A 121,896-nucleotide genomic window follows, 5' to 3' on the forward strand; every position below is an offset into this window, starting at 1 on the left:
AATGCATTTGTTTCAGTCGATATGTAAGAGCTAACATTGTCGTGGTCAAGAGCTATACGGCTTTGGCGATTGGTTTTCCTGATTTCGTGATTTAACTGCAAAGAAATAGTTGTATAACACTCAGAATTTATTGTGCTGACTTGTTCTAATGGTATGGTTGCCACATGTCCAGTTTTTCAAAAAAAAAACAGGTAACCATTTGCTTGGAAGTGTTTCGTGCGCGAACAACTTTTGTTGGATTCGGCTTATTTTGCTGCTGTTTACTTTCGAGCTCATGCGTTTAAATTCACGATTCATCATATGATACGTAGCCGTAGACATGTTTCGAAGCACCGTTATCGTATTTTTTAACACTTTTATCGACCAATCGACAAAACCCTTTTTTAAGCGACTGACAAATTGCATGGTTCCAATGTGAACAATTTTTCTACAGTCAGATGTTCATGCATTATTGAATATATGCTAGGCCTACTAACTCCCATAGTTGTCTCAATCTCACTATAGGTCACATGATGATCTTGCAATATCATTTTAAGCACGACATGAATAGTTTCCAGAACAACAACTGATTTTGAATGACCTTCTCGTAGTTCGTTCTGGAGTGATCTACGACCTGAATTGAATTCACTATACCAACGATAAATAATTGGCTTTGATGGAAGTTGATCGTCAAAACTGAATTAAGCTCATCGATGCACTGTTGCTGAGTTAATCTACATACGTCGAAAGTTGTAAAAAATAATCGCGCAAAAATTTTCAACTTTTAGTCGAGAAGAATGTCTTAAGTTACTGTAAGTAACACAAATAGCTCTCGTATGTCCAAACGTTCTGCGTTCTGTCCAAACGTTCTGAGTTTCCACATTGCAACACTAGTATTGCCAAATCCCAAAATATGTAAGGTCATGAAACTGACAAATTGTGAACCAATGCTCTGTGAGTTCTGCTGTCTTTCACTTGTGTGTTATGTGCAATGCAGTTCACTAGCAATTTTTCCTTTGGGTCGAGTTAAAGGCAATGCCGATATTCGAAGAAATATCAAGAAAATATGTGTACTTTCAGATAAATGGCCAAGCTTGAACTCTTGCCGGATATAGGCATTGCCGACTTAAACATCTGCATGGATTTTCATGTCAACAACATGCACGATAACAGAAATTTGGTATTAAGTGATTAAGGACTGCAACCTGTCGTTGATATTTGAAGAGTTTTTCAAGAGCTATAACAAGGTGGGTTCACATAATGGTTTCTTCTTTTAATTTAAACAAAACTATAAATAATCAGAAGCTTTCGGAATAGTTCATACATCTCATAAATGTCTGATATTCAACTTAGTGGCCTGAGTCCCTAATGCATTTTTGGCATAATACAAGCGAACGTCCTCAAGTCAACATTCTTGCTTTCACTACGAGGCAATTGATTTAATTTGTAAGTGGAATCAACTATTATCTATTATTTACTACATTTCGACGGTTAGCACAAACCGTCACCACTAAAAAAAATAACTCTGACCCTCAGCGTATAATTCGCACGTGAAAAGAGAGTGCGAGAGAGTGAGAAGATGATTTATGATTAAAATTAGAACAAAGTATGAGTACTTCCGTGCATAACTCACAAATCACTGACTTATCAAACTGCCCTTAGACTTGTATTATTGTTGCTAGATCACAAGTTAGCTATCACAAGTCTTTCAGTTTGCAAAATAACTAATTTGTCATTTCGTAGCTTGTTCGATTACAGTGATTGGCCAACAACAAATATGTAAGTAAACAAGAAAATGAAAACACTGCTTGCCACATTTTTTGTTGTTCTACTTATACCTACATAGATTTTACAATAGCCGCTTGCTTGTCTGCTGTACTCGTGCTGAGTGCTGAGCTCTCTACTGTGCTAATGGACATGTTGTGGCGAGCTCAGCTTGTGGCAGGAGCCATACTGTTTGATGGAAAATTTAAAAACAGATGCATGATTTTTCAAACCACATATATATTTGTACATATATATGATTCTACGAAGACTTTCAAACCAGACATGCATTCGTACATACTATATATTTCTATGAAGACATGCACATACACATGTGTAAGGATGTAAATGTCAGCTTGTCATTGTCACATACAATTGAATTTTGCATGTAATATATCGATGCGAATAATGCCGCTACAAGCGTTAAATGCACAAACAAGTATGCAGTTTGCTTTAGACAATCATTATATTAGAAATATGAATAAAATCTGAATTTTAGAAGCGTACGGGTATCTATTTTTGGTTATCTAACATGCTTTTTAATAAAAGCATAACGAAAACTCTGCATTGCTCACGGAAATAGACATATGTATAAGCACAGAAATAACAGAAAATTAAATAATGAAATGAGTTAAACGACTTTTTACTTTTTAGTAATGTCTGCACAAAATATTCTGTGGTCTGACTTGTGCTAAGTGTGAAAGTTGAACCAAATATTCATCAAAATTATATATACAAACATATTTCTAAGCTCGCCATGGCATTGTATCCACAGCTCGTCATACTTGTATATCTTATACATACATACATACATTTATGCTGTTCAAAAACATTTTCCGTCCATTAAACTTATTAATGCTCGAAAACCAAAATTTTAGCATGTTCAGCGTAATATAATTTCAAATAAAGTTTAGAATAGCCTCCGCATGTTTTAAGCCAAAAGCAGAAACTTTATTAGATTCAATTATACAACTTTCATTGCACAACACTAGTTTGGTTAAATCAAGTGAAAATGAGTTGAAATAGTGCTTTCATGGGTTAGGTGTTTTTCTCTCCAACTCGGAAAAATAAACTTCTAAATAAATTAGAATAAAAGAGAAGGGAACAATTGGCATAACAACTCTCCACTTTCATAGAAACCTAACAAGCAAGTGAGAAAGGATCATATCAGTCAGTTGCGTGAGTTTTGGTTAAAATTGGTCGCTTAGTTTTTGCCTAAAAATGAGTCGTGTCATACCAATTGTCCATTATGGCACATATCAAGACCTAAATTTTTGCTGAAATTATTGCTTGCACGGTTAGGCGACAAATAGATAAACACCCGCGTAGTAAAAGTCTGAACATTAAAACACGAAACATACATATGTACATGTGTGTAGATGACTCTGTGAATGTTTCGAATAAAAATTCTATTTCCAAAAGTTTTCACAGTTCAAATTATGCCCCAGGAAACGTTATTAATTTTCACAAACTAATTTTTTTGCAAAACCAATGAAGCGCAAACTCAGTCAAAGAGGCAGACAGCCAATTCAGCGAATCAGTGACGCACTCAGGTTACGCGCATACTGATCACAAGTGGCTGTCCCCAAACGCTGCGAGTTCCACTCGACAGTGAAGTAGATGTGCAATCAAGTAGCCAATATCCGGTCGCAAATAACACCAATATCACATGACAAAAAATTTTGCTGGAAAGGTAAGAAGAAAAAAGCGAAGTAGTTGAGTGTAAATGCACAACGCCAATATGGGCTGCTGAGTAAATGAATCAGTGGCACAAATGACCAACAGCGGACAAGTGGACGCTGACAAATGAACTCGTCTGTAAAAGTGGGCAATATGCTCAATATGCTCAACTGTGTACAGCTACGCACAAACATGAAGGCCATATATTTCTAGGAAGAAGCAGAAGGTCACATCAGCCTACAAATAAGAAATCAAATATTGTTTTCCTATACCAAAAAAGTCCATGTTCTAAGTAGTACACCCAAACTATTGTAAAATTTGTCAAAGAGCATAGGTTATCTGCAGTGCTTTGAAATCTCAAAGGTCTTTTTTTAATGAACTAGAGCGACCTTTAACCATATCTTCTATGTTTAGTTCTGCAGCTCGAATTATTTTATCCAAGAGTGGATTGAAGAAGTTACACGAAAAGGAGTCCAGTCGTCTTGTCTAAAATCTCGTTTGGTATCAAAAGGCTCGGAGAGGTTTTTTCCGATCCTAACAGAGCTTTTAGTATTGCTCAACGTCAGCTTACACTGCCGTATTAGTTTTGCGAGGATACCAAATTCAGACAACGCGGCATAAAGGCAGCTCCTTTTCGTGCTGTCGAAAGCAGCTTTGAAATCGACGAAGAGGTAGTGTGTATCGATATTCCTTTCACAGTCCTTTACCAAGGTTTGGCGCGAGGTGAATATCTGGTCGTTTGTGGATATTCCTCTTTTGTGAGGCCTAAAACCACACTGATAATGTCCAAACAGTTTGTTGACACAATACGCTCGATAGCAAGTTTTTTATATTAGTCAGGACAGGGATTAAATAATTTTTTTTGAATTTTTTTCGAGAGCGGTGAAATACTATATCTGAAGAGTCGCTCTTGAGATAAAAATTTCGCAGAATTATATACCTATGTAGTGTATCACATATGGTATATACAAAATATATTAGAAAAGGGCCTCAAACGAAAAAGTACTACAAAGAATTTTTTTCAAGAAATAAATAATGACTATAAAAATTTTAAGTCTGAAATACATTTAAAAGGTTCATATTAGTATATGAAATCATACACTGTTATTTTGAGAATAATGGTTCTCAATGTCATGCCAGCATTTTGTGCTCAAACTGATTCTTTTCGAGAGCTTTGCATATTGAAATAATTACTCAAAACAGCCTTAAATGAGCACCACGTTTTTACGGTTTCAAGGCGCTAGAAATTTTATTCACTATAATTTGAGGATAATCCGCATTTTTGATGTTTCCGTGAAAAGCGAGTCTCTGATCTATAATATAAGTTATAAAGAAGTATATTATTTTTTGCAACAATAAAAACAACAGTTATACTGTAAATTATTGTTTGGTGTAGTGGAGCCAAGGAAGATTTTTTCGTACTCTTTTCTGAAAAATCTAGTATGAACAAATTATTTTAATATAATGTCATGTTATTTATAGTTATATTAAAAACTAATATGTTCCTTATCGTAAGCATTTTTAGTTTCGTACTATATGAACATATATATTTCGATACTGGAAAATCAGCAGTCTTGTTTTCTTCTCCTAACCAGATTCCGGTATTATATGAAGGTATATTTGATCCTGTTACTCTTGCAAGTAATATAGGGCTATAAAGAATTTATTTTATACAAAAACAATTACAAATACCTAAAAATTATATGGCTTTTGACTTAACTATTAAATTGATATATACTAAGCGGTTATGATCGAAGCCAGTGCTTGATTGGCTAGAAAGAGAAAAAGAAATTTTGGCTTCTTAAGAGACAAAATAATGTCATACGAGGATGACCGTAAGGGGCATACAGTCTACCTAACATTAGTATTAGTCAATGTCATATTGGTTGAAAAAAAAACTCTTTTTTAAATCTCTGTAGATTTTCGAAATCTTTCTTAGTCCTCTCAATTAATTTATTATAATAATTTCTTTTTATTTCATCTTCAATAGACCAGCAAGCTCTTTAAGTAAACATCCTTTTCCGCTTTCACTACTAACCCTTTAATTACTTACTTTAAGTTAGAGCTTTTTCTCGACAAAATTAAATATATTATTCGCGCTTATTCAGTATACACCAATGACGGGCGCTAATTTTTTAGCTTGGACCGATTGTCTTTCACGCCAAGTACGCTTAATTCTCTGGTAAACATGGATTTTCGCACCAAATTGTCATCATATAGTGTCATTAAATAGAATTATAATTCAATCGTCCGAATATTTATACAAATTCAGCCGGCAGCCACTTAATGCTACTCAGCGCACAATCACGGTAATTATGAATTAATTATTCAGCGCGATATATGTAAATATCAATAAAAACCGGCAGTTGTAACTGACAGCCCATAAACAATTTAAAACACATGTATGGGCAACACCACTGCAATGCCGAAATAAATGTTTTTTGTAAAATTACAAATTATTATCATTTTTCACTCTGCACTTTACGGTAATGGATTTATACTTATATATTTAATTTATGTATGTATTTGTTGGCAAATTGTTTTCAATATATCCATATAACAGTTAATATTCTGCTATTAATTCCATAAACGCGCAAATAAATTATTGAATGCCTGCGAACACGCACACACGCCTTCACATAATTGAAAGCGCTGTTCTAATTATTCAGTTTCGCCGTTTAATTCATGTCTTTCATTTGCTAATTAAATGGCATCGAATACATGGCCGACAGCTGGTCATTTAACACTTGCAAACGCGTGCATGCAAATGCATGTGTGTGGGTGTACATGCACAAATATGCAGTTATGGTTTTACTATACTAAATGTGTGTGTAGGTTTTGTAGTTTTAATGATGTGTTTGTTATTATGTTTGCAGATCGAACGCGCGTGCAACAAATTGACATAACCAAGGCGTATAAGTGTTGATATTAATGGACATGGCTGGCTAAGTTTCACTTTCATGCACACGCCTGTATGACATATATCCAAAATCCATTGTCTCGATTCAAAGGTTTATGTATCTTCATCGCAGATCCTTTCAATATATATATATACGAATTTAGATATCATATGGAGAAAGTTATCTGAGCTGAAAACTGAAATTGAATGGCTCAGGCTATAATTAATTGGCTGGAACAGGTCTGTGATGTGAATTTCTCGTTAGTGAAGTTTTTGGATGCATCTCTAGTCTACCAGAAATATCTTACAAAAACAAGTTGGACAGTATTTTTTCGTGCGATAAACACAAATATGTTTTTCTTTGAAGCACAGCTGATGATGTGCGATAAAGGAAAACACAGAAACCAAATAATGATTTGGTTCGTGACTCCAAAAACATCTTGACAACAATCTGGAGACATTTCTATACAAGAATACTGAATCTTGGAGACAGAGGCTAGCATGTGCTCCGCTCCTTAGCCATTGTTTTCGGTCAATCTAAGGCAATGTGGTTTTCTTGCCGATACAGACCTTAAATCATTTTACTTGATTCCTTTTAAGTGCTCTGAATCAAAAATTTTTTTGTTTTTTTACTTGTTATTCTACCAGGCGGCTCTGAGTTCAGTGAAACATCTAGTACTACAATTTTTTAATCCGAATCTGAACTGAAGTTTCTGGTATTGGTGCTGCCCATTTATTGCTGCTATTATCTCGAATGCGCGAGCGATGTGTAGAGGGATGATGTTGATGGCTGGAGCCTGTAAATTTCGACTTCTGTAAGTTTTTAGGAATTCCTTTTGATAATAAGATTTTGAAATTTATCGATACTTTTCTGATCCCTTACCATAGTCTTTAGTATAACTACTAAATAAGCTTTGGATTTTCGAAAACCATTTATTTAGTATACCCATTACTATATTCAAATTTACATCGCCCATAAATCACTGTGTACAGCTCACCGAAGGTCGTATGCATTAAAACATACAAATTAATATTCATTCATACTCAACATAGCGCAACCAAAAAAATTTCGGAAAAAATAAAATACAAAAGAGCGTAAAGAGCAAATCAAACTGATTAAGATTTAACAGCAAAGGATTTATATGCAGTCCAAGTGTTACTGATGTCACAGAATAAACGAACGACCGATCCTTGTCGTCCTTTTATCCTACTACTACCAATGTTTCCCGCTTGCCATATTGCGGCGGTCCTCAATGTAATGAGGTGATAAATTAGGGCTTAAATAAAATGTCTATCAATTTCAACTGATGAATAGGTTACTTTGCGCATCGTCAATAAATATACTATATACAGATATGGACTCACACAGCGCATAAACATTTGCTTATGCGAGTGTTTGTGTGTGTCTACGTGAAAGAGCATTTAAGCCGAGCTGCTTTAAGTGTCACAAGCCGATGTCAACCGTGTAGCGCAGTGAGTCATTTGAAAAGGGCAGCGAAACAAAGCACGACGATGAAAGAGGTAAATCTTTAACCGATGAACTTGTATGGAGTATGATTAATAGCGGTAGCCGCAAACAAATTAATGTGTGTAAACATCATCTCAAATGCTGCCAACTTGCAGAAACACACAAAACCAAAAAAAAATATTTGGCGTCAGGAGATTATTCATACTCAGGATTTATCAGAAAATATGTATATATGTAAGAGTATATATGCTATAAGATAAATGTTATTATTTTTCATTTCATATTTTATTGATAAAAAGCTATAAGCAAATACCAGTAGCAAACTTGAATGGAACAATTTGCTTTATACCATAAATAACGGAAAAATGAAGTGGCATAAAAAATCAAAAACTTAACTAAGCTTGGCGAACATAGATACACTTGACCTTCTTGTCAACAATTACATGGAATTGAAAATATTTGAAGTTTTAAGTATCCTAAAGCTTAAAAAATGAAATGAGAAATACGGGACTTATCGATAGCAAACAGGCAGTTAACATGACAGCGCCATGTTCGTGGCCATGAGTAGGTTTGGTTGTGTGACACTAAAACAGTAAGCCGGTGACCCACATATTACTAATAGTCATTAGCACATGGCTTCTGAAAATATTCATCGGTCTCTTGGTTGGAAAGTTCAAAATACTATATTCGGGGTGGAGGAAATAAGAGTGATGACAGCCAAATCAGCTGGAAGATTCAAATTTGCCGCGCTTTCAAAATCTCTTCACAGTTGACGAAGTTAAAACACTATTCCGACCACATTTTGTATGAAATTTTCTAGCTGCGGCCGCTAAGCTTTCATTATTTTTGATATTGTTCAATAATGAAGACAAGTTGTTCTGTCGTGTAATGCTCCATTTTGACTAAGCCTAAACTATCAGCTGTCGATTTTTTTTATGGTTTTCAACTACAACTTTACTACATAAACATAAGGAAATTCAAATGTTGCGTTAATTTTAAACACCGTGTGAGAAACGATTTTTCGCTCTCACGAGAACATCTCATATATGTATATATGTATATATATATCATATATGTATGTGTTCCCTGGTTCTTACCATTTATAGTATGCTGAGATTTTCCATGAAAATGTGCATCAGTCATATAAGCCTGCGAAAGTTCTTGGGAGTCCATTGAGGAAGACATCCTTTCAAATATCAAAGTAGGAGTTCCTGATTGCTTAAAGGGCACATATATAGACACTTTTAAGGAAGGATCCAGGATGTTGTAGAAATCATGTCCCTGGAGTCAGAAACCTGGTACCAAGCACTTTTTAAAAAGGTTGGTAAGCACCGGGGTTCTTCGAACGTTAATTCTCCTAAAACACGTGGTATTCATTATTAGTTGAAAGGCCAAAACGTTTTTTGTGTCAAATAATTCTGTATAGCAGTGAAAACTCTAAACATTCTCTTCAATTTTAAAGTCATCTACCAAAGTGCTGAGAGGTTTTACTAGTGAAGCAGAAGCTGTCAAGGTCAGGGCTTTTTATGATAAAAGTATACACCAAAAGTTCTTTGGGATAAAATTTATATCAACAAATTTCTTCATCCGATTTTAAAAACTTTCTATATTCAAAAGCCATCCAGAACACCATCGTCATTGTAAAAATATTTAATGAAATTCCAATTACCCAATATATCCAGCAAGTTTTATTTATTGTATCCTTTCTTACAATCGCAGGAGTCTTCTGAGAAAACTAACCATTAATTTGCAAAGAGTAACCAACTTGAGTTCCACCACTTAAGACTCATTCAATTTTTCATTAAGCTCATCATTTTGCGCACAGTAAAAAGCGATAACCACAAATTCTCGAAGTACCCACATCTAGTAAAGGGTTTATAAAGGGTAAGTGGGGTACATAGCAACGTCTGAGGTGTCTATTGTCGCTTATTTTGTAAACATTCATCACGATGCGATGACATAATTTTCCCGGCAAATCGATAAATGCGGTTCATAGTAACTTAATACTTAAGCATATAGCTCCATCAGCTACCGATTGTTGTAAACATTTTGCGCCACAAAAATCATGAATGCGTTAATAATTAATTGCATAATTGACCGCAAATTAACACACACATGAACGATTTAATTGTTGTCAGAGTTTTTGACTAATGCCGACCGTTTAACAACGCATCCGTTCAGACTTCGTATGCGCGTATCGGCAGCAGCCCGCCCGGCTGTCCGTCTGTCTGTTCATCCGCATGAGCATTCTTTTGCTTTTATTAGCTTTTGTTTGAACAGCTGAACGCGCAACTTTGCACTCGACTGTTGTTTGTGAAGAGTAATGAATGTCGAATGCGGTATTCTATTCGGAAAACTATGTGTGTAATTGGAATAGTTGCAGTAGCAGTACTTACTTACACTAACAACTATATATACATATGAATGGTAAAATGAAAACAACAGTTTTTGTTGGGAAAAAGTGGAATTGTAATTAGAACCGCAGAAGTAAGTGAATGCCTATGTGCCTGCATAGATACAGTTGCTCTCAAACTAGTAGCAGCAGCAGGAAGAGGCAATGTGCCTTTCGTTAATCAACATATTGATAGTATATAGGTAAGCCTTAAATCTTCCAGAACGGATGATAAATTCTATGGGAACATTTTCTTTCAAAATTGTGACTAAAAAATTTAATATTGTCGTGGCAAGAAAGAAATTTTATTTATGTGTTGCCCTGTACAATATTTGAACCAGCAACGGAAGTCGTTCAATGTATAACAGTTATACATATACCTAAACTCAGTCATTTCCCATAGCCATTGAGATTCTTTGTGTGTTTTCGGCTTTGCAGAGGCCATAGTTTTGGGTTCTAAAACAAAATAATGTACCAGAAAGGCAAGTACCATTCGGGCGAATATGCAAATCCAAAACCAAATCTTCAATATTTGCCAATCCAAGATTGATATCCTTACTTCAAAGCTTGGATGATTCTTTTTGAAGTCACGTAAATTGAGAATATAAAGCCTTCGACACAGACAACAGGGAGAAAGCTTCGAAAAAGAGAAAAAGTAAAACAAATATAAGTTCTTAACTAAGCTGTGAGTCAAACTTCGACGAAGACTTAACTGCAATATTTCTGACATATTTCTTTGATAAGGACTAAAACAAATATTGTTTTCCCTAATCAATATTCGGAATGATTTTTCCCGTTGCCTAATATTGTTGCTTTAAAAATTATAGCCGCTTATCTAGAATATTAAAGTAAAGTTTATTATAACAGTAAACTACTAACACATTTCTTTATTCCTCCTACCACAATTTAGACTACTTGCACTATTCTTTTACTAACTTTCACTATTCGTGGTCTTAGAAGTGTATTCAACTTTTTTGGGCCAACAAAGACCAATGAGCAATAAGAGTAAAAGTTTTTTTACTTGACTTTTAATTATAGTTGTGTCACTTACAAGTCACTCGAGCCGTTGAAGGCTCGGCTCGAATACGATGTTAGTGAGATTCGCATGCTTGCGTCTTTCAATGACCAACGGCTATGGCAGCAGTGACGAGCAAAGCTTGTTGACAAAGCTGCACAGCTGTTTAAAGTGTCGCATGAAAGTGGGGACATTCATGCGAATATGCAAATCCCGATCCCGCTAGAGAAGTTGCAATATAGATGAAAGTGTTTGATAAATAGAAGGATGTTATGATATATTATAAGGAAGCTGGAACCTTCGATTTTAGAAAAAAATAGAGACTTGACCATTTTTCTGAACTTATTTTGGTAAAATATACTTTATACTCATTGAAAAGCCGGTCTTGAGACTATTTCACATTCGGCTGTAAGGTGTTAGAAACATGACTTCAAACCATGATTATTTAAGTTCATTCTGTAATATTTACATGGAATAATGAAGAATTCATCATCAAAATTAACCTCTTCATAAGTGAAGATTTTTAGCCGCATAGTGTGAGGTCGTACTGTTTTCCAGGCATTGTTGACGTCACTCAGTAATGTTTTTGAGCTGACAGTCACATATAGCTCCAAGCTCTGAGATTCTGATTGTCATCAAGTCTTAAGGCCTGTTTATAATTCTTGACAACGGTGAAAGTATTCATTATGACTGTGGTATCTCTTAAGCTCCAGCTTCGTCGTGTTATTATTTGGAGTCGCGTTCTAAAGAACTCAGTAATATTACATTAGATGACATTTAGAAAGGAGATAACAGATTATTTGTTATTGTAATTATAATACTACAATTTATTTCTGTTCCCACCATATCAAGACTCAATTTGTTCTTGAAAATTGCACTTAAAATGTTCTTATAATATGAAGACCATGTCAGGATAGGAAATAGGGCAATAGTACAATAAGAGTCATATTTATTATACCATCTTCATTTCAGAAATTTCTACAGCAAATTGCAACTATGTTCCTTTCCATTCTCAATATCTCTCTCGCGCTCGTGCAAGGAATTGCACAATCGAGTTTTAGTAAACCCAGAACATATGATGAGAAAAAGTATAAAGCAATGCTGATATTGTTCCCAAACAGTTAAATTAAAATTGCTTGAACCGGAAATTTTCAAACCAATGGTAGAGTGCATTATCTAAATTACGCCTGACATATGTGAATACAGCATTCCATTACATTTCTCCTCGCCCACACAATCCCAATTCAAATTACTACAACACGTCGATTTTCCAAATGCATCACAAGTTGCAATCTCAATACACTAACATAGATGTACATATATACATCTATATGTATGCATTGTGCACGCATGCATTTTTCAACTCCTATCTCAGCCATTTCCATTGCGTTTGTTAGCTTGTGCAAGGGCCATATCAGTAGCGGTTTGATCTAGCGTGTCAAGCTGACTGTATTCTTACACACGTATAGGCAAAATTACAGTACATATTCGTCATAGCAAAGCCACAAATACACTGCTCTTAGATATGTGAAAGAATTAGTCTGCTAGCCAGCACCAAAGGCTTTTGCATTTTCCGCCCTTCAACACAGCCCCCCGCATCTACTAATAATTCACTTCCAGCTATACTAGAGAGATAAATTAGAAAATATACTTGTATATGTGTAAGAGTGAGTTACTGTTAAGTTCAGAGATAGTGAGAAAATAAAGAAAAAGTGTTGCAATGCCACAGGCATCTCATTCACTATTGCAACATGCTGCAACTGCCCCACTTTTGCTATTTTCAGTAATTTCACTTCTTTCAGTGAGTTTTTGTTTTCATTTCTTTTATGTTTGCATGCTTTTTCACCTCTCATTTAACTGTTTGCGTGGGTTTGCTGCTTACCTAACTTGTGTGGCATGGCTGGCGTGTAATTGTGCTGACTGCAAGTTATTAGCAGCAAGTCTTTAGGAAAATTTGCATGACCCTAAAAATGCTGTGACAAACAATGTCTAGGTCTAAATACAAAAACACTAAATGCAAGACTTATGCGGCGGCGAGAAAACGCTCAACTTCATTTATATAAAGGGTCACGCTTTCTCTTTTATTCTCGTTTTCATAACCATCTCACACATCCCCCGTAAATGAGAATGTCATTCACTTAAAGCGAATTCATGACATTCTTTCTTGTTGATGCTTGCCAAATTATGTAATCTCTGCTAAGTAGTGGATACTTTATTTATGACACTTTTTCTAACGCTTAATTGAACGCGAACTCCGAGGGTTGGTTTTCATGCAACTTTTCGGCCACGTGCCTCGGGCTATGTAGGGGACAACAATTTGTACATTTTTCATGAAAAAGTAACGAATGGAAGTATAAATTCGGAATGTCCAGTCTGTTAACGAGAAAAGTGTCCCAGTCTTCGAACAAAATTAGCACTAATAGGATATGTGTTAACACGAAATGAACCTAAACCGCTTCGATTTTGGTCTGGTAGGTCATGATACATGGGTTTTCACTGAAGTCGGGACGGTGCACCGCCCATTCTCTGATTTTGTCTCCAACCCCTTCAAAGCCCTCTCATACCATTTCAAATTTAATGTCTATGGCGTATTTAGTTATCGTGCTTTTCGTAGTTTTGAACGGAACCGTTATATGGGAAGTTTTACATCGTCGGTTAGGGTAATTAAGATCCTGAGCGAATTTGGGCTTTGGTACGCTGGAAAGAAAGTTAAGTTTGACTTTAGAAAATATATATATCTTAGAAAATGATCTTGTCCGGTTTGAAATCATTAAAGCACTATTGTCAAAGTAACGGAGAATACGTATTCTAATCTATATTAATTCAACTTGTCGACATCTGTAAACTAAAACAGGCTCTATACATTCTATACATCATAACGAAATCATCGATCGACACTTTCAAAAACTCTCTTCTTTCGAACATTGTCGTGGAAACCGGTACTTCAGCTATTGTCAACCGAACCGAAAAAACTGAAATGTTTCGAAAGTAACTCTACAAAAATGCTTCTGAATGCTTTAGACTTGTCAAAAATAGAATCAATAATATCCAACAGTAGTCGAAATACAGGATCACATAGGTGCAATCAATGAATTGTTGTTGTGTGAGTAAAATCAATATTTTCGAAAAATGGAAACAGAGAGTCGTTGCAATCCTACTTACCTTCAAAAGCCTTTGATTTACTTTCAAAGGGCTGTACAATGCTTTTACTAGTTTATAAATATTTATTAGAATATTTGGAATTCCTGATATAAATCTTAAAACCTTTATGCAATTTCATGAAAACAAATTCCCTAGAAATGCACCACGCAACACTCGAATAAATTCGCAATAAACTAAAAAAATATATACATATCTCTTGTTAATGGTTTTCACTATGAAAATTATTTGTAGAAGTGCACTAAAAATACGCGTACTCATACCCAATGAATGCGTACTTACACATACATACATGCATGCATATAAATAGGAATTCCATATCCCAAAGTGATAATTGAATTGAATGTATTTCATATTTCACTCAATAAAATATTTTTATCGGCGCGACGGCATATCGATAATTAAATGGCGCATATTCAAGCATTTCAAATGGTGATAAATAAAAATTCGAAATGCCAAAATAAAATAAATTGATATATTAAGTCTATTTGAATATATAATACACATATCGGAAATGATAAATAATAAAGAAACTTAAAAATAAACTTTTTTATTTTAGGAAATATTAGCGATAAATAAACCCGTCACTCGCTGCGTGGCAGTAAGAGAGTTTTCCTTAACCCTTTGCTGGCAGCAGCTAATATTTGCGATAACGGTTCGCGTAGCAGTTTTTTCACTTTACCAAAACGGTACAAGATTTTTGCCAACCAACCATTGTCGAAATTATTTGGCGCATATTTTCAGCAATTAAAGAACTACAATTGGTTAAACAATATGGTATTCGAAACATTTTGTACAAACACAAGTTTCACACATAAGTCGGACCAACAGTTGTTTCCGCTTTTCTAAAAGTCTCGTAATCATCCCGGATTAAAAAAGCCAGCTTTGGAAGTGCAAGTTTTTGTTTCTCTCATTTTAGATATGTCATGATCATGATGATGTTTCCAATTGCATCATTCGATTTTATTTTCAAAATAACTTTTTCTCTTCTTTACTGGCGTAGACACTGCTTACGCGATTATAGCCGAGTAAACAACAGCGGGCTGTACATTCCTTTTCATTGAGGGCGTTTTTTATGTGACGGGTCGCAAACCCAGCGCACAACCCTATGGAGGGGAGGTTTCGCCTTCTCACTTTAGCTCGTCTTCAAACGGATGTTTTCTGGACAAGACATTCAAGACATTCTGAAGAATTGGGAATGTCTCAAACCAAAGAAAGAGAAAGAGTTTAGGTTTACATTCATATACAATTGTTCTCTTTCAGGGACTGAAGCCATTGGACCACCATCACGTCGTGAATTCGCTGATTTTGCTTTGGAACAACAAAAAACGATAACGATTTTTTTAAGAAAATTATCTTCTCCGATGAAACTCAATTTCAACTGAGTGATGCTCAATGACAATGAACAAAACTGTCGATTCTGGTGCGCAGAAAACCCAAAAATGATTCACGAACAACCATTATATTCACCTTATTATTGGTCCGCACTTCTTTAATGTTACTGTCAATGTAGAGCTGTGCTGATCGATATTCGTTCGATAATCAACTTTTTATGATCGCAATTGCAAGAAATTAATTGATCATAACAGCATCTGGTTCCAGCAAGACGGGGCTACGTGTCACAGAGTACTTCCAACAACCGAAATATTGCGAAAAAATTTGAAGATTCGATTATTTCAAGAGATTGTAACATTGAATGGCCTCCAAGAAGTTGTGATTTAACACCATTGGACTACTTCTTGTGGGGTTATGTGGAGTCATTGGTCTTTAGTAATAAAGCAGACTCTCTTCATGCTTTGGAAGTCAATATTGAACGTGACATGATCATCACAAACGACTTGACTTAGTGGAAAAAGTACTCGAAAATTGGGTTCATCATCGGATCACCCAAAAGACTCACAAAGGATCTAAAAAGCAGGGAAAAAGATATTCAACGAAATGAAAATGAATATACATGAAGTTACAGAGGTTGGAAGAGCCATTGAAATAAAGCATATCATACGTACTTATACAAGTATATAGCAATTTTACTGAACAGAATAAAATCAATAATCATTTGGAACACAAGCTCTTCATAAACCACAACCTGGCCTGGTTTATTGCTTAAATTTACGTCATAGTATTATCCTGCAAGGAAGAGAGAAAACTTGAAACTATATGGATATGCAGTGGCTTATCTAAGGCCGGTCGTTTTAAAAGAAGTAATGAATTTTTTTAATTTAAATCTCGGTATTTGAAGAAAAACAATACATCGATCATTGATTCGATCAGTAGTGAATGTTAAGATGAAATACATTGAGGCTAAATCAATGTAGAAGTTATAATGAGGAACTGAATATTTTACTCGATTAAAGTTTAACGAATCCGAAGATTGCCGCTAGATATTCAAAATATTAATCAAATATTTTATTATTTACTTGAAAACTGCTATGATTATCACAAATCTGTTAGAAAACTTAATTTTTACAATATTTTTTTGAAGTCTGTAACTTAAAATTACTTAATTCTCATATTTTATATGCGTAAAAAACTCACTTTTATTCAAATATATTCTACTAGCGCATAGTTTGTTTAAATGTTTGATTTTGAAATTTCGTATTTGTTAACAGTTTTGTAAATCGCCTTCGCGCAACAATGATAATAAATTTTATTTAATTTCATGTCAAGGTTAACTGGTAACGCCCCAGACAATAACCCATCTAACTCAAATTGAAGCAGTTTCAAGTACATACACACAAACATTTTTAATTACAAGTACTCATTGAAATGTTTGGTGCTTCAATTATAAATTCATAAAGTTTATATACGCAAAGCTGTTATCATGGCATACAAAATAACTGAATGTTGAAGTTTCGTATAAAATTGAATAGGTGTGTGCAAGCGATAAATTAAAACACAGAGCCTGCGGTGAAATTTGTGTGAGAAATGGAAATTATTAAGTGCTTTCAGCTCGTCAAATGTTCCAGAGTGCCGTTGAATCGAACAAACGGCTGGTATGATCAATCAGAAAGCATGCGATTTTAAAATTTTAATGGTCCGTAGTATTTTATTCAACGAAGTATTTTATAAAGCGTATTTTTGGCAAGAGAACAGTGCTCAAACATACTGAGTAGACTAGAAAATATAAAATGATGTCGGTTCTTTGAATTTCATTTGACTAACACTCAGCTTGTTGACCCAGAAAGTTCATGAAAACTATTTTTATGTTCCAAATTATAATAAGAAAAATATTTTTAGAAAATACTTGACAGTAAAAAGGCGAAATAAAACTGGTTAAAAATGTAAAGAGAAACCAAAATGTGCTTGACCTGTATGAAGGAAAACCACCACCCAACAACAACTGAGTCGCGATGCAGAGAAGACGAGTGAAACCTAGTCAACAAGTAGACAAGCTGTAATGAAGCTGCAGTTTATGCACATATATTAAGTAAGCGAAAATGTACGTGGAATTCATTCATGTAAATATATTAAGCACATATATACTTTAGGCTACCAAATGTGAATTTGAATATGAGAGGTCAACAAAAGCTATGTTTGGAATAAAATCGGAAACTTGGACATGTTTGCAAATACTTACGTATTTTCGTACACATGCATATGATATTATAATTATAAATAATTCATCAAATTCTGTATAATAAAGAGGTGAAACCTTGTATTAAGCGAATGTGAGAGAGTGTTGTGAGAGTGTAATTAGATAAAGAGGAGCTATTGATCTTTTTAAGGCATCCATCAAGCCCACACATGTACTGAAAACAACACTAGTAACCAAATATACATACTATTATATAATGCAGATAAATTGTTTGCTGACATGCAACAAAGCATTTTAGCCAACATTCCGACAAATTTGCTAAATTACATTAGAATATGTCGGCACTATTGCATTACCAGTACTGGTATTCCCTGGCTTCATCGCTTTGCTGCTGCAGTTGAATACTTTTAGAGAGACAAAACACAGTCATTTTGTGGCAATGCAACCGAAATGTGGCATGACAAGTTGTAGAAGAGCAAACATAGGTGTATCTGCATGTGCAAAAACTCAGGTTTGTGATGTGAAAATGTACTTCTTCTATGTTTCTTCAATAAAAATAAGTCCATTTCTTGTGTATGCTCATTGAGTGCGACAACGCAGTAAAAGATGCAGAAAAATGTATTATCTAAGGCTTAGGAAACGGAGGGGATAGGAACTGCAAAGTTGTGCATTATTTATACAAGGAAAATATCGAGCATCGTTTCTTCTCAAAAATTTTCTGAATATATTATTTAGTCACGGAAAATTTTTTTAGGTAGTTATAACAACTTTTTATTCAATAATCTCCTAAATGTAGGCAACATTTTTTATTTATCATTTTTCAAAATATTTTAGTGAAAAATAAAATTTTTTTCACTAAATATTTGTTGTTGAAGCTTGTAAAAAAGCTATAGGTTTCAACTAGCTTGTATAAGAATTTTATCTCTTGATGAAAGTTCAGCATCAGAAACCAATAAAGGAACCTTTTTTTAGGAAGAAATATTTTTTATAGAAGCAAAAATACAGATACAAATAAGCAAACTATATAAAATGCAGATACAAATTAAATTAAAGGCTTTTCTTCTGTTAATGATTCTTCTGTTATTGAATGATGTCTGGGTAGACAAATATTTAACGAAGTTTTTACAATATTCGAGCGTACTTGTCCAAAAGTCATAAAAAAATTTATTGATGGAATGTCAGGTTCTAACTAGCACTTTTTCATCCTTCCTTCCTCTTATTTTTCTTAAATCTGGAACACTCCAATGATAGTTTTCATATTTGTTGCAATTTCTCAAATATCATTGTTGTGAGCATTTTTGCCCTGAGTACTAACAGCTAGAATTTCTAGGCATTTCGACAGGTATGTGAGTATGAATCCATGTACACAAACGAACCATGTGGCAATTTATAGTTCCACGAATCTGTCAATAAATACAAGGCATAGCATATGCTCAGAACAGTAACACCTATAGTAACCGCAAATTAAATGTTATACTTACATATTTTCCATTTGATAGCATTCTTTCCAGGAATAAGGCAATTAATATAGGTAATAACGAGATGGGGCAGAACAGAAATGAAAGCAGGTGGAAGCACATACCAAATAATGTGCTTTTCGGTAGGAGAAAGTTTTCAAACTTCAGCGTAAGCCTATGGTCAATCAGAAACCCCGAAAAGTACCTCATTCAAATTTCTAAAGAAATTATCACAGACCTTGTAGGATAATGGTGTCGAACTGAGTGGCTAGTAAAGAAAGATGCAATAGATACATTATTTACATATTAAAGTTCTATACAAAAACAGGATACCACCCTAAAATGTACCGTGTACATATACCCATATACACAATTTGTCTATAGAGCGGGCGTTTCCTTGCCACTTACAGTCGTCTTATTTTCACGTAGAACGTAGCATGCAGCCACACAGGCAAAACAAATCATACATACAATTTTGCATTCTTTTACCTTTCTGTATTTCAACAGCTTAGCGCTGTGAGCTCTGAGATATCAGCTCAAGTTCAACCTTAACCAACAAACTGTGACTTTGGCTTGCAAGACGACAAACATTGTTTCGCTGCATCAGCTTGTGCTGGCAATGGCAAAAAAATTGCAAAAACAATAACGCTTACCAACAATTTGTTGTTGTTTATACTTCCTCAAGTGCGCCAAAAAATGTGCTGAAAGTGCTTAACATAAAAAACAAAATCGACAACAACAAAATTGGCGAACGCAGCATGCAATTTAAGCATTGGATTTAAATGCGTGTGTGACAGTTCCTAAAGTGGCGCACACCTCCATTTTACGGTTAATAAAGTTTTCTGTTACTTTTGTGCACTTGAAAAACGATTTGCATTCGCATTTTTGCATTTCGCAAAGAAGGTTGCGTATACGTCATGCTGTTCAAATGCAATATGCTAAATGAGCTGACTGAATCCTTGTGCTCAAGATTATTAAATACTTAAAATTATGTAGTAAAGTATTAGCTTATTGCATTTTATTATTCAAAAAAGAAAATAATTTAAAAAAGAAAATAATTTAAAAAAAATTACCTTAAGTAATCCATGTCAAATTTCGTGAAGATACCACGTCAAATGCAAAAGTTTTCCATACAAGACCTTTTCTTCGGAGATTACATTGTTGCCTTAGAACATAACCTGTGCCAACTTTTGGGAAGATACATTGTCAAATGTGAAAGTTTTCTATACCAGCACTAGATTCCGAGCGTTCAGTTTGTATTTCAGTTATATGTTAGAGTGGTTCGATATCGGCAGTTCCGACAAATGAGCAGATTCTTGAAGAGAAAATAACATTTACAAAATTTCAAAACGATATCTTAAAAACTGAGGGACTAGACTATACAGACGGAGGGACAGACAGACAGACGGACAGGCTAAATCGACTCCGCTCAACACACTGATCATTTATATGTATACTTATAGGGTCTCCGACGCTTCCTTCTGGGTGTTACAAACTTCGTGACAAACTTAATATACCCCGTTCAGGGTATAAAAATCAAATTCGGGGGATTTGAAATAAAAGCTGGTTCGCTCGCTTCCGTTCTGGAAATTTCAAAATCAATAATACAGTAGCTTTGCCGTTATGTCAGTCAAAATGTCACAGTCTCTATTGAATAAACTAATAATCTTCATATAGGGCTTAGAGCAAACCTGATATAGTAACACCTGATATATGTACATATAACAAGCTTTTCGCTGGAAAATAAAGTGAAAGTTCGGTAAGACTCTTTATTCAACGAATATATTGCTCTTTTGATTGGTATCAGTTACAATGCCTAAAAATGTTCGCATATTTGGTTATTGCATGTCGGTACATATATAGAGGAATACAATATCCAGTTAAGTAAAATTTCAGCCTCCACAAGTTTTAGTAATCACATACAACTTCACTGCAACAAACAATTAAGAGCAACCAAAGCTAGCGTTCGCTGCATAAATCTGAATTTCCCAAGCATTTCACCTTCCCGTATATTTTTACCAGCACAACCTTGGTCAACGCACCGCCAGCTCAAAGCAATTACACGCATTTTGTAGTCAATTCTGACCCGAAGCATATGCGCGCACCGGCACTGTGCTTGGCATCACATCGAGTCACAGCGAAGGCAAAAGGCATTAAACAAAAGAAGTGTCCAAAAACAAAAGACAGAGAGGAAGCTATAAATACCCACCCACGCAGTAAAGTAAACTGAAAAAGTGGATTCCACGATTCCGCCTTGGATTTTAATTATTTCGAACATATTGGACACATTCTGGCACTTACGTTGATGGCGGCCGTAAAAGAAGTTCGTAACTTGCGTGGGCTTTAGCTGCAAAGCGTTTTTCAGCTGTCATGCAGCTTACCTTCGCTCATTGCTCTCTAACAGCGCTGACGTGCAGCTTCCTTGATTTTGTAGCTAATAAAAATGACCTGCATGCTTTTTCTGCGCTTTAAAGAGCATTTCCCGTTTTCATTACTTTCCTTTTCTTTTTTGCTCTTTTTGATTTTTTCCTTTTCTTCTTTTTTTAGTGTTTTTGTTGCAATTTTTCTTGTCCTCGTTGTCATTGTCATTGATTTTAGCTGCAGTTTTTTCAAAGCTTGAATTATTTCTTCCTTATTCCATTTTAATTGCTTATTTCTTGTATTGCAAACTTGCAAAATCTATTTTAAATCCAGGGAAAATGCTTAAAAAATGTATGCCTTCTAGACGCTCGTTAAATATTTATCAAATACTTATACTAGCTTCTTTTGTATCCGATATAAATAAAACCAGGCGATTATGGGTTTAAAATCCTATTTAAATTTATTATTTCGACACTCTGCATTACATATATAAGTAAATATAAGTATATAATCTCACACCGTGCTTAATTTCATTCCGTTTTGCTTTGTTTCCTAACAATTCTAATTGTCATTTTATTCACGATTCCTTTGTCTTTACACACGAAAGAAAAGTGACAATTAGAAGCTGTGCCAACCCCTTTGCCGCTGTTCTATTTGTGATTTCTTTCTTTTTTTTCTTCCTGCCTTTTTGTTTTTATTCCATTCGCCACTACACGGTCTTTTTTTTGTTATTTTTGAATACATCTAAACCTTTGCCGCAAATGGGTTCACTAGAAATACGCGTCAGCACACAATTCATCACTTTTTACCGCAATTTGCCGAGGCTTTTGCTATGCGTCGTATGCGCATAAAGCGCAGAAAATTGAAACAAAACATTTTTATATGAGCCACTCAAGTAATCACAGCACGTACTTAGCTGTTGGATATTTTCGCCACACCAGCGAAACGAGACGACTTAGCTGCAAGCCAAGAAACGGATCACTGCACAGGTAACTGGGTGAATGGTGTTTGCTTTATTTTTCCTCTATAAAAGAAGTTTATAAAATAATTTCGTTTATGTGTACGTGGAGTAATACATATTTGTTAGCAGAGTTCATAAAGGTAAAAGTTGGAAAAATATTTACCAGTTATTTGCATTCAAAACGAATTTTTCTTTATTAGTTTTGAAAGTGAGATATTAGCCAAAGAGTTTCTTTCAATCAACTTTGCATGCAAAATATATATACACACGTATAGTTGGAAAGGATAGTTGAAAAAATCCGAGGTCTGCAATATTTTTGATAGTATTTGATAGGATTTCAAATTTAATTTTCTTGATTAAGCCAAGAATAAGAGAAATGTAGGGTAAATAGTTTCACAGATATTCTTCCAACAAATTTTATATTACTTTAAGAGTTTTTTAAGACTGCAGCAAACACAAATTTCAAAGACCGCTTCTACGTCAGTCATGCCTACATAACCGGAATAGATCAGAGTTTATATCTTGCAAGGGAATATTACTTCAGCTGTATACCTCATAACTATTTGTAACTATTGTCAAATCGATCGTGTCAACGGAGCCGAATCTATATGCATCCAGACTGAGTAGTATTCCTAAACATAATTAGAAGATGTTTTTATGCCGATTGCATAACTACGTCAGTAGTAACGCTAAATTAAGAAAATGCATAGTCTCCAAACAAGTTTTTAAACAGAGAGTAGGAAAATGAAACAAAAGATAACTGCATAGTTCATTAGGAAGCATCGAAAAAACACTTTGAACCATTCCAGACCATTTAAACCTCAATGATGAGTTCTAAAACTTCATACTACTACATAGTGAGACTTTTATCATAATTTTAAAATTCTTTAATTCATTCTTCAAAATCTATCGCGTTCGCTCTTTTTTCAAAACAAAATAGAGTGATTTTGAAACCAACCACGTTCTTATCCTTATCTTAGGCCCCAATAATCCTTCAAAATAGTTTTCACTGATCTTGTCGACGCTCCAACGATGTCAGTAAGACCTTTGTGTATTAATCGTCGATGCTCAAGTACCAATTTCTTTATTTTATTGACTTGTTGATTCCTCGTCAACGCCTGCTCGACCCTTTTTGCATAATTTGTTTCAATCAAAAACAATTGCAATTTATGTACTTCAGAAAGACAAGCTTATACTGAAAACTAATGATTATTTTGATGTGACATTTGGCACAGATGTCACTGACAATCATACCAACCTAGAAAAAAGAATATTTCGACGAATGGATTTTCGGGCGAAATTCAAATTAAAAAGTCTTACTATTTCTTGCCCACAGTATTTAACTTCGATCTGTATTCGAGATATCTTGAAGCAAATAAAACTAGCTTTCTCGGCGTTAAAGAACTAACACACCACCACTTAATTACAGCCTGCTTATGTGTTTCTATCTTTTATATTTAATCTTAAAAAATTTATTTTAGTACCTAATAAGAAAACATTTCAGACTGCTTACTCAAAAGCCACTTAACCGCTTTCTTCATTGTCTAGTTTAACTGTCAAACATTGTAACGCTTTTTAACCAGCAAATTGCGCCGTTTGTCGGTTGCACTTTCAGTTCAGTGAATACAAATTTGCCAATATCTAAAGGCGTGTGTATGTAAGTTTGTTTCTTTTCTAAGCTTTGTGAACACCTTACGCTCTTTTACAGTATTTTTTACTCAGTACGCGCTATTGTGCTCAGTCGTTTCAGTGAGAGATAATATGGGGAAATTTGCAAAATATTGTTTGGGACATTTTTCTTGCCAACATGCTGAAGGGAACATTCTGTTTATATCATATTTAAGGCAATATTGCATTGTTCCATATTGAAAGTGTGGCTTACTTAAAATGGATTTCATTAATTTTGCAAGTGCATCGAGTTTTATTTAACAAAAACAAAAAGGAAAATTTTAAATACACAATTTGTTTTCATTTTAGTTCAGAAGAAATAAGAGCATTTACTTTTTGTTACTTCGGTATAACATTCATTGGTCATGATCTTTAAAATGTTGAAAAGATGTTTAAGACTTTATTTTCCTTATTCATTACATTATACACTCAAGATCAAAATTGACTCGGACTGCTCCATTTAAATTGCAAACAAATATCTATAAATATCATTTTCGATTTTTTTTGGTTTAGCATTTTAAAATACTCACAAAGTTCTCAGTATAATATACTTTCAGAAAAATAGTTATTTTCCCATTTTCACTGCTTTTTCGTAGAAAATAGAATTCTATGAAGATATAAACTGATTTATAAGGAAATCTCTTTAGTATTGTGCATACAGAATTTTGGAACGATAGAGTAATTTGTGGCCGCAATGCTTTTATTGTGCAGCCAGCTGATAAACGACGTCGTTAGAACTATGAAATCGTTTCAAAATAACCTCTGATCTCAGTTTGAAAGCATTTCAAGGCAGGCAGAAGAAACAGCAAGTCAGATCAATTCGCTTTGAAATTTTTTCTACCATATATTCCTTCTTTTAGACATACTTCGTTGGCGAGTTAGCTCATTCAAGGTTTATAATCTACTTCACATTTTTTTTATTATGGCTGAGAAAAAAACATAAACTATTCCTGATGGAATGCGAATAATCATACTAGTTATAGCTGAAATCAAATTTGGTTTGAAATATAGAAAAAATATCCACAAAAACCGTATCACCCTCATTGCCATCATAAAAGTATTCAGGTTTTATTTAAATGAGATCGTCATTCCAAATAAGAATTTTCTAATACACCGTTTGCACTAAATAGGTTTAACTGTTCTGAAAAACCCCCAAAAGTTCGCTCATTAACACCTCTCTCATGTCTCAAATACAAAACTAATAAAATCTCTGCTGCCGCAGGAAATAAACAATGTTATCATTACGTTGATGGAGGCGTTGACAAATGATGTGCACTTGTGCGCAAAATTTATGTAAAATTCATGTTAGATATTTTCCAGCGATAGGCGTGGATATTCAACAGTTCAAATTTGCATTTATTGCCTTTTATGTTTGATAATAGGTGAATGTGGCAAGTGAGGGAGTTGGGAGCTTTCAAATAACCACGTGTGTTGTGGGTTTGAAACCGTCAGGGAAACATTATTTTATGAAAAAAAACTTTTTTTTATATTCTCGTAAGCAACCACAAATTGCAGGATAAAAGCAAGTACAGTATTGGAGAAAAAATGGAGCAGAATTATTGTGATGCGGTTAAGAGTAGTGGTTTCATACTAGGCCGCAATCTCAGCTGAGTTCAGAAAACAAGAGAGGACAAGATTTTACAATACGATCGATATGAGCGCAGTTCGAAGTCCAATTCTAGCGATAAATTCACATTTATTTGCGATGCTCTTCAAGTTTATATTAACAAAACTATATATATATATACATACATACATATATTACGTTGGGACAAAACAGGAATATATTTTCACTTGTTAATCTGAAATAAAGGTTCTTAGACACATCTAATAAAGTTTTTCCAAGTATGAACTTTTACTTGCACCAGGAGGTCCTCCGCCTTACAGCTTTCAAATTTTTAGTGTTTTCAGATGAAAACTTCAAGCCTCACATCCAACTACTTGAAAAGAGTCTCGTTTTTATAAAGTAAAAAACCTTATTCAATACAAAAAACAATTACAGTTAAAGATAAAAATTTAAAATAAGATATATGTATATTTACAGTTAAATTACGCCACCAACTGCTTGCTGTTACGTATACGCCCCAGCAGTACTAGCAGTTAAAAACAGAAAACAGTGGAACAAAGAGAAGTAAATTGAAATACATGAACCATTTAGTTAATTTTACACAACACTGCACATTTGTCATTAGTTACAGATCTCGCCACCTTCAAGACGAAGCAGCATACAACTTGGTCTGAAGCTGCTGGCTTTAATTACAGCACAGATAGTTGACTTTATAGCACTAAAGAAAATGTGGCAGAAAGCTGAAAGTTTGCTCACAGTTTTTGGAATGAGTTGAAGCAAAAGAAAATTAGGATATAAATAGAATACTTTTTTTTTTAAACTTGAAAAAATTTTTAAATAAATTATTATTATAACTATTACATTGAGCGGGTTGTTTGGGAAGTAAAGAATTCTAAAACTAAACTAGAAAAAATAATAAAAGGTAAATATTTGAAATTTTATTTTGAACAATTTTTCTTTTTTTGTGCTTTACCAACGCGTTAATCCTCAATTTCACTGCGAACATTTTAATTATGCCACAACTGTGGTAATCATGCAATAAAGAAAAACTGATAATAATTAAACGCATGCCATTTACACCCGCTTACTGTTGTTTTACTGTGAAAATACAGAGGATGTGATAAGCCATCAACAAGTTGACTACAGAGCGAATTCTTGCAACATACTTACATATTTAAGCCATGCAAAAGCTCGTAAATAGCTAAAACCAAGCAGCAAGAACACAGCATAAAGTGTGGCAGCTGGAGGAAGCAAGCAACAGCATAACAACCAAAAGAGTCTGCTAATGAAATCATCATAAGCGCAGCAACAGTTTCAGCGTAGGAAGTGAATGCAAACTACAATGTCAACAGCAGCTTCTCATCCGCCTGCGATAACTTCCGGATGTCTTCGCAAAAAGAGGCACGAACAGTAAAGTGGCGAGTGGGTAGACTCGTTGTTGTTATTGTGCATACTATTTTTCTCTTTCGCTTGTTTGTGTTATCGCTTTGTCTTTTTTGTTTGTTTCTGCTTCCCTGATTGCTCACTTCTACTGCCTACTGTCAAAGCAATTTTTCCGGCTTATCGGCAAATATTGCTACGAATTACTCTTTTGCATGCATGGAAAATGGCTTTTGGCATTCGCATATTTATTATCACTTAATATGCTCCCATTAGTTAAGACAAATACAATATAACTCAATTACCCATCCAAAATTCGTCCAAATTTAACAGCAGCCAACATATGTATATTGTCCACTGACTATTTATATGCATAGCAACAATACAAGGGCGCGTTACACAATCGCAATGTCGAAGTTAGTAATCGCCAAAGTCGGCGTTAAGAACCAGAGAAAGCTCCTGAAGCTGTACTATGTTTTGGTATGATTATTTCTACTATATTTCTTTGCTATTCTGTTTTTTTCCTTTGAAATGTTTTGATTGCCTAATCAAGTTTACTTCTCTGGTTATTGTTCACAATATCCACTGCCGATTTGAGAAACTTTTGCTTTATACCTCTTGAAACAGTCCTTAAGTCAATAAATCTCAGAATGGAAATTGCAGCACTTCTTTCTCTTTCTCGAGTATAGCTAGCCTTCGTCTTTGGCGTAAAATATTCGTTAGTTCCTAGACAAGTTATTTTTTATGTGACTTTACTTTTCTAAGCTAACACTAAGCTAAAGTAATAACAAAAATATGAATCGACAAATTTTAACTCGAATCGAAACAACCCCGCTCTTCTTTTTAGTAAAAGAATAATGGTTAAAACGCATCTTAGGTTTTGAAAAGCTACTACCCACCACCCTTAAGAAGTATAACTCTTCGTAGGCGGCAACACCAAACTCAAAAGGTTGACACACGCGCCCAACTATCGCGCCAGAACTTTTTTGCAGCACTATCTTCCGACCACTTGAGCACGCAGAATATACCAGGTGTACCGTTGTGAAGTGAACGTTAATATACAAATGTGTTGGTAGTGAATATTTGTTGTGATATAGAATTAATAGTGAAAAAAAGCATAGGCAAGCAATTGCAGATTCAACGTAAAAATGGTGGAGGAGGTAAAACTCATTAAAGCCGGTGGCGTGAAATTCGCACGACCTACAAAACTCTTCACCCAAAAGCTTTTCTATGCAACTTACACGCATGTGACTAAAATACAGTATTTGGCGTTCAATATTTACTTTTATTTCGTGAAAAAAATGCAATGCGCCAAATATCAAGCGCCTTTACATAACAAGTAGTCACGTTACATTTGGGGTTGCCGCTGGTTGTTTCATCGCTTTCAGGTACTAGTAGAAAACGTGTGACTGCAGCTTTCTCTGCTGACTGACTCGCTATATTTGTTTTTGCACCTTAAGAGTGCCTACACAAAAATACGATTTATTTACACGTTTAGCATACAGTAGAACTGGAAGTCTACATATATATGTATATTTAAATATATGTGTGTATATAAGGTATGTGAATAGTATTAAAAGGCTCAAGCCAGATTTTCGTGTGAGTTTTTTTCTTTATTTATTGTTTATGAAATATTTCTCTCGTGTATAAAAGTGTGTATGTTTCAAAGAATTAAAAAAAATCGTTTTTGAGCTGTGTTAATGTTAGGAAAAATTATTACGAACCAAAATAAAGCAATGATTTGCGTTTCACTTGTCTCGATAACCGTTCTTGACCATTACACTTCATCTATGACAAGACAGCGAACTTTATAAGAGCATATAGTTCTATGAGTCTTTTGCAGAACATAATATTGGATACATAAAAGGAAAATTCTAACCTCTCCAACTAAGAAAAATGTGTGAAAAAGTTCATTGATTGGCTGAATATATTAATCCGAAAGACATTACATATTTCAGCCATTGCGTCAATATGTTGGAAGAGTGCTTTATTTTTCGTCTTTGGATGGCACCTAAATGGTGAGGTCTCTCGGTTTCTCTTTTCGACCGAAATTCACCTGCAGCTTTTTCATACCTAATATATCACGAAGGTTATATTGTACGAGACCTTTTGTGTATCTTATATCTCTACGAGAATATACTCTACTATAGTAAATTTCTCTCGCAATATTGGTTCAACCGGGCATTGTAGTCAAATTATCAGACCACCATCGTATGTAGTCAACAGACCCAGAGAAAAGTTCTGCTTCCAGAAATCAACTTAAGCTGAATACATTCTGTGAACGTTTTCTAGCGTAATCGTATGTAATGATGTACCGTAAGTATAAATATATTGACTGATAAAAGTTGTCAGTGCAACTTTCATCCAACACCATTATTAGTTGTTCTATACAATTGCCAATCCTGAAGCAACTCTCTAATTACTCACCCCCGAATTATGATCGAAAGAAAGAAAAATATTTCAGCACGCCTGATACTTTTTTCATTTTTTTCATAATTTTCTCCATTAATTTTCTGATTTAAGCGGTATTACCCGTATCTGGATTTATCAAACAAATAAGCAACGATTTGACAAATTTGTCTGCATGATTGCTATAATTAAGCAAATTGAATAATTACACAGACAATTCTGCACTTGAATGAGTCTGGTCATTTCAGCAGACTACAGAAAAGCCAAGAAAGAATTTGTATGAGTGTGCTAACATAAATAACAGCACCTACTATAGAACGAAATGGAAAAAAGCAAAGTTTGTTTAATTGAGCAATGATGTGGCAACTGATTGGACAAAAGTTAGTGATGGAACTTTAATACTGAATAGTTCAAGTTGAGAACTTTGAGTGTGTGCTTATATTATTGAATTTAAATGGGTATCTATCAGCAAAAAAGTTGCTCATAAGCAGTGGTGATGGAAATTGATTTAAAGAAAGTTAAGAATTCGCGAATAAAATTATCGAATATTATTTTTTTTATAAATATATTAGCTTGTACGGTGTTTAAAAAAATCAGTACGTACATTTAAATAAAAGATCATAATTAAATTTATCATTTTATTCCAAGCTGAATAAATAGAGCATAAAAAAGGTAGAATTTTCCATTGAATGATTGTTACATATGTACATTTATTAATGTGCTTAATGAAGTGATTAATAGCTCCCACTTATAAAGGCAGTATCATACAAAAAGTTACTCATACGCACTGTTGGCTATACTTGACGCGAGATGCCTTCTTAACCAATATGCTCATACGCACTGTCGATTATTCAATATTAAATGTAAATGGAGCTTTAGGTAGTAGTATTATGTATGTTGAATACAGCTACCACATTTTTCTGCATCATTGACTTACGCATTCTTTGAGGAGAGTGCTTTTCTTCTGACTCACATAGCATGAAAATACACTATGTTGTCTGTGAACAGAAGAAAAAAATGCCTGAAAGGACCTTAGCGGCGTCTTTGGATGGAGATGGAATATATTCTTCCTTATTCTACATAATATTCGAAAAGTCAGTTACATCTTATAGTATATACATCCTGGTTATGATTCTCTACTTTTTAACCTACTTTCTAAACTCAATAAATGCAATAATATTTGAATGAAAGTCATTTTGCATTCACATGTGTGCTTTAGTTTACTTTTCGCCGCCTGCATAAGTCGCAGGTGCAACTTTAAGCATCTAAACTTTGAATTTTGGTCATAAAACTTACAAATGCATGCACCACTTAGGTGTTTCTCTCAAACTCCTAGCTCAGTCGTACAAGAAAATATATGTTAAGTATGCGCCATAAAGTTCAGCCGACTTCTGTAATTCCTTTTTGTTCGGCAACTCGCTCATACGAGCGTACTTGCTGTGGACACAACTTTATGCACGCAAAAACTTCAAACGAACGGAACGAAAGTTTCTGTCATCCTAATGGAATGCGGGTTGAGCTAGAAGAACCATCGAGAATTTGATAATTGCTAAAGTCAAAAGGGAAAATTGTGCGCATTCTTCATTTGTACTGGCCACAATTTTATTTGAAAGGAAATTACTCTGTGTGATTTGGACAGCGCAAGCGAATATGTAACAAGTATTAAGTTTATACAATTTAAATCATTAGCAAAGAAAACTTTTTCGATAAATAAATTATTAACATAAGCATAAATACTAATTTTAATTTACTAAAAATTAGTTGAGCAAACTATATATCAATATTTATTGTTATATTGGGCAGTCGAAAAAGTGTTTTCGTATTTTTAGTAAAATTCTAACTTATTTTTTTTTATTGGTACTATTAAATAAATAAGCAAATATGTACCATTTTGGAAGACCACTTTTTGCCATTTTTCCGCTAGAGACACTATTCCATCAGTGTCAAACCTTTATTCAGTGTAAATCGAAATTTCGAAACTTCCAGAAAGAAAGCGAGCGAACCATAGTTGTGCTACACGAACTGATACAGCATCGTCTCCGTAAGCTTTACAAACTTCTTTGGTAGCTTCCGTGGCATTCTTCCGTTTCTTATACAAAAATTTCAAAATTTAGCTGCTTTCTTCATTATTTTCACTCATTTTTGAACTTTTTTTCAAACTCCCCGAATTTAATTTGTTTTGGTTAAATGAAGCTTAAAATCTCAGCTTTCCAACACAATATGGTATGACACTGGTAGCACTGGAGATATACGACTGCAACGACATCTATTAGCAAATTACGAAAAGACTTTTTCGACTACCATACCATATACAAAACCTTTCAAACATGCTGCTAATCCTTTCTGTTTCATTTTAGCTTCAATATGATTATCAAATATATTTTAATTTTACTAACGCCTAAAAGCTGTTTTAACACTTTAAAAGCTGCTCATACGCAGGGTAGTACCTAGTAGCGAATTGAAGAAATTTCTATTTACTGGGTTGCAAGGCTTGCAGATATTTCGAATTTCCTATATTTTCAAAAATGTTCACGATATTATTATTACCTATAATATCGGTCTTTCTTTCTTACTAACTGAGGAGCACACGTGAATAGTCACCCAAGAGGCTTATCCAATTGGTTTTAGGATGCCTCTCCTTAACTTAACTTAAAACCTGCGAGTATATTCTAGCATCCTACCAATAACTGTCAATGTCATTGCGGTCCTCAAATGTTACACCAAACTTACCTGCCAGACTATACTCCACCTCACCACACTATACCAATTCAATATGCAGATTTCCATTCAAAAATGTACTCTAGTATGCGAGCGCCCCTATAAAGATATTTGTAAATGCAATGCAAGTGCACGCGGCTAGAGCTGTGAACACATGAACACCCAACTGGCTGCAGCGCAATGCAGCATTTTTATGGTCATGACGTGCTGCTGCATTAAAATAACTTTATTGGCCTTTAGTTTAGCGGTGCAGCATATAATGGCGGCCTCACCCATACATGCATAAATATATACATAAATATCTAAATATGTGGTTAATGCTGCGGACGGCCGACAGACGAGGCCCAAGCATTAGTGTTTACATATACGAATATATATAAATATATATACATATACTTGAAAAAGTATATACTTCCGCGCAGTCGTTTGGTTTGCACTCAGACACTCACGTATTTATTTAGGGCAGGCGCTGGCGCATGGAGCGCTATGAAAACAGAAACCTAGCGGTGTAAAGCCGCTGTTTGCATGTCTTGAAATAAAAAACTCGGGCACTAAAATTCTACATTAGTTTTATTTATCTAATGCCGTTGTTGAATTTGAAAATTGCCGAAATTTCATGAGCATTGAGCAAGCTGCTTTTAGTTGAAAGGAAAAATTGTGCATTTAAATTTTTATAGGTCCACTTTGGTATAAATCAGCCACAGCTGAAGCTCTGATATCAAGGTTGGTGGCAAAAATCACCGATCTACTTGAATGTAAATAACACAGAGAAGTAGAGAGGAAGTAGAGAGAATAGTGGAGAAGCGCTAAATTTGAGTGCAAATCAAACTTGAATACCCAGAACTAGTTGAACGAATATAAAGAAAGAAAACTCATAAGGAATTTGCTCCAATTCAAATCAAATATGCCCGTTATTAAGAATACCGCTCATTCAAATGTGGCACATACAATGATTCTACAATTACTAGTTCCCCTATTTTACACTTTCACAAAATAATTTTTATTATTTTTTTTTCTGAATATTGGTAATCATTCTTTCCTCCTACAAGGTCTGCTTATTAAACAAAATGTGTTTAGAAAAACTCCTACTCTTCCCAGCTTACCACATTCGTATAATTTACCTTTTAGCTGAGGCACCTCTCTCCCCTAACCAAACGGATCTCCAATTAGCCTTTTTACTCACAATGGAATTGCCAACTTTTAAAGTCACGAGAACTTTTGCTCTAATAACGGTAAACACGTACACAAATAGATCAGAAAGTGAGATGTGTAAGAGTTGAGATCACCAGTAGCCATGAACGTGATATGCGCGCATGCAACTTCAGATATTTATTGCGTTTCGATGCAATGTTTACAGTTTCCTTTACAAATTTATCGATGCTGCGCGATTTCAATCGAACCGTGCTCATGAAGTGCAGATGCAACATGGCGTAGAAGGAGGGAGAAGAAAATAAAAGTTAGGATAAGATAGTTCACAGAAATACTTGTATTTGTGTTTGTGCGTATGTACATTGGATTGTAGGAAGTATTTGAGGTCTGCATTTATATTCGCTTGCTGCACAGTCACTTACACATAACCACTTTTATATCGTTCCTGGTAAAGAAAGACATAAAACATGGTTTTCATTTTTATTTACTATAAACAGAGCGCTCCTTCTCCTATTTCAGTTAAATAACAATAAACCATATTTTAATGAGCTCATCGCTTACAAAGGTTATTGGTTAACATGCGTACGTTTGTATGTATGTGCACAGTGACTTTATGACTCTACTTAAAATAGGGTTAAAAGTAGCAGAAAATAAAAAAGAAAAACAGAAAAAGCGTTAACTTCAGTTACACCGAAGCTATAATATACTATTTACTTCATAATTACAAAGTTTCCTTGCAATAACTTTAATCGGTTAGTTTGTATGACTGCTGGATGCTATAATCTTTCAAGATTTTACCGTTGCTTTGGGCAATAATCCATTTCAAATTTCATAAAGATATCTTGTCAAATAAAAAGGTTACCCAGACGCACGAACAGACGGATATGGGCGTGGTTAAATCGACTTAGTTCGCAAAGCCGATCATTTACATATGTACTTTGCAGGGTCTGCTTTTTAGTGTATTAAAAATAGTGGCAATTTTCATACTCGATGTCCAAGGTATAGAAATGAAAGTTAAGTACAAGTAAAGTAGAGCTCAGTTCGGCTGAAATTTAACATTTAAAACTCTAGCAATTTGCCATTAAATTTGTATGAAATGTAATAATTTAACTCATGAATTTACCTATATTTTCGATAAAAAAATAACCCATATATTGGGTAGTCGAAAAAGACTTTTCGTATTTTTAATCAAACTTCAACTTATTTTTTTTGTATTCGTACTAATAAATAAATAAAGAAATAAACAATTTTGAACAACTACTTTTTGCCATTTTTCTGTTAAAGACATTATTCCATCAGTGTAAACCTTTCATCGGTGTAAATCGAAATTTGGAGAACGAAAGCGAGCTACTCATTGTTGTGCTTCACGAACTGATACAGCATCGTCTCCGTAAACTTCACAAATTTCATAGAAGCCTTGCGTGGCATTCCTTTTTTATACAAAATTTTAAAAATATGGCGAGTTTTTTCTTTATTTTCACTCATTTTTGAACAGCTGTCACTTCCCGGATTTATTTTTTTTGGCTAAATGAAGCTTAAAATCTCACCTTTCCAACACTATATGCTATGACACAATGTGATTGGTGGCACTGGAGATATAGGACTGCAACGACATCTATTATCAAAATACGAAAAGACTTTTTCGACTACCCAATATGAGGTATTTGGGAAATATGATCCGATATTCATCATTGAAACCATAATTCCAAAGAATATTTGTACAAAGCATGCGGACGGGGATCTGCTTTGTTGGTTAAATAAAAATGTAAGCTAAGCTGAGCCCCTTTTTCCAAAATATTCTTACTAAACTAAATAGAAATATTTATTGTCTTGGACAACAACCCTCAATTAACTTACATAGGTTTATGTTGCAAGCCACTGAATATTCCACTGCATTTTAACAGCCACTCGCAGCCATTTTCCTAAATGGAATTTTAAAAATTAAAACCAATCTTCCAATTGCGTTTCCAGTGTAATGGTTACATAAGTAGATACGAGGAGTAGCCGCACCGTTTCCGTTATGCAACTGGATAGAAATTAGTCAGCAATAAAGCGTACATATGAGTCTCAAATTGCAAGCAATGCGATGGCGCAAGGTTGCATACCACAATGGGCTTACACTATTTTTGTTGTACTTTTCGGGACCGTCTTCAAATTGTTTATGGCAGTTAAAACAAAAGAAAAGCCATTGCAAAAGATTAAAATATGTCACTCAGTTAAAACTAGAGAATAAATTATTCTGAAGTATACACTCATTTAAAGACACCTATGATACTTAACCCACATAGCAACGATCATCATTTCTCTCATCTCATGGATAACTACGGTTGAATAGAACAAACATATTATTTAATAAAGCAAAACTATTGTGAATAGAATACAATTAAGCAAGATTGAATAGTTATGTTCAGACAATCATGTCAACGGCACATTGAAGGAAGAAGCACTTAAAGCAATGTTTTGGACGTGTCGAGCAAACAACACGCATCTTCCCTTAATGTGTTATTATTATTATTGTTGCTTAGTTTATGAAGACAACGATATGCAAGTAGCGTTGAAAGCAAACAATTATGATGACAGCATTGGGAAGCTACACATTGTAAGAGTCAGAGACTGCAGAAATATAATAAAGAAGGGATGAGCAAAAGGGTCTCAAAAGTTGTCAAGTTAAAAGTGGATTCACATTCAATATACTTGAAGTAAACTTTAACAATCCAATGAGAAATCACCTCTCTACTACAAAGCCTTTTCAGACATGAAAGCATCATGGACCTCGAGTTGGCTAATCTGTAACGACATGCCGCAATTTTAACACACCACATTTCCTGTTGGATATATATGAAGTAATGTTTATGACATTTATAAACGCTTAGGCGCGCGATAACAATTATAATGTAGATAGAAGGACGAGTTGTAATAACAAGGCAAATGACGATAGTAAAATAAAATAAAAGAGTCAGCGCCTTAAGTTAGAGAAACTATGTCTGACTTTAAAATTATAAAGTTTGAAAAGAAAGAAATTGATCGGCTAGTCACTTGAGCATAATCATATACCGACGTAAATATGAATTTTAAACGTTTTCTCTTTTGATAGGAATAAATAAACGAACCTTAAGATATTTCGGATCTCCTCACGGAAAATTTTCTGAATAATTTCGAGTATGTCTAATTTTAAAGTTTTTTGATAGTTAGCCTTTGAGATGCACATTATGGGTCTTAGAAAATACTATCTGTTTTTGGCTAAGTCAGTATTAACACTTCCTTACATCTTATTATAGCATCTGTGCATTTCACCTTTCTTCTTTTTTGTGCTTCCACGGCCAACATGAGCCGCTAGAGCTATAAAAGCCAGATTCATACCACGGAATGTGCTTCGAACAGGTACCTACACCATTATTTAATAAAGTCTAATAGTGTCATTTAGTAACTATAGTTCACAGCCTTCATCAAACATGTCGTGCTTACTGTCAAGATGCAGCAGACCCTCACGAGACGTGCCAATAAACTTTTACAACGACAGAGATATATTGAGCTAGTGTCCACAATGTCTTGAAAATTAATGAATTTTGATTTCATTTTTACAAGCATTACAAGCAAACATACTATTATTATATATGTATGAGTAAAACACCTCATTCAGTAAGTTGTAGCTACATGAGCGGCAGTTATTGACATTGTCACTTGGCAAGAATATTTTAGCACAACATATTTGTAAGCACGTGAGCATAATCCAATATTATTACAACTATTTGTATATTACATTTGTGTACATACTAATACATATGTACACATGTATATATGGCATATTTACTTAATCCCAAGGCAATGTCTTGCACATTGACTTTGAGAGTTTGGCGACTTTCAGGCAGTCAAGGTGCGCTATTGACTAAGTTTCATTGGTGAAGATGTTGACATTGACTGTTACTGCCGACAAACATCGACGAACAAACATGCAACTATATATGTATGCACAGTTATGCGCATTTTCTTTCGCTGTCAGCGCTTTGTCGACGTCGCACTTTTAACAACCTAGTCACATAATTTCTACCAAAGAGCACGTCTGTCAATATTTACGCAGTCTCCGAGCGGCTTTTCAGTTCACAGCCCGCCAACGCCATATTTCATATAGCTATAGTGAGAGCAGGAACGCTTCGCCAATATCTCCTTTACGCGCTTAAAGTTCCATATTAAAATATTAAATCGTGGAAAGTGCACGCCTAAATCACTATAAATATTGCTTTGATGTATTAAAATTCAGTGAACGGCCACAGGCATGTGAGAACAGACACACGTGTATGCCTAAGATATGAGTGGGACACACCGTTGCGTATACGCAACATTATAATAGGTTGTTCACCCTTTGTTCAAATAGGCGTTATTCAGGTTTCTTTGGGTCTTTAAACGTTGCCGACGAAAATGGGGAGCAACATCGATGCTCTTACTGGTGGGAAAGGGGTGGAAAAGTCAACTGATACCTTTTCCGACAGCAGAAATTTAATTTAAACAGCGAATGCCTTATGTTATTATACAGTAAATTAATAAAACTCGTTAAAGGTATACTGATTATTTGAATTTAATTTACAGGGTAGTTAAGTAAGTCTTTAAAGTCACTTTTATACGTACATTGGATGTTTTCTAACACAAATGCTTTGAATTAGCGAACGTTCAGTGCCTATTTATATTGGAAATCCAATCCTTAAAACGCCGCCATGTCGCTATCACAACACGCCATTCAAGCTGCAATCTGCACTACCATTACATATTAATAAACAAGGAACAAACACATTAAATTCATCTAAAAATCACCACATCCACACTTCTCCATTTATTCTTCTGCACAACTGTGATTAACATGTTGACCTGAAAATTCTGATTATACCGGGAGAAACAATTTTCCGCGTAATATAAATGTAAAATATGCACATTTTGCTTTTAACAAAAATACTGCAATATTTATTGCTTGCTTCATGCATTAACACCTCACCAAAACTTTGCCTATAAATTCACGTTTATATGTATGTATGTATATGTTTAAGCTAATTAATGCTTTGGAGTATTTGTGCGCGGCAAGCTTTAACGGCAGTCTAATGGATTACAGTGAAAAAGACGCACCTACAAAAAAAACACTTACATAAATATAAATTTAAGATATTTCGGCAAACTTTTCATACGGTCCCAGCAAGGTGCGCTAATGGTTGTTACTAACGTACAGTAGCTTTCATTATAAAATCTTTGGACTTTTTTGTTTTGATAATATAAATTGAAAAAAATATACTTTAAGTGCGTCATATAACATACTGTGGCTGCATCAAATATCTGCCTCAGTCATTTTTATTAAGTCATAAAACAGTTTAATAAAATTGTCATTAATTTAATAGGCGCCGTGTTTCTTCTTCCTCATCTTTTGTGGCACTAAGGCCACCAGAATATACTATGATTTTTTGGAAGCCCTCTACACCATGCGTATGGCTTCATTGTTGTCAATTTTCAATTTCATGCAGCGTGAAGGTCTTCTTCCTTGGTCCATGCAATACTTCAACAGTATGAGAGATGTAAGGATACGAAACCCGCCATGTCTGAAATCCAGTTTAATATAAACTTGAGACTAAAAAAAAATTTTCTGACTGAGCTGGTGGTATATTTTTTCAATTCTAAGGTTTTCTTTATATTTTCATAAAGATGGACACTCCGCCATCATTCGAAGGTTTGACTTCCTTAGGCACTGTTTAGTGGTATCAACTTTTGCTGAGTTTTTTATAGATCTTTATTTGAAGATTCAACTTCCTTCCTACAACTATATTGTTGGATCAACTTTTATGATGAGTTCTTTATGGTAAATCGAATGGTTCAGGCTTCCAAACCTCTGCAAAGCTTTCAAGCAGAGAGGGCACGCAAGTAGCAGTAGACCTATTGTACTGCAGAGCAATCCCCTTCAGAGATGTAAGTATTCAGTGCAATAGCAGACTAGCAATATTGATTATAAGCTCACTGACTAGTCAAAAATGAAGAAGTGCATTATTAGAGACGTGTTTGAGTGTCTAGTTATAAAAAAACTGCTGAGAACTATAGAAGACACCATCGATTCAATAACATTACACTGGTACTGGGTCGAAGTTCAGTTCATTTTCTGCAAGATCCTTGTGTCCTAGAGTAGATCACAACAAATCCATTGAACTATTACTACTAGATTAATCATATTGATTCGGTACTTACAGTCATCCGGATGTATTCACTAGAACCTAAATCGGTCAGAATTGACTTACTCACCTGTTTACTTAAATTATTAATTAATCTATTCGTTCTTTATCAAAGGAAAGACATTCACAGGAGGTAAATGCGTATACTAGCATTTTATTCAAAATTTTATCTCTCAATGCAAAAAGCGAAGCAAATTTTGTCTCATATTTACATAAAACATGCTGTCTTTTGTTTATCGTCATAAAAGCATGAAAGGAATTCAAAAGTCCCCATAAAAACCCTGTAAAATTACGTTAGCAGACAATGAAAATCCACTCACATACCACACCGACTCGTTGGCGACGAAGCACGTGCAAAGGAATACTTAAGTGACCAGCGGTCTCGCCGATGAAGTAATGCTTACTGTACTTTATGCGAGTATGCTTATAATATAATTATCGCATTTGTGTGCAAGGTCCACGAACAAAAGCATGTCCATATATGTATGTATGTAATATTTTGTGAGCGTGAAGTAATTTAAATGACAGTAAAAATATTTAAATACTGCAAAGTATTTCAGTACAATAGTGAAGAAGCTATAAGATAGCGGGTTTATTTCCATGTTAGAGAAAACGTTTTTGGATATAAGTTATTTTTCTCAAACCCTACTCGTTCATAGGTTTCTTAAAACACATTGTTCCATTATTCAAATACATATTGCAAATTAAATGAACTCAAAGAAGCAAATCGCAAATGATCGCGTAGAATCGCTTTAAAAATTGGCAAACATAATTTTGATAAGAACACACTTTTTTATTCACGACATTTGCATATGAATACACATACATATTAGGGTGGATCAAAATATACGAATATATTTTTTCGCTTGGTACTCTCAAAATAGGTTCATAGACACCTCTAAGAAAGTCTCTCCAAGTATGTGCTCTTATTTGTAACGAGAAGATTATCCGCCTAAGGATTTTCCATTTTTATACCCTGAACAGGGTATACTAATTTTCCACCATGTTTGTAATGCCCAGAAAGAAGCATCGGAGACTCTATAAAATATAAGTGATTAGAGTGACAAGCTGAGTGGATTTAGGCATGTCCGTCTATCTGTATACCTGTATACGCGAAAAAGTATTTCCCTTTTTTAAGATATCGATCTGAAATTTTGCACATGTTCTTTTCATTTGTCGAACCCGCTGCTCAGATCACTGTATCATATAGTTGCTATACAAACTGAACAATCGGAATTAAGTGCTCGTCATTTGACGAGATATCTTCACGAAATTTGGCAAGGGCTATTGGCTAAGGCAATAATACAATCGCGAAGAAAGTATTCAGATCGAACAACTATAGTTTATAGCTGTCATGCAAAGTGAACAACTGGAATCAAGTTCTTGAAAGGAGTTATTTGTACCTATGTACGTTTTTCTGGTTTCTTTCATATTATCAGTTGGAAAAATTAAAATCCACTTACTACAAAAAAGTATCTCATTTCATAGATTTTCTGGGATTTTTTTACGATTTATAGTAAACCTAACTCATAGTTTTGTAGGAAATTTATTGCTCTACGAAATGGTTTTTAATATTAATTTTGATGAAGTCGGGAGTGAGATCTGAAATTTTCTATTTAGTAATAAGAAAACAAAATGGAAAACTGTAAGTCGGAGGGCCTTTCCGTTACAATAATGGGTCCACGCATTAAATAAGAAATTTTCTTAGAGGTATCTAAAACCTATTTTTCATGTAAAAAAAATTATTAGCGAAAACAAAAAAAATTTTTTTTTTTTTACCCACCCTAATGCATATATAGTGCTATGCAATGGAAAAATGCAATGCTAACCATTTTTCGAACTAAATAGTTAAGTGGCGTTTTTTTACATTTTTGTCGTCTACAGTGGTCAGGAGTTTGTTGACCTTTACGGTGAAGAAATGTACCAATTCTACGATTTAAGTGGAAATAAAAACACATTTAATTTAAAGCATAGAATTTACAGAAACTGAAACACTGATTGAATGGACTGAGGGTGCATATTTTTCACTAAAGCTATGCGTAACAGTATTTATATAACATTACACAAAAATTAGTTACATTTACTCATTTAGTTTCATCGATTTTCTAGGTATGTCGCTTATTCACTCATTTTTTGTGACATTATGCTACACCGCAATATGCTGGCTGTCCATGACAGTGCTTCTTTGTTCGCTGTCTTAATTTTTCGATGAATCGCCTCTTCGGCTTCAGCAGCAATTATTTTCGTCTCTGCAGGACAATGCCACTACTACCACTACTGACAAAGAAAGAAAGATTTGGACAAGAGATTGCGCTGAAACTGCAAAGCTGTGCAATTCTTTTGTGCCGCTTTTGTTCGTTTTTTTGTTTCGACTTCAAAAAATGAAAAATACCGAAAAATGTTTGATTACAACGTGAGTTCTGAGACAAACTTACTAAGTTGGCCGGTGCTGGCAGCCTGAAGGTATATTGAAGAAAAGGACATAGATATATTTCCGAATATAGACAAGGTTACTAAGTAATCACTTATTGATGCAGCATATTCGTCTAAATAGGTCACTATGAATAGTAATGCTCTTACTAAATAAAATCTGAAGATCATTAATTGCTTTCTATAGCTTTGAAAAAAATTATTAACCCGCCGAAAATGACATTGGGTGAAATTTATCCGAAAATCATATATTCGGACAATAATAAAAACAAACTTCAAATCGAATTATTTTTGCTAATAAAACAAAAATATGCTTCAGTAAGAAATGTATCTGGATATTGATCCGTCTATTTACATATATGGCAGTTAACCCCTATAGTGGTCCGATTTCGATAGTTACGACGAATGAGCAGCTTCTTAGGGGGCAGAAAATATATAAGGAAGTAAAACATATTGCGAACTTTTATTTTGAAATTTCATTGTCAACGCATAATTTTTATATGTATAAAGAATTTAATACAAAATATCAAACGGAAATTTAGTTAGCGGTCATATCTCCCAAACCAATTCAAAAATTGTACGCACTCGTCTGTAAGTCTATAAATAAATATGTATTTGAAATTGTATTATATTTTCTTTATATTATTTATACTGCAACACTCTTATCTCGCCAAAAGTTTTCTTTTATTGTTGTAAAATTAAATATGTATGAGTTCGATTTATAGTAAATACAAAAAAGTGCGTGCCTAGCGAGCGACACTTGTCAAGGTGGCGCCGTGGCTTAGTTGGTTAAAGCGCCTGTCTAGTAAACAGGAGATCGTGAGTTCGAATCTCGCCGGGGCCTAATGCTTGAAATTACTTAACAGAAGTGAAAGCATTTGCATTTTTTTATTTTCTAATTAATATTAACCTCAGCATTCATTGAGGTAGTATACCTTCCATTTCCATTTCTCTTTGATTATGCCAGTCCACCGTACTTATACCAACTAATAGTTTCATTCGCCACTCTCCAAATATTGTCAAGATAAATACAGCGCTAAAAGATAAGCAAATGCTATAGCAATTGCTTTCAATATTGCTAAAAAATATTCTTAGTATTATGAAGAAAATAAATTGAATGAGCTCATCCAACTCAAAAATTATATATCATACTATGCGTTTGCTGATTAAGACGTTGTTTCTTAGAGCATTTTCCATGAATTCCGCTCCAAAATCCGCACGAAGCTACAACATTTTTACAGTTATTACGACCACATTGTATAACTGTTTAACTATTTTTATGCTTTCACTTTATCGCCATAGTCTTTGCACACACATTAAACTTTTATCTCCCTTGACATAAATGAGTGAGCTCGCCTAAGAACCGAAGAACAAAAATGTCAACTATTTAACGATAATGACAACAACAAATACTAAGAAAATTTTGCGCCACATTCATCGTCGCATTTCCTTCAATTTTCTCAGCCGAGCTGGCGAGCTGGAAATATTAAGTTTTGTTTGGCAGTTTAATGAATAATGATTACAAAAGAGCGCTTTCATTTAGTTCATAATGAGTTCATCCTGAATTTATGCTTGAAAATGTAAAACTGCCGACCAAGCTGCTGTTCAAGGTCCAAGGATGAATTATAGAGCACAGGATTTAAAGTAAGCCTTCGAGTGACATGTCCAAGCATGCAGCTGTAATTAAACTGTCATTGTCCCAAATGAGTCTTTATAATTTTCAATTAATTTTATATGTATGTATGTACATATATTGAAGGTGAATATTTATTTTGGATAGAAAATGATGGAATACTTAGTGAACTGTTTGCAGTAGGTGAATGCAAGTTGTTTTGAAAATATGCTCTTACAGATACTTGTAAGTACTTTACGAGGCGCACTTGTGATAGTCAGTACTCACAAAGTTCATTAAACAGCGCCAAATAGTCATTACTATTTCTGACATCGTATAAATTAACTGTAACCGACAAATTTATAGAGTTTGATTCTTCGATTCATTTCCCTTCACGATCCAATTAGCTTACGATTTCCTTAACAATTTAAAATTAGCCAGCGGCCTAACTTTTCATGCTTTCAAAAGAAATACTATTTAGCTTAAGTAAAATTAAAAAGCCTTCCATAACTCACAGTGTGAATAGTCCCCCTCGTAGTGTAGTTTAGAAGTGTCTTCCATTTTTGGCAATTTGTTGGTTTTGGGATAACACATTAACGTTGTTTCTCGGCCTTTATGCGCTCCTTTCATGCCAGAGTGATTGACATCTTATCGATACAATATGGCTTAACAAGTTGGCTTAATTTCCAAACTTTTGAAGTTTTAAAAGGTTGACATAAACTTTTGGCTGTTAGAGTTTTGTACTAAAATTAGTAAACGTATCTTTAAGAGAATTACATTTTAAAGTAGTAAAAATGGAGAAATATTTCATGATATTCGTGGTACCTGTTTTAAAATCTTTATAAGTAACGATTAGCAGCGGGATTCGATTCGCCACACATCTGTACACAATGACTGAAAACTGCTCTCTGGTTTTCAAAGTAAGGGACTGAATTAAAATTCCCATTTATGGCAGATTTAAGCGCTTTTCCCAGTAGACGTTTTCTTATTTAATAGCAATTAGAAGCAAACCCCGGAGGATAGCCCTGAAATCGAAAAACAAGCAAATAAACTTGCTAAAGTCGGTTCATGGAAAGTTTCAAACTAGACAGTTTTGATTCGACATTTTTAACAATACTCATAAATGTACTAAGTGTTTCACAAGTTCAGAGTTAATGAGCAATGAAAGAACCCTTTGCTACAAACCGGACCCACCACTTGGCGGCCCATAGCTTGTATAAATCTCAAAACTCTCCTCAATTGGCCGATTACTTCAGTATGTGATACTTTTATAAACTACTTTTTTTTGTGAGTGGAAGATAATATATAAAGCATTGTTAAACGGGCTCTCAATATTAAATACAACTGATATATGTCGTGTCCTTTTCATTGGAGTGGTTTTTTACGCGGCGGGTCCCAAACACAGCAGACAACCCTTGAAAAGGCTGATTCGCCTTCTCACTTTAGCTCGCCTTCAAACGAATGTTTTTTTGGCTACCCAGAGAATACTTGATCTAAGACCGGTAATGAGCTGCTTGAAGGCGCTTGACGAGTTGGCCGACATGGGTAATGCTCGAAAATTCTACGAAACCCGATTACCCAATCAATGACGATGGAGCAGACGTTCCATTGCCGGACCATGAAGAAGTTCGATTAGCAATTACTCATTTAAAGAACAACAAAGAAGAGCTTATCAAATACGGCGGCGAAAACTGATAAGGAGCATGCATCAGGTTCTTTGTAAAATATGGTCGGATGAAAGCATGTCTAACATTTGGAATTTAAGTGTGCTCTGCCCAATCCACAAAATGGGGGACCCCACAATCTTCGCCAACCACCGTGGGATAAGCCTCCTAAACATCGCATATAAGGTTCTATCGAACGTATTGTGTGAAAGATTAAAGCCCACCGTCAACAAATTGATTGGAACTTATCAGTGTGGCTTCAGACCTGGAAAATCAACAACCGACCAGATATTCACCATGCGCCAAATCTTGGAAAAGATCCGTGAAAGGAGAATTGACACACACCACCTCCTCGTCGATTTCAAAGCTAATTTTGACAGCACGAAAAGGAGGTGTCCTTATGCCGCGATGTCTGAATTTGGTATCCTCGCAAAACTAATACGGCTGTCTAAAGTGATGTTGAGCAATACCAAAAGCTCCGTCAGGATCGGGAAGGACCTCTACAAGCCGTTCGATACCAAACGAGGTTTTAGACAAGGCGACTCCTTATCGTGCGAATTCTTCAACCTACTGCTGGAGAAAATAATATGAGCTGAGAAGGTACAATCTTCGAAAAGAGTACAACTGCTGACGTACGCCAATGACATTAATATCATAACTTCGAAATCGTAGATAATTTCGTCTATCTTGGAACCAGCATTAACATCAACAACAACGGCAGTCTCGAAATCGAACGCAGAATAACTCTTACACACAGATGCTACTTCGGACTGAGTAAACAATTTAGAAGTAAAGTCCTCTCTCGACGATCAAAGACCAAACTCTTTAAGTCTCTCATCATCGCCGACCTGCTATATGGTGCAGAGGCATGACTATCACAGCATCGGATGAGTCGGCGTAACGAGTTTTCGAGAGAAAGGTTCTGCAACAGCGAGTACCGCAGTCGGGATATACGACGACATTTACTTAGTTCAGCGCATTAAGAGACAGCGGCTACGCTGGCTAGGTCATGTCGTCTGAATTGATGAAAACACACTAGCTTTGAGAGTGCCCGCCGTGGGAAACAGAGGAATACCTCCACTACTTTGGAAAAACCAAGTTGAGAAGGGCCTGGCTACACTTGGAATCTCAAATTGACGCCAAAAAACGAACAGGAAAAACAACTGGCGCGCTGTTGTAAACTCGGCTATAACCGCGTAAGCGTTGTCTACGCCAAATAACGAAGGAGAAGAATTTATCTCTTATATCTCACAGTACATTAGCAAAATAGTTTCATCTAATTAACTCCGTAGAAATCAAGTCAAATTGATGTCTAACTTATTCGCTTTGACTTTAAGTCTTAATGAAACTTTGTCGTAACTTTTATCCTTTAATATTAAATCAATATTCTTTACTCAAGTTAACTCACATTTCTTCGCTCTGTACACTGCACAACCATACTTAAAGACCATTACTCATTCTGACAACCACAAAAAACAAAACGACTCAGAACGGCAAAGCAACAAAAGCAATATTTTCCAAGTCGCTGTAAAGATGTGCGTTGATATAATGTGTTTATGTGCAGGGGACTTGGCCAATCTTAACGGTGATTTCAATCAATTTTAGCTCGCACAGCACCTGACACAGCTGTCATAGTCAACTGACTAAGAAAAAAGCGAGCGAAGTAACGGCAAAATGGCCAGCTCAGCAAATAATTGCATGCGTTGGAGCATCGTCGCTGAAACAATGTCCGGACACAGAGGCAGAGGCGATGAGCGAACTATGTACCAAGGAACAACAGTCAAACGCTTGATTACCTATGCTCAGTCATCCAACTGGCTGCGTAATAATTTCATTTTCATATTTTTTAATGCTTTGTTCTTTATATTTCCACGGAGTGAGGAAGGCGGAGAGCAGTTGTTTGAAAGAGGAAATCTTTATATTCGCTTAAAATTTTATTTTCTTTCTGAAAGAAGAGTGCTTTTACAATCGCGGCACGCAAGTGGCAATCAGATTATTTACATACTATAAGTGCGGATCTCTATGTCATACAGCACGAAAAGGCATAACCCGAACTTTACCTGACCGCTTAACCTCTTTGTACGAAAGTGATATGCATCTTGGTAAATCCACTCCTCCTCAGAAAAAGTACTCAACGGACAGCTTTTTACTACCACACAGAGATTAATCGCCAACAGGCGAAAGGCAAACAAAAACGTTGCCCATTTGTATGTACTCCTGTAGTCGCAACCTTACCTCGGTTGCAGTTAATTATAAACCCGGTAGAATATAAACTTTCATGCATAAGAGCAGGTATCCATAAAAGCATTTTACAGAGCGAGCAAGGCGAGGAATTGCACCGAAAACAATAACAACTATTGAGACAAGAGATTTACAGCACAAGACACCGCTCAAAAATGCATGCTGAATGCATGTACGAGCAATTGTTCAACTATTTAAGCGCCAGCAGTTTCACGCAACCGAATGTCATATAAGCAATGCTCAAAAGTGGAATTGCTTACATAAAATATATGCGCAACAGCGAAAATTAAAGTTTAAGCTTCGCTACACGAATTGAAATGTTGAATGGGCAGCACCGCTGTGAAGCGCTTACGTCCATGGTTATGGTATTCTTCGGCGAACGAAAATGCCGCTTGGCACCGTGTCCATTCCATAGTACAGTTCTGCACGACCCATAAACAAGAACACACAAGAAAATATCAGAACAGGCCATATCAATTTTACAATACTTAAACACTGTGCTATTTGTTTGTATGTAGGGATGTAAGGACTGTGTGCGCCAAAAGAGTGAACTCTCTGAATAAGTAAATTTCAACAAAAGCCTAAAAGTATGGTTTGAAGATTTCTGAGTAATAAATTTGCACAAGATTTACTAATTTTTTACAGTTTTGCTAACTAATAGCGCTGATTCCAATTCAAACTCTGGATTATACGGTCACTTATATAATCGTGCTGCGTGGTTATGGCTTTTTGCATTCATCCTATGTTTATCTTTATACCATTTGTCTTCATTCAATAGCCTTAGTTTTCATTCTACCTCTAGGTCCGTCCGACCACTTTTTTGTTGCGAATTCAATATTACAATTGCCAGTTCTCTCAAAATCATGTCTTCTCTATACTGAAGAGAAATATACAGGATGAGTTCACTTTAAGTAGCCCTTCCTAACTTTTAACGAATACTGTATGAGTAGAGCTAAAAGTGGATAGTAGTATATATTGAATAAAAGTATTTACTGTTCATTTTAATATTGAATTTCTCTCCAAACAAGTGCGCAAAGTATAAAAAATAAAAAATAACTCGCCCGCAGCCACTTGAAAGAGTCCAGTATGGCAGTTTTTACTGCTCAGAATTTTTCCGATAAGCTTCGCAGCAGACAGCTCGGAGACGACGAGTAAAGCAAATTCTGTGGAGGACCGCACTTTATTGTATAATTTTCCAATGATGTTGACTCAATATTGTTTCACTGAATTAAAAGCAATGTTTAGAGTTTTTATTATTAATTTTTTTTTCATCCAATTTTGACCTTTTGACCACCGCAATCGTTTGACTTATTACGGCTTTGTGGGCTTAAGTGAGCTGATGAAACGTATGAAACCGAAGTACATATGTATATAAGTATTATTAAAGAAGAAGAAATTCACAAATTGTATGTTTAACTAGGAAATTGGGTTGTCTGCTTCTCAAACTATTGTAAATATTTTATTTTCGCAATGTCATAGCACAATTCACTCAACTTGAGGCTCATACCCGTACAACTTTCTTTGCTTTGCGTGACAGTTCATACTACAAACAACGAAGCGAAGAAAGTAAAGGGTACGCCACACTGAACGCTTTACTTTCAGTGTTTCTCTCTAATAAAAATGGCGACTATTGCTTAACAAAGTGTCAAGGGATGAGAGTTTGCTATGCTCTTCTGAACTTAATCTTTAAAATAAATATAGAAAGTCTTGCAGAGGTATTAAATTTCCTAGAACAATAGCTGTCTAATCAACTGCAATGTTTGACATTTGTCATTTGACAGCTAATTTGACAGCTACCACTCCACTACTCTAAAAACAATGCTTGTAATAAAGTACTTGTCATAATAAAATCTTTACAAATGTATGATAAATTTCAAATATTTACCCTTTAAAGACTCCACTCTACTTAACTTTCTAAAACATTTGTTATTTTCCAACCTACTAAAATTTCGATTTACTGGTTGTGTTGTGTGTGCTCGATTTAATTTCATTTCAAAAACAAATCAATTAACACCGTTTTCAAGGTGTCAAATTCAGATTAGTGAGAAGGCAAAAACTTTTAGCAAACATACATATTTATTTGCATAAATATGTAAATATTCCACACTTTAAGCTGCTTCCCCGCAAAATTTATTTCAATGTGACCGCCGACAAACCAACCAATACACTGGCTTTGTGGCACCAAGCATGGAAACCGCATACGAAATGAAGAGTAGCTATGAAGGATGCTGAATAAATTACAAATTCAGACAAAGAAACCCTTGTGTGGATAATAAATCAAATGAAATTAAAATGAAATAGTGAAACAGCTGCTAACCTGTTTTGCTAATACCTCAGCGCGCACATTTGCAGGAATATAAGTATATACATACTTACATATTTATATAAGAATGTCTATAAATTAAATGTGAAAAATGGTTACTGCGCCTAAAACTATATTTGAATGAAAATCTGATTGTGTACTTAAGAATATGTTGCAGCCAAATGCCTTAGGAATTTGGAGTAAACTCGGCATTTAATTTTTCAAAAAAATTCGTTTTGATGATCAACTGAAAGTCCCTATAAACGAATTTAGCCATATTATAGAATCATCGCCAAAGTCTGTCTTAACAATTTGCCAATCGCAACACCTTTGACAACATTAAATTATGATGTAACAGATTCAACTCCAAACTGAATCATACTCAGTGTAATCAAAGAACTAGGACTAGACTAGAGGATAGTAAGCTTATTTAATTACTCAGCCGATGTTATCCATCCCAAACAGAGACCAAAGCATTGGTCATTTTAACGAGAAAACTGGACCAAAACATTGGGAGATTAGTCTAAATGTAGATTTCACTTTCCATTTTCTCTTCATCCCTAAAATCACAAGTAAGCTTTCTGACAGTAAACTTAAGCTGAAATCTGAGAGCCAATGTGCACATTTTGTGGATCCAAGCTGTTACTGCTATAAAAAGAAGGCATCTGAAACGGCGCCGAAGGTGTTTTTGATCGATAATGTCACTTCCAATGCAATTTAAAGCTTGCCTGTCCAGATGAAGAAATCAGATCTTCATACAAATTGAGTAATGAACGAACCATGACCATTTATTTGAAGGGCTCTTGTTTCTGACGAGCAATCTTCGAAAATTAAGTGTGTCAGAATGTCTTCACAAAGCACATAATCTTCAATGTCTTGCATATTTTTTTCTCTTTATCAAACCTAGTGAATTGATAACTAGTGCCGCTAATAGCCTGGTGTTTCAGCAGAACATCTCCCCTTCAACCAACCATACAACAGACGGCAGTTTATTGCTGAACTTTTCAGGCATGGCCCAATATCGACCTCAAATATATGAATATGTATGTATACATCTATTAGTTTAGCATGCTCACTGTGGCCCACACCAACCGACCACAAAGCGCAAGAGTCGTCTGTAAAGCTTCTTACCCAATTCAAATCCATAACACAAGTGTAAATCGAAAATGCCAATATTTCACCAGAAAATACAGTTATGCGGTTGTATAAGGAAACATTTAAATACATGTATGTGTATATGTGAGTATATTTGTTCAACCAAATACAAGTTTTGGCTTTTGTATACCAAGAATCAAGTGCGGCATTGAGTGACGCCAGGATTAACCACTTGCATTTACAAATGTTTCACCCGCCTTAACACATATTCACACATACATACAAGTACCTTTGTGAATTGTGTATCCACATGCGTAGATATTTATGTAGATACATATGCATTTATTTGTTTATATTTGCTTGTATTCGGAGGTCTTAAGCCTTGTTTGCTGCCAACTTGCCACAATTGAAGATTGATGGCAGAGATTAAGCATTGTGCTTTGCGTATTTGTTTAAAATATTCAAAATTGTTTATTTAGAATTTATGTGAATTTAGATTTTTTTTACTGTAGCAAAATATTGGTTTGTGTTTGTACTTGTTTTATTTTGCGTAATAACGGATAAATGGCAAAGAGATTGCACTGCAGATGTCCTTTTGTTTGATTGCAAAGAAAATTAATTAATTTATTGTTCTATTCCAGCTTTTATAGTAATATTTTATAAATGTGTATTTTTGTTTTAACAAATTGTTGAAATATATTTTTTACATCTTCTCCAAGCCTCAGAAGCCAAATTTTCGCCTCTACATTCCACCTTTTACGCCACACTTGTGTCCATATATACATATATGTACATATGTATATCTAATAAACGCTTCACTTATGTAAGCAGTTGGTATATGCACAAATGAAAGCAGTTCATTCCTTTCCCCTGAACCCTATACCACACATGAGGATTGACGTTATTTCACTTAATTGGCTTATTTAAATTCGCCACTCTCCAAAGTCGGTTGCTTTTACACAATTACATATATTTCAATAAAAATGTACTGGCTTTCTAAATATTTAATGAAAATGCACTTATACACTTTTACTTAGAAAAATCATATTTAATTTAATGTTTTATATTATTCATCGAATTTTATTAAATTTTTGCATTTTTACGTTATATTACAAACATATATTTGATGAAAATGCCAAACGCGATCATTAAATGCTCTGCCCCGCTCTCTCTTCCCTCTCTCTTCTTACTTTCGATACACATTTTGCTATTCTGCTTACACGTTGTTCATTTGTTGCCTTTGAGTGTTATAATTCGCAGATGCTTTTTCGTAACGCGAACGGTTTAAGTACCGCACGCTCTCAACTACATTTGTTCTTGCTTCGGCAGAACATATACTAAAATTGGAACGATACAGAGAAGATTAGCATGGCCCCTGCGCAAGGATGACACGCAAAATCGTGAAGCGTTCCACATTTTTTTGTGAAAATTTACTGAAATGCTATTTTGATAAAAACGTAACATATTGACATACTTACATATATACTCAATTGTATGTATATGAATAGGTATTTTATACTTAATTCCTATTCTACTCCTTCGTATGCCATTTTTCAAATAAAATGGACAATTTATGTATAGGTATACAAGTGCAATATTGTATATATGTACATATGTGCATAAATAGTAATGTATGTAGTAACATATATGCGAGTCCATACAGGAATTGCTTAAATTTTCGCAGAAAAAAAGTTGGCCTAAATAATTGAGGCCGTATGTTCCACCTAGTAACTACGGGAAATATATAGTATATACATATATACATAAATAATAAAAAGATACTTTATTGTTACAAACACTTTTTACATCACTGCTTTTTCGTTCAGCAGAACTTTGTTGTTATTAAATGGGGTGCAATATTTTGATATCGTGAACAGGGCATATTAAGTTTGCCACGATGTTTGTAACATCCAAAAGGAAACGTCAGAGACAGTCTATAAAGCATATATATATGTAAGTATGTACATAGTGTGTGAATGATCAGCGAGCTGAGTTGATTTCGCCATGTCCGTCTGTCTATCGGTACATCTGTATATATTTGAACTATCTCTCAGTTTTTGAGATATCGATTTAAAATTTTGCAACCGACCTTTTCTAACCAAGGGTCTGCTCACTTCTCGGAACAGTTGATATCAGACCACTATAGCATATAGCTGTAACAGACTGAACGATCGGAAAAATGTGCTTGTAGTACAAATTTTTTCATTTGACAGGATATCTTCAAGATATTTGGTATAGGTTGCAAGGAAACAATGCAATCTCCGAAAAAATTGTTCACATCGAGTGACTCTAAAATATAGTTGTCATAAAAACTGGCTCTGTAAGGAATCCGTTTTATTTCTGAAGGGTATTATAGCTTCGGTCGAGATCTCATTTGCTTCGATAGGCAAGCTAAAATTTTGACAGATTGGAGACAGTCTATCAAAAGTAAAATACTACTTATCAACATCACCCTAATGTTCATTAGATGAGGTGTGAAAAATTGTGTTGTTCTATTGCGGCAATAACTATTAAGTAGCATTATATTATTCATATAATATAAATTCTTTTGTAAATTCCAATTCTATTCAAATATTTTTTCTTCATAACTTCTAAAACTGTAACTCCATGAAGGGCACTCTTGAAAAAGTAATGAATTTCCTAACTTTCGTGTATATGTATGATTGTATGTACGTCAGTAAAAACCCAATAAAAAAGAAAAAAATGTATATTGCACTATTTGACATTTTATAGCACCATTTGAAACCGTTTACGCTTGTTTTACAATATGTTTAACCCTTCCATAGCAAAAACTAATAAAACGAAAGAAAAAGGCAAAATTTAATATACTCAACCCTTGCTCAACCAAAACGTCTGGCTTTTCATTTACATACACCCACATGAACATGGATATATTTGTACCTTCAATGGTTTTTATGCGTCAAGCAGGATAGTTAATTTGGAGGTGTATGCACCATATTTTCCTTCAATAACTACATTGTTACACATTTATGACGGCTTATACCGCTCGAAGTAGCTTTTTGCAAAAGGTCAAGCGTAATCAAATCTCTACATACATACGCATTCATGTTTGTGCGAGGTGTGCACACTTTTATGGCCATTCACAGTGTCTTATTTACCGTTTACGAGATTTGAACTGCGACAGCAATAAGAAATGGTTAGATTTGAGCAGAATTGCTTAAAAATGGTACGCTTTCTGATCAATGCTAAGTAAATTGTTTGTTTCTCTAATACTCAATTTCAAATTCCTTGTGTAAATGTTTTTTTTTACGAGATATCTTCACGGAATTCGGCATGGATTGTTAATGGAAGCAACGCTACAATATCCGAAGAAATTTTTCAGATCGGTTATCGGCATATAGTTGCCATAAAAACTGATAGTTCAAAAGTCAAATATTTGTAAACCCTCTTATGCTATAAGAAATGCTTATAGATGCGGTGCAGCCGAACGTTCAATCATTTTTCTTGTTTCTTTTTACATTGTTAAGAAAACACCTAATAATATTTTTAGCTGCTTATTATTTATTAGATATTGGTAACAATAAAGTACATCAAATTCAAGTATCCTTTGAGATAATAAAGGATTTTACAAAATTGCTACGCCATACTATTAATTAAGATCTTAATGTAAATTTCTTTCATTTATATACATAGGTTTGATTAGGCAGTTTTCACTGCTTTAACTTAACTAAGAGTTGAAAAACAATGAGTTTTATGTATTAAAAAAAATTTTCAAATTGCTTTATGTAAAATAATAAATATTAATATGTTTAAACTAAACTATATATGTATGTATTTCACGGTGGTTATGCTGCTATACTAAGTGACCTAATTCCTTAGCAGAAAGTCACTGTTTTCAGTTCTTGTTGTCGCCATATATTGGTCCAGCTCCTTGTCGAGCTTATCCTTATCAACCTCTGGTTTAGCAGTCTTACCTAAAGAAATATAAAAGTTAGTAACGAAAAAACTTGTATGATCACGTGCAATTTTAAGCAACATATGCTGTCGCATTTCCACACTTGATTACCGCAGTTCCAGACGTAGCGTGTGCATTTACAACACGCCTTGGTTAGTTTTTACCTTGATTGCGGCCACCGCGTCCACCACGGCTGCGACTACGACCACGTCGCTGCTGCTGTTGTTGTTGCTGTCCATTCTTATTACCATTAGTTTTACCATTTCTTTGTGCTATTGCACCACGTCCTCCACGCCGTTGTTGACTACGGCCACGTATGCGACCACCTTGAGCCGATCCTACATTGCGCTGACCCACAACAGATCCCCCACGAGTACGTGAGCGTGCACGCGATTGGGCGCGTGCCTGTACGCCATTACGTGTGCGTGAACGTGAGCGGCCAGCCGTGCTTACTATGGCGTTTGCGTTTCTAGTCATTGTTCTGGAAGTAAAAAAGATAAAATTAAATTAATTATATACCAAACATTATTTATTGATATTCTTTTGGTTAATATTTGCTTGTAACTTACCTTCCCCGTTGGCGCCCAGCGTTAGCTGTACGTCCAGCAACTCCAGCAGCAACATTTGAATTGCGTCGACGCTGTATGCGCCCTTGTGCTACGCCGCGTACAGCACTTTGGCTACGACGACGGCCAGCAATAGCTCCAGGACGGACACCCAAGCGGGCTTTTACTGGTATATTGGTTCTGGAGACAGCATTGACACGACTGCGTGAACGTACACGTGAGCGGGAACGACCACGAACTTGAGCGCCTGTTGGTAGCGAACGTCCTAGGCTGCGTGAACGACTACGGGTTAAATTTATAATCTCCACGGGCGCCCTAGAACGACTGCGTGAACGGCCACGCCTTTGCATTTCATGCGGTATGATTGCACCGGGCAATGCACGTTGTAAACGTCGCTGGGCAATACGCTGAGCAGCACCACCTACTAGTGGGCGGCCCAAACGGTTCGAAACGGAATTCGCTCGACGGAGGGATCTGTTTAAGTTGCGTTGATTGTTCGAAATCAAATCGGCTTCCATTCTGTATATTGGATGGGGGTTTGAAGAAAGTAGAATTGAATCAATGTCATGCATATGGTAGCGTATGTTCAAAATTCTTGTATAGTTCGCAGTTGCCATATTTTATGTAAAATATTTAAATTAATGCATTTTGTTGTTTGGCAGGTACACATGCAATAGCCTTGCTGTTGCATGTCTTATTGCAGATCATATATAATATGTAGATGATATATAAATTTTGTTCTTACGTTGCAACGGTGGTCAGGCTGTTGGTACGGATCGGTTTTCCATTAGCTGCTACACGCAAGGCCTTGATAGTGCCGCGTCTCATAGCTACACTTCCTCCAATGGGTCGCATGCTTCTCTGTAAGATCCACACAGGGTGTGAATTAGAAGAAATTTTCAAAATTAAACGAGGATTCGCTTAGGGGGTTTCCGTTTACGTCTACATGACTTTAATTAAGCAATATTGGTTGGCTGTTTTTTGGCTAACGCTTTGTTACAGCGAGCACTAAATATTGTAAATAATGTAGAGTAGCTTGCAGGTTCAAACATTTCGCTTCTATCACCCAATTCTATAACTGATTAGAATAAGTTGATGTGTGACGATTATGTGTAAGAGTAGCTTAACTAATATGTTTGTGTTCAAAAAGTAAAATTCCAAACGATTGATTTATGTTAGTAAAAATACTGGGGGATGTGTGGTCAAATAGCAAACTCCGGAAGGTTCGAAAATATTTTGTTGTAGATTTATTTTCACTTATTCGTTGTCCAACGGCATGGAATTTGAGATGCCCTCAGCTGGTTGATGTGTTGCAGCAGAAGTAATCTGCAATCCTTTGTAGTTGTTGTAGTAACAGAATGACACATTTCCAAAGGTTCAAAGAATGCTGCAAATATGATATTGTTTGGAAAGGAATAAATCCAAGTTCCGAGACGTAGAGATTTCTTTGTCTTATATGTCCTTATTTATACACAATAACTAGGGGTTGAACAGACAAATTTTTTCACAAGACCAGTGATCCGAAAAAATGGAGAATTTGATATGGTCACTTCCAAATATAATTCATTTGTCATGATTCAGTTAAACTGATTGAATAATTAGTAACATCTCCAATGACTCATTAATCATTCCCGTCAAAAGCTGATCGTATGACATCTCTTACTGTAACACATAAGTAGAAATATCTCCCTTTCCTTCATCAAATGCCGATTTTCCTTTAACAATACATTTGCAGGAATCACTTTTTTTTCAAATATGAAGATTGATTATGTTTCTATTACTGCGCAATGTTTTTTTATCCATTTCCCTCAAAACGCCAAATGATGCTCTCCTATGTTGACACATGTTATCTTATGTTTTTCACCTTTTCCTATATCAAATATTGCACGCTCGAACGGACGACATGCTACTCGCAAACATAATATAGAATTGGGTGTTCAAAAGTACATTTTTAGGAATGCACCGTATTTGCAACGTTTCTTTTTCGATAAACATTTATAGAAGTTTCGAAGCTGTAACAGCACATCTGTGTATAAACCATTCATTTTCTATGCTCAAATGTTTAATACAAAATTGTATTTTTAGCCAACCACTTTGCTGAATGTTCCCATCAAATGACTATAAGTTTTGACCATTTACGTACGCGTTTCAATTTAAGTGCTGCTTGCATTTTATGTCTTCTAGCTAGCTGCTGCAATAGACGACGATTTGCGACAGATGTGTCGCGAGTTGGTCGCAAAACGCGTTCTGGTACTTCACGGCGGCGATCCTGCACTGCCGTAAAGCGTTCATTCAATGACAAACCGGTCGAGCTGGTGACATGAATTTTACTTATTGATGCCGACATTATTGTAGATACAACTTTTAAATTGTTTTTTTTTTTTTTAACTTTGATGAAATTTTATTATGATTATTTACTGGAACTTATATGGAGTTGACTTAACTGTAGCAATATTTGTTCGGAACTGAAATAAATCAAGAGAAATGTTTAGTATTTATAGACAGAGAACTCAATGATTGTAATACTACTCTTTCATAAATATAATCTACCTGTTCACTAATTACTTAACAATGCACAATTTTTAAGGATTCCAGCTAACAATAGTACCCTAAATTTAATCATGAAATCCCTTTAAATGGCTACACCACCACTTTTTACCCTTTTTGCTATGAATTTTAAAATGTTTTTACCTACATAAATAAGTTTGATACAGTACCAATTTTTGCGAAAATATAATTAAATTGTATGTATGCATATAGTTAAAAATAGATATTTCCGTAATTGCAGATGACTACTGCCTGTTGTACTAGATATATACATTAGGTCGCGATAATTTAATAATAAACACCGCGATTTTGGTCTAAATATGTATAAAACAAAAGACCCCGCTTTTGTATAAATTTTTAAAATCTCCAAATAATTAAAATTTTTATAAACATAGGTATACAAAATAGAATGAATTGACAGTAATTAGATGACGTAAACTACCCAGGCCTAATGTATGTACATATATTTTCTATGTATTGTTCCAAAATTCCTCAAGGCCATCTTTTACAAAATGGCGTCTACACAATATCTATAAATTAATTGATATTTCGAAAATATTAAAATACATATATATTTTAAATCTTACGTTTGCAATTTGCGTTGATTTGAAATATTAATGTTAATTGATTAATCTCACAGCTTTTCTTCCACTTTATTGATTGATGTACAGCGGTGAACGCCGCAAGCAAATTTTTGCTGGCTTAGAAAGCCTAATTCTTTCAAAGAATTTTTTATACGTAGTTGTAAATTCGCAAATATTCTTTAAGAATTAATATTTAGTTTTGAATGATTTTTGGATAATTAAATGATTTTATTTCTACAAAAATTCTAAAATTTACTATTTCTTCGCAGATTTCACAAGAATTTATGATAGATAATGTGCGCAAGAGAAAATGGCGACTTTATACAGACATTCAGCGAATATCGAAAAATGATTCAGCACATAGAGTTGCCAAGCCCTTACATAAAAGACTTATATGAAAAAAAATCGAAAGAAAAAACTTTTTATTGAATGAAAAAATAATAAAATTGTGAATTTCTGTGAAAAGTTTCATTTGATAATAGCTCAAACAATGTTAAGTCATTTTAACAAATACCCTCCGTATTATGCATATTAAGGCAATAGTTGACAAATTGTAATATGTAAAGTAAAAGAAATATTCTAAACAGTAGCAAAAGTTGTTGTTGTAATATTTATATCCCCCAACTGTTATTTAAGACGGTAATATTACGATTTTTCCGGCGCCGCGATTTGATGGTACGGATGGATAGAGGAGGTCCTCAGCATTAAAAAATGTATACACATATACCGTCTAAGACTACCACAAAACTGATAATTGTAACGATTTCTGCATTTCATTCTTTCATTTATATTTATGTGAATATATGAAATGCAACCTTGTAGGTTGTTGCACAATGCATGTTGTTATGTTTACAAACAGCTGTTTTCGCTAAATAGTCAGATATGAAAAGTAAAACATTCTTTTAGCTCCCCTTTCGCTTGGAGCTCTGAGCCATTCATTTCCCCCATTAAAAAGATTCTACACAGCAATATTGCGTATACTTCAAAGTTGGCCTTTGTAACAACAACAGTAATATCATAAGGTAGACACATATGGATTAATTTTGCAAAAACAAATCCACTACGTAGAGTTCGTGTGAGCTGCTGAAGATTTTTAGTCATAAATATTTATAATTTTAATGTGGTGATACACTGTTGTGGCAAGATAAATACTAGTATAGTATAGTATTGGCATATTTTAATTATTATTAGTCGTTGCGTATTTATCATTTTCGCGAAACCAGTTGTGGTGTATTAAGGGCAATGAACTCTTGACCATTGAGATATCAAAGAAAGCTGTTGATCTTTTCGACCGGCCGATCTTAGAGCTATTGGTATAAGCGCCGCCGGCATTTTTTTATAGTATACCAATACTACGAATAGATGGCTGCCTAATCGTAAGAGGCATACAAGAATCACTGATCGTTTTGAACCGCAAATCTCAAAGTCAGCGATTATGTTACGAAATGGCAAACGTATAGTTAGGACATACAAAACAGTTGCAAGTGTGAATGCCAACGGAAGCTATAGATACCGCATTAACTTTTGAAGCAAAGACTGTGCGCACGCCATTGACGTGTCAAAATTTTACGAGAAATTTTATAGAATTGCAGTTAGGCGTAGTATAAAATATTACCATGGCGAAAATGGTTCCAGACGTCGTAATTTGGTGAGTACCGCTTAATAACTTGTATTGTTTAATATTTTAAATAACTATATCTTTATTTCCTCTTATTGTAATCATTTAGCGGTTTTGTTATTACCGCGCTCCTGGTGATACACTTCTTTTCGGACATTTTGCGCCTCTCTTTAGGCGGCTACTATACACATGCGACACTCTCGCAGCTCGTGGAGTCCCATTCCAATAAGGAGTATTCTTGGTTGTTGAAACTGATGGCCAATTGTTTTGGCTATAGTTGTGTTTTTGTACCTGGTTATCTTATTTACAAATATGTTGGAAGCACAAAATACTTGGAACGGAGTGGTAAATTTATTCGACACTTAAAAAAATATTAGCAGACATAGATTATATTTGTTATTTATGTACGCACAGAGAAAACATGCATATACACTGCGGTTAGCATGTGCATCACTGGCACTCCCGGCACTGAGCTCGACTACTCCGAATCCATGGAGCGCAAACCAATGGAACCATTGCCATCAACAACTGGTGCAAAAACCCGTACGAAATCTCAAGAGACTTTGCTGCTAGGCTGGTGTTTTGGTGGGCTTATGATCTCATATCTAACGTGGGGTGTGCTGCAGGAAAAAATCATGACACAACAATATTTCAATTCCGATGGTCAACCATCACATTTCAAAGACTCACAATTTCTTGTCTTTTGCAATCGTTTATCTGCGTTTACATGTGCTATGGTCACATTACGCCTTAAGCGTCCAGCCGGTCGTCATTGTACACCACTCTATAAGTACTCATTTGCATCTTTCTCGAATATAATGAGTGCTTGGTTCCAATATGAAGCCCTCAAATTTGTCAGCTTTCCCACGCAAGTGCTGGCGAAGGCATGCAAAATCATACCTGTGATGTTAATGGGTAAAATCATATCAAAAAACAAATACGATTGGTATGAATACGTATCAGCTATATTGATATCATTAGGAATGATATTTTTCATGACCGGTTCGGCAAGTGGCACCAAGGCGAGCAACGTGACCACATTCACGGGCATTTTTCTGCTCACCATGTACTTAACTTGTGACAGCTTCACAGCGAATTGGCAGGATGACCTATTCAAACACTATGAAATGTCATCACTGCAAATGATGGCTGGTGTGAATCTCTTCTCCACCATATTTACAGCGACATCGCTATGGGTACAAGGCGGTTTCATGGATTCACTGGCGTTTGCCAGTGAGGTAAGCGCGATAAATTACTGAGTAATAATAATATATACTATATATATTTTTAATGTTAAAACAATTGCAGCATCCCAAATTCATAATTGACGCACTCACAATATCAATGTGCTCGGCTGTGGGTCAATTATTTATTTTTTATACAATATCAGTGTTTGGCGCAGTTGTATTTACGATCATCATGACATTACGGCAGGTGAGTTGGTCTACATGTGTACCGTTAAAAAGTGATAAGAAACACGTTAAGACAAACGTGTGCATGCAACGTCTGCTTGAGCTTAAGTAAACTTATATTGAGCTAATTTGTACAGTTGGTTGTGAACGCAATGCTGAAAATTACAATTTGGTGGCTTTGTACGAAAGTTATAAAATACACAAATATCTTTTCCGGTACTTTTAGTTTGTCAGCAAATATTTAATATATGCATACATATAAACATACAAACATATGCATGTACGTTGCATGTAAAATGTAATTTTAACAGAAAAATGTGGGTAAATGCTAAGCTCATATTTTACAACAACACCAAATAATAATTATATATATATTTATTTATGTGAACTGCGCTCAACACATCCACGCGTAATGCCCAAGCAAACTTCTTTAAAATATGCATGAAATATCTAATGCGAATATTCATTTATCTAATATATGTTAATATATGACCTATTTACGTTGCACTCCTCCTGTTTATTATTTGATCTGCCTAAAACTTGTATCCACATGCCTATAACTTAATTGTTCATACAAATAAACAACTGTATCAACACATAAATTATTTAATTTATTCTCTTTGTTTATTTCAGGCCTTTGCTATATTGCTTTCGTGTTTAATCTACAAACACAAAATATCGGTACTGGGTATTTTCGGCATATTGGTTGTGTTCTTTGCGGTCTTCATGCGTTCCTATGGCAAACAACGCATGAAAGCCATACGTAAGCGTGCGGAGGCGCATAAGCCGAAAATGGCAGCGTAGTTGGCACAGCTGGTTGTTGTACCCAGCGAAACGAGCGTTTGTAATGGTTGTAGTGACGCTAGTGCGTATGCCGGTAGCATTACTTAACAAAATGACGAGGCGCAAATCTGCATGAAACTAAGCTTTAAGTAAGCTAATTTAATTAGTTAACTCTTATGGCACCGAAAGGGAGCGCAAAATATTACTCCTGACTGTTATAACTTTACATAAAATTGTCACTTTCTTAAATGTATAAATGTCTAATAGCTTGCAACTTTTAATTATATTCACTTTATAAATTGTTTATAACGTACAAATACATATACTGTATAAAGTGGTAAATGTAAAATATTTTTAGAAATTATTTTTGTACATAGATACATAATATTTAATATTTCCTGCTACTTATGTGCAATTAGCTAAAAAAAAATATTTTTTTGTTGGTTTTGTAAGCGAATTACACGTTCATATATATTTTTATTTAGCTGTGCATGCTTTTATTCGATATTTTCTGCAACAATTTTTTATAAGCTCTTATATTCAACTGAGATCCTTCGAAATGATGTACGCAAATAAGAAAAAGTTTAAAATCTGCATAATTATAATAGAATAAGAAGGTTAGCGCAAAAAATGTCTGTTTGATGCTGTAGCTTTTTAAAATATTTTATTTGTAAAATGAAAATTCTTAACAGATTTGTTGATTTCAACATTCAAATGTATGTCTTATGTTTCTGATATCTAAATGTAAACAACAACGATTTCAATGTTCCTTGTTGCGTTTTCGAAACTTTAAACTAATGACTTTTAATGAAATTTCACTTTTCGTGTCTAGGTGGAATAAAAAGAAAATAAAAATGCACGTTATAAATGCTACAAAGAAGTTAATAATTTGAAAATAAAATGAGCATGCGTTTCCATTCACATGTTGGCCGATATATGCGGTAAAAAGTCACCTGGGAGTACGAAAATGGTTCCGAACTTTAGATAAAACAATTTCGTTTGATTTTTCTGGGTCCGAGAGGGTCTAACACCGATTCATGACTAATACTGCATACACATAACTTCATTTGTCGTTTCCACAATAGTTTTTCATAACTTTAGTAGTGTTTTTCGGAAATTACGACATTTTTTGGGACGATCTAGATATTCGGCGGTATTTAAAAGCATTGAAAAACTACAGATGAATGGTTAACGCTGATTCACATCATAAAATATATGAAATATGAGTGATTGTGGGGCACACAGTGCTAGTAGCCGTCATCATCACAGTTATGCTTTATTATTTTTAAATTTTATACGAGCGATCTTGACCTGATTTCAGCAAAGCGAAAATATCGCCAAATTTACACAGCTGGTTTTTACGATTGCTGGAGTGAATGGTTGTCCAAAAACAGAGCGACAGAGTTGAAGAAGCAAACAAAAACAAATGCAAACTGCGATAAAATAAACGAAATGGAAAATTAGTAACAAAAAATAAAAAAAGCAATCGGTTGCAGGTCAATGCACAGGCGGGAAATAGATAAAAAGAAAAATGTTTTGCCAAAAAGTTCTTACAGCAAACAATAGCACGTTAAAGCGGCTGCCACAAATGTTTCCTGCGGCAACGCATTGCGCGCTTTGCAAAGTGAGGCAGGTTGTGGCTGTTGCGCATGCGCAGAGGAGCAGCCGCCAAACCGCTGTGTGTCTGGCGTCGGTGCGTGGGTGCGCGCTGCTACTCACTTCAGCAAGCAAATGGGCTGAAATTAGCATATTACACAAACACAAACAAAGTAAAAATTTGGCGATTAAAAACTGCAAACTTAGCTGTTGTTGTTGTGTCGTTGGTGTTCGCGTCTGCAAAAAAGGGCATTTTGCAATAACTCTGCGCCACCGATTATGGCCAGAACGGCTAGTTGTTTTTAACTCAGGGTTCGCGGCTTTGTTAGAAAAATTACATGGTGACTGTGTGGGTTTGTTTGGGAAATCCCACGCGTCTGCGCAGTAAAAAATTTTAGATAAGTTAGAGTGTTGCAGCGGGTGGGCGCTTAGTGCAAATTGCAAACGAGACGCGAACACTTCGTGTGTTGATACAAACGCATAAAAAAACAAAAAACGATCGAAGTGATAAAAAACTATTTTAAACTGGGCAGCAAGGATAATAAGTGTGCAAAGGGACTAACGAATTTAAGTGAAATTTCCAAACGAAGAACCGAAAGAACTCGAAAGTCAGAAGGGACTCTTAAAAATGTCAGTGCAAAGTGCGTGTTCCTAAAAATGTTCTTGCTACAACGGTTAATAATCGCGCTTGCGCACGTGTTACTCACGTTGGTGGTGCTATGCGCCTGCGCGCCCCAAAGCTATTATGCCTCAAACTCTTATTCAACCCGCTCAGCATCACCATATCGCGCGAATCCTTATCGGCGCGCCGGCTATTCACCTTATCGGGACTATAACCGCGAGTATTATGACGCGTTGCGACAACGACGCCTGCGCGCGCTGGCCGACAGCTACAAAGGCGTTTACAATAGCATCAGCTCCAGCACCAGCAGCCGTGGCGACAGCGGCACGAGCAGCAAAACACAGCGCTACTACTCCTCCTCACGTTTGCCCATCTCCGCAGCCACCATAAGCGCCAGCAAAAACGATAGCAACGGCAGCACAAGCACCAGCCTTTACGTTAGCAACAGCAATGAACCGTATAGCAGTAAATACAACAGATACGACGCCTACGCATCCGATAGTAAGCGCGCTACGAACAGCGCTTCGAGCGCAACATTAAATAAGCAGCAGGATGCAAGCGTCAACGGTAACAGTAAACCGCGCGTTAGCAAAGCTGATGAGGAGAATGCAAAATTTGCTGGTATTCGAAATCAAGAAGCCGAAGAGGAGAACACAAAAACCTTGTCGCATTTGAAGCGTAAGAAGCTACGTCGCTGCTTTCCGTTTGGTCGCGACGCACAGGGCGATGAAGTGACACCGCCACCAGCGGAGCAAGGACGTTTACTTTGGGATTTGAATGTCTATAATATTTATAATGGCGGTGGTTATCCTCCGCCTATATATGGTGACAGTGGTGGTTGCGGTGGACTTGGTGGCGGTTTGGGCGGCGTTGGTGGTTTGGCTAGCGCTTTTGCCGGCGGTGGGGGTTTTGGCGGCGGTGGTTTGCTCTCCGATCCGATTGCTGCCGCTTATGCGCCACCCAATAGATTGAATAATTTCCTACAGCTATTTGCTCCTGGAATTTTGCAGAATGCTTTAGCGGCGACAGCGCGTCCATCCCTTCTCAGACCACAAGCAGATACGAACGCGAGTGAGGCTAACGATTTGGCTAATGATCCGGACATTGACCCTGCCTATACTCCTGTCGCAGCCAGACCACCGCCGGTGAGAAGACCTAACAGGGTTTACTATGATTCGGCGGGTGCGGTAAGTTCTTTAATATGCAATTTCTCTGCACAGTAATGTGACCTATTTCCTTCCATTTCAGGCTCCCGTAACACCTGCCCAATTGGTAGGCGGTGTAGCCACCACTGTAAACGGTATCATACAACAACTCACTGGCAATGTTCAGCCAGTATACCCGGGTTATAGGTCGCTAAGTTATGGAAAGTAAGAAATCTCTAAATGCTCCCAAATGCGCGAATGAAGTTATATACAAATATACTACATAATTTTTAGTTTTATATTTACTTTTAATCTTAGATGTATGGTGTTTACTATGTTCCTCAAAGAATTTTTTTATGTGTGAATAAAAAAACTAGTTTATCATTTGTGGTTGCTATAGACTCGTGTGTGTTTTTACTGAGAGAGTTGGATGGAAATTATAGGAAGACTTTCAAAATCCATCCGACAATTTTCAAAAACAGTTGAGTTATAGTTTGTATGTACTACATACTTTCTCAACGTTTACAAATCGTTCAACTTTATTCCGAAAGGTAACGTTCTGTAAAGATTGTGTTTCGCCCGCTTCGCTCAACTTATGGTCAACATAATCTACCTACTAAGCATACTAATCGCAACACCATCACCCATCTTAAGAGAGAGCATTCATTATTGGATTATAGTGAAGAAAATATAGCAGCCGTAGCTGAGAGTGAACGCGAAGACCGCGGAGAGTGCGGTTCGCAGCAACTCGGACTGCCGTATGAAACGACTTGGCGCATTTAAAAGCGTACAAAATACACCTTGTGCAAGAACTGAAGCCATTCGAGATTCCTGAGCAACATCGATTCGCCCTATGAGCTTTTGAAAAGTTCCAATTATTCAGCGGTGAGGCCCATTTCTGGCTCAAATTGAAGCTCGCCATCTCCCCGACATTTGGTTTAAACAAAACGGCGCCACTTTCTACACATCGGGCCAATCAATGGATTAATTGAGAGAACACTTCAGTAAGCAAATAATTAGACATTTTTAGTCGGTCGATTGGCCACCAAGACCGTGTGATATCATACTGTCAGACTTTTTCCCGTGGGGATATGTAAAGTCTAAAGTCTATGCGGACACTCCCGCTTCGATCCAGGGCTTGAAGCAAAACAGAACGCGTGTCATACCAAGATTTAAAAGAAATAATCTTAAAAAAATTAATGCCAAAGAATGGTCTTTCGAATGATAATAAACATTCCCCATTAAATTTGAGGTGTCTGTGTATTTTCTTTAAAAAAGTTGGGAACCTCGAAATGGATAACCCTGTATATGAAAATAGCTTTGAACCTAGTAAAATAAAAAAATCGAAAATTTCTTAAGAGGATTTTCGTTCTGATAATAATATTCAGAGTGGTTTGGAAGATAACAGATTTCAATAAAATTTCAGATGCATTTAAATATTTTACAGTTTTGCAAGTTTCTTTTTTGATAATTAAGTTTGTATGCATCACCATCTGCTTGATTTGAGAAGCTTTGCAAGCTTTTTTATCTACTGAAATACAGCTTTTAGATAGCTATATTTACCACTATGTTGAAATTTGTTCAATTTAAATGCCACATTAAAGCTTAAGCAGAGAACGTAAATGAATGAAGACATCTGAGACAAGTAAGTAAGAGCTAAGTTTGGGTGTAACCGAACATACTCTCAGAACTAATCACAACTTGCAAAGCTCAAATTCAAGGAAAATTTTTTTCACATTTCAATAATATATCTGAAAAATTGACCGATATTTTCTGTGAAAACTTCACAATAGAAACTGGGGTCCACATGTTCGTTATCTGAGGGCTTGAATAGTTTTGTTTCGACTTGAACACCTCAAAAGCAATATTTGCGCAAAGTTTTTTTCGGATACATTGATTTTTTCCTGATTTGTGTACCGAAAATGAAGGTGAATTGGTATAATTAATATAATTGTCAAGATAATACATACATATATTATGTATCAAATTAGGTCCCAAGATCTGGGCTTTCACTTTTAGGGTGCTTAGATATGCCAAAAATACTTATTCTGAGTGAATTTGGTTATTATACCATGAATGATTTAGGATATACATATGTACAATTAACTTATTAGAGGGCGGGACCACGCCCACTTAAAAGAAAAGTTTCAACTATAGATGCCCCTCGCTTGTGGTACCAAACAACAGTATCTTATTGTAGAGCTTAGTTAAAGCACTTTATATGTTTGCGTTTAATAGCGTTTTGTGGGCGTGGCAGTTGTGCAATTACGCTCATTTATGAACTCGTCCTTATTTTTTTGCCAGGAAACACGTGTTTCATCAAGATATCTAAATTTTTACTGAAGTTATAGCTTGCACGGAAGGACAGACGGAGCCGTTCGTCCCTCTCGTCCCTCCACAGTCACTCGGATTTTAACTCGTCTCATCTTCCAGATGAAAACATCATAATTATGCAACATACACATAATGTATATATTTACTTTTTTGTACAAAAAATCGCATTTAAAATTACCTATGACTAAACTTATTAATTAGCACTAAGAACTTTGGTGTGTTAACCAAAGAAACCATTTCCGAAACCACCATAGCCACCATTGTAGTAACCACTTTGACTATGCGACTGACTCTGTGACTGCGATTGGCTGTAGGAGCCACCATAATTGCCAATGCCGCCATAACCGCCACCATAGCCGGGATAATAGCCGCCACCGAAGCCTGGTCGACCATAATAGCCGCCATAACCGCCTGGATAACCGCCGTAGTAGCCAGGGTAGCCACCGTATCCACCATAACCACCAAAACCACCTAAACCAAATGCGGCACCCAGACCCAAGCCGCCGAAAGTGCGCGCTTGAGCGCTAGCTGGTTTCGGCGCAGGCGCAGCATGCAGCACGGCGATAAGTGTGCAGGCGATTGCAAGTTTCAGCAGCTGAATATTGATAAAACAAGAGAATTGATGGTTTTATAGTTAGTTTTCAAAGAGTCCTTTAATAAAAAACAAAACACTTTAACACTTACATAACTAGCCATTTTTTATTTGAATTCCTTAAAGTTACTTGCTAACTTCTAGTAATGAGTTGCTCAGTTCAGTTAGTTGCGTACTAAGTTGCACTTGAAGTGCGCACATTGCTTTTTATACTTTAGCAACATGGATGCGCGCACGCATGCGTACTACTATCGACTTTAGTCGGCGAAATTACAGAACCGCGAAACATGTTGATGACGAAAAATACAAAAGTTAACCTGACACACATACATACCTGTATGTGGCCAGGTATTTTGTCATTGACGGAAGCGTCCAGCGTCAAGATCAAGAGCACAATAACATCAGCGGCCAGCACAGCATTAACAGAAACAAATAACTAAAAACATACATATGCATACATATTTGAATGTGTTCGTGGTGGTGGCGATAATCAGAAAAACCCCAAATTTTGGATTCTCACCGCGACTTTGCGAGAATGAAGCGCAGCGCACGCAACACTTTGTTGCGCAGTCAAGCGCAGGAAAAATATTAAAAATTGTGTGCTTTGTAGCATGTCATAGAAACCCAAACAAAATTAGCATCAATCACTCAAACACTAACATTGCTGCAAACTAAGTCATATTAATGTTTAATCTCAACTGAATTCAAATTTATTTATTGGCACAAATTGTTTGTTGTGCAAAGTGTATTAACCTTTTGCCTGGCTTTTCGCCTTCTAAGCTGTGAGGCGGCCACCTTCAATCGATGACGACTGCTACTCTTCGACGCTTCCTCTTCGCGCGATTTTCACTTTCAGCATTGCTCGCCTATCGACAAATTGTTAATTGGCGTGCTGATTTATGCCAACGTTTTTAAACCTAAGCGCAACGTAAAGCGAAAGGGTAGTATGATATAGTTTTGATTATTTTTCCTCTCCCCAGATGAAAACATCATATTTATGCACACACACATTATTTATTTATTAAATTTTACAGGACTAAGCACTTTCGAACCGTAATCAAGTAAATAATTTCCAAAATTATAACGATCATTGTGAAAGATTAAAGCCCACCGTCAACAAACTGATTGGCTTTAGACCTTCAAAATCAACAACCGACCAGATATTCACCTTGCGCCAAACCTTGGTAAAAGACTGTGAAAGGAATATCGATACACACTGCCTCTTCGTCGATTTCAAAGCTGCTTTTGACAGCAAAAGGAACTGCCCTTATGCCGCGATGTCTGAATTTGGTATCCCCGCAAAACTAATACGGCTGTGTAAACTGACGTTGAGCGACACCAAAGCTACGTCAGGATCGGAAAGAACCACTCCGGGTCGTTCGATACCAAATGAGGTTTCTGACAAGGCGACACCCTATCGTGCAAATTCTTCAACCTGCTGCTGGGGAAAATAATTCGAGCTGCGGAACTTAATCGAGCAGGTACAATATTTTATAAGAGTGTACAGCTGCTGGCGTATGCCGATGATATTGATATCGGACTTGGCTTCGCTTGGAATTTCCAATTAGCGCCACGTAGCGAAAAGAAGAATTTATCAGAAGGTTGTTATGTATTTAAATTGAGGGAAATTCCAAAAATAGTATTTCGAATAATTTGAAATTCCCGTTAACAATTTTCGATTATAATTCACTTCATGCATATTCATCTACGTTTAGATGAGAAAATTAATGCATGGATTTTCCAAAAATTCAAATTCAAATAACTGTATACGTTGTGTAGCATTAAAATAGATAAAATGGAGAGCATAACTTTAACCCTGCTTCTAATTATCAATACTAGTTTAATACACAATACGACTTGAATTTTATGAGTGTTACCAGGCGTTAGTAAGGCAAAAGTCATCAGAGAAAACACCTAAAAGTGGTCGCAAATGCGCAAAAGAATGTTATATTAGTAGTACCATCTAAGTATCAGCTTACGAGCTTTTCAGTCCAACTGTCATATGTACGAGTATTAGTTAAACGAGATATCCACAAGACGTCACACATAATTCTGGAGCAAATAATGTTCTTCCTCTTTAGGTAAACAGTCGATTATATACGTTGAATATTTTTAGTAGATTTATTTGTGTAGCAGTAAATTCGGCAACTATTTTATATTACTTCATTTTTTTATTATTAATAAATGAACGACCTCACCTTAATTAGATGTAAATAAAAGTTCAACGCCTTTTCAGCGTAAATTTGCCGACAACTAAAAATAAAGAGGAAACATGAAAATTATATTGCAGACATTAAAAACAATAAACACACAAAAAGTGGTGGAAATATTAGAATGTGAAAATAGACATACATACATAAATGGAATCATTTAGAACAATAGGACAGATATTAATAAATTTTTATCAGTTCAAATGGAATATGAGCAAAAAATAGTAAGACTTTGTCAATAATTTTAAAATTCTTAATTTATTTCTCAAAATCTATGTCGCCCCCCTAAAAGTATCCGCCATGGCCACAATACACTTGTGACAACGTTTTTTCCAATCCTTGAAATAGTAGTTAAAGTAAATTTCCGGAATAGCCTTCAATATGCTTAGTGATTCATGTTTAATGTCTTCGATTGACACTAAGCGGTTTCCCCGGAGCGGTCTTTGAAGTTGCTGAATAGGCAGAAGTCACACGGAGCTAAATCGGCCGAATAAGGTTGTTGTGGGACGATATTGGTTCCATCTGTTTCCGTAAACATAGATCCAAGACTCATCACCAGTAATAATACGTTTCAAGTCATCGACGCTGTTTCTCGAAAAAGTTAAGTGATTTTGAAACCAATCGTGTTCTCACTTTTCTTAGGCACAAATGATCTTTCAAACTGGTTTTCACTGATCCTTTCGATATACCAACTATGCCAGTAAGATCTCTGACTGTTAGACGTCAATTCTCCAGCACCAATTTTTTTTACTTTAGCGACGTGTTGTCCATCAGTTGATGTTGATGACCGTCCTGGACGTGGTTCGTCGTCAACGCGTTCTGGACCCTCTTTGAATTATTTCTACCAATCAAAACTGTTGCTCGCAACAAACAATAATCACCGAAAGCCATTTCCAACATTCTGAACGTTTCAGCACCAGAAATTCGATTCTGCACACAAAATTTAATGGATCTTCTTTATTGAATGATCTCGCTCATTGTAAAAATCGCCGAATGCACGATATGCACTTCATAATGAGAAGCGTAAAGCAAACATTAATGATTATTCTGATGTGACATTTGGCACAGATGTCACTGACAGTCACACAATCCTAAAAAAAAATATTTCGAAGAAAAGAAAAGTCTTACTATTTTTGCTCATAGTTTATCGATCATTTGCTTTGTTCATATATTGCTTATTGCATGTGTCATCTAAATTTAGTAGCTTTTGTATAAATAAGTCAGTTGTATGACTTAAAATAATATGTTAAACTAATAACTAACGATGTGTAACAAAATAAAAACAGCCTCATGATAAAGAAACTATTGCAAGAGAAAGACAGTGAATGTCTTCAATGTTATTGTTTATGAAATTAAATAATTATGTAAAAATGTCAGGCCAGTAAAATAGTGAATTTTTGGGGGAAATAGGCAACAGTGGCTATAAATAATTAATATACACACACAGTACATATATTTTGCTGTTGTTAAGACAATTTACTAACAAGGGAGATTTTATGCAAATTAAAAGAAATGCAGTTATTTATGCTCCATACAAGCCCCAAACTCACTCAAATGGAAATGTGGTTAAACATTTTTCATTATCGCTATAAAAGTATGAATTTGTCTGCAGGAAAAAGTATTATACATTTAATTGTTGACATGAGAAGTTTAAATTATATTTGGTCATACAAGTGTTTTTATTAAAATTTAACGGTAGTGTTTGCCGACAAAACGAAATAAATACCCAAAAAATATAAATTAAACAAGAAAAAGTTTTTATACATAATATATGAAATTTTATTGAAAGCTTTTGTAAATAAAATAAGACAATTAATATTAAACAATATTGAATGATCGAATTGCTGAAGTTTTATAAAATTTCATGCTTTCACAGAGATATGGTATCGTTTATCTCCAATTATTTTAGTTAAAAATGGAGGGTTAACAAAAAATTTTTAAAGTTTGTAAATGAAGTTGAAATTTATAAGACATTACTTATAAAATCACCATAAATGTATTAAAAATATTGTATATGTATATAAATAATATATAAAGTGTATACAAGATATAAAACTTATAAAAACTCAATTTAATTCAAAAACTAAACAAAAAAAATCTAGAAAGCCGCACAACATTTTTTTAAACATATTTCTTCCCAAAATAGTTAAAATATAAATATAATTAAAAATTTCGAAATAAAAAATTTAAGCTTAACTGCAAAAATGCTGCAAATAATTGCGGTGAGTTTTTCAAAAAGCAAAACAAATAATTAACTCACGTATACAATAACAAATATTTTTCAAAATCTTAGCTTTTGCTCACAACACTACCCTACATCTACGGACAAAGTGCAGAACGCATGGAAGCAGATAATCGTGTTTATATAGGTGATTTCACGCAGCCGCCCTATAGTATGGGCAAGGCAGACAATAGAATTGCATATCCTTACCACAACAACTATCTCAGTTTTCCGCCCAACAACGACAACGGTTATCAGCCGTTCAATCCCCATAGTGGACCTACAACAATGCCCAACCAACAAACACCAACTCTTGGTGGATATGGGGGCTGGAATGGCCACTTTAACTATGCACCCTTTAATGCCTTGCAAGGTTACAACAATTTTGGCATAACAAGATCAATTGCAGTCGGCATGTCTAGCAATGCCAACTTCGTCCCCGTAACCCACAGCACTCATCAGCCGATCATGGATGGGCTGCATACGAGTATAGGCGCGGCTCTAGGCGGCAGCATGAATGGCATGTCTACCTATCCGGCTAACGGTCACTATAAAGGCTACTATCCGTACAACTCGCTGGGTATTTTACAGTCATATATGTAAGTGATGTACAAGCCCGTGTCTACATTTTGGGAATATGAAGTTGTATTTATTTTTTATTGTAAAATATTATTTATATACATATGTTTAATACTTAACAGCAACACGAAGATTTTTTAAGTAAACAACTTGTAGGAAAAGTAATAAAAAATATGTAATTTTAATAAAAAAAAACATGTATAAACACAAAGTCATGTGCAAGGCCAGTAATCTGTAGAGTTGGATGTGAATCATCGTGCGAAAGAAGATGTATAAAACTGGTTTTGGTGGGTGATGACGAAACGAACGTGCCGCTCAAATATCGCCGATATTGGCGTACACGCTAGCTGACACAAAAATAGTTACAGCCAATTTTGAAAACGTTTGATTTTCAAACGCCTTTCTATGATAAAAATGCTAAATTCTTTTCTTAAATTGGTGTACGAACAATCACACTTTCTCACTAATGCTTTAAAATCAAATTTTGTTGAATAAAAAATGTTACAATTAGTTTTATTGCAAATATATTTTCAGAAAAGATATATATATCAATTTTCTCTATTTCAACCATAATTTGCTTATTCGATTCAAAATTGTTGCTTAAAATTTACATATACATACATATATTTACGGCTATGGTTGATGTGTAGATGTAAATATGTACTTTTCAATGGTGCTCAACATATTTGCTTCAACACTACCTAAGTTTTCAAACTGTATGTGATGTTCGGTACTGTCTTATTAAAATACGACATTGGACAAATGATAGATACACGGGGATGTAGCTCAGATGGTAGAGCGCTCGCTTAGCATGTGAGAGGTACGGGGATCGATGCCCCGCATCTCCAGAATAGTTTTGTTTTTTTCATTATGGGTCTTGCGGTATTTTTATTGAATTTTTGTTTTTATTTTATTGAAATTGAAATGAATTTTTGATGACCCATGCCCACTATGCCGGTCTCTTTCGACCAATTCAGCAATTTTATCGCAATTTTCGACGATAGGCCTTCTGGAGCGTGGCGCATCTTCGACCACCTCTACACCAGAACGAAAACGTTGAAACCATCGTTGTGCGGTGGAAATGGAAACTGTATCGGGTCCATAAACTGCACAAATTTTATTGGCGGCCTGAGATGCATTTTTGCCTTTATCGTAGTAGTACTGTAAAATATGCCGTATTTTCTCTTTATTTTGCTCCATGTTTGCGGCGCTATAACTCACGAACGACTTAAAATAAACGACAATCAATCAAACACGTGTTAGCGCGTGAAATGAGCTTTCCAAAAGGTATAGCATGACCCGATGCGACGAATAAAACTAGAACTACGCGCTTTCAGCGCCAACTAGCGAATATACCGCAAGACTTTTTTGACAACCTATATTTGAAAAAAAATGTTTAAGTACACCCAACTCTTTTTTTACACGCTAGATACGTTCCTCAGAAATCCGTGTAAAAAAACCATGTAAAAAAAGAGTTGGGTGTACGTTCAAAACAAGATTTATAACAGGAAAGATTTTTTCGAAAAATAGCGCGTTTAAATCAGATTGACTGGCCTAAGCAAATAGAGAAAGAATAGCAAACTCGTATTTCACTTCAATGTGCAACTAGATGGATATCTTTTTAACAAAGAGCGACACAGTAAAAGGACAAATATTTCAGTTAAGTTGCAAAAACAATTTATTTTCATTAGATAACAGCAATAAAATATTAAAATCTAATAAATAACAAGTATTAATACTTTTAGTTTACATAACGAATACACAAATAAAACGAAGTTGTTGCTTCCTCTTAACGTTTAACCATAATAACCACCACCAAAGCCAGGATAGCCGAAACCACCACCATAAGGTGATGGTGGACCGTAAGGTGAATATCCAGGATATGGAACCGGTAGTGGATATGGATAGGCGCCACCGCCAAAACCTCCAGCACCACCAGCACCTCCTGGACGATTACGGCCGGTTAAAGCGCCAATAAGATTGCTAAAGAGACCGCCGCCGCCGCCTCCGCCACCGCCGAGTAGACCCAATATACGGCTGTTAGGATTGCCATTAGCTGCGCTTGGTGGCGATGCACCAATACCCGCTTGACCAGGTAAACTGCTACTTACAGCGCCATATCCAGCATTACCTAGGCCAGATTGAGTGGGATAACGGCTGCCAGCACTGTCAATGCTATTAGGATTAGTTATGCCGTATGCTGATTGTTGTGCAGGATTTCTGGGGTAACGGTTGTTGCCACCAAATGCCTGTTGCGTTCCAGGAAAACTCAATTGTGCACGCGTAAACGCGCAGGTGAGCGCCAAAAGTAGCGTTATGAGGATCTTGAAATTTGCAAAATGAGAAAATTGATGTGTTAGAGTTTCAATTCTTTTGGCTAAGTCTGGATTATAGAAATTTTGTTTTGCACTGTTTATGCGTATAATGATTTAGTTACTTACAAAGGATCTCATCTTCACGTTGTTTTGGTTTTGGTTGTTTGGTAATTTATACTTCGTAATAAAACTTTGTATGAACACTTCACCGTTAGATAACTGTTTATGCATATTGTATTGCAACAGCTAAGTTTATATACTAAAATCTTAGTTGCTTTTACTATCATGTAACGCCCACGCAACTAAAACTACTTCCAACTAATCTTGACAAGACGGGAAGTATAATTTGTTGTACAAGTCGTTTGTTTTGCGAATTTTCGCAAACTATTCAATTTGCATAAATAGAAATATATAATTCTAATTCTAACTGCAGTGCTGACCTTAAACTCGCGATTTGAACTTTTAATTTGGCTTTTTCGGGTATTTCGCTTTTGGTCAAAATTTAATGCCACCAGTCGACTCTCAGAGCAATCAACTCGTGCGTTCTTTCAAATAATAATATAAATATAAATATAAACAATACCTAAAAGCAAATCAATAAAGAGCAAATTTTATGCAAATGAGCGCTGCGGCAGATCGTAGCGGGTCCATCGTTTGCATCTATTTCAATGATCTACACGTGAGTCCGCTTGCGAACGAATTAAGCTTGTAAAATTATGTATGATATGCAGACTCATGTACATACATACATATGTACATACATACAAGTCTCGTACATAATTTAATATGTTTATAAAATATGTATGTAAGTTTTCATATTTCTTTTAAAGCAACTTTATCGATCTTCTTTTTAATTGAATACTTGTAAGTGCCTTGAACATATGTATATATTTATTCGTTGATCTCAACTTCTGTACGAGACCTATTCAAGTTCAGTATTCACCAACATCATGATAGTTGGTTTTTGTTCAAAAAACAGGAATTTTTTTAGCTTTAACTTATTTCGGAATTTCCCTCCGTTGTGCGCTCGCAGCATCAGCCTCAACGTTTATAAAAGTCCATACACATTTTGTATGCTGTTTAGTTATCATTTTGGTGGTTCGTGAAGTAGTTTTGTGAGTGACTCAATTAATCATGGGAAATTTCGTAAGTTGACCTTTAATGTGTAAATGTTATGTATTCGTTGTGTGTTGAACGTTCGTTAAAAACTGACTGATAATCTCAAAAAAATTGTGGTGGATTTTAATTATCAAGTCTTCGCATGTTGGAATCATTTTTAATGACACTTACAAGAAATTTTTATACATATACGCGATACTTATTTAATATAAAGAGTGTTTATGCTAACTGTATTATAAAGAAGTGCAAATCTCGATTTCGACAATTTTGATTTGAAACAAGAAAAAACGTTAGCTTCGGCTGCACCGATGCTAATATACCCTTCACAGGCGCATTTATTTTAGTAACTATGTGTCCAGTTTGTATGGAAGCTATGAACTATAGTAATCCGATCTGAATAATTTTTTCGGAGATTATATTATTACCTTAAGCAGTAATCCATATAAAATTTCGTGAAAATTCCACGTCCAATGCCAAAGTTTTCCATACAAGCATTTGATTCCGATCATTCAGTTTGTATGGCAGCTATATGCTATAGATAACCGATCTGAACAATTTCTTCAGAGATTACATTATTATATTAGAAAATAATCTGTGCCAACTTTTGTGAACATAAAATGTCAAATGTGAAAGTTTTCCATACAAGAACTTGATTCCGATCGTTCAGTTTGTATGGCATTTATATGTTATAGTGGCAGTTCCGAAAAAAGAGCTGCTACTTGAAGAGAATGACGTTTGCAAAATTTCAAAACGATATCTTAAAAACTGAGGGACTAGTACGTATATATACAGACAGACGGACAGACGGACATGGCTAAATCGACTCAGCTCAACAAGGAGGCGCTTCCTTCTGGGTGTTACAAACTTCGTGTCAAACTTCATGACAAACTTAATATATCGTGTTCAGGGTATAATGATCATTCAATTTGGTTTCCTAGAAAAAGCAATAGCAAAGATGTTCTACAGTAGAAAAAACAAGAAAATATATTATATTTAATTTCGTATTATCTTCGAGTTATACTGCTAAAGTTTGTTTGGTTTTTTTGGTTCATTGTATATCTACATCAATTCCGAACCTGAAATCTTCGCAGATGAAGGACTTTAATTTCTAGTTCTCGAACTAAAAGCTTTGGGAGTTTTGAAGAATTAAAAAAAATGTTCACTGCTCAAAAAAACTGTGTTCCTTTTGAGTTCACTGAATTTCATGGAAATTCCTGAGCCAGTTCCTGGATCTATGGTATCTATTTAATTCAGTTAGTTAAAATAGGCCTAGTGATATTATAACTCATAATATAGTATAACCAGCAATTCATCTGGGATGAGAAACTTCAACAGATTTTAAAATTTCAATGAGATTTACCTATGATTTCAACAACAAATTTAGCTGCGGGTGATCAAAGTAGAGCTTTTCATCAAAAGCCAGAACACGCGTGAGGCATGTCAATATGAATAGCAACCTCATAAAAACCTCATTTTGGTGTGATGCCGGTGAGGACGTAACCGTCAATGGCGACCGTTATATCGCCATGATAACCGACTATTTCATGCCTGAAATTGAAGCTCGTGATCTCGGCGATATTGGTTTCAACAAATCACTCGTGTGATTTGCCAGTTACCAGCCGAAATTTTCGAACGAGTCATCGTAAATTGGGCTCAAAGGATAGACCATCTCTCACCATCTCTTTGAAAGAAATAAATGCCCAAGAATATTCTTTCGGATGATAATAAAAATTCCCCATTAAATTAGCAGTTTATATGTTTATCTTTAAATAGTAGGGAACCTCGAAAAATATCACCCTTTATGATGAGTTACCGCTATGAATTTATCAAATCAGTGATGATGGTTGGGGTCTATCAAGTGAGGAAATATCATGTATGTATATTGCGCCATAGGATGTTCGAATTCCAAACTGATCACAAACAATATAGTCAAGGGATAAAATTGTTTGTTTAGTAGAGTGGCGAATGTGCCCCTGTTATAAAGGTATGTATCGGATAGGATAAAAATTATTTTTGAATATTCTAATTCTTGTCGAAAGTAAATTAAAAGCACAACTTCGAGTTCGACTGCTATTGAAGAGAAAATTAATTGTCTATATATGTACATATGTATGTCTTTATCCTTTCTCCCTTTTACAGAAAATTTCCAGCTTTGCCGCATTGTTGTTCCTTAGCTTATTCGCTACACCCACAAGGGCACATTTCAAGAAGTTTAAAGGCTTTGGCGGCGGTTTCGGTGGTGGTTTCGGCGGTGCTTATAGTGGTGCTTATGCCACCAGTAGCGTTGTAAATAACTATCAAGTGGCGCCTGTTCCAGTGGCTGTCCCAGTTTCAATACCCCAACCTGTTCCTGTACCAGTATCGATACCCCAACCTGTTCCCGTACCTTTTACGAAAGTAGTGCCTGTCCCAGTGCCAGTAGCGCAACCCGTTTGGCCCAGCGGTGGTTGGGAGGGTGGCTACGGTGGTTATGGTGGTGGTGGCAGCTTTGCCAGCGCATCCGCATCTGCATCGGCATCCAGCTTCGGTGGCGGCTATGGCGGCGGCTTGGGAGGCCTTGGTGGTTTCGGTGGACCCGGTTTTGGTGGCTTCGGCAAACATGGTTTCGGTGGCTTTGGCGCATGGAAACGTCGTTAATTTTGACTAACTAATATTTCGTTATAGTGTTTTATTTAAAATAATTACTTTATATACATATTTAATTGTTAAATACATTTATTTAAAGATTTAAAGATAATTGTGCTTATTTCTTTTCCACTTGCTATTTGCCTGACTGATGTGTAGCAACAGAGATGGCATTAAATGATCCATAGTCGGTCTGTTGTGTTGTAATGTGTAACTTCAGGGCTCATTTAAGTCTATTACGTGGCTGTAAGTGACATTTAGCTATGTAAACAAGATTCAGCTGTTAAAACAGCTGCGCGAAAAATCAGTGTAGAGTATCACCTGGAGACTTAAAGATGTCTGCTATTCATAACAAAGACTTTCATTTATTGGTAAAAACATATGGATATTTTTTTCTATAACCTTAAATTTAATTAAAGCTCTTGTCCTCAGTTGATTGTGCTATTTATTTGGCTTTGCTGCATGCCATCTATTGTCAAAGCAGCGGAGGAAACAACAGCAGAATCTGACGGACCAACTGAGCCGCCATCAAAGGGTAAATCGTTTTTCCTATTCGGTGGCTTTTTCCAAAAAATTCGGCAACGCTGGTCAGGCCAACCAGATCCAAGTGCGCCAATATATGCGGGTCCTGTTTATCCATTGCTTGCTTATCAAAACTGTCCTGCTTATGGTGGCTGCAATCCCGCGTGGAGCTATCGTCCAGTTCCTTATGAAGTGCATAATATATACTATACAAACGCCCAAGTGCCACCATTAGTATCACCATACCCTTCGACTCCGGCTCAGCCGCAGCAGCAACAGCAACAAAATCAGCAAAGTAATTTAGTCATCCTTCATACTGGGGCCAGTTCTCAAGTTAACGCCTATCCACAACCGAAGCCATATTCTGCGTATCCGCAGTTTGTGCCTCAACAGTCGGATGTTCTGTCAACAATACCAACGGGTGGTCAGCCACATCATTCTGCATATGTTCCAAATAATTATGGCGATTATCCACCTGTGATTTATGGTACCCAACCTCCTCCATCTTATGGTCCAATAAAACCAAATTATTTGCCTGATCATGGTGGCGTTTCCTATCATAGGCCTGATACAGCAATCTCTGTGGCTACCTCGAGCGGTTCAACACCATGTAACCCGCGCCTATATGCCTGCAATATTGGATAGTTGGATGTAAGGGTTACTGTTGTTCAGTTTTATCCATGTGTTTCGGTATAAATCTATAACTCGAATATATAATGGAATCCAGTTTCGCATTGAAATAAGATATTGGTTTTATTAAGTTTTTCTACTGGGAAGTAATACTTGAAAGACATTATTTTGAGATTTTTGTGGTGTTAATACTTTGAACGATCATATAAAGGGGGTACTGAAACCTGTCAACGTCGAAAGGAACTTAACTCATGGATCCGGAAAATCAGCTCATATGCGGAGGACAGGAAGACAGGACAATAGTATAATAAATGGTTTATATCCAATAGATTAGATTATATTAGATGTCGTAGGTATTATTGTGCATATTCTTTGACTAGAGAAGAGGGGTTTATGAAATGAGTTTGTTCCATGGTATGTGATCCTTGGTATGTGATCGTGCTTGAAAACGGAGAGAAAAAAGGAAGTAAAGAGAGAGAATCCTCAAACAATAACAAAATTAATCGTAGAACAGAAAAAGCTAAATAAGAATCTTTTCAAGAGAAACAAGAATAATTTCTTCTTAAGTGCTTCTAGAAAATTACTCTTTCAAATAATTGCTTTCAATACTAAATTATTTTTATAATTCACCAGCAGCCAACACATTTGTTCAGTATATCTCACCTGTAAACAAATTTGGCCACGAAGTCAAATATTTTCATAACATATGTACATATGTATGTATGTATGCATACATCATACATATCATCCATTAACTTCTGTCAACAATAGCAGTAAGAATACTTCAAACTTCTTCACGAGTTTTATCTTAAAGTAGAAATACTTGCCACTCAATTTCGAATTGAAACAAAGTACTACACCTTTGGACTCATCAATGGTCAACGGCCACCGCTCAACTACGGTCAGCGCAGAGCCAAATGTGGGCTATCAGCAGCAGCAGGAGTTGGATGACCACACTTACAGATGAGTAAATTCACAGCTGGCCGAAATAACCTTTTCCTGCCATCAAACTCACAACGCCCGAGTTCCCAGAGCGTCAGCTAGCATAGTCCTAAATAAACATTTCCGCACAGACAAGACGTAAGAAAACAATTCATTTTTAATTGGAAAAAAGCACCAGCAAAGTGCAAAACTTTTCAGCTAACATGGTCGGCAGAGCGTCGGCGAGCTTTCCTGCTGTGATGATACATCAACGTTATCAGTGCGAGGCTCGGCTCAATACCAAACCACTGCTGCATGAAAAGCTCAATCATTTGGTCAGCTTTTTTTTAACGAATCACTCTAAACTATCATAACGGTAATGGCATATCAGGGCTCGTCTTCGCCTTTATCTGCGCCTGCAATCTGCAGCAGCAAACTTGCAACACGAAGTGGAAGTAAGAGCTCAAACAGCATACTTACGAGTATGGGTGTACTGAACACACATATGTATGTGCGTATGTGCATATGTAGAAATGAGGCAAGTGTGGGCAATTGTTGCATGAGGTTGCATGTTTTGATTTCATCATAACCGAAAATGAAATACATACATATGTACATAAGTGTTGGCTAGTAAGGAGGGGTGTTGCAAAAGGAGATACAAAATGATGAAGACTACAACAACTATGCATACAATAAATAACAAAAACACCAACACATGCTTACATACTTACATACATAAATAACAGCTGTAGCAATAGAAATAACAAAAAGACACGAAATCTAACAGCAACATTAACAAATAAAGCAAAGATGGCCAAAATGCCCTGAAGGATAATGGCAGGACATACAACTGACCATGACTGCACATAAAAACACATGCAACCATATAGATATGTATGGATGTATATATAAAAACATTGAATAATATCCTTCGCTTGTGGGTGGGTGGTGGTGTGGTTCATTGACTAATATTGCGCCTGGAGAGTTATAATTTTTGCGGCGTTCTTGCAAATATGATGATAACAATAATAGACTTGTGGGCAAGAAAAATAAGCATAGTGAGTTTGCGAGAAAATGATAAATAAGAATGGACAGTTAAATAAACAATATGAAAATATGGAAAATTTTATTGGTTCTATTTTGATTAATAGAAAGAGTGGAGAGACCACAACACATTACAATGTAAAAAATTAATGCAGTGAAATTCCTCATAACCGGACACCCACAGTCCAGTGTGGGTTCAAAATGTATTGTTGAAGTCAGAAGCTGTAATTCAGAACTATATTTCTACTAAACATATAAATGCGAGTCAATGTCAGCCAGGAGTGAATGAATGACAATAACCTCATTAGTTTGCGCTAAACCACCGCGAATCAGACGGCAAGACAATTTGTTTGTCATGATCATTTTATATATTGTTCTTAAAGAAACTGTCTCAGAACACTAAAAGTTAATAAAAATTTAAAGAAGTAAGGACGGGCTAAGTTCGTGTACAACATTTCATTATCTTGCAACTTACAAGAATCAAAGCCAGGGAAGTACTTTAAGGTGTAAAACCAATCATATAGATTAAAGCCAATCGGATAGTCGAAATCCTGACATTAGTTATATAGGGGCTAGGCCAAATTTTCGCTCAAATTTATCTATTTTAGGCACAAAGACACACTGTTATGAGCAAAACACGCGTTCTCATTTTCATTGGGATAACTCACATATCGGCCGGTATACTTATGCGATACAAAGTCACCCAGAAGTTCGAAAATCTTTATATTAAGTATATGGGGGCTAAGGGAAGTATTGGTCCGATTCAACCCATTTTTGACATACAGACATAACATTTTAAGAGAAGGATTATCCCTTAATTTCAGTTATATAGTAGTATATCACATAATGACCGACATTTTCGATAAAAAGTCAACTATAGGAAATGATCTAAGCAATCACCTTTTGGTTATTGTTACAATGATATATTCTCGAATTGATTTTATGTGCCATAAATATGGCAATTTAAGAAGTATGTGGTTAATACAGCATGTAAAATAAATGGTTGTAACTTGTTAATAGAAAATGGAAATAATTTAGATTAGAAACAATCGAACATGCTTGTATAAAAGGCAGGCGAGGAAAAACAAAACAAGTTTTGGCAGTAATTTTTCCTCTTTCGGAGATTTTTTAAGTTTTTGAAAAGCACGTTTTCTTAAACGAAACCCCAGAAATATGGTAGATGGTAGTTGAAGACCACAGGCCAGGAGAATCGTGTGCTGAAGTGCCAAAAAGGTAAGAAACACGTGCTCAAACGGAAAAAATAAATGTTAGTACTCGGAATGTACGAAGAACCTTTCAGGATGCTGGACTTAATCCGCTTTCGGCAGTTCTGGCCCTTAAATTTGTCATAAAAAGCTATAATATAGTAAAATACTTAAATATTCGAATTTAAAAGTTAAAATTGGATTATTTGTCAATATATCCAAAATAAACATTTTTAGTTGGCTGCCCGAAGTGCGTCGTCGTCGAGTGAATCAATATGCATGCCTAGTACTTATTTCACAATTAAATATACATATGTATATATGTATGTCTTAAAGTGTGACCATACATTTTGCAATGCTCAATGAGTCGAGGACGCACAATAAGAGTTTACTTACAACTGCAAGTACTTTACCTTTAACTGACTTCTTTCATGTGCTACCTTGAACATATCATTCATCATCAAGCCCTGCTTGAATGGCACAACTCACCGTCAATTCCAATTCACATATTTACATTCCAATTCATTTATTAACATTTCTACCTGCATGTAAGTATGTATTCGCAAGCAATTGCACACCTCAAGCGTTTTATTTACTTTTAAGTGGCAGATAAAGATAACGAAATGGTGATATTGCAAATATCGAAGATTACGCCTAGTTTTCAATAAAAAATTACCGCTATACGCTTAAATTTATTTATTTATGCGGCCATTTATTTATTGCTTTTGTCGATTTAACATACGTTGTGTTGTTATTGTTTTTGTTGATGGTGTACGTGTGCCGAATGGTTGACTACAAACTTGCTCAGCAGTTGATTTGTGTGCGATACGCATATTTTGGCGAAGTTGCTAGGTAAGAAGGGGATTAACGTGGGTGTCTAGTTTTATTTATATCATTATGTTTATTTCTTTTTTGATTTATTTATATATTTTTGAATGTTTAATTAGTAATCCGCAGCGTAAGAGGAACAAAAATGCATTTAAAAGAAGTACCGTTATATGGGGATGTAGCTCAGATGGTAGAGCGCTCGCTTAGCATGTGAGAGGTACGGGGATCGATGCCCCGCATCTCCAAATTTAGTTTTCTTTCGAATTTATTTTTTTTTTACTCTTTTTATTATTTTAAATATAATGTTCTTTTGTTTTGGATTTTTTGAACAAATTTAGATAATTCAGATGCCATTCAATTATTAATTCCATTGCATTAATAAACACATTAAAAAACTTGAGGGGGAGATACATACATACATATGTATGTGATATATGTATGTACATGTATGTGATGTCAATTTTAAAGTTGGAAGAGTTGAGAGTTGGCTAACAAAAACTCTCAGTAATTTGTACAGATTGTGGTTACATTACATTTATTCGATGTTAAAGCTGAACCACTTATGAGCACTCCTTCCACGCTAACGCTGGTAATTTATTTAAACTTAACACTTTGAGCACCAACAACAATGCGCACGTAGCGGCAATATTTCATTATTAAAATTCCAGCTTTTCAACTTTTTTCCACGAAATTTTCGCTTTCTTTTTGTACATAACACTTACCGCACACACACACAAGCATACTTAGAAAATTCACATGATTTTTGCACCCACTCCCGCTCTCCTCCTAACTTTGAACACCAGAACACGTTGAGTTTTTCGCCGCCTGCGTAGCCTCTTAATTTTATTTGGCACATTACACTCCGCAACTGACACGAATTATCGCGCTTAAAACCCGAGCGTGGTGTCAAGAAGTCAAGGAGAATGAATAAGCAACATTTTACGCCAACGACTTGGCAGGGCAAGCGACGAACGGCAGCCAAAAAACTCCTCTCTGAGTTGTGTTATTGGTGAGGATTTTCACACCTCTTAGTGGCGCGCACTTTTTGCATGAATTATGGGTACCCTGCCATGGTGAAAACAAAGGTGACAAAAATCACGTGAGTCGTCGTCGGGAAAAAATAAAATAAAAACAAAAACAAGCAAGACAACGTGTCTGCTGCGTTTCACTACTCTCCACCTAAGCGCAAGTGGGTGAGGAAGTGGCGTTTTTAAACCCTCGTTTACCAAGTGGCATGTTGTGTCGCATAAGTGGGGGATGCTCTCTTGCGTGCGGAGGCTAAGTGGCCCGGCGTCTACGTGCCAATAAATTTTCGCACGTTTTTATGTATTGTAATTTCAGAAACGTACGAAAAATGTCATGATGATAATAATGAGGTAGGTGCGTTCTAGTTTGTAGTAGGGCCACATCCTTCATCAGGAGTTTCAGCAACAACAAAAAAACCAACGCAATAACTGTGGGTTTCGGCAACGCGCCGCAGTCAATACAACAATCAAGCATTGGTGAGGAATGTGAAAGCTTGAGGAATTGTTTCAAGATTAGGTATATTCAACATAAATTTCGAGATTGTTTTCTTTGTGCACGTGTTTTGCATATATTTGCCGGCTGCAAGCATATCTAACCTCTCATGTATTGGAATATATGTATATGATATTTATTTGATTACAAAAATACTAAAAAGACAGTTGGCACAAACTTTTTCCATACTTTACACCCCAAATCGAAGCCAGATGGCGTTGCTAGAATCCGACTTTAATTTATTGTATCCGCAGCGCGTTTACTTTTCGTACTTAATTAAAAAAATATGCAAAATCAACAGAAAATAAAACTGAAATCAAATCAAATATCAAACAAAAGCCGTAGCCAAAGCACATTTACCACAAGCCGTAGTTCCACACCAGTTCCTCCAAGTTCGAGCAGTGCAGCCTCGGCAGTCGCCGCTGCTAATCCTCTGCGCCGTTACCATAAAAACAATAAAAACCACAAAGCATTAAAAAGCACCAACTTGACCGAAAACTTTTATCGAAATAAGCAAAAATTCAAATATACTTATTTACTTACACATAAACAAATAGAAAATTGGACAAACTGCGCGTCCAATGAGTGGATATACACACACTTGCACATTGGTGTTGCGGAAATAAATGGAGAAAGTGGGTGGTAACGGTTTGTTGTTTTACCGAGGTCTTACAACTATCTCGGTCTACATTGGTCGCCTGTGAGATAACTAAACTGACTATTTGTAGAAGTGACCCGGTAGGACACGACATTGGCTTTTAAATGTCAAATGAAGTTAATTTCAGAAGTTGTTCTATACACCGCCAATAAGCTTACGTTATTGGTATTACAGTAGTGGTAATTTTGACCCAGTCTAGTGGTAGGAATTAGAAGTTGTTATCGCTATTAGCAAATGGTAAATTTAGAAAACGAGTCTTTTCTACGGGATCGAGCCACAGGAAATTGGTGAGGTAAGATCTGGATAGGTAGGCGTTTATTGTGTTGAAATATTCGGAACCGATTTGTGAAGTGCTACTCTGGAAAGATGTCAAGGTGAAATGATCTTAGCGCTTTCTCCTCCTTGAATGTGTCACATAACGAGATTACGGTTTAAGCACCTCGGCTTTCAGTCTACTTTAGTTTAACGAGTCGAATGCGGAGTACGTCCGTCCGATTCGACTATTGGAACAGCGTTCAAAGGAAGAGAGCTGATGAACATTATTATTGCATACTTGCGAACGACATCTAGGGCCTATTTATACGACAAGCTGATCGAAAAGTTTTATATAAAGAGACGGATTCCTCATTGAGTTTGTGGTAGTGCTTCAATATGTTCATGATAGGCTCCAAAGAAGTACCTATGACGTGCATCAGGTGCTGTCTTTTTCAAGGATACCCATCGTCGCAGCATTCAATGCTTCGTGAGTATCAGTAGAGTAATCCGTAGTCATGTTTATGTTTTCCTACTAGGTTTTGTATCCCCGCATACGTACGTAGCTATGCTTTTGTCCGGTTTTTGGTCTTGCAACCACATAAATTATGTTAATACTCTTGGTATTCAACACGCCCACTAACTGTACGTGGCGATTTGATGACTGGACAAAATGGACATATGTGATAGTGTACAAGTGTCTAGCACTTCCCACTTCATATAACATACATATATATGTTAAATAAGTAAATAAATACATACGTATATAGTATTATTTTGCGAGAAAAGGATTCCAAAGTAAACGGAAAATGAAGTAGAGGGAAAATTATTTCAAGGTTATCCAGCGGAAAATAGTTTAGAAATTTAGACTCAAGAGTTAGAATAAATAAAGCATCAGGATCGTTTATATGTATGGAAACTGGAGAATCGTTGTGATCCATTTTTATAAAAAACCAAATATTTGATACGAGTATAAGTTACCAAAGAATTTGAAAAGAATCGAGTGTGATTCGGTTTAATGCTGAGCACTTCAGCCTGATGCTTCTAAAGTATTTTTTCTTTCCTAGGTCATCTCAATTCGTAAAGAAATAGATCGTAACAAAATAAAATTCAAGTTCGTGTATTGTAACTGTAAGGTCGGTTATCCCATGTTCAATCAACCCTTTCGGCTTTTATATATATTATTGCGGAAATAGTACTTATAAAGGATACATTTTTTTGTCCATCAGAACCTCTATTATTCACGATCATAAGTCTTTCTCTATCCCAATGGTCACAACTACCAAACTCATATCATAGATTAATTTCAAGCTATTTATATAACAATGTCATAGTATGCGGAAACTCAAGATTATGAAAAGTAAAATTGCCATTTTCAAATATAATAGAATCATTGCCACACCACACATATGCCACTCAAGTAGCCTCGACTAAAGTTTTTGCTCCAAGTTCCCAACTCCAAATCAGATAAGCTAACTATCAGCAGTCTATAGTAGCTATTAAATAGTAGAGCTTCCAAATGAACACAATGGAAGAACCACCCACTCTTTTGCTTTGAGCTGGCAACGCGACAGGACATTGGATATTAAATCCATAAAATTGTTTTGCCTATAAAGTTGTTAACTGCCAGATACATTTTGTGGTGGGGTGCGACGATTCATTGCAACCATATACCGTTATTTATGTGGGTGTCTATTGGTCAGCATAAACTGCTGTTGTCGTCGTCAGCGACTCTTTTATTGTCCGGCTGATTGTTGTCTGTCCGCAAATGTCGTTTTGCCATTCTGTTGACAGTCAGTGTTGTTGTTATTATTATTATTGGAGTAATTTGTAATATTGCTCTTTGTATGCTGTATAATTTAATGAAGCTATTGTGCTGATTATGCTTATCCTGTTACAGTTGAACACTCCCTGCGATAGGTTTTCTGGATTTTTTTTTTTACCAAGGATACACATGTGAACACAAACTTTCACGTTTTCGGCTTCTTTCTGCATATGTTTGTATTATGACGCTGAGGGTTCTTAGGACTATATGAATGTGTGAAATACTGAAGCCTGCTGTTAACAAACTGATTGGACCTTATCAAACTGGCTTTAGACCTGGAAAAGCTACCACCGACCAGATTTTCATCATGCGCTAAATCTTGGTAAAAACCCGTGAAAGGAAAGGAAGATCGACACACACCACCTTCTCGTCAATTTGAAAGACGCCTTCGACAGAACGAAAAGCAACTGCCTCTATGCCGCTCTGTCCGAACTTGGCATCCCCGCAAATCTAATAGGATGTTGAGAAACTCCAAAAGCACCGTCATGATCGAGAAGTACCTCTCCGAGCCGCCCGATACCAGACGAGATTTCAGACAAGGCGACTGCTCACCGTGTAACTTCTTCAATCTATTGCTGGAGAAAATAATACGAACGGCAAAGCTAAATATCATGCGCCTCAACAACCGCGCCGTTAGTTCTGCTTTCTCCAGATTGAATAAGGAAGCGAAGCATATGGGTCTAGTTGTGAACAAGGACAAGACGAAATATTTCCTTTCATTAGGACTTGACTCATACGTCATTGTTGAGAGTCATAACTTTGGAGTATCAGATAATTTCGTGTATCTTGGAACCAGCATCAACACCAACAACAATATAAGCCTTAAAATCCATCGCAGGATCACTCTTGTCAACAAGTGCTACTTGGGACTAAGTATTAAACTGAAAAGTAAAGTCCTCTCTCGACCAAAGACCAAACTCTATCCTCATTATTCCCGGTGATGCGGAGGTATGGATGGTGATGGTGATTCGAAAGAAAGGTTTAGCGGGAGATTTATGGTCCTTTGCACAATAGCAACAGCGGATACCGCAGTTGATGCAACGATAATCTGGCTAGGCTGGCTAGGTCATGCTCTCCGAATGGAAGAGAATACGCCAGCTTTGGAAGCTTTCGATTCAGTACCCGCCGGTGGAAGCAGAGGAAAAAAGGACCTTCCCTCCGTTGGAAAAATCAGGGTTATCTCGAATTGACGCCAACTAGCGAAGAAAACAAATGACTTGCGTGCTTTTATAAACTCGGCTATAGCGCTATTTACGCCAATAAAGAAGGAGAATAATAGTAACCAAATTATGTATTGTTACTTAATACACAAGTTTTGTCTCCTACTAATAAGAAAATTCAATATTTGGCATTTCATCTGCCCACGCCAACGTTACATGCGATTCATTTGTAAATTAGCATCACAAATCCGTTAGTCAAACATGTATCTTTTTAATTCACCCTAAATTGTCTCCAACTGCTTGCATGGGGTAAATGCAAAATGCATGCAACATATTGTCGAACAATGCCACAGACACAAGACAAATTTTTTTTTTTGGCTAAGTGCCCATAGAATCAGCGGCATCACAAAAAATACAACCCTTCTATTCATATTTCATAACGTCATGCCACTCGGATTGCAGTCAGGACAACAGGTGGCTAACAGGGCTACTGTCAACAATTGTACTCATACTCAATACTGTTACGATTCCGTTGACAGCCTATCAATGCCGTTAAACCTACACAATGAAGTGAAATGCATACAGTATACAGTGTCAGGGGAAAGCGTCGAAAAAATCTGGCAAGTACAAAACATGAAAAAGAAAAACTATTTGCTTTATTGTTTGTTGTCAATGCTTTTATTGTTGCAAGTGAACTTTTTTATGGAATTGTCATTTCATTTTTTTTTTGTTAATATTGCGTCTAGCTAAGTTAGTGCATGACAGCAGGTGTATTCATCAACGAGTTTGTTGCAATTTTGACATTGTGTTTCGATATTCCCACTACAAGCTTGATTTCATATCTGATATGCACATGTGTAGACGTCAATAGAGCTGCTTATCCGTCAAAAAACTCCTAAATTTTCTATTTTTCAGTTCGATTTGGTTTTTCTGGTAAAATCAACTGATGTTATCGATAAATTCAGCTATAACAACCGTATGTGGCGTCATCACTGGGTTAGGTAAAGAGTTGCCGCAAAATGGTTTGGTTGTTAATAAATCGCAGAGTTGAATTAGTTATAACTTTAAAATTGCGGTAAATTGCTTTATATGGAAACTAGGATTACAGCAGAAAAAAAACGATATGAAAGCAAAATTTGGAGTCGAACTTGACTTCAAATGCCAAAGGTCTTTTACAACAACTCTTTTTGTATTCCTGACTTGATTCTGATTAAATTTTTTCCATACCATTTTCTAATAAAGCGAGGCTATGGAATTGGTAGAGTTAAGTTAAATCCATTTCTAACTCCGCCATCGGCTCTAAATGGAGTGGTGGCATTCTCCGATACTACCAAGATGGATAGGAAGCAGTTTAGTGTGACTCACGCAGGCTCATCACACAGGCAATATCAAATAAGGTTAGATTAGGTTGGGTTAATCTGGTAGGCCACTAAACTACACGTAGACCAGTCCTTTGCGATAACAGAAGGAGTTCACTTGCTAATGCATGGGTATCCCAATGTTGATCACGTTTTCGGATGTAAGCCTTACACCAACCTTGGCAATCTCGTCCACTATGTCATTTCCCTCGATGCTTTTGTGGCCTGGCACCCAGTGGTCCGGCAATTTAAAGGGTTGCCTTATGCCTAACTTTGGACAGTATATTCCCGCACCAACTCCATCATCCATTTTCAAGCCATCAGAATAGATGCTTAGAGTGTTGCGCGTACATACTTTTATGCGTACATACTTTTATGCCAGCTTTTTTTCTATGTTTAATTTGAATCTTCTTTCAAATAAACAATGAGAACTTTCAATAGTAGTTCTAACCCAAACAGTAAAAACCCTTGTTATGGACTATTTTTACAAAACTTCGGCTATGAAGAGCATGAGGATGATGAATACTCAAAAGCACGAAAGTTATCACAAGTTCTCCTTGTCAACTGAGAGAGATTCTTAGTCAGACGGGGCTTTCTATGAAATGTTTGTATGCCCGAGTCTCAAATATCCCCTACGAAGAACGAAGCCTAAGACAAAGGAGGACACAAAAAAAGTTGCTTTAAATGACTAAAGGACATCTAGCAATAATTTTTGGCTTGGGTTAATGTCTTGCGAATACCGTTAAATGTTAAGAATAACCCATGAGAAGTTTTTTTTATAAAAATCAATTAATAAAAATTAATGATTTATTTAATTTGGTTACGGAACTTCTCTATCAATAAATCAAGGCAAGTGCAGGCAAATGCACCATTATTACTTAATTCTATTCCAGTGATAATAATAAAGCTTTATGCCAAATAAAAAAACTTTCTCAAAACGACCGTTTTTACATGTGAAATCCCAAAAAATATACCCTTATTATACTCAAGATCTAGGAAGGCCCCGGCGAGATTCGAACTCACGATCTCCTGTTTACTAGACAGGCGCTTTAACCAACTAAGCCACGGCGCCATGATGAACTACTTTGCAAAAGAGTGAAGCAGCAGTGCAAGGATTGTTCAGAGTACTTTGTAGAAACAGATCAACAAAGAGATCCACAAAGAAAAAAGAAATAAAGCCAGCCTACCACATGTTCCAATAAACAAATATGATACTTACTACATTTCCATTATTTACCTTTTCCGTTTTGCTCATTTTTTACTTAAATTTTTTATTGCCATATTTACTGCTTAGAAAGAGTCAAAAGAGAAATGAAAAAAGACAAAGAAAGCAATAGAAAGAAAGCATCAAAGCAATCAAGTCCAACAATAACTTGCAATAAAAGTTGAGCCAATTACCGTGTATTTCTAGAAAATTATATAAATATTTGCAAAAGCTATGGGCAATAATATAGACGTTAGAGGTATGAGATCCGTAAGCCTCCTACTTCATCAAGAGCTCCACTTACAAACGGCGAAAACTTTTGGTGATCAAAATTGCAAAACTAGGACTGGTGTTTTCATGGCTGGCAGTACATGCGGTGCGCCTGGGAAGGTTGGCATATTTGCCGAATTGAAAAAGTAGGTACTCAATATGATATATGATATCAAGTAAAATAATCAAACATGGCACTTTAGGGAGCGCGCCAATTGGTCAGTGACGTTATTGAGAGTTGTCAGATTTGCCACTATTCTAACTTTTGAGTTTGGTTGGGAGTTGTTCAATGATGGCACACACTTGGTGAGCTTGGAATCAAAAACTTCGTTCGTAAAACCCGACGATCGCACAAAATTAATTCGTGAAAGTTGTGGTGTTAGTTATAAGCATGCGCGTGGTATTAACGCCGATTTGGCCTTCTCTAAAGTAGGGGCATTCAATGCTTACACCCTTGATGCGCAAGCCAAAGCCAGCATCTGGAGCTCATCTGATAATACCAACACTTTGGATTTAACTGGCAGTGCGACGTATCACGTAGATGGTCCGCTTGCAGGTAAAAAAAGGTTCTCTGGCGGCTTAAAATTTACGCATCACTTTTAGATTAAAAAGTTTCGATTATGAGATTTTGTGTTTAGAAATTTGTTGTATATTTTAAAGTTGTTATAAAATGTACCAACATGTTTTTTATTAATTTTTGTTAAGACGTTTTTAACTATATATTTTTATATTAATTTAAATTCCTTTAAGTAAATATTAAAAATATATTTTAACAATTTTATAAAATTTTCTATTCATTTGGACTTTTTCGAAAATGTAGAGTTATTCAAATAGTCCCTTATCTGCATAGCATACAATGTGTGTTTTAATCATAATCGGCAGTTTGAGGTTAGGTGCAAGTTCAAATTCAAAACTAATGTTGAGGTTGCAGAAATATCTTTACAGTGTAATTACTGAACATCTGAGTCTATTAGTCCTAATATATACAGTTCGGTTCGTGAAAACCTAAAAACTTTCCACTTGCGGGTCGCCCTACCATTCGTGGGTTTTACTCGTATACATTAGCGTTCTCTCACCTCTCACAGGTACAACGTCCACGGAGAATGTGCCAACAATCGATGAAGACCAGAAACATAAATTTACTGAAAAACCTAAGTAGGATCGCAGGTAAAGCATACTTATACTAATTGTGAGACGATCCTAACTGAATTTTGAAATTTTAAAACAAACTTTAAATAATTTTTTTAGCAGACTGAGTTCTCACCAGAGGCATAGAAGAAAAACTATAATTTCAAGCTACTTTCTGGCACCAAGCTAATATGCGTGTGTATGTAAATTATTTATACTATATAGCGTAATCTCCTTGAGGACTATCAATTGAGAAAAAATTACCATAACAAAGCAATTTACACACCAATAAACGTTTAGACTTGTCATGGATAAGAGCGAAGCGCATAAAAATAAGCGACCAAAGTTCAGTGTTTCCGCCAAAGATAACCGTCAAAGAAAATTGTCCGACACGACAAGTTGATTATGACCATAATTACATGACATAAAGCTGCGATTATCCGCCACCAAAGAAAAGTATAAAGGCAAGAAATTTGCATAAGTACAACGAGCGGCAATAAGCAGTTCACAACAAGCAAAGAAAGCAATGCTTAAAGCCGCCAAGAGGGGAGTGATTTTACGCTACTTTTGTCAAGCGAATAAGGCGTTTTTGTGGCAACGCTTTTAAGCCTAAATTTCAATAAGGAAAACTTGTTCAGCTTTCGGGTTGTATTCAGAGGCCACATATTCTTCTTTTAAGTGTATAGATTAGCAATGAGTGACTGCCACTTACTTTTTAGGTCCATAACGAATTAGACTTTTGTAGACTGTAAATACCTGAAACTTTTATATACCTTATTGAGCTTTAAATACCACCGCTGGCTTTCATCGATATTCTGAGAGAAATTACAAATAAAAGCACAGCGAAATCCGAAAAGGTGTGTTGGCTTATTGCTGAGATTACGCCAGCTGACATGACAAACACGAAATTTGGTGCGATTATGTTGTTATTGAACGAGAAAGCGAACGAGCGTAAAAGTCAATAACAACCACTACTTTTATGGCTTAGCGTGTTTATTTTGCACACCTTAAAGTGATGAGCAATTCTTCATGGCTTAACAGCGACAATATAATCAAACTCATCTGCCAGCCGCCGAGTAATAAATTATGCGCCTTTTTATGTTATATTCAGCAGCAGAATAATATTACAATTACGTTGTCGAGTTGGGCAGCCAACTCAAGCAGCAGCAATGACGTTGAAATCCTTCGCATAAAATTAATAACGCCGATGAATTTTCATGATGTGCATTATTATTGCCACATTATACACCTTATGAGGCACATAGTGCTCGAAAAGGACATAACCAAAAATAGCTGAGGTGTTCTATAAGACACATATTTCATAACGGTAAATGCCAGCGCAGGACTAACTTGCTTTCACTGCAAGAACCACGGCAAATTCCATATTTTCTTCTATGACTTTTTATTATAACTTACATTATCAATGTTTTTGTTGTTGTTTTAGTCTTTTTTTGCATGTGCTTACAATTTTTATGCAAAGCAATTTATTTTGAATTATTTTTATGGCACTTAACGTATCCGTTGCGTAAGCATATTATAACGCAGAGGCCAATTTGAGCACACTGCTGTGGCAAGAACAACCTACACACATAAATTTGGCTAACTACTTGTATGTATGCATACTTGAATGTAAGGAATTCGAACTCCCCACAAAGCGCACGATTAGCCGGTAAGAATTTTAAATAACGCTTGCTCAGAAAAAAATTTAAAAATTTGGTTTTTTTAGAAAAAGTTATTCTCGCAGAGCAATCAAGATCTTGCATGAAAAACCTTTTATTTGACGCATTATCTTCACAAAATTGGCAACCTCCCAAAAAAAGTTTCTCATAGAGCCAATATACGTACAATAACTTACAGCTTACTTAATGCAAACTGAATCAATCATCATGTCGGACGTATAGCTGCGAATCAAGCTGAAGGATCAGAATCAAGTTAACAGTCTTCACTTATATAGCATTTCCTTTAACTCCGGCTGGATCATAGGTACTAAGCCACGGTTAGCATCGCTAACTTCTTGAGCCCCGTCATGGAAACATGGCATGATAACAATCCTCGATAAAAGCTTTTATTGCTTGTTAAGTAACCTCAATGCGACTTGGAGCTTATTTATTCAAAAAAGTGGCTAGAAAGTACTAGCAAAACACTTTCCCTTGAATGCCGAAGTTAAGGTTTTTTTCTTTTTAATTCTATGCCCACAGTCGTCGAGGCAACTCTGGAGGTTTTCGTGTTGCCTTAGCAATACATGCGCTCATTGTTGTCAATTCAAACTGTTTATTTGCCACGCATAAACAAATACTTTCAAGGTATTTTAATCCAACACGTTGAGTAAAAACAATTTTTCAATTAACATAAAACCGAATAATGAATTTTTCATACGTCGAATTTCCCTGCACAATCTCTTTGAACGCATTTAAAGCTAACTTCAGTGCGGGCGACGTGATACTACCGCGACTGCATGACAAATCCCTGGATGTCAGCGCTGGCCAGCACACAAGAGATAACGACGGTGGCAGGCAACAGCAGCAACCAAATCAACCGGAATCGCTGCGTCATTTGGCACTCGATGTCATCATTGCCAATTGGAATGGTAATAATTTCATTATGAATACAAGTAGCATATTTAAATCCAAATAATATATCGCTTATATGCGTGCGTACATACATAACTACACTTCCTGCCAGACAATCCCATCTTCGAGGCGTTGACGCGACAGGAGGATCGCAACTACATACTTGCCCACCTGGATACACAGTTGCCGCTTAAGTTGCTCAGCGAACGCATACGTGACGATTTCTTTTGGCGCCGTTGTTGTCAGCAACGCTGGAAGCCACACCACCACTCGAATGGCCTGTCACAGCCGCAGCCCTGGATTAGCATCTACATGCAGCGACATCTGCAGGAGTTCATCGAGCGCGTGGAGACGTGCGACTACGACCGGGAGCAAGTGCAGGCGATATTGAACATTTGTGCGCCATATGTAAATCAAATGGAGATAAAATATTTGAAACCGGCCGCCGATGGACGTAACGGTGAGTGGGGCGGCTGGCAAGTACCAAGCCGGATAGGGTAAAGTTGCCGCTGTTGAAAGCTGACAAAAGCCAAGTGTATTAATACTATTTAGTGTGTAACGTCTTGCTTTTGTCTTAACAATACAGATCACATTCCACTCGATTTCGTATTGAGCAACTTGCCCGAATTGCAAACGCTACGCTTGACTTACGCCACCAAGACGGTGGGCAGTAGCTTTTGTCTGGGCAGCAATACGCTTTCACAGAAAGACATAGTAACGCTGTCACGTGGTTTGAGTCAGTGTCATGAGTTAGTGACATTCTGGTAAGTATTACTTTAACTTTGTAAATTGGGCATTATACAGGGTGTGCCATCTATTAAGTTGGTACGTGCACATTGAGTAACTACTCTGTAACGGGTGCTACGTATAATAGTCCGTAAAGAAAATCGGGAAAATAGTAAGTAAGATCGCCATTTTTGGAAATCTTATGGCTAGAAATTTTTTGGTGCAAGAAATATAAGGTCCACATGTTCATCGACATGTTTCCAGGACCTTGAGTAAACTTTTTGACTCCATCTCATGAATGCATAGCTTTAAGAGTTTAAACCGTCATTGGTTTGATCATATCAAATCGGTAAACTTTCACTCTTCACGATAACATTCTACCGAAGTCAAATCATAACTCTATGGAACATTGTAACCTGCCGAAACTAATAATACCCAAGACCAAATCTTCCACTTGCACATTCAAAAATTATATTAGTGTTATACCGTGGTTTTTAGACAGGGAATCCAAAAGATATATACCTATATACAAGTATAAATGATCAGCATGACAAGCTGAGTCTACTTAGCCATATCGGTCCCTCAGTTTTTACGATATCGATCCGAAATTTTGTGCACGTGGCTTAAAACTGTCATACAAACTGAACGATCGGATCCAAGTGCTTGTAAGGGAAACTTTTTCATTTTATGAGATTTTCACGGAGTTTGGCACGTACAATCTCGGAAAAAATTGTTCAGATTGGATCATTTTAACATGTAGCTGTCATATAGACTAAATGACAGGAATCATATTCTTTTAAGGAATATTTTGTATTTGTGAAGGGTATTATGTCTTCGGAGCAACCGAAGTTATCGTGTTTTCTTTATTTATGAAAAATTTCAGTACAAAGTTTTGAAATCACAATCTTAAACCAGTGCTAAATTTGTCAAAACTTATCTCCTCACATCAAATTTACCGTCACAAGTGTTAGCGCACCCTGTAAGCATATATTTCGCAGAATTTTTAATCACTATCCTTATGTCTGTTGTCAGCCTTCACAGCACTAAGCTCGAATCTTATCAACTACCATTTCTGGCGCGTGCTTTGGACAAGGGTTGTCACAAGCTTACCTCCTTGTCCATAATTCATTGCTCAATGCGCGATGCGGGGATTAAAGGATTTCTGAGCGCATGCAATAAGGAATCATTTAACCTGCTGGAAGTCCTCGATTTAACTGATAATCGAATAAGTGGGTGTCTCCATAAAATCAAATCTAACTTTCTTTTTTTTAACTAACACAAAATGTTTAAAAATTGATTTTTTTTCTAAACAGCCTCCGAAGGCGCTTACGTACTTAGTCGCACCATGAAAGGAGTCTCATTGCGTAAGCTAATTCTACGCATGAATCCTATACAGAGTGATGGTGTCGCCGCAATATTTTCACTTTTGAGTGACTTACCCGTGGAGACACTAGACATCAGTGGCTGTTCAATTTGTCAATCCATCACAAAGCTATTTATGCAGCTAATCATAAAAAATAAGGCTTTGGTGAGCATTGATATATCAAATAATGATCTAGGCGAGGTATTCAGACATAACAAAAAACGCAATAGTAAAATATAGAAATTGATTTATGTTCTCGCAGGAATTCGGCAAGCAACTCTACAAGATCATAGGCTTCAATAAAGTTCTACAGCGTTTGGATTTGCGCAACACTGGACTAAGCTTGGAATTGAGAAATCAAATAAAAGAGGTTCTAGAAGGCAACAAAGTGAAAACTAAATCGTATCTGAAAACTATTTTAATAAATAAGCAATAAAGATTAACATTTCTAGCATATCTAGTTTTATTGCGACGAGAAGTCTCAAACCGCGCTCTCGTAGCAAAAAATTTGAGGTGCAAACAACGCTTGTTTAAAAAAAAAAAGATAGTATGAAGTTGGATGTATTTAGGTTATAATTCACTCCTAACGACATCTTGGACATTATTTACATACATATAGATTTGGTTGGAAAAAATCATTTTTCAATCCACATAGTTTAATGAGATATTTTCATACTTAGCTTTTGAAACATCTTATACGAATTATCTATATCCTCACAACTTAGATGCTTCATTTAATAGATGCAGCATTTCTAAAACCTGACCTTAATGAAGAAGTTCCCCTTCCATCCGGAAACAAACTTGAGTAACAAAAAATACGTCGATAAAAATTCGATCTATAAAGCGATCTTTTCTATGAATTTCTCGCATTAAAAATTTAGTTTCACGCGCGGATTGTCAGACGTAGATAGGCATTACTAGATTAAAAGCCATTTTCTCAATGCCTGGTTTGCAGCCATCTGTCAGTTAAGGTCTGGTTAACTTGACTAATACGCATTTTTTGGGTAAAGGACATTTTTAAAGCAAAACTTAACTGACAGATGGCTGCTAATTCGATATTGAGAAAACGGCCCTAAGGGAGAAGTTTCTAAGTAGGGGATATGTAAAACGGGTTTTAATGCAGTGTTAAGCTGCAAACTAAATTTACACATCGTTTTAGACTGTTTAAAACTTCAACGCAAAACACAACCGACGGAAAATAAATGTAATTTGTAGCATATTAAATACGTTGACCTCAAGAAGCGTAATTTTTAATCCTAAAATTATAATACTTTTTTCTAACCGCCATCAAACTTATGTGCAGGCGCTTCGTAATGCTGTTGACGCCGGCGTTTTCTAATTAGATTCCGTCACACTTTTAACCCTCTTAAAGCCATTAACAAAGAAAAACACCATTTTTACTCTCAAAGGTCGTTCCTGCGAATAAGGAAAGCAGTCCTGTTTACTAAAACAACGAATGAAATAAAATAAAAGTGTAAAAAATAACACACACACACATATATAAAAACAACTTTCCCGAAACAATATAAACAAAAAGTGCTAAGAATAACAAAATAACAGAAACTTTTGACTGAAGTGGACAACCGCTTTTACTTAACGGAGCTACTTAATATGTGAGTGTGCCCTTGCCTTTAGGGTGGTGTTGGCACTTAAGAGCTACCATTAAAAAGGATGCCATGCACATGTACATATGTATGTGTGTGTTTGAGGGAACAGTTGAAGGTGTTTGGGGAGGGAGCGATAGGGTATAGCAAAGAACAGGCAACGTTGAAAAAAAGTTAAGTGCGCCCAAGTAAAGTCAGCGGTGAAAACAAATTATCAATATATCTACATGTATGGATGTGTGTGTGTCGGTACTTAGGTAAGTTTGTATCAGTTTTTGCTCTCTCCCCTTTTCGTTTAATGGTTGTTATACAAATTGCTGTAGGGATTTGAACTTTTGCCATCAGTTTTAATTGTCCTTGTAGCGTTCAACTCGGAGGGCGAAGGTAAGCAAAATTTACGGATTAGATTTGGATTTTTAAATTATGGGCTTTTGATGATTTGAGTACTGAGTAAGTATTTTTCAGTGGTTATAAAGTTTTTGAATAATCAGTAATTATTATTAGAAAAATTTACTAATTTTTCTCTCATTTGGAAAGGGTGTAAAACATAACAATAAAGCAATAGAAGAATAGCTCTAGAACTGATCGGAAAAGCTCGCCTTAAGCAAATTGCTTGAATCTACTATACAAAATAATCCGTTTATAATTGAGAGAAGTAACTGACTATCAGTGTGATATACAAGGTGAGACAAATTGATCTTGCTATTTCAGAGTCCAACGGCCATATATGTACATATGTATGTATAGTATGTATGTATGTAGTAAGAAGGCTTCTGCGACTAAGCCAAGTTCTAATGTTTATCCCAAAATGTCTAAGTTAGTATGCATGAGTTTGAAAGCAAATCATTTTACCTATCATAATCCATTTCATTTTTCACATGCCCGACATAATTTCCAAACATAGTCGATGATGGAGGAAAAAATTTTCCGCGTATGCTATTTTTCAATTAAAATCAAATTGTTTTCTTGTCTGGCTTGGATGAGGGTTGTTTTTCTTTCACTGCGACTTCTGTTTATTTAGGATGCTCGTAGCAATTCTTCTGCAATGTATGTATGTGTGTGTCGAAAAAGCGCTAAATACATACATACATACATATGACATGTTTATACACATTGTAATATATTTTTACATGGGTACGTATGTATTAATGTGTGCACATTACAGCAATAACACATTAGTTGCAAGTCTAAATATTTCAAATTTCCATTTTATTTTTTGTTTTTGCAAATATGTAAGTAAAAGTGTTAAATTGAATTTAAAATAAAGCGCACAAAATGAAATAGACAAAATCAACAACCAACGCAGAAGAGCTGCGCAAAATAAATAATATGTAAGAATACACATGCGCGGGGGGCAATGTGGAGCTTTTGTGGAATGCGGTGAATACCATCCCACGCGTCGTGCCAGTCCTCACAACAAAATAATGTTTTTGTGCTGTGAGGGGTATGTGTTTGTATCAACTTCCTTCCTGCCTGTCACCTCTCTTGCTTAGTTGTTGTAGTGTTGGGCTGTGGCTGGTTGGATATTTAGCACCACATAAATCTTTCACGGATTCGCAATGTGATTTATGTCGATGAAAAGTTTTTGCGCAAAAATATGCAAAAATACCAAGACTATGAATCTACGCATTACATTCATATATACATATACATATATGTATATATTAAAATACATATACATATGTATAAACCCATGCACCCGTGTTAAGATGATGAAGAATTAATGGCAAGTTAAAATTCACTTTGAGTTAACTCTAAAGACTAGCGAAACAACTAATTTTTCTACATGCTCTACTTCTTCTTCTTCCCTAATAGCACCACTTATTTGAATTTGAGTTTGCGATTTTTTAAAAATCACTGAAAGATGCCGTTACGCAATGCAACAATTATTGTAATTTATGCCATTTACGAATATGCTTAACAAAAACAACAGCAATATAAAATATAAATAATCGGCTAAACAAACGCGAGTGGGTTAAAGTGAAATGCAATTAAAAGCAATCGCCCAAAACCGTCTTAGTCGCTGGTGTGACCTCGAACCAGCTCGCAGCGCCGTCAGCCAATATGCCTTTATGGTGAGACATCGCCTATTTGCTTGAAAAGTTATGATTTTTATTTATGATTCCCATTTAGAAAGTCACTTTTTTGGCTGCGGCGCATCTTCATCGCCAAAGGGTTAAATTCGTTTAATGGTGGGGAAAAGTTTGCAACAAAAATATAACGAGCGCGCCATGAAAGTTTTCAAATTAAATTAAAAATTGTTGATGACTCAAGCATTTTAGCTGATTTGACGCAGAAAAGGGATACGCAAGATGTCGCTGCTATTAAATGTCAATAAATCAGCGATTTTTTTTATTATATGATGAGGGTTTATTTAAAATATGACGGGAAATATTTGAAATTATGAAAATTAATTTTTTGTCATTTTTTTCGAAATTGTCTAATATATTTGTGCTTAAAAGGCATTTAATTTACAGTGGCTTTATTTTAGAAATTTTTGTTAAAGAATAGCAGAACCTTCATATTCTTACTATCATATTTCTTCTGCTTGAGTGAAAGATATTACAATACGAGCTAAGCCTTTTTTAAGTATTGAACTAAGTTTGTGCGATTAACGTTTTACGAGGATTCTTTTTATATTTCGCGATCGAAAATAGCTTTCTTGTTTTTCAAAATAGTCTCCATTAATAACTACAAATTTTTGCACCACTCTGCTTGAGGTATCTCCAAAATATGCAAGCTGAACGCATAGACCAGCACCTCAGATGTCGAAAAACGTTGTCCTGGAAAAAAAATAAAATATTGGATGACTAATCCCAACGATTTTCGATGTGTGAGAGCTCGCATTGTCGTGGTGAAGATATCTTGAAAGACAACTGTCAAAACAATGGTTATGTACGACTCAGAATTTACTGCTCTGTGTTGTTCTCGTTGGAAGTGCTTCATGCACGAACCCATACAATCGACTGCTGTTAATTTTCGGGCTCATACGCGTAATTCTAAGAATCATCACCTGCCGCGATGTCATTAACATGTTTCGAAGCATCGATGTGATACGAACATTTTTTTGCTCGACTTAAAAATTGTGTGGGATCCAAATTGCACTTTTTTTACAGTCAAATGCTTATGCAATATCTGAACGACCTTCACGAAATTCGTTTGAAGTGATCTACGACTTCGATTGAATTTACCATTCCATCGTTAAAGACGGATTCTTTATGGGGCTTCATCTCCAAATATTTAGTTAAGTTTATCAATGCACTGTTTCTGACTGAATCCAAGTTGTTAAAAAGTAATTTAATTCAATTTTTTCCGAGTTGAATATTTTAAGTTACTGTAAACAACAAAAATTGCACCCGTAGGTCAAACATTACGATAAAGTTGAGAGTTGCCAGATTACAACAGGAGGGCTGCCTTATTCCGAAATATACATAAATGGAAATCTACATGTATTTGAAAAATCGACGGCAAGCCATTCTCGTTGAATGGACGGAAACAGTGGTAAGTGTTCAAATGAGTAAAGCATAGAAGCTAGGAGAATCCACTACCCGCAATGCCCAATACGTTACCATTAATCATTAAAACAAACAAATCTTTCCTCTTGAATTTCAATCTGTTTCCTTGTGAAGTCCAAGTGTTTCTTTCAATTACCCTGATTTTAAAACTAAAAGCAAAATTTTTTAGCAAGTGGGGTATCGAATTAGCTGAAATTATGTCCTTGCAACAAGAGTATTTTATAACTAAATTAAAAATCAATAAAATAAACCACAAATTGGAGATGCGGGGCATCGATCCCCGTACCTCTCACATGCTAAGCGAGCGCTCTACCATCTGAGCTACATCCCCTGTTAACACTAAAATGACAACTACGTCACATCGGCAATAAGGTAACAACAAAGAGTAAAACTATTTCAGATATACAGTAGGCCCAGGTAGCCAACAAGCCAACAAGCCAATGAACCATTCTTCTAACACAAATCTTCAGTAAACCAGGACAAACCAGAAAAACTTGTAATGTTTGATATTTTGGGCCAAAACAAATTTATTTTTGCTTCGAATTTGAGCGCGCATTTCAATAGGCGTATGCTTGTGAGATTTCCAAATGCTACGTAATACTTAGGAACGTACATATCCTAGGTAAGTACATTTATGGACAGAGTTTTTCTAGGCATGAAGCCTTCAGAGATCCATAATATACATATGTATGTATATGACCATAAATATGAATATCACTCATTATCGCTAATATTTGTTTAACATCTGTATTAATGAAATATATCGAAATTATTAAGAGTAAAAATTTAAAATAACAATATAGCCAGCCTTAAGCTAATAATCATTCAATACAAAATTTATTTTATGCGGCTCAATGGTCTAGGGGTATGATTCTCGCTTTGGGTGCGAGAGGTCCCGGGTTCAAATCCCGGTTGAGCCCTTTCTACTTTTTTCAAAAAGTCACACACATTGAAAAAAGTATATTGATTAAAAAAAATTTCATTTGTAGAAAGCCATCAATCACCAAGTAATAAATTCTCTGCTGCTCTCTTTAAGGGAAACCTCTTTAAGCGAAAGTAAACTTAAAATTCGCATATTTATTGTGCGTGCGTACGGGTAGCCGCATGAGTGCACACAAAGTAAACAGAAAAACGACAATAAAAATGATTTGGCTTTGCGGCGCCACAGTGTGGGCTGGCGCTATGCTAAATATAAATATAAGTTGATACATACAAACATACACAATATGCAATAATATCTAATACTGATTTTCGCAAGACGCCACTGTAGTCACATTAAATAAATAAAGCGCTCCAAATTCGTCTATACACTTGAGTTAACAACAATAACAAAAATATTGCAAATATACATATAACGGCATTAATATGACGCTTTGACACAACAAATATTCATGTTTGCCTGCATATTATCATATAAATACACGAAAAAACAATAAACAGCTGACAATGTTATTTTATTGCCCTCCAAACTACTCGCATCGGTAAAGAAAATGTGAAATTTTGCATATAAAAATTCAATTCAGGATTCTGTCGTTGTCATTGACATTTTTTATGAGTATTTTACTCCTTTTCCTATTGCCAGTTAAGAAGTCACGAGTGTTCTCAAGCGGCGTGTGAGTGCCGCTGTGACGCTCCTTCTCCCAATTTACGCTTTTCTTCGCTCAGCCGCAAGTCATTTGCATATTGCTTCCCTCCCGGGTGCTTTGTGCATATGTTTGATATGTTCGATATGAGAGCCTTGGGAATATCACATAAAACTAGCATTGAATTGACTTGTAAGTCATCTGAAAACCAACCAATAATAATAGCAACAAAGATACGGAAGTGTGCTAAGAAAAGTCTCTATCGTATGGTGTGAGAATTACAGCTTTAGAGTTGCTAAGAGAATACCATTGCCATACCCCAACAGACAACTTAGATAAACTGGTCTAACCCACTCAAAAAGACTAAAGCCAGTTTCATGGATGTAAGTTAATAAGTTACATATGTTTAATAATACTTTATGAGAAAATTTACTTCAAATAAATTATATAAATTGAAAAAAGAGACGTCAAAGTTCGTGCGGAATCAAACATTTCAGAAGTAGCTTCAGTATTATTTTGGATTAATTGTAATAATCAGCCAGTGTTGTTAAAATAATCATGAAGAGTGAAAGGGAGTATCGAAAAATAATACTTCAGTATTACCAAGCAAATCTGAGCCATCTAATATAGAAAACTAGAACAAACCAAAGGGTTAATCCTGAATACGAAACATATTAATTATCTTAAGGGGCCAGTAGGGTAATCTTAAATTTTTTTTTTGCATTTTCTGTTCCCTTATACCCTTAGAACAAATATTGAAACCCACTTTACCATTGGAAGGTTTCGAAAAAGGCCCAAAAATAATAATACCCCTCGACGTTCGGAGCGCTCGTAGTGCACACCTCAAACTATAAACGCGTTTTTCTCAAAACACACTTTTTTAAACTGGCGTACATGATTCCGGTCGAACTACTCAACCGATTTGCTTAATTTTTTTTTACATGTTCACAAAACGCCTAGCTATCGTCCATACCAGATTCATAATTTTTTTTAAATTTATTTACAATGTTATGACAAAATTTATGTAAAAACATGGAAATAATTAAAAAAAAAAGTTAATTACTTTTTTATTTATCAAAATTTTTTTATGATTCTGGTAGGGACGATAACCATTCACGTATATTTTAAGAATAAATTGGGATTTTGTGTTTCAGATGATCCAAACATGAGAAATTGTGTCCGCCAGTGAAAAAACGCATCTCATTCATCCAGCCATTTCTCCGACAGATGTCATCAAAAAAATCTGAAAAAAATGTGTTTATACACTCCACGATATACCTCATGATATGTGAAAAAAGTTCTATTGTAGAATAAAAATTTCTATGAAAAAAAAAGTCAAAAAAACAGGCCAGATTATCCTACTGACCCCTTAATAAGCATGAAAAATGTGTTTTTGGGAAGCAAAAACTATTTTATTTGAAAAAAACTGATTTCTCTTAGATACATAAGTATGTACATATGTATATTCTCACACATATGTATGTATATCGAAATGTTTAATTGATAACCGAAAAAAATTATGGATGTAATACATGAATTCTGATCATTCTTTAAATGATAATAGAGGATATTAGACATACCCTAAAGTTCCAATAATCCCAACTCTCTTTTATGTTATTGATAAGTGACGATTATTTTTATGATCGCATATTTGCAAATATTAAATGAAAAGCTTGGGAAAAATAAGAATCGCACGACGTAGTAAAACTTGGATGGAAATACATACTTATGTATGTTTGCAGCACTTATTTTGCATACCGACGAAATCGCTGATTACGGTTGTACTGTTTTATGATCAGACATAATAACGTGAAGGGTTTGCTGACGTATCCACTTAAATCATAATCGAAACAGTCCTTTTACACAAGAGAAGCATAAAATATTTTGCTTAGAGCCTCGTGTTGTGTACTTATGGCATACAGATATAAGCACAAGGACCGACAGAATACCATATATTGATGTTGGTTTGTCAGTTGGTATGAGTGCTGTGCGCGGTTTGCTTCTTTGAGAACCTACAAGCTTCTTTCTAAGAATACGGAACCACCGGCCAATCACACTTCTGCTAAATTAATAACATTGCCAAAAATTCAACTACATCATTTATCAGAAATACTTTCCTCGAACTAAATGATGCATCATTTCAAGTTTTCGAAGATCATGTTATTACAAGAATATTCATTTTTTTTGTAAACCTTGCGCCCAAATTTCATAAGTTTTCTTCAAACAGATCGAATTTTTTGCATCCAATTGAGTTTCAATGGTTCGCCGTGTACTTTCTGATATATTGATTAGTCGAAAAAGTCTTTTCGTATTTTGTCAATAGATGTCGTTGCCGTCGTATGTATATCTCCAGTGCTACCAATCACATTGTCTCATAACATATAGTGTTGGAAAGGTGAGATTTTAAGCTTCATTTAAACAACAAAAAATTAAATTCGGGGAAGTTGAAAAAAAGTTACAGCTACTAAATTGGTGAAAATAATGAAGAAATTCGCTTATTTTGAATTTTTTTTTTATAAAAAAGGGAAGAATACCTTTGAAATTTGTAAAGTTTACGGAGATGATGCTTATCAGTTCGTGTAGCACAACAATGGTTCCCTCTCTTCCGTTCTGGAAACTTCGATGTGAAAGATGCGCCTCGCCCTGGTCGACCTATTGTTGAAAAAGTCGATGAAATTATGGAAAATAATAACCAGGACCGTCACATGAGCAGCCATGACATCGCTAAGGAACTTAAAATGCATCATTAAACGGTTTTGAACCATTTAAAAAAGGTTGGCTACAAAAAGAAGCTCGATGTTTGTTTACCACATGAATTGTCTGTGAAAAATTTAATGAACCGAATTAACACCTGCGATTCTTTGCTGAAACGAAAAGAAATCGAACCATTTCTGAAGCGAATGGTAACAGGGGACGAAAAGTGGATCAAATAGGACAATAATGTGCGAAAGAAATCATGGTCCAAGCGTGGTCGCAACGCCAGGATTGACGCATCGAAAGGTTATGCTGAGTGTTTGGTGGAATTGGAAGGAGTCATCTACTATGAGCTACTCCAGTCTGGTCGAACGATTGATTCTACATTTTACTATCAACAACTGATGAGATTAAAGCAAGAAATCGAAAAAATGGCCAGAACTGATCAACAGAAAGGGCTTCTTCCATCAGGACAACGCTAGATCACACACATCTTTGATGACTCGGCAAAAATTGGGTGAGCTTGGCTTGGAAATACCTCTACAGTAATTGAATCACTTTTGGAATTGCTTGGAACTAATTGCTTCCAGACCTATGTACATATGCATATGAGTTCGGAAGTTAAAAATATGCAATTTCTATGGGACTAAGCTTCCGCTACTAATAATAAGAAGAGTTAATGTACATACATACATATCTATAAAGAAATATATTTTATATGCATTCACGCGCAAATCATCTGCCATCTCGCTCACTGAATATTAATCAAGCTTTTCCAAGCAATTCGCCAACAACCAGCCAATATTTGCCAATCAATTGCCACAAACACAAATTGTCCATTTTCCTGTCCGGAAAGAAATTTTAAAATACAAATATAAAATAAAATTCCAATTGAAATCCGCAACACAATGTGTACAATAACAACACAAGCCACTCCGACTGTCAATCGCAGTGAACCCAAAGAACTCAACGAGCTCGACCAACCGTACCCAAAACGTGAAGGCGAGAGTATAATGTATGTAACGCGACATGCGCCACCTAAAAAGCCAGCAGCACAGCAGTGACAATCCCAATGCGCCAACTAAGTGTGAATATGCAGATAAAGAATAGGTGGCAAAAAGGTAAGACCACGCGGAAGGGACATAAGGAAGCAGCAGATGTGCGAATGTAGCCGATTTTTCAACCGCAATACTCGTATTTTCATTTTGATTTTATAAGACAGCTGAAGAGTGCACAATAAAAAACAGATATACAGTTATATGTATAGATAGCTGTAAATATTTAAATACAGTGACCGCACTTGAGCGCCTGGCGTATAATGAAAATCCCAAGTAGAATGGAAATGAGAATGAAAATTAAAATGAAATGGCAAGGTTTATGAAGAAGAAGCATAATACAGTCAATGAGAGCAATAAGACGTAAAGGAGAGCGGCAAGCGAGTAACAAGGCACAGCTTAACAGCGAGTCTTCCTAAAACGCTGGGTAGCGGCTGTTGTCGGTGGTAATGGCGATAAGTCTAAATTGTTCAAATAAACTGTCACAGATTTTAATTTTAACCATTTGAATATAAAATTGCGTACAACAACAATGAAGCGACGAATGGACAGTTGTTGGCTGCCGTATGGCTATGGTATGCCGACGGTCAGCTTTCCACAGCAGGCACAGCGCAAGCGGCTATTGAAGGCGGTAGTGAGGATGACAATGGAAAGCCATTTTATTAGAATCTTCGACAAATGGACTTTGAGAAATTCAGGAATTCGATAACAAAAAGGCCAAATGCTAAAGGAATTTGACAGCGAATAACAAGCGCAACTCATTAGTGGCTTTATGCGCAAGTTTATAAATATGCAATGATTTGCCAACGGTAGGAAGACACAGACAAAAGAAAGGAAGAAACACGTTAAACTCAGTGTTGCTAAAATGAAAAATAGCGTCAGCTCATTAGCACAAAATCAAGCTGGCGATTGTCACTTGCATTGTCACACACATGGCTGTCAGTCATCCGGCATAAAGCACATATCCATAACATAGCACACATTTTCCACATCCATGGCATACATACCATATGCAGATGTAAGTACTATACAGATATAGAAGGGAGAGAATGTTAAAACAAACGGTCAAGCATCACATTTCGTAAATTTGCAATTTGCACATTAGCGCAGACGAGAAAAAGAAATAAGTAAAGCGATCAAAAAACGACTTAAACAAATCATAAAAAAGTGCAACTTATGCGCAGACAATAACTTAGCTACAGTTCCAACGAAATGGACAATGACAAACATGCAGAATTATTAGCATTATCATATTCAGCGCAGCATGCGTTATATAACCGGTAATGCGGATGTACATCTAAGAGGACGGTGTGATAAGCCGGTGTGGTTTCCTGTCTTGCTAGAGATTCATGCATTTGGTTTAACCTTCTTCATTCCGTAAATACTTATACATAGGTCTACCATGGACATTCTCTTTTTTGCTAATCCTTGAAGGAAGATAAAAGCGTATAAACTATTTTAGTTGAGTTTTCCATAATTGTCTCCTATTCACTTGTACATTCCAGTGTTTCAGACCCGCATATCTTTTCTTTAAGGAATGTTTTCTAAACCCTTTTATCCAACTTAGCTAAACAAATATTTTTTTTCAAATGAGAATATCGAAAAAAAGTGAAACTTATTATCTTTTCATAACATATTTCTTTAGTACTCAGAACCATCCCTTCAACAAAGTCAAGATCTACATTCTTGGTGTTCATTTAGAGGACGCAGGCGATAGATTTCGATGGAACTATATATGTAGATATCTACGATGCTTATCTTAAAGCGTTTGGAAAGGCTCCGGACTGACACATAGATGGCGCTACTAGAATTAAATTCATATAATTTTTAGTTATCCCGAACCTTCAAAAGTCGTATGTATAAATTTGACAGCTGTGGGATCATTAGTTTGCAGATTATATCATTTTGACGCATCGACAGTCATCCCAGTGAACTACACACGAAAGGTCCATAAACAACGACTACTACATACTGTTTTTTGAACCGTTTAAAGAACGAGTCACAAGTCAGCGACAACTATGGCAAAAATTTATGAAGTGAGCTTCGAATCGCTTCCGCATCTACCGTATTCTCCAGATCTGGCCCCCAGCGACTATTTGATGTTCTCATATCTGAAAAGAGTGATCGCTGGAAAAAAATTTTCGTCGAATGAAGAGGTGATCCCCGAAACTGAGACCTATTTTGAAGCAAAGGACAAATCGTACTACAAAAATGTTATGTAAAAGTTAAATGGTCGCTATGATCAGAGTATCACCCTTGAATGGAAATATGTTGAATAAAAAACGAATTTAGCCAAAAAAATGTGTTTTACTATGGTAAGCCAATGACCTTTAAATTGCCCTGTTATATACAGTGTACTCGTAAAGTGCTTTATAACTAATTCTTCCATTGTTTCTGATATTAATTGGTAATAATAACCCAATCCATATGAATTTCATGAGAATATCCTCCATGGCGCCAAGAGCCATTTTATGTAATAATACCAACTTTACTGAAATTTTTATAAATTTTATCATAAATCCATTACAAAGCGTTTACCGTGGACTATTTTTATTTGAAAGGTCGTACCTCTAACACTACACTTCCTTCGAACTTAATGTTTTTAACGCATTTTTGCCAGGATGATCAACTTTGGAACTCCCTTCATTCGAACAAATTTCTTCTAACTCAGCTTAAATCATATTTGGAAATAGTTTTAAGTAGCAAACTGAGAGTGTTCTAAACTAAAACTTCGGAATATTTGTAGTTTATATAACTGTGTCTAATATGTCGAAACTGAAAAAAGAGAATTTATTTGGAGTAAATACAAAATTTACGAGGTTTCATTATTCAATGAATGTAAATATATAGAACCCGCTAAAAGTTCGGCAGAAATTCAAAAATTCGCTGTTTCATCTAACTTCTCTCGTACGACTCACACTAAATCTAAGGTTCGTTCACACACTACTTATATGAATTACGTAGACAGCTAAATTGACAAAAGAAAAGACCGAAAATCCACTGTGAAAATGTACAAATGATATTGGTACATTGCCATTACCATAAGCCTCATCAAGGGATATCAGCTGAGGAGCAGAGGGAGGTGAAAACAGTTTACCAAATCCACTGCGTGTTCGTATTAAGTACATATGTATGTACTATATAATATATAAATATACAAGCAGAAGTACAAGTTCACACTCTCCTTGCCGGTCCATTTTATATCGTCTGTTAGCAGCGATAAAATTGTGTTACAAGTCCACAGCGGTATGCCACATACTAAGTGGACAAATCTACCACAAATACAACTGAAATCACCCTCATTACAGATTAACATTTACCATGCGACAGTGAAAACTCAGGCCAACAATGAAAAGCTGCTGACCGCCAGACGACAAAAAGCGAGAAATTGTCGGGTGGCTACATAAAATTAAGGACCATACAAAAAATGCTATGCTAGGCCTGTCTTCACTAAAACCGACCGCTGTCAGCAGTTTTAACACCAAAATGGTTGTAGGCGGTGCTATGACGGCGTTGAAGCAAAACAGAAAAGAGATAATAAGGTGAATGATAGTTAGTGAGGGAAGGATTTCAGGAATGTCCAAAGTGTGAGAAATGTTCGTATCACAAATATGTGAAACGAGAGGCAACACTTAGTAAAACTTACGAGAGAATATTAATTTAGTCTCTACAATAATTTTATAAAATAAGAGCATGGAACTGAGATAATGAGTGGAGTAGTAAAAGTCTAGGGTAAGTGTCATTCAACAATACCCATTTGACATTAATTAAAGATCAATTGAACTCAAATGATAAACTGCAACAATCCTTGCATTAAATTAGTATTACCAGAACTGAGGAGTGTAGCAATAACAAATGTGTGGGGTTTTAAAACATTTTCTAACTTATGGTTTGTCAATTTAAGACTAAAGGTCTTAAGGAACATAAATAGAAATACATTTTCGACGTTTATCATTGAAACCAAATGGCCGCTATCATTAATTTGCTTCTGTTTCACCAATATTTTGATAAACTTTGACTAATGCGACGTTGCATTTACGCGCACACCCACACCTGCTTGGTAGTAGTGTCACCAATTCCATTGGCTCAAACTCGAACACCACAACTGACACTTCTCACTGCGTTCATCGGGCGCTTAAGTGAGCCATTTATCTCGGCGCTACCTCAAGCGACAGCATATCAGGCGCCAATGCCTCTGGCCTGACACGTCTTTAGTCATAGCTTAAATCCACCAGTCAGCAACCAAACCCAGAAGCTAAGTATGTAAACCGCCATCGATGCAAACGGCGAACCAACGAGGCAACTAACTAACCTCTCATACCCCTGCCCCCACCCGAGAAATAAGTGCACCACCATTGCCACATTGCTGTCTTAATACAAAACCATTTATATTCCGATTTCCACATTACAACAAAGTTCAAGTACAAACACCAAGGCATTTTACAGGATTTCGATTATGCCGGCGATATCCTTGAACATCAATACTACAAGTAAATTACAACAAAAATAGCAACACGACACACAAAAATGCTGAGGAAATTGCGGCGCACCAACTGAGGTGGAGAAGTAGAAGAAATCGAAGATTGCTATCTTTGACGGTTGCGTTGACTGTCGATTGCCTGATGCCCCTTACCTACAGTTAGACCTCTCTCAACCTTGGTTCTCAAGCACTGTGCGTTCGCCATTATGTATTGGCGTTGAAACAATTTAACAAGGAAAAAACTAATCGAAGTAAGAATAAATAAAAAGATATAAAAAGAGACGGAGAAAAAACATACCTATTAAAGAAATAACAATAGTAATGGCAGTAAAAAGCAGCGAAAACAACAAATGAAAGGAAGTCGTTTAAAAGTACAAACGGACATTATTTATGGCCCAAACCATTAGCCAAACTTCCAAATACCTAACCGCCGTCTATGCGTGCGAAAAGCGAGGAGATGTGGGGATAACCACTTGTAGGAAGTGGCTGAGGAAGCGCGCAATGGAAGAAATACAAGTGATGCAGTGAAAGAACTCTACTTTCTTCCTTCCTGTCTTCCTTTCTAATATCTATATCTATGTATGTACATATATTGGATGTATGTTTGCGCGTGGTGTGTTGGTGACCAAATCCATGCAATACTTCAATTGGCAAACGTATTTATTTTTGTATTTATGTGGCAGCATTTGCGACTAATATCGATTGATTTTTACTTATTTACTTCCGATTTTTGCGTATTTAAACTTAAGTAGTAAGTTTGCATAGATTCCTAGAAGCATAGTCAGTGGCAGCAACAAATACTGTTATTTGCGTATTGTGTACCGTTACTTGTGTGTTGCTTTAGACTGTAGACAAACAGTTTTTTGTGACTGCGGGAATTTTCGATTTGAACAATTTTATGCGCACAAAGAGCAATGATCCATGGTATATTAGTAGAATACATAGAAGTATTTGGTGTTAACTTTACGCTATTGGATGTGTAGCTTCTTATAACGGGTTTTTCAATAGAGATGCTACAAAAGTAGACCGATAGTGGCAGCAAACTTATTAAACAATATTTTTTCCCGCTCTTTCAGTTCATCATAGAAAGACATACGATCCAGTAACGAGTCGAAATTATTAAAATTTAATTCGAAATTCGGAGTTAGTGGCCTCAACTTTAAGAGCGCTACGTCCAATTTATAGTCGTCTTAATCGTTCTGCCTGACCAATTTTGCGAAAGGCTACATCCTTACAAGATCAAATTGACGCAAGAACTGCAGCCGCTTGACCACCAGAATCGTCGTATGTTCGTGAATTGGGCTGAGCAACAACTTGAAAATGATCCGGATTTTCATCGAAAAATCATCTTCAGCGATGAGGCTCATTTCTGGTTGAATGGATTCGTCAATAAACAAAATAGACGTTATTGGTCAGGCAGCCATTCACTCGTACTACATAAGTCACCATTACATCCCGAAAAAATCACAGCTTGGTGCGGTTTATGGGCCGGCGGCGTCAGTAGGCCGTATTTCTTCAGTGATGATCAAGACCGACATGTTACTGTGAATGCGAATCGATACCGCTCAATGATAACCGAATATTTTTGAGCCGAATTGGATGTCCATATCAATATGCGGTTCTAAAGTACGGCGCCACAAACCACATAATGAATGTCACAATCGATTTATTGAAAACCAAGTTTGATGAACGTGTTATCTCACGAAATGGCCCAGTCATTAGGCCGCCTCGGTCGTGTGATTTGACGCCTTTAGACTATTTCCTCTGGAGCTACGTCAAGTCTATGGTCTATGTGGTGGTCTTACAAAACAAATCGAGTCCCATACATAATGGCATTGAATGTACTTTCACAGGAATAAAGAATTTCATTAATATCCCATTTTTTTTTTATTTAAAAAAAAAAAAACTTGTGAAGCGCTCTTATTGAATACCCAGTTATAAATTGGTAGCGATCTATTAGGCTCGGACTTCGAGTGATATTATTTTTGAAAGACCCTGGTTTATTAACACAAAATAAAATCAGAAAAAACTTTTTAATTAGTAGTCAGGATAATTAGGTCCTCTGGCCATTGGCGCCCAAACGCAAATAGAGAAAATAATAATAAGAGATAAAAAAGAATTTTAAAGACATTAATAACCTGATCTCTTGAAATAACAAGCCCCTCATGGTGTTGCAAACATAACAAACTCAAAAATCCAATGAAGAATAGGTTGATATACACAAATATAGAAGTGTTGGTAATTAAAATGTATTACAAGCATCTTAAGTATGTTAAGTCGTATATGGCTCCATGAAACCGAATGTGTTGTTGATTGAGCTTACTGGCATACTTCTACCTTTATCAGTGAAATAAGGCTACTCGAGGAGGACCGATAAACTTAAGACATCATTAGCACGGTTTTAATGTTAGTTTTAACAGCAATAGACCAAGCCAAGCACTAAACTGGATCTTATTTCAGTATTATATCAATGAAAGAAGGGACCGTAAGTCTCAGTTTTCACAGAAGGATAATGCGCAATTGTGGAATACATTCTCTTCATGATTTTGTATATTAATGCATATTTCTTCCGATTTCATTTCTTCGATGTCGAGTTTTCCTCATATTGTACTACATGATGCGCATCACACTGTTTCAAGTTAACTTCTTTACGACAAGAAATCTGACACAAAGTGGAGTGGACCTGAGTCCGAGAACCACAGTACGTCAATGTTAAACAGTGGAGCCAGAGCTTTTCCTATTTAAGAGTCTGAAAATTCTAAGTAAGTAAAACGTCATTCCGCTATTAGTAAAAATCAGTTACATAGTTTGCTATCAGAAATGGGAAGTCGAAGCTTGAAATGTCTATATTATTTTATAGGTATGATTTAAATACTTTTATTGAGTATAAAAAAATTCATTCGAACAAATTGCTTTCAAGAAAATTTAAAATATTTAAAATGTTCCTGAACCAGGTGAACCATTAACACCTTGTTAAGACTGCTATTTTGCAATCGGATGTGTTTAATATCGTATCAGAAAAAGCCGTTATACAGGAAATAGCAATTTCCTAATTTCCTCACAAACTCTCATACGACAAGCAGAGCATACAAATTATCGAATCATGTGTGAAACATCAAAGCCTACCGATACATCCGTTACAAAAGGTATAGAACGTGTCTTAGACGCGACCCCTGCACTTATGTACATATGTATATATGTATGTATGTACCTTAATAGCATATGTACTTAAGACGGATATTGAGTTAAAACTAATGAAAACCAGCCGCCTCAAGTGCAAATAATATTTCACGCGCATATTTGATAAGCTGCAAGTAAATAGCAACAACAACAATCAAATAAAGAAGTGAAATTACTAGAAAATATACTCAGCTTGCTGTTGGTGTGAATTTCCGAAACAAACGATGGGAAGAATATACCCAAATGCTTACAAGCCAACATACCAACATAGTTGGAACACCATTTGCATTGCTAAGCAGCGATTTAGCAGGGAAAATATTCTCCTAATTGGCTGTGATAGCACCCGAGGGAGTTGTAATGCGAGTGACAGTCCAACCCAGTGCACTGGCGAAAGCCCTTTAGACGCGCGGATGGTGTGGAAGAAAGGGGTTAGTGGTCAGGACGCGTGCACTGGCATTAAATTTGGTATCTTGTGTGTTTGTATGTGTTGGTGCGAGGGTATGGGTGTGGCAAGTTATGTGTATTAAATGTTGGTAAAGCGATATGCTAGCTCTTCTCCAATGCTGACCAGTCGACCAGGAGTTTCGCTTCACTGGCAATGCTTGGCTACGCTTGCCACTTGCATTGTTGTTGTTGCTGTTTTACAACAGTAAGCCGCCCGCATGTACATTTGTGCACCCATATCTGTTGGCATTTAAGTTCAATTTTTTTCTGTTTTTCTTATTTTTGCGGGCCTTTCCGCACGGTCCACTGCCGGTGGGGCGCGTCTATCAACGGCTTTCGGTATCATTATCAGCATTTTATTATCGCTTGATTGTATGCGTATTTGTTAGCCTGGTTAAACAGCTTGGCCATTTCGCCACATCATGTGAAAAGGGTCTCTCAAAAGATGATCCTTTAACGACCAAAGCGGAGAGCAAGCAAGTGTATCTTGGTGCTGCGTGTCCAGTTCCTTGAAAAGTACTTTATTTGCAAAAAGTTTTTATTTTTTTCTGTTTGTGCACTTTATTATTATTTGCGTTTATTTTATTACTTCTGTTTGGGTTACATTCCGGAATTAGCTGCGCGGTCAGCAATGAATCGTCGGTTTGGTCTTATCTTTGTTGCCGCACATGTAGGAGCATACAGTTTTCTAATCGCTTTTACACGCTTGAATAAAACACAAATTAGCATTTTGTTTGTTGTAGAGAAAATTCAGTGATTTGTTGGATTTTTTTTTGTTGTTGGAATGTTCGCATTAATATTTCTGGTTCATGTGGTTAATGGGTTGTTTGTTGACCGCTTTGTGTGAATGAATTAAATAAGTGCAAGTTTAACCTTTGACCGCGGTGGGGTAATGCGGAGGAAATGGACGGTGAACGCAAATTAGTTATGGAAAAAAGAAACGAATAGCAACGCAAATATTATATTTTGTCTATACAGGGTTTATCCGGAAAGTAATCGGACTGAGGCGATGTAAACTAATCGTTACAAATCTTTAAATCTTTCAGAAAATCGTTTTCACTTTGGATTTGCTCATTCTTCCGATCTTCATCAGCGACCTCCCCAAGTGCCTGGTGCTACCAAAAATGCCTGGTGCCACCGAAACACACCACTTCGTGCTAAAGCAACATCTGGGTAAGCCTGCTTGAGCATATCAAACGTCTCTGTCGTAGATTTACCGGGTCATACAGAATTTAATTACGTACCTCTGCTCTAATGGATGCTGCATGTTTGGCTTGCACCACTAACAAAAACACGTCGCGCTCGGAGACAACTGACCAGCCGTTTGTTCGTTAGCTAGGAACGCCCTCTACCGAATCCAGTAGGTCCGCTCATTTCTGAAGTACAGTTGCGGCAGAAGTAAATCAGTCCTATTACTTTCAGAACAAACCCTATACTACGTTTAAGATCAAATTTGACCAGGACTGGTTCAATAACTGCGCCAGCAAATCGAATCGAGAAATATTTTTTTCCTAGATTGGTACAACCTTTTTCATGCTCGTGTGGCTATTGATCTTCTTATATCAATTAGTGGGTGTTTGACAGCTGTTTGTTTACGACGAAACGTTTGTCTGGTCTGGTCTACGATTTTGGTAGCAACACATTTGCGCATTTGAAAAAATAGAATAGCAATACGATCTCAAACTCTGTCTCAAACTTCATAATACAGACTGACTGGTCTGATGATTGGAACCTGTAAAACTAACAGCTTCGAAAAAGGTTAACTTAGATTAGATCAATCTAACCTGGTCTAAGCTGGGAGTGTTCATAAGCACTGAGGTGTTATTGTGTGAAAAAACTGGTGTACTCATCACAGGAAAATTTCATAAAGAATTATTATTTACTGTTCAAGAAAATGATCAATGATCCCATCTTATTTCTAAAAACACAATACTTGTATTATAAAGTCTCTGTGTTAATCATTTGAGTTAAAGTAAAATATGAATAACTTTCATATACAAAAAATAAAATCATAAAGGCAACATCTTGGAACTCAATAAACAAAAGTAACAATATTCTTATTTGCTCTACACCAGACACTTCTCAGCGCACTGCACTTTTCATGAGACACCACTACAACAACCGAAAAGCCAAAAAGTAAATACCGCACACATGAGTACGCAGTACTTGAGCAGAAGTTTGCTTAGTAAACTAAGACGACACTCCATTCCACACTTGACGAATGTGACGGTTAAGTAAAAAAGGGGAGTGGCCAAACATGTTGGTGAAGAAAGTTGCATATGTGTTTATTTAAGAAATATTTTCAAAAAACTTCGCAACTAGGTGTAAGTTTAGTATGTACGAGAATAAAACTCCATTCCTTGCCTGCCTGTTTCACAAGTTCAGTTGTCGAAAATGCGAAGGTACTCGCATGTGCTTACAAACATATGCATTTGTCTTGGCATACAGCATGTCTTCTTAAGATTTATGATGTATTCAACGCTACATTGTAACTTACTATATGTGTATGTATGTAAGTTTACATATACATATATGCGTTGAAATGAAAAATTTCGCTAATTAATTAATTTGAAAATAAAAGTGTGAAAACAAGAAGGAATGCTGTTTTTAGCGATTAACTAATAGTAAAACCTTACTACAATATTATAATGCATTTATATGAGTTAATGTATCTCAACGAGGAAGGATAGCAAAAATTTATGTATGAAAGCCGTTATGACACACGACGTAAAATCTCGAATGAAAGTTTTTGTCCATAGATTATTTAAGAAATCAGTAGATAAGATGGTTATTTTTCCTATACTGATAACCGATACCGCTCTAACAAAGAGGTAAATTAATGAGGTCATAATCATTTCTTGCTTGTTGTCCTTATTATTTTCAAAACTTCTATGACTATATAGCTTTTTTTAAGGATATGGTGTTGTAATTCTTTCAAATTCGATGGCATATACATAATTTCTAAACTCATCATTTTATGAGAACAATTTTTTATCTGCGGATATTCCGTTATTTTGTGACATTTTTCTCCGGTTGGTTTTGTTATAAAAGTTTTCTTTATAATCAATGTGGTAATTTGCAAAACTGTTTAAAATATTATTTGTAATCTATTGTGTTAACTCAGAACAAAGTCTATTTCTAGGCATTTAAATGAGTTCAAATACAGTTATCGTCGTATTTATAAGGCATAATCGTGTGAACAAATACGCCAACATCTTCAATTTTTAACCCTGTCTGCTATAATTTTAAGAATTTAATCAAGCCTTTCAGGCATAATGATCTCAGAGTACTTTTCATTCTTTGGAAACTTTTATCTTAGTAAATTAAATATTTTCAAAACTTCTGGGTTTCAAGCTTGTAGACTTTCAAAAAGCTCTATGAATTCGGGAGAGTTTGTAACGCTCAGAAGAAAACGTCTCTATAACATATGTATACACTATAAATGATCAACATTAAGCTGTGTCGATTTGGGTATTTCTGTCCGTCTGTCCATATATAGGTGAACTACATAGGACCTTGGTTTTCAAGATATCCATCTGAAAGTGTTCACGCGTCTTTTTCTTCTCAAAAAGCTGCTCATTTGTCGGAACTGCCGATATCGGATCACAATAGCATACAAACTAAACGATTGAGTGATTATATGGTTAAACTTTTAATTTTTCGAGATATCTTCAATAAAATTTGGCACAGGTTATTACCTAAGACAGTAATGCAATCTCGAAATAGTTTTTTCAGATCAAATACATATAGCTTACCACTGTCTTACAAACTGAACAAACGGAATCAAGTGCTTGTGTAGACGAGATATCGTCATGAAACTTGGCATGAGGTATCGTCCAAGACAATAATAGTTCGAAGAAATTGTTCAGATTGGATCACAAAGCAAATAGCTGCCAAACAAACAGACCGGTCAAAATCAAGTTCTTTAAGGATTTTTGTACTTGTGTAGGGTATTATAGCTTCGGCGCAATCAAAGTTAACACGTTTTCTGGTTTCGATTAAATTTTTGGAACATTTTCAAAATGAAGCATACAATGATCTCCTCTCATAATTTGACGCCAAGTCACGCAGTGACATCCGTCTATGATTATTATTATTATTATTGCTTTCACCGCATAAATTTTGGTATGTAAAAAAATACCGAACGTTTCTTACTCAAAATACATAACACACAGACGCATAAATCAAACAATAAGTACTCTTTATTATTATTATTTGCACTTTGCAATAACAAGAACAATGCAAGCGCCAATATTTACTTCCAACTAAGCGC

At 35.8% G+C, this 121,896-nt stretch overlaps 9 protein-coding genes and 7 non-coding genes across 17 annotated transcripts; 11 read left to right on the forward strand and 5 right to left on the reverse strand.

Moving 5' to 3' along the window:
• The first annotated feature begins 42,958 nt into the window (after positions 1-42,958).
• On the forward strand, positions 42,959-43,032 carry Trnat-agu. The gene has a single exon. It is a non-coding gene; the product is annotated as a tRNA-Thr (tRNA).
• A 9,383-nt stretch (positions 43,033-52,415) lies between these two features.
• Positions 52,416-52,522, forward strand: LOC120767114. The gene has a single exon (XR_005704660.1). It is a non-coding gene; the product is annotated as a U6 spliceosomal RNA (small nuclear RNA).
• Positions 52,523-54,601: 2,079 nt separating this feature from the next.
• LOC120774788 (serine/arginine-rich splicing factor 4) lies at positions 54,602-59,018 on the reverse strand. 2 transcript variants are annotated; one of them, XM_040104583.1, is made up of 6 exons: positions 58,770-59,018; positions 57,728-58,049; positions 56,330-56,445; positions 55,588-56,103; positions 55,183-55,499; positions 54,602-55,037 (listed from the first exon to the last, which is right to left on the reverse strand). In XM_040104583.1, the coding sequence occupies exons 2-6, from the start codon at positions 57,929-57,931 to the stop codon at positions 54,931-54,933; spliced, it is 1,260 nt and encodes a 419-aa protein (XP_039960517.1). In that variant the 5' UTR covers positions 57,932-58,049; positions 58,770-59,018; the 3' UTR covers positions 54,602-54,930. The 2 variants fall into 2 exon arrangements, with proteins under 2 accessions (XP_039960517.1, XP_039960508.1); XM_040104574.1 differs by having other exon boundaries at positions 58,719-59,018.
• Positions 59,019-59,596: 578 nt separating this feature from the next.
• LOC120782577 (adenosine 3'-phospho 5'-phosphosulfate transporter 1) lies at positions 59,597-62,862 on the forward strand. Its single transcript, XM_040114920.1, has 5 exons — positions 59,597-60,363; positions 60,443-60,678; positions 60,748-61,571; positions 61,642-61,767; positions 62,379-62,862. The coding sequence occupies exons 1-5, from the start codon at positions 60,332-60,334 to the stop codon at positions 62,547-62,549; spliced, it is 1,389 nt and encodes a 462-aa protein (XP_039970854.1). The 5' UTR covers positions 59,597-60,331; the 3' UTR covers positions 62,550-62,862.
• A 1,719-nt stretch (positions 62,863-64,581) lies between these two features.
• On the forward strand, positions 64,582-66,203 carry LOC120782806. Its single transcript, XM_040115285.1, has 2 exons — positions 64,582-65,933; positions 65,995-66,203. Exons 1-2 carry the CDS (start codon positions 64,782-64,784, stop codon positions 66,118-66,120), a joined length of 1,278 nt encoding a protein of 425 aa, XP_039971219.1. The 5' UTR covers positions 64,582-64,781; the 3' UTR covers positions 66,121-66,203.
• Positions 66,204-68,357: 2,154 nt separating this feature from the next.
• On the reverse strand, positions 68,358-68,921 carry LOC120782432 (glycine-rich protein 3-like). Its single transcript, XM_040114715.1, has 2 exons — positions 68,910-68,921; positions 68,358-68,820 (listed from the first exon to the last, which is right to left on the reverse strand). Exons 1-2 carry the CDS (start codon positions 68,919-68,921, stop codon positions 68,446-68,448), a joined length of 387 nt encoding a protein of 128 aa, XP_039970649.1. The 3' UTR covers positions 68,358-68,445.
• Positions 68,922-73,210: 4,289 nt separating this feature from the next.
• Positions 73,211-73,851, forward strand: LOC120782441. The gene is made up of 2 exons (XM_040114727.1): positions 73,211-73,249; positions 73,321-73,851. Exons 1-2 carry the CDS (start codon positions 73,232-73,234, stop codon positions 73,849-73,851), a joined length of 549 nt encoding a protein of 182 aa, XP_039970661.1. The 5' UTR covers positions 73,211-73,231.
• Positions 73,852-74,602: 751 nt separating this feature from the next.
• Trnaa-agc lies at positions 74,603-74,675 on the forward strand. Its single transcript has one exon. It is a non-coding gene; the product is annotated as a tRNA-Ala (tRNA).
• Positions 74,676-75,623: 948 nt separating this feature from the next.
• LOC120766193 (uncharacterized PE-PGRS family protein PE_PGRS3) lies at positions 75,624-76,280 on the reverse strand. Its single transcript, XM_040091554.1, has 2 exons — positions 76,269-76,280; positions 75,624-76,151 (listed from the first exon to the last, which is right to left on the reverse strand). The coding sequence occupies exons 1-2, from the start codon at positions 76,278-76,280 to the stop codon at positions 75,624-75,626; spliced, it is 540 nt and encodes a 179-aa protein (XP_039947488.1).
• Positions 76,281-77,273: 993 nt separating this feature from the next.
• LOC120766195 (claw keratin) lies at positions 77,274-79,898 on the forward strand (the record flags this gene model as incomplete). The annotated part of the gene is made up of 2 exons (XM_040091555.1): positions 77,274-77,288; positions 79,401-79,898. Coding segments are annotated over 2 exons (513 nt in total), but the record flags the coding sequence as incomplete, so codon positions are not given.
• A 5,310-nt stretch (positions 79,899-85,208) lies between these two features.
• Trnaa-agc lies at positions 85,209-85,281 on the forward strand. The gene has a single exon. It is a non-coding gene; the product is annotated as a tRNA-Ala (tRNA).
• A 7,524-nt stretch (positions 85,282-92,805) lies between these two features.
• Trnat-agu lies at positions 92,806-92,879 on the reverse strand. The gene has a single exon. It is a non-coding gene; the product is annotated as a tRNA-Thr (tRNA).
• Positions 92,880-93,145: 266 nt separating this feature from the next.
• LOC120782521 (attacin-A-like) lies at positions 93,146-93,975 on the forward strand. The gene is made up of 2 exons (XM_040114830.1): positions 93,146-93,427; positions 93,485-93,975. The coding sequence occupies exons 1-2, from the start codon at positions 93,246-93,248 to the stop codon at positions 93,882-93,884; spliced, it is 582 nt and encodes a 193-aa protein (XP_039970764.1). The 5' UTR covers positions 93,146-93,245; the 3' UTR covers positions 93,885-93,975.
• Positions 93,976-96,651: 2,676 nt separating this feature from the next.
• On the forward strand, positions 96,652-99,504 carry LOC120782465 (dynein regulatory complex subunit 5). Its single transcript, XM_040114756.1, has 7 exons — positions 96,652-96,712; positions 96,826-96,996; positions 97,092-97,439; positions 97,566-97,743; positions 98,738-98,934; positions 99,019-99,269; positions 99,331-99,504. Exons 1-7 carry the CDS (start codon positions 96,652-96,654, stop codon positions 99,502-99,504), a joined length of 1,380 nt encoding a protein of 459 aa, XP_039970690.1.
• Positions 99,505-104,445: 4,941 nt separating this feature from the next.
• On the reverse strand, positions 104,446-104,518 carry Trnaa-agc. Its single transcript has one exon. It is a non-coding gene; the product is annotated as a tRNA-Ala (tRNA).
• A 517-nt stretch (positions 104,519-105,035) lies between these two features.
• On the forward strand, positions 105,036-105,107 carry Trnap-ugg. Its single transcript has one exon. It is a non-coding gene; the product is annotated as a tRNA-Pro (tRNA).
• Positions 105,108-121,896: the final 16,789 nt, after the last annotated feature.

Source organism: Bactrocera tryoni, chromosome 1, assembly GCF_016617805.1.
Source record: "Bactrocera tryoni isolate S06 chromosome 1, CSIRO_BtryS06_freeze2, whole genome shotgun sequence".
Lineage (NCBI taxonomy): Eukaryota > Metazoa > Arthropoda > Insecta > Diptera > Tephritidae > Bactrocera > Bactrocera tryoni.

Coding starts and splice junctions, on each gene's coding strand:
- LOC120782806 (XM_040115285.1), top strand. CDS start 64,782: ATGTTCTTGCTACAACGGTTAATAATCGCGCTTGCGCACGTGTTACTC. Junction 65,934..65,994: donor ACTATGATTCGGCGGGTGCG/GTAAGTTCTTTA, acceptor CTTCCATTTCAG/GCTCCCGTAACACCTGCCCA.
- LOC120782521 (XM_040114830.1), top strand. CDS start 93,246: ATGGGCAATAATATAGACGTTAGAGGTATGAGATCCGTAAGCCTCCTA. Junction 93,428..93,484: donor ATATTTGCCGAATTGAAAAA/GTAGGTACTCAA, acceptor ATGGCACTTTAG/GGAGCGCGCCAATTGGTCAG.
- LOC120782465 (XM_040114756.1), top strand. CDS start 96,652: ATGCGCTCATTGTTGTCAATTCAAACTGTTTATTTGCCACGCATAAAC. Junction 96,713..96,825: donor CATAAACAAATACTTTCAAG/GTATTTTAATCC, acceptor ACGCATTTAAAG/CTAACTTCAGTGCGGGCGAC. Junction 97,744..98,737: donor CATGAGTTAGTGACATTCTG/GTAAGTATTACT, acceptor GTCTGTTGTCAG/CCTTCACAGCACTAAGCTCG.
- LOC120782577 (XM_040114920.1), top strand. CDS start 60,332: ATGGCGAAAATGGTTCCAGACGTCGTAATTTG. Junction 60,364..60,442: donor GTTCCAGACGTCGTAATTTG/GTGAGTACCGCT, acceptor GTAATCATTTAG/CGGTTTTGTTATTACCGCGC. Junction 61,572..61,641: donor CACTGGCGTTTGCCAGTGAG/GTAAGCGCGATA, acceptor AAACAATTGCAG/CATCCCAAATTCATAATTGA.
- LOC120774788 (XM_040104583.1), bottom strand. CDS start 57,931: ATGTCGGCATCAATAAGTAAAATTCATGTCACCAGCTCGACCGGTTTG. Junction 56,104..56,329: donor AGCCTGACCACCGTTGCAAC/GTAAGAACAAAA, acceptor TCCAATATACAG/AATGGAAGCCGATTTGATTT. Junction 55,038..55,182: donor ACGCGGTGGCCGCAATCAAG/GTAAAAACTAAC, acceptor ATATTTCTTTAG/GTAAGACTGCTAAACCAGAG.